At 44.0% G+C, this 117,533-nt stretch overlaps 3 protein-coding genes across 3 annotated transcripts; 1 reads left to right on the top strand and 2 right to left on the bottom strand.

Moving 5' to 3' along the window:
* The first annotated feature begins 2,477 nt into the window (after positions 1-2,477).
* On the top strand, positions 2,478-30,519 carry LOC140309336 (actin filament-associated protein 1-like 2). The gene is made up of 14 exons (XM_072387164.1): positions 2,478-2,562; positions 16,709-16,921; positions 18,677-18,738; positions 21,263-21,374; positions 21,446-21,675; positions 23,710-23,889; positions 24,058-24,144; positions 24,215-24,284; positions 26,455-26,773; positions 26,886-27,003; positions 28,924-29,011; positions 29,423-29,589; positions 29,957-30,067; positions 30,432-30,519. Exons 1-14 carry the CDS (start codon positions 2,547-2,549, stop codon positions 30,456-30,458), a joined length of 1,800 nt encoding a protein of 599 aa, XP_072243265.1. The 5' UTR covers positions 2,478-2,546; the 3' UTR covers positions 30,459-30,519.
* Positions 30,520-34,272: 3,753 nt separating this feature from the next.
* On the bottom strand, positions 34,273-68,966 carry LOC140309335 (dematin-like). Its single transcript, XM_072387163.1, is given in 16 exon segments — positions 34,273-38,703; positions 40,965-41,045; positions 41,310-41,366; positions 41,449-41,456; positions 44,047-44,253; positions 44,501-44,606; positions 46,013-46,122; positions 47,067-47,219; positions 47,431-47,475; positions 47,707-47,881; positions 48,953-48,997; positions 50,237-50,365; positions 50,462-50,542; positions 50,715-50,750; positions 53,253-53,318; positions 68,874-68,966. Coding segments are annotated over 14 exon segments (1,326 nt in total). The 5' UTR covers positions 50,730-50,750; positions 53,253-53,318; positions 68,874-68,966; the 3' UTR covers positions 34,273-38,589.
* Positions 68,967-71,460: 2,494 nt separating this feature from the next.
* On the bottom strand, positions 71,461-75,911 carry rsph14 (radial spoke head 14 homolog). Its single transcript, XM_072386881.1, has 5 exons — positions 75,668-75,911; positions 74,780-74,882; positions 73,663-74,007; positions 73,256-73,392; positions 71,461-71,931 (listed from the first exon to the last, which is right to left on the bottom strand). The coding sequence occupies exons 1-5, from the start codon at positions 75,840-75,842 to the stop codon at positions 71,663-71,665; spliced, it is 1,029 nt and encodes a 342-aa protein (XP_072242982.1). The 5' UTR covers positions 75,843-75,911; the 3' UTR covers positions 71,461-71,662.
* Between the last annotated feature and the right edge of the window lie 41,622 nt (positions 75,912-117,533).

The following is a 117,533-nucleotide window of genomic DNA, read 5'->3' as shown; positions in this document are numbered from 1 at the left end:
GCAGTCCTCAGTGCTATAATAGAGCCATAAAAGCCAAAAAAAAGCCTATATTAGGCCCATTCTCAGTTTTATCATCCAGTACACAATAGTGAATGGAAATAAATATAAAAAGAGACATATTCTGCTCTTTTTCACAAATTTTACACAATTTCTGCGACATCCTTTGATCGCAGAGAGACAGTAAAGTTTATAACTTTGCTCAGAGACTTAAACACTTTACTATCTAAAGAGGCAGAGACCCTCTTCAAACATAAATATTAAGGTGTTAGAAACATACAGGAAGTAGCCTGAGAGCTCACACCAGCACACAGATTTTAATCTCAAATAAATACAATTTAACTTATTCTGATTTCCGCCTCAGACAGTTGGTACTGATCTCTTTATTAGGAGCAATCTTTCGTTGCAGGTTTTGTGCTGAACCGGTCCAAATTGGTAAAATACCACCACAGAAAGCGACCCTGAAGTAACCAGTGAGCGACTCAAACGCCTCGCGGTCACTCACCTCTTTCAGGGGCTCGCGGTAATAACTGCTGCCTGTTGGACCAACGTTTGTTCACAGTTTGCTTTGATAATGGTGGTTCTGCTACTGCTGCTGCATTCAAAGACAAATGGGAACTTGGAGATTCCAACTTTTGCCGGCAAATAAAATCAACAGGAAGTTGGATTTCACCAGGATTTCAGGCCATAAAACATGAAGCAAAGTAGTGACTGAACATTAGTGAATTTCTTCCTTAATTTGATAAAATTATTTAACTGAGCTGCTTCTCTGATGCAACAGAACCCCCCCCCCCCCCCCCCCCCCCCCCCGATCTGACCGGACCACATGCTCTCAAGCACAAAGGATATAATTTTATAATATGATTCAAATGGAGAATACCCTCAACACATACCTGTAAAATCTTCCCTGATCATTAATTAGACAGCTTCAGATCACGCTGTAAACCTGCCAGGATGCTTGTTCTGGTTCTGGTAGATGTTTGGACCCAGGAAGGAGATCAAGGCTGCAGGTGATGGTGAAGGTTAGCTTTTATTAAACCATCTGAGGGCGCTGAGGAGGCTGGATGAGTGAATACAGACTGTAATATGTTATGTTTATGTTATTTTCCTGTGTTAAACACAGAATACAATAAGGAACAGCTGATTATTGGCTAACAGTTGCATTATTCCATATAAATGTCACATGTCAAATGCCAGTTGTTGACTTAGTTTTGGGTTTAACTATTCAGTTCTACGAGCCACTCGGGGGCAATGTGGCTCCATAGGATGATTAGTCATTTTCCAAAATAATAATATCTTCCGTATCCTTCCACGTAGGATCATGAAAAAAGTGTTAAAATGCAGCTTGTGATGTCACTGAGAACATGAAGGAACTTGTACAATTATTAATAATACAAATACAAAGATACAAAGCACATTTAATACAGTTTCAAGATGATTCTGGGTGAGATCCTTTTGAGAGCTCCATGCAGCGGCTGTCTCTGGCAAACTGTCCCCATTGTTTACTTTGACCCATATAGGGTCGGAAGAGTCCTTTTCTGGTTTTCTCCAATACTCTCCTGAAAGGATTCTAGATTATGTTTATGCATTTAGAGCAGGGATGTCAAACTCCGGTGCTCGAGGGCCGCTGTCCGGCAGGTTTTAGATGTTTCCCTGCTTCAGATTAGCACCTGATTCATTAGCAGACTTTTGCAGAACTTAACAATCTTTCGAAGAGATCCATTTAATCTGAATCAGGTGTGTTGAAGCAGGGAAACATCTAAAACCTGCAGGACAGCGGCCCTCGAGGACCGGACTTTGACATTTGTGATTTAGAGGAAGCTTTTATCCAAAGCGACTTACAGATAGGCAGCTGGGGGAAGGGGGTCTTACCTAAGGGCCCCTACTGGAGACAGTACCTTTCATGCAGGGGATTTGAACCCAGGTCTCCCACATGAAAGGTGGCAATCATACCACTAAACTATCCAGTAATAAGCTTGGCTTGTTTGGAGATGAACAGGAAACAGGTTCGACTGAGACCGAGGAACAAAACCAAGATGACTGAAGACATCTGAGGTGATGACGAGAGAATCAGGATCCAGGCCTGAAAGCAGAATATAAGGAAAAGAGCTCAGAGAAAACACCAAACCAAGGTCCCGAAGCATAAATCATCCTCATAATTAAAAGTTTGCAGAATCAGATGACGTCAGTGACGCTTTCATGTGAGTTAAAAGATTCATTGATCATCAGACAGCTTTTATATAAGCATGTTTAAGCACTTTTACATACTTATCAGTGTCTGGAAGTGCAGTTCACTCTGTTTCTACAGTAGTTTTCATGTGTGTTCAGTTTTATTTAGACTCCGAACCGTGAAGGAACCGACTCAAAGTGTTCCCACTGCTCTGACTCCCCTGGAAACTTTCTCTCTCTGCTCCGCCCATCTCTCCACCCACAGAGGCCAGACTCCAGCCCTCAGACTGCTTCACACGGAGCCGTCAGACGGAGGATTTCTGTCGGATTCTTCAGCAGAGACATGACCGGGAAGATGAGCGGCCGCTGAGACGACTGACATGGACAAACAGAAAGGTACCGAAGTTCAGCCAAAGAGGCTTAAATTACAGCTCCATCAGCAGAGTAACCTGAAGTAGATCTGTGAAAATCAGGAGTTTATCTTGTATTCTACGTGTTTAACACCTAAACTTCTTATTTTAACATGTTTTAATTTCACAAAGTTTTCATGAGAGGAAAACATTAGAAATAGAAAGTTTGCTCCTAAAATTCCTTTTAAACAACACAACAGATTCAGGTTCTTTAAAGATATTTGTGCCGCATTAAATCAGGCATTAAATCAGGCATTAAATCAGACTTTAAATCAGGCATTAAATCAGATAACGGACAAATTCTGACTGATTCACACAAGTTTTAACCTTTTTAAACTGTTTCAACTGTAAAAAATGTCACTTTTCTGTGGCTAAAAACATTTAAAGTGACCTTTAATGTTCTTTTTATGCTTTATGCTCATAAAGAAATCCACACAGTCGTGGGTTGCGGCTCAGACCCTGTTAGGAGCTCACGTGGTTTAAAGCTTTAACACACTCAGGACTGAGGACCCGATCCCTCGGCTTCATCCAGCATCTCTGCAGCCTTTTACATGCGTTCCTGGACTTATGAGGGAGATTCAGCATGAAATAAAGCAACAATCAGCAGGAATATCTGTAAATGCTCACTGGGTGTTTGCTGCTCAGCTGGGTTACATGTGTTCTGAGATGTGACCACATTGGGAGGTTTTTTACAGAGTCCAGGTGTTGTTCAGGTGATCTGGTCAGACATGATGAATGAGCAGCTTGTCAGAGAGCCAAACTGTTCCTGTCGCTTCCCTCATGGAAGAAGGAACATCGCTTTGAACTGAACCCAAAACTGAGCTGTTCATCAGTCTGATGACCGTGCTGTCGCTGAGTCAATAAATCAGGTATCAGTCTGCCACCAACGCCTGGTTCAGACCGCGGTTATCTCCCAGCATGCACCGCGGTTATCTCCCAGCATGCACCGCGGTTATCTCCCATATGCACCGTGGTTTCTCCCATATGCACCACGGTTATCTCCCAGCATGCACCGCGGTTTCTCCCATATGCACCGCGGTTATCTCCCAGCATGCACCGCGGTTTCTCCCATATGCACCGCGGTTATCTCCCAGCATGCACCGCGGTTATCTCCCAGCATGCACCGCGGTTATCTCCCAGCATGCACCGCGGTTATCTCCCATATGCACCGCGGTTATCTCCCAGCATGCACTGCGGTTATCTCCCAGCATGCACCGCGGTTTCTCCCATATGCACCGTGGTTATGTCCTTTATGCACCGTGATTATCTCCCAGCATGCACCGCGGTTATCTCTTATATGCACTGCGGTTACCTCCCAGCATACACTGCAGTTATCTCCCAGCATGCACCGTGAAACTCCTACAGATGGTCCAGAATGCGACAGAGTGACCGAATCAACCAAAAAGGGCCCGTATCACCCCGCTACTCTCTGGCTTCCACCGGCTGCCTGAATCAACTGATTAATGCTGCCTTCAGAGAGACGTCTGAGTCTGCAGCTGCTGTTTAATCTGTTCTGGACCTCTCAGGACCCTTGTCTGGTTCTGGTTCCCTATAAACAAGGCAGACTGAGTGCAGACTGTTCTCACTGGTGGTTCCATCATTGTGGAGCTGGCTGCCAGGTGCCATCAGAGCAGGGCGTCCCCCTGAAGATGCTTCAGAAAACACGGCCACACCTCTAACACTGACTTTGGACTTCTGCACCTGTTCTACCTGGACTGATCTTAGTCATTTCAGTAGATTTAGTTCTCAGTGCTCACGTTCAGCAGCTTGAATGTTGTTCAGTCGGAAGCTTCTTTGGATGGAGACCTCAGGCTATCCCATGAGGAGCCTGTAGGGGGCAGAGTTCTGAGCTCTGCTGTTGTGGAGCTTTTATCTCACCGATGGTATGTTAACGACAGCAACACAACAATCGGAAACACCCCATCATCCTTCCTGCTGCTGCTCCCGTGAGACGGAGCTAATAGACTGTTTAGATTCAGCAGATCTGTGTGTTTGTGACCTTAAAGTGTCCAAAGCAACAGCTCATTTCTCAGATCACCACAAACATGTGCTGATGATTAAATCAAAGGAAGGTTCCAGGCTTTAGGGCTGATTAAAGTAGTCGGGAAGCATTAGAAGTGAAAAACGACCCTTCAGCCCACTGTGGCGACGCTTTGGAGGGTCCGGGTTCTATTCTGGGAAACACTTGTTGATGCTTTGATGAGACTCAGGAAGAAGGAGCTGAAGCCTCGACTGCTTTTTAACTGCTTTAACTTTCCTTCAGTCCCCAAATCACCAGGTTTCTGTTTGTTGGAGAACATTCTCAGATCTTTATGCTGTGATCTTTTACTTTCTGACTAACGTGGATGAAGGCGAACCTGACTGGTTCCTGGCTGGTTCCTCACTGGTTCCTGACTGGTTCCTGACAGGTTCCTGGCTTGTTGCTGGCTGGTTCCTAACTGGTTCCTGACTGGTTCCTGACTGGTTCCTGACTGGTTCCTGACTGGTTTCTAACTGGTTCCAGACTGGTTTCTAACTGGTTCCTGACTGGTTTCTAACTGGTTTCTAACTGGTTCCAGACTGGTTTCTAATTGGTTGCTCACTGGTTCCTGGCTTGTTGCTGACTGATTCCTGGCTTGTTGCTGACTGATTCCTGACAGGTTCCTGGCTTGTTGCTGACTGGTTCCTGGCTGGTTCCTCACTGGTTCCTGACTGGTTCCTGACAGGTTCCTGGCTTGTTGCTGGCTGGTTCCTAACTGGTTCCTGACTGGTTCCTGACTGGTTCCTGACTGGTTCCTGACTGGTTTCTAACTGGTTCCAGACTGGTTTCTAACTGGTTCCTGACTGGTTTCTAACTGGTTTCTAACTGGTTCCAGACTGGTTTCTAATTGGTTGCTCACTGGTTCCTGGCTTGTTGCTGACTGATTCCTGGCTTGTTGCTGACTGATTCCTGACAGGTTCCTGGCTTGTTCCTGACTGGTTCCTGACAGGTTCCTGGCTGGTTCCTCACTGGTTCCTCACTGGTTCCTGACTGGTTCCTGACTGGTTCCTGACAGGTTCCTGGCTTGTTGCTGGCTGGTTCCTAACTGGTTCCTGACTGGTTCCTGGCTTGTTGCTGACTGATTCCTAACTGGTTCCTGACTGGTTCCTGGCTTGTTGCTGACTGGTTTCTAACTGGTTTCTAACTGGTTGCTGACTGGTTCCTGACTGGTTCCTGACTGGTTCCTGGCTTGTTGCTGGCTGGTTCCTCACTGGTTCCTGACTGGTTTCTAACTGGTTCCAGACTGGTTTCTAACTGGTTTCTAACTGGTTCCTGACTGGTTCCTGACTGGTTGCTCACTGGTTCCTGACTGGTTCCTGACTGGTTCCTGGCTTGTTGCTGGCTGGTTCCTGACTGGTTTCTAACTGGTTCCAGACTGGTTCCTGACTGGTTTCTAACTGGTTCCAGACTGGTTTCTAACTGGTTCCAGACTGGTTTCTAACTGGTTCCTGACTGGTTTCTAACTGGTTGCTGACTGGTTGGTAACTGGTTCCTGACTGGTTCCAGACTGGTTTCTAACTGGTTCCTGACTGGTTCCTGACTGGTTCCAGACTGGTTCCTCACTGGTTCCTGACTGGTTTCTAACTGGTTCCGGACTGGTTCCTGACTGGTTCCTGACTGGTTCCTAACTGGTTCCTCACTGGTTCCTAACTGGTTCCTGACTGGTTCCTGGCTTGTTGCTGGCTGGTTCCTCACTGGTTCCTGACTGGTTTCTAACTGGTTCCAGACTGGTTCCTGACTGGTTTCTAACTGGTTCCAGACTGGTTTCTAACTGGTTCCAGACTGGTTTCTAACTGGTTCCAGACTGGTTTCTAACTGGTTCCTGACTGGTTTCTAACTGGTTGCTGACTGGTTCCAGACTGGTTGGTAACTGGTTCCTGACTGGTTCCAGACTGGTTTCTAACTGGTTCCTGACTGGTTCCTGACTGGTTCCAGACTGGTTCCTCACTGGTTCCTGACTGGTTTCTAACTGGTTCCGGACTGGTTTCTAACTGGTTCCTGACTGGTTCCTGATTGGTTCCTGACTGGTTCCTGACTGGTTCCTAACTGGTTCCTCACTGGTTCCTCACTGGTTCCTAACTGGTTCCTCACTGGTTCCTGGCTTGTTGCTAACTGGTTCCTGGCTTGTTGCTGGCTGGTTCCTAACTGGTTCCTGACTGGTTCCTGGCTTGTTGCTAACTGGTTCCTCACTGGTTCCTAACTGGTTCCTGGCTTGTTGCTAACTGGTTCCTGGCTTGTTGCTGGCTGGTTCCTAACTGGTTCCTGACTGGTTCCTGGCTTGTTGCTGACTGATTCCTGGCTGGTTCCTGGCTTGTTCCTGGCTGGTTCCTAACTGGTTCCTGACAGGTTCCTGACTGGTTTCTAACTGGTTCCAGACTGGTTCCTGGCTGGTTCCTGGCTGGTTGCTGGTTTCTCAGGTGGTCGGATGCCTGAATCTGACTCAGCAGTTTCTTCTTTCCTATATCTCCGGTTGTCAGATGAAAGGAAGCTGCTCCCCACCCTGCAGCACATCTCTGTGAGAAGGTCCTCAACCTGAGCCTGAAACCATCTCTCAAACATCTCTTTGAAGGCCTGTCCAGGCTGGAAATGTCCCCATAAGGCCTGAAAACAAAGAAGGCCCCACAAAGACAGCTGCTCTCAGAGTTTAGGACCTTTGCAGGAATCCCACCGTTTGGCTAATTTAAGGGTTTGGTTTTCATGGTAAAGCGGCTTAAATCCCTTTTCCTAAACTTCCCAGCTCAGCGAGGGCCTCCTCCTCCCCGAGACCACAGCCTTTGATTTCAAGCTGCTTCAAGCCACGAATAAACAAATCAGAGTAAAAAAGGATCAAACAGGCTGTGAAATACATGAACTTTGGCTTTTTCTAGCGTCTCTTTGTGTTTAACTCGTGGCATCAGTTCATTTTAGGTTTATTTTCACAGCTTAAACACCTTTTATTGTTTCCTGCCTCCCCTCTAATGGAAAAACACACGGTTTCTGCTGCAGCTTATTACGACTCTTTGACCTCCAGGAGCATTATTTCAGACCACAGGTCACAGGACTGAGATGTGAGGAAGTCGGCTGGTCTTCTGAACATCTTCTCTCCAAAGACGAGGAAAGTTTCAGGAACATATTTCCACCAACAGAACCAGGGTCTGACCTGGTTACCCTGAAGAGAGTCTCTTCTCAGGTGTTGATTAGATTTTTAGGTTCAGGAGCTTTTCAGGCATTTAAATAAGGGAGGAGCTCAGGGTGGATGGATGGGTATGAGTGTCACCTTTATTATGAAACTTAAATTAGGTCTGAATTAGGTGTAAATTTGGTCTAAATTCAGTCTAAATTAGGTGTAAATTTGGTCTAAATTCAGTCTAAATTTGGTCTAAATTAGGTCTGAATTAGGTGTAAATTTTGTCTAAATTAGGTCTAAATTTTGTCTAAATTAGGTCTGAATTAGGTGTAAATTAGGTGTAAATTAGGTCTAAATTTGGTCTAAACTCGATCTAAATTAGGTCTAAATTCGGTCTAAATTAGGTCTAAGTTTGGTCTAAATTAGGTCTGAATTAGGTGTAAATTTGGTCTAAGTTTGGTCTAAATTAGGTCTAAATTAGGTCTGAATTAGGTGTAAATTTTGTCTAAATTTGGTCTAAATTAGGTGTAAATTAGGTCTAAATTTGGTCTAAACTCGATCTAAATTAGGTCTAAATTCGGTCTAAATTAGGTCTAAGTTTGGTCTAAATTAGGTCTGAATTAGGTGTAAATTTGGTCTAAGTTTGGTCTAAATTAGGTCTAAATTAGGTCTGAATTAGGTGTAAATTTTGTCTAAATTAGGTCTAAATTCAGTCTAAATTAGGTCTAAGTTTGGTCTAAATTAGGTCTGAATTAGGTGTAAATTTTGTCTAAATTTTGTCTAAACTCGATCTAAATTAGGTCTAAATTCGGTCTAAGTTTGGTTTAAATTAGGTCTGAATTAGGTGTAAATTTGGTCTAAGTTTGGTCTAAATTAGGTCTGAATTAGGTCTAAATTAGGTCTAAATTAGGTCTAAAAGTGTAACGGGGGGGTGTTTGGACCCAGTTGCAGTACAAAGGAGTCAGAAGACAGAGGTAAAAGGTTCAAGGCTTTACTGAGACTCTGGAAGACAGACAAACGGTTTAGAAACCGGCAAACAGGAATCAGGAGAGGAGAGGCGAAGCTCTTGGTCAGGGACAGAAGGTCAGGGGTCGAATTACCAGGAGGCAGAAGAAGCAGGGACTCAGGGACAGGTCGGTACCGGTAAAGCTGACAGGAGAACGCTGGAAAGGCAAAGGATAGAGTGTGGAGCTGGTGACTATCTGCTGGCTGCATGTGATGAGAGGCAGCTGTGTGCACAGGTGAGTGAACTGAGGAGGTGTGGCTGACAGGCTGAGTGGCTGAAGCAGGATCAATGGAAGATTACTGATGGTTGGATGACTGAACTGTGACAAAAAGGGAACGTTTGTAGCCTTCTGGACTGAGTTGAATCCATTGATTAAACTAAGCTGATATCATGCTCTGTAGTTTTTTGAGTTTCAAATCTTTTCTCTGTTTTTAGTTCTTATTTAATTCTTAATTCTCAGTTCTTTGATTGGCTCTGTTGGCATTTTGTTCTCTGTGTTCAGATCTTGTCAGTCAGTCCAACTTCTCACCTGCTGTTTTCATCTGACTCCTCCCACACTCACCAGCTGTTCCTCTGACTCCTCCCACACTCACCTGCTGTTCCTCTGACTCCTCCCACACTCACCTGCTGTTTTCATCTGACTCCTCCCACACTCACCTGCTGTTTTCATCTGACTCCTCCCACACTCACCTGCTGTTCCTCTGACTCCTCCCACACTCACCTGCTGTTCCTCTGACTCCTCCCACACTCACCTGCTGTTCCTCTGACTCCTTCCACACTCACCTGCTGTTCCTCTGACTCCTCCCACACTCACCTGCTGTTCCTCTGACTCCTCCCACACTCACCTGCTGTTCCTCTGACTCCTCCCACACTCACCTGCTGTTCCTCTGACTCCTCCCACACTCACCTGCTGTTCCTCTGACTCCTCCCACACTCACCTGCTGTTCCTCTGACTCCTCCCACACTCACCTGCTGTTCCTCTGACTCCTCCCACACTCACCAGCTGTTCCTCTGACTCCTCCCACACTCACCTGCTGTTCCTCTGACTCCTCCCACACTCACCTGCTGTTTTCATCTGACTCCTCCCACACTCACCTGCTGTTTTCATCTGACTCCTCCCACACTCACCAGCTGTTCCTCTGACTCCTCCCACACTAGATCTAAATTCCGTCTAAATTCGGTCTAAATTAGGTGTAAATTAGGTCTATATTTGGTCTAAACTCGATCTAAATTAGGTCTAAATTCGGTCTAAATTAGGTCTAAGTTTGGTCTAAATTCGGTTTAAATTAGGTCTAAATTAGATCTAAATTCCATCTAAATTTGGTCCTGAGTTTGGTCTAAATTAGGTCTAAACTCGATCTACATTTGGTCTAAATTCGGTCTAAATTCGGTTTAAATTAGGTCTAAATTAGATCTAAATTCTGTCTAAATTCTGTCTAAATTAGGTGTAAATTAGGTCTAAATTTGGTCTAAACTCGATCTAAATTTGGTCTAAATTCGGTCTAAATTAGGTCTAAGTTTGGTCTAAATTAGGTCTAAATTAGGTGTAAATTTGGTCTAAGTTTGGTCTAAATTAGGTCTGAATTAGGTGTAAATTTGGTCTAAATTCGGTCTAAATTAGGTCTAAGTTTGGTCTAAATTAGGTCTAAATTAGGTGTAAATTTGGTCTAAGTTTGGTCTAAATTAGGTCTGAATTAGGTGTAAATTTGGTCTAAATTCAGTCTAAATTCGGTCTAAATATGGTCTAAATCAGGTCTGAGTGAGGTCTAAATTAGGTCTGAATTAGGTCTAAATTAGGTCTAAAATCGGTCTAAATTCGGTCTAAATTAGGTCTAAACTCGGTCTACATTTGGTCTAAATTAGGTCTAAATATGGTCTAAGTTCGATCTAAACTCGATCTAAATATGTTGCTGCAAAGTGTTTTTAATAAGACTGTAAAAGTCTGAGCATAGCTGTGGGTTTCATGCTTCCCTCCCTGCTGAACTGCAGCCTGAAAGAGAGATGAAAAGCAGAATATGACCCAGTTAGAGCTCAGAATAAAGTCCTTCTTACCTCAGGCTGGAGGTAAGTTACTGGGTTTTAGTTGAGTTTGGGGCAGCTTTCCCAGAAGTGAAGTCAGTGTAACGTCGGCTGACGTGACGTAAACAGGACTGTGGTGCAGCTTCAAAGCTGGAGACAGGAAGTGATGCTGATGGTCTAAATTCAGTCTGAATTAGGTCTAAATATGGTCTAAATCAGGTCTGAGTGAGGTCTAAATTAGGTCTGAATTAGGTCTACATTAGGTCTAAATTAGGTCTGAGTGAGGTCTAAATTAGGTCTAAATTAGGTCTAAATTTGGTCTAAATTAGGTCTAAACTCGGTCTACATTTGGTCTAAATTTGGTCTACATTTGGTCTAAATTAGGTCTAAATTAGGTGTAAATTTGGTCTAAGTTTGGTCTAAATTCGGTCTAAATTAGGTCTAAGTTTGGTCTAATTAGGTCTGAATTAGGTGTAAATTTGGTCTAAATTTGGTCTAAATTAGGTCTAAACTCGGTCTACATTTGGTCTAAATTAGGTCTAAGTTTGGTCTAATTAGGTCTGAATTAGGTGTAAATTTGGTCTAAATTTGGTCTAAATAAGGTCTAAATAAGGTCTAAGTTCGATCTAAATATGTTGCTGCAAAGTGTTTTTAATAAGACTGTAAAAGTCTGAGCATAGCTGTGGGTTTCATGCTTCCCTCCCTGCTGAACTGCAGCCTGAAAGAGATGAAAAGCAGAATATGACCCAGTTAGAGCTCAGAATAAAGTCCTTCTTACCTCAGGCTGGAGGTAAGTTACTGGGTTTTAGTTGAGTTTGGGGCAGCTTTCCCAGAAGTGAAGTCAGTGTAACGTCGGCTGACGTGACGTAAACAGGACTGTGGTGCAGCTTCAAAGCTGGAGACAGGAAGTGATGCTGATGGTCTAAGTTCGATCTAAACTCGGTCTAAATATGGTCTAAATCAGGTCTGAGTGAGGTCTAAATTAGGTCTAAATTAGGTCTAAATTAGGTCTGAATTAGGTCTGAGTGAGGTCTAAATTAGGTCTAAATTAGGTCTAAATTAGGTCTGAGTGAGGTCTAAATTAGGTCTAAATTAGGTCTAAATTAGGTCTAAACTCGGTCTGCATTTGGTCTAAATTTGGTCTAAATTAGGTCTAAACTCGGTCTGCATTTGGTCTGAATTAGGTCTGAATTAGGTCTAAATTAGGTCTGAATTAGGTCTAAATTAGGTCTAAATTCGGTCTAAATTAGGTCTAAACTCGGTCTACATTTGGTATAAATTTGGTCTAAATCAGGTCTGAATTAGGTCTAAATTAGGTCTAAATCAGGTCTGAGTGAGGTCTAAATTACTTCCCAGAAGTGAAGTCAGTGTAACGTCGGCTGACGTGACGTAAACAGGACTGTGGTGCAGCTTCAAAGCTGGAGACAGGAAGTGATGCTGATGGTCAGATAAGCGGCGCTCAGCAGCCCTTTCTGTCCTGTTGTCTCTGCAGGACTCGTGCTGCTGTGTGGGCGGGGGAGGTATGTGAAGCTCAGTGTTTAAAACATCAGGAGGCCGATAAGCAGCGCTGTGGCGTCCTTAAAGTCAGCAGAGAGGAGTTAATCAGACACATTAAAGCCCCCCCGCCCACTCAGCTCGCACTGAATGGAGCCGCGGGACAATTGCTGGCTGTTTGGAAGGTTTTCTCTGCATGTTTTTAAGTGTTTTCGCCTCCTTTTTATGATAATTCAGACTCTTCTGAGGCCAGTTGCTCGTTCACCAAAGTGCACTGAGAAACAAGAGTAAACAATCCGACTCTTTGGCTCTCAGGAACCAGCATTTCCTCAGCAGCTGATGGTTGGTTTTAGACCTTATTCGACAGACAGAGAGTGCTAATAGCTGCTAATAGGTGCTAATAGCTGCTAATTGGTGCTAATAGGTGCTAATAGGTGCTAATAGGTGCTAATTGGTGCTAATAGGTGCAGCAGATGTTCCATGGGTGGCTGTGATGGTCATGAAGATCACCGGGTTTTGGTTTTACTGATGTTTTTAAAGGGTACAGATTCTATATAATTCACTGCTCTTTGAGTCCTGAAGGTGTTTGTAGCTCTTTAGGCTCTTTATCTGATAAAAAGCAGTGATGGAGGAGGTCACAGGGGTCATTTAGTGGGTTAAAGTTCATTATTTAAGACCACTCAGAGGTTTTCCTCTAGTTTCTATAGTGTGACCACTGAAGAGGTTCTGCCAGGTTTCTAATGGTCGTAGGAGATGTTCTATGAGTAAAATGTGTGGTTTTAGTGGTAAATAAGGAGATTTCGCTGGTTTTAAAGGTAAATGAGGAGGTTTTAACGGTAAATGAGGAGGTTTCGCTGGTTTTAACGGTAAATGAGGAGGTTTCACTGGTTTTAACGGTAAATAAGGAGATTTCGCTGGTTTTAAAGGTAAATGAGGAGGTTTCGCTGGTTTTAGTGGTAAATGAGGAGGTTTCGTTGGTTTTAACAGTAAATGAGGAGGTTCCGTTGGTTTTAACGGTAAATGAGGAGGTTTCGCTGGTTTTAGTGGTAAATGAGGAGGTTTCGCTGGTTTTAACGGTAAATGAGGAGGTTTCGTTGGTTTTAAAGGTAAATGAGGAGGTTTTGTTGGTTTTAACGGTAAATGAGGAGGTTTAGCTGGTTTTAACGGTAAATGAGGAGGTTTTAAAGGTAAATGAGGAGGTTTCACTGGTTTTAACGGTAAATAAGGAGATTTCGCTGGTTTTAGTGGTAAATGAGGAGGTTTCGTTGGTTTTAACGGTAAATGAGGAGGTTTCGTTGGTTTTAAAGGTAAATGAGGAGGTTTTGTTGGTTTTAAAGGTAAATGAGGAGGTTTTGTTGGTTGTAGTGGTAAATGAGGAGGTTTCGTTGGTTTTAAAGGTAAATGAGGAGGTTTCGTTGGTTTTAACAGTAAATGAGGAGGTTCCGTTGGTTTTAAAGGTAAATGAGGAGGTTTTGTTGGTTTTAAAGGTAAATGAGGAGGTTTCGTTGGTTTTAACGGTAAATAAGGAGGTTCCGTTGGTTTTAACGGTAAATGAGGAGGTTCCGTTGGTTTTAACGGTAAATGAGGAGGTTTCGTTGGTTTTAAAGGTAAATGAGGAGGTTTTGTTGGTTTTAAAGGTAAATGAGGAGGTTTCGTTGGTTTTAAAGGTAAATGAGGAGGTTTCGTTGGTTTTAACGGTAAATGAGGAGGTTCTGCCAGGTTTATAATGGTCGTAGGAGATGTTCTATGAGTAAAATGTGTGGTTTTAGTGGTAAATGAAGAGGTTTCGTTGGTTTTAAAGGTAAATGAGGAGGTTTCGTTGGTTTTAACGGTAAATAAGGAGGTTCCGTTGGTTTTAACGGTAAATGAGGAGGTTCTGCCAGGTTTATAATGGTCGTAGGAGATGTTCTGTGAGTAAAATGTGTGGTTTTAACGGTAAATAAGGAGGTTTCGTTGGTTTTAACGGTAAATAAGGAGGTTTCGTTGGTTTTAACGGTAAATGAGGAGGTTTCGCTGGTTTCTAGCTCATGGTCGTAGAAGATGTTCATAAGTGCTCTTCCTGGTGACTTTGACTTCCTTTTGGCTCTTTAGGTGATGTTCTCTGAGGAGCTTTTGATGCTCTAGTGGTCGCCATAGTTCCCATGGCGCCTTCATGTAGTGAACGTGCACATTGTGGATGTCACGGTTTAGGTTTTCTTCATGTCTCGTCATTTCCTGTTTTATTTTGAAATCACTAGCTCCCTCTGGTTGCAGGTACCTTGCCCTTCCTGCTGTGTCTGATTATCTTCCCTGATCCCAAAGTGTTTGCACCTGTTGGTTCCTCAGGTGCTCAGATAGTCTGTTTACCTGGTTTTGGGCCAGTTTGTCGTCTCTGTCCATGAGCTTCATTACCAGGCTTCTCTTGAACCATAGAAACCTCGAGCCTGCAGTGAGCGATTCTCCCGCAGAGCCGTTTCTCTGTAGTTTATTCCTCGCCATAGTTTATTTAATAACGGTAAGTTTGTCATAGCCTGTTTGTTCCTCCGTTTTGGGAGAGATCTTCTGTTGTAATCCTTTAAAATCACCTCCGTTAGCAGAGCTTTTGCTGGCGTTTAATTGTTTAAGATCCATAGCCCTCCGCTGGTGGAGTGAGTTTGTTTTAGATCTGTCACGCCTCCGTTAAAGGAGGCTTTAAGTTCATAGTTTCTCAGTTTTTAAGAGCCTCCTTTGTTTTAATCCGCCCCATTAGGAGAGTTTGTTTTATCTTTCACAGCTTTTCTGTTTTCCTCCCGTTTGGAGAGAGTTACTTTGATCATTTTCCTCAGTTCCTGAGGAGATTTTCACAGCCTTTGGTTTGCTCTGTCAGGAGATCCTCCTCCTCCTTATTGTTAGAAATAAAACCTCTTGGTTCTGAACTGACCCTGCATCTTGTCCTGTCTCCTGAGCCCGTGGCAGCGGCGGCGCTAACGCTAACTTCAGGTTCTAGCTTTGTTCTAATCCTTCTTTACGAGGGTCTCAGGCCTGGGAAACGTGCTTTTACCCAGTTTTTGCACTTTCAGGCTGTGTAACGCAGTCTTTATCTGCGTTAACCATTAGCAGCTTATCTGAGTCGTCCCATCAGGTAAAATGTGAAGGCCAGAGCACCTGAGCAGGTGCAGCCTTCAGCCCCGCTGCTTCACAGCAGCGTTGGAAACGTTTTTACAGATCCGGCGAGCTCTTTAAAGCGGCTGGTTTCTCCCCTGAAGGGAAACAGACGCAGCATTCATTCACAGAAGGAGACAAAACCTTCATTCATCACACAAACCGACTTCAGGCTGATGAAGGACTGTCTGAACCCTGATAAAACCTGACAGATCAGGTTTTAAATGTTTGACTGGATGAGTCACTTCATGCAGCTGAACATTTGTTAAAGTAGTTTATCTGAGAGCTGCAGCTAACTGCTAACCTTTCTGTTCAGGAGTTAAACATTAAAGAGCACAGACAGAGTGTCTGTTTCAGAGTAAACAGCGATATTCAGATACTGCGATCAAACATGACTCACCGCTCTGCCTCCCTGTCAACAGCCGGTGACTCAGAGCGGCTCAGATAAACCAGCCTGTAGATCTGAGAAAATACAGGAAAACGGGGATAAATGCTGCTGAATGTATGCAAAAATGTGTTATTTAAAGTAGGAAAAACATAATTTCTGTATGACTTTCCTTTACATTCCCTCCAAAGAGTATTTCTTATTCATTTTGATATCACCATCATTAATTTTTGCCATTTATTGTATTCATAGATGTATTATTTTTGTCATTTATTGTATTAATAGATGTATTCCTCCTGTTATCTCCCATTTGCATTGATTTCCTACTTATTTCACCAAGCAGATACATATTTCTGCATCTGTTTGTAGATTTTAGCCTGTAGATCTGAGAAAATACAGGAAAACAGGGATAAATGCTGCTAAATGTATGCAAAAATGTTATTTAAAGTAGGAAAAACCTAATTTCTGTCTTTGTTTGTTCATTCTTCCTGTATTTATTTCCTCCAAAGTGTATTTCTTATTCATTTTGATATCACCATAATTCATTTTTGTCATTTATTGTATTCATAGATGTATTATTTTTGTCATTTATTGTATTAATAGATGTATTTCCTCTTGTTATCTCCCATTTGCATTGATTTCCTACTTATTTCATATTCCTTCTACATATTTCTGTTTTTAGACTCGTGTTTTCCTTCATTATGTAAACAAATAAACGGAAAGAAATGACATTCATTCAGTTAAAATAACAAATTAAATTTAAAACTAAGTGGCAAAGTTAATGAAAAGCAAAACACAAGCTTAAATGAATCCAGTTTCCGTTAAAATGTGTTATTTTGCATGAATTCATTTTTAATTTTGGTAGCTTTTATCATGATATAAACTCTGTAATTTAGCCATTTTTACACTGCGTTGGAACCTGTTCATGAGGCCAAACGGGCGTCCTGTTCACCCATTTATCCGCCTGTCCTGGTCTCTCCAGTGTTGGCCAAGCTGATCTGGGACCTGCAGTCCTTCCTGTCGGTCCTGGACTCGGAGAACCTGAGTTACATCGCTCAGGCCCAGAAGAAGTCCATCTCGGAGCTGCTGTCCAGGCTGCAGACTCCGGACGCTGCAGTGGAAGATGCTGAGTACATGATCATGAGCTGTCCGTCATCGTCTCCTAGCAACGAGCTCACGGACACACCTGGGACAGGTACTGGCTCGTGCTGCATTCAGGACACTTCACAGTTATCGTTATTATGAGTTTTTTCACTGAAAGTGATCCTTTTTCTTTAGAAAATCAGCTGTTGTTGCTTCAGATGCTTCTGATTCACAGACATTATAATTAAACCCACATGTGACGGCTCTTTATTCTAAGTCCAGGTCCAAAAAACAGTTGCTGTAAAACGTCAATAAAAACAGAATTGGACCAAATGAGCATTTTATTCACAACAGAAATCTTATAGAATCTGATGGCAGCAACAAATCTAAAAAAGGTGGGACAGGAGCTGGAAAAGCTGGAAAAGTTAGTGATACTGAAGAGAAACAGCAGGAGGAACATGTTAGGATTAATTATGATTATCAACAGGTCAGTTATATGGAAAGAGCACCTGAGAGAGGCAGAGTCTCTCAGAAGGAGAGCTGGGAACAGGTTCTACAGACTGCAGAAAAATGATCCTCAGACTTTGAATCTTCCATCATCTGCAGAACATGAAATCATCAAAGATTCAGGATCTGGAGCCGTCTCTGTGGCCTTCAGGCCTGGATGTCTGTGACCTTCAGGCCTGGATGTCTGTGACCTTCAGACCTGGGTGTCTGTGACCTTCAGACCTGGACGTCTGTGACCTTCAGACCTGGGTGTCTGTGACCTTCAGGCCTGGATGTCTGTGACCTTCAGACCTGGGTGTCTGTGACCTTCAGGCCTGGATGTCTGTGACCTTCAGGCCTGGATGTCTGTGACCTTCAGGCCTGGATGCCTGTGACCTTCAGGCCTGGATGTCTGTGACCTTCAGGCCTGGGTGTCTGTGACCTTCAGGCCTGGATGTCTGTGACCTTCAGGCCTGGATGTCTGTGACCTTCAGGCCTGGATGTCTGTGACCTTCAGGCCTGGATGTCTGTGACCTTCAGGCAGCTCTGCATTAGAAACAGACCTGATTCTGTCCTGGAATCCCTGCCTGGGCTCAGGAACACTTCCAGGAATCATCGTCTCACCGTAAAACATCCACAGATGCAGGTGAAAGCTCCACCAGGCAGAGAAGAAGAAGAAGAAGGAACATCTTCTCTGGACCAAAGCTCATTTAAATGGACTGAGGCAGAGTGGAAACTGTTCTGAGGTCAGTTGGATCAGAACCTGAGGCTGCAGCCTCCAGACTAAAGAGGAGAGGCACCATCCAGCTGTTATCAGCTCTCAGTTGCAGGACAAAGTTAAACCACGTCCTGCATCTGTTCCAGCTGCACGGCTTCATAGAAGAGTCCAGCTGCTGCCGTCCAGATGTTTCACCACCTGAAAACATTTAGAAGAAACCCGGACCTGTTCAGCTCCAGATGTTTCACCACCTGAAATCATCTAAAATACAGCAAAGAAGACCCAGGAATCCTCCATCAGACAGGAACGGGACAACGTTCCTCTGCCAGAGCTCCAGCAGCTGCTCTCCTCAGCTCCAGATGTTTACAGATGTTGTTAAAAGAAGAAACATGGACCTGCTCAGCTCCAGATGTTCACAGATGTTGTCCCAACATTTATGAGGCACGTTGCTGCCATCAGAGTGAAGATGAGCTGATATTAGTCATTAAATAGATCAAATGTCTCACTTTGACACACATTCTTGTGTTTTATTGTGAATAATTGTTGTTTTTTTAGATTTTCCAATCATTGGATTCAGCTTTTACTCGATAAAAATGATATTCTTCGTATTATTGTGGCTTTCACACGTGCTCGATGTAAAACTCTGTCTGTCTGTTCGTGCAGAAGCCGTCGGGTCCTCTGAGCCGGTCTCAAACCAGGACTCCTCCACCTGGCTGAGGAACGTGGTGAGTAAATAATAAATGCATAAAATGACACCTCAGGGGTAATTAAATCGAATAAAAACATGCCTTCAACATAATTAAAGCAGGTAATTACTTAAAGAAATGCACATTTTGGATAAAAAGTCTGATATGAACAAGTATTAATGAACAAATGGGCATGAAAACAACAGAAAATGTAACATCATGGAGTCCTCCAACACCTTCCAGGCACTGTTTCATCATCTTTGGTTGCCTTGGAAACACAGGAGACAGACACCGTCCCACCAGAGAAAAGTTCAGGACATTTCTGCCGAGCTCAGAGAAAAGTGGAGCAAAGGGCAGGAAGTTTTCTTAGATCTGGATTTAGAGGAGAAGAAAAAGAGAAGAAGAAGAGGAAGAGGCTCCTCCTCCTCTGTGATGTGGGTCATAATGACAGACCGAGTCCTCCTGAGCTTTGGGAGGAGGCGACCGGGTTACTGAGTGTGAGGGAGTGAAAGGAAGTTCAGTGTTTACATCTGAGGCCGTCTCCTCTCTTTCCTATTGGCTGAGAGCTGAGAGGAAGTGGTCACTGATGGCGGCTGATTAGCATCTGGCCTACGTGATGGACTGTCTGAAAACACGATAAACTCAAAGTTACAGCAGCGGGTTAAAGATTAAATCCATCTGCACCAAACAGGTGAAAAACACGTTTTAGGTCAGAAATCAGTAACTCAGCTCTGGTTCCTTCAAAGAAGAAGAACATTTGAACCCTGAACTGAAGCAGATCTTTAAGGAGAATCTCTCAGAATCACACGTGAACTGTGGAGGAAACCAGAACATTCAGAGATGATTTAAACTCTCAGTCAACAATGTTTCTGCCCCTGCTGTGACCCAAGGCTACGAGCCAGAACCCCCCGAACTCTGAGGACTTACTGGGCTGATAAAGAGCATCGGGTGGAGTGGGTGGAGGAGGAAATGATGGGTCCATCTGGGGCGATGGAGCCCGAGGGAGTCGGTTCAGGAGGTGAAACGTCCCTGTGAGGACAGATGGGGGAGGGACAGGTTAACGTTCAGTAAACTTTCTCCACGTCGACGGGTCCAATGAGCTGAAGAATCAGCGTAAGGCAGAACCCTCCCTGGTACCGAGCTGTGGGGTCCTAATCTGGGACAGTTTCCTCTGCCGGGTCTCAGCGACGCACTGAGCAGCGCCGTCATCCAGGAGGAACTCATTACAGCCCTGAGAAATCACACCGAGTCCGTTTATCTTTGCACATAAATCCCCAAAGTGTGACTTTATTCTGTTTAACTTCAGATAAACAACATTTATACGTGAACTCGGTCACCCAAAGGTCAGGAAAAGGCTGCTAACGTCTTCCACATCTGAAGACTTTCAGCACAACTGAAGACTCTGAAGCAAATTATTTCTCACAGGGTTTCAATCAAAGATTAGAAAGAAAAGGACAGACTGACTCCTCAGGTTTATCTGCATGATCTCAAGCTCATCTTCGGAGGAGACTAAACCGGTTAACCAAAGACTAAACCAGAGACTAAACCAGTTTACCAGTTAACCAGAGACTAAACCAGTTTACCAGAGGCTAAACCAGTTAACCAGAGACTAAACCAGAGACTTAACCAGTTAACCAGAGACTAAACCAGTTTACCAAATACTTTACCAGAGACTAAACCAGTTTACCAGTTAACCAGAGACTAAACCTGTTTACCAAAGACTTTACCAGAGACTAAACCAGTTTACCAGTTAATCAGAGACTAAACCAGTTTATCAAAGACTAAACCAGTTAACCAGAGACTAAACCAGAGACTTAACCAGTTAACCAGAGACTTAACCAGTTTACCAAAGACTTAACCAGTTTAGCAGAGACTAAACCAGTTAACCAGAGACTAAACCAGTTAACCAGAGACTAAACCTGTTAACCAGAGGCTAAACCAGTTTACCAAAGGGTAAACCAGTTTAGCAGAGACTAAACCAGTTAACCAGATACTAAACCAGAGACTAAACCAGTTTACCAGAGACTAAACCAGTTTAGCAGAGACTTTACCAGAGACTAAACCAGTTAACCAGAGACTAAACCAGTTTACCAGAGACTTTACCAGAGACTAAACCAGTTAACCAGAGACTAAACCAGTTTACCAAAGGGTAAACCAGTTTAGCAGAGACTAAACCAGTTAACCAGATACTAAACCAGAGACTAAACCAGTTTACCAGAGACTTTACCAGAGACTAAACCAGTTAACCAGAGACTAAACCAGTTTAGCAGAGACTTTACCAGAGACTAAACCAGTTAACCAGAGACTAAACCAGTTTACCAGAGACTAAACCAGTTTACCAGAGACTTTACCAGAGACTAAACCAGTTAACCAGAGACTAAACCAGTTTACCAGAGACTTTACCAGAGACTAAACCAGTTAACCAGAGACTAAACCAGTTAACCAGAGACTAAACCAGTTAACCAGAGACTTAGCCAGTTAGACATAACTTTGTTTGTCCAGTTCAGACGGATGAAGCTGGGAAGTGTAAACGGCCTTTCTAACCTGTGTTTAACCCTCTCAGATGCAGGGCCTCACAGTGCCGCCCCCCCCAGGAGGTGATGATGATGATGATGAGGATCAGTATGAGGAGGCAGAACCTTACGTGGCTGCAGACACCTCTGTGTCCAACACAGGTAGCACAACCTCACAGAGAAATGAAATGAAATGATGGAGGAACACGACACCAACCGCTCCCTTCCCCCAGAGCGGCCGGATTCAGGCAGCAGTCACTACGAGTCATACGGCGAGGAGGATGATGAGGACTACGAAGGGGAGGAGCTTGTAAAAGACAGAGCTCACTACATCCAGTGGAGCGCCTCACAGCCCTGCCTGAGGCCCGCCCCCGAGTCCCGCCTCTGCGGTTACCTGTGGAGGAGGAAGTGGCTCGGACAGTGGAGCAAACAGCTGTTCATCGTGAGGAACGAGGCGCTGCTGGTGAGGAACAAACCCAGCTGCAGTTCCTCCTGCAGCCACTAGATGCTGCTGCTGTCACTGTTTTTGTCTCCTGACAAGTCAGAGAAATGAAGATAAACCCAGAATCTGAGGCAGAAACAGAGTTTTTTATCAGTTCTCAGCAGCTTTAAAGTGAATCTCTGGTCTGAGCTCCTTTATTCTCCAACACAGCCTGAACCCTCTGAGACAAGCTTTCTGTCATTTCTTTAAGGAGTCTTCAGGAATAGTTCTCCAGGCTTCTTGAAGGACATCCCAAAGCTCTTCTTTGGATGTGGGCTGCCTTTTGTTCCGTTCTCTGTCAGATGATCCCACACTGCTTCAATAATGTTGAGGTCCGGGCTCTGGGGAGGATTCATCCCTCCATAAGACCTGTTGCCACTGATTTTCAGTCCACTTCTTGTGTCATTTGGCACAGCTCAGCCTTTTCTCCCTGTTTCCCTTCCTTAAGAACGGCTTCTTGACAGCCACCCTTCCATGGAGCCCATTTCTGATGAGGCTTGGGCCAACAGTAGATGGATCAGCTGAAGGTCCAGATGCATCTCTCAGGTCCTGTCAGGTCACAGCTGGATTTTTTCCTCTTTCTTAAGGACATCACTTTCAGATCCTGTTCATCTGCTGGAGATAGTTTTTTAGGCCTGACACTTCTTCTTTTGTCCTCCACTTGTCCAGTTTCCTCAAATGTTTTAAGGACACACTGCACACCATGCTGAGATATGCCAAGTTTTCAGCTAATAGCTCTTTGGGAATCACCTTGTTGCTGCAGAAATCCTATTTTCTGTCTGTCAAACTGTGTTTTCTTTGCTGTTTTTCATAGATGCAGCTAAAGAAATGGGAACAAATGGTGTGTCTTTGTGACAAAGTGCCTAAAGATCCAGTTTAAAATGGCTTCTTTGCTCAGTTGTCTGTTCTGTGTCGACACAACACTGGTTCATCCCTTGAGTTAGGAGCCTTTTTTCTGCCTGAAGGGTTCAAAGGTCAGAGTTAAGTGGCTGAACAAAGAAAAAACACTGAAAATGCTCAGGAACAAGGACTGAAGATGAGGGAAAAAGCAGAAAATGTCCAAAGAAAAACTGTAAAAGAGCTTCAGAAAGCTGCAGAACTGTTGATCAGGACACTTTAAAGGTTTCAGAAAGCTGCAGAACTGTTGATCAGGACACTTTAAAGGTTACAGAAAGCTGCAGAACTATTGATCAGGACACTTTAAAGGTTTCAGAAAGCTGCAGAACTGTTGATCAGGACACTTTAAAGGTTTCAGAAAGCTACAGAACTGTTGATCAGGACACTTTAAAGGTCTCAGAAAGCTGCAGAACTATTGATCAGGACACTTTAAAGGTTTCAGAAAGCTGCAGAACTGTTGATCAGGACACTTTAAAGGTCTCAGAAAGCTGCAGAACTGTTGATCAGGACACTTTAAAGGTTACAGGAAGCTGCAGAACTGTTGATCAGGACACTTTAAAGGTTACAGAAAGCTGCAGAACTATTGATCAGGACACTTTAAAGGTTACAGAAAGCTGCAGAACTGTTGATCAGGACACTTTAAAGGTTTCAGAAAGCTGCAGAACTATTGATCAGGACACTTTAAAGGTTTCAGAAAGCTGCAGAACTATTGATCAGGACACTTTAAAGGTTTCAGAAAGCTGCAGAACTATTGATCAGGACACTTTAAAGGTTTCAGAAAGCTGCAGAACTGTTGATCAGGACACTTTAAAGGTTTCAGAAAGCTACAGAACTGTTGATCAGGACACTTTAAAGGTTTAAAGCTGCAGAACTATTGATCAGGACACTTTAAAGGTTTCAGAAAGCTGCAGAACTGTTGATCCTTTCAGTTTCCTCAAATGTTTTGCACACCATGCTGAGATATGCCAAGTTTTCAGCTGATAGGAAGAGAACTTTTGCTCCAGACCACTTTAAAAGATGACAGGAAGCTTTTTGTAACGTCACATTTTTAGTGATCAAAGCCTTCTTGTTTGGATCTTCTCCATCAGAAGTGTAACCTGCTTTCTGTCTGTGTCTCAGTGTTATAAGTGTGCTCAGGACATGCTGCCTCAGCTGGAGCTGAACCTGCGAGGCTGTCAGATCGTCTACAAGTCCAAGAGCAACGCGAAGATCCAGCACCAGCTCAAACTGGTGCCGCAGGGCGCCGACTCGCTGGTGCTGGGATACAGCAGCTTCCAGCAGGCTGATGAGTGGAGGAAGGTCAGCAGCTCACTCTCTGTGTTCATAGTTTACTGCCATGCATTCACTCCTCTGGTTTGTGCTGCTTTATTAGAGTCTAACAGACTTACAAAGCCAAAACAAGCCAGTTTTATCCATAAAACGGTGAAATAGTTTCATTTTTTCCACTAATCAACTGTGTGGCTGCAGGTGATCGAAGAAGTGAGCGTTGGAGGGGAGGTGCAGACCCGGAGCTTCTCTTCTCTGAATAAGTTAGACCAGCTGCTGTCCTGCAGGGTGAGAAACTCTAATCTCAATAAGACAGAATAACAGAACCTCTTGTGTTTAAATGAGTCTCTGTCTTTAGTCCAGTACAGTCCAGACTGACTCTGATGAGGAGAAACCTTCAGCTCACTGCAGCCTGAACAAGGACAAAGGTACCGAAACACATCTCACACCGAGACATTATTAATGACTCTAGAATACTTTGGTATCCAGAGGAGTTCATGGTGGACTCAATGACTGCAAGGTGCCCAGGTCCTGTGGCTGCAGAACCAGCCCAGATCATCAGCCCTCCACCACCGTGCTTGACAGCTGGTATGAGGTGTTTGTGCTGATCTGCTGTGTTTGGTTTCCTCCAAACGTGCTGCTGTGCATTAGGACCAAACATCTCCACTTTGCTCTGGTCTGTCCAAAGGACATTGTTCCAGAAGTCTTGAGCTTTGTTCAGATGCAGCTTTGCAAACCTAAGCTGTGCTGCCATGTTCTTTTTAGAGAGAAGAGGCTTTCTCCTGCAGCCCTTCCAAACAAGCTGTCCTTGTTCAGTCTTTTTCTAACTGTGCTGCCATGACCTTTAACCTTTAACATGCTAACTGAGGCCTGTAGAGTCTGAGATGTATGACCTTTAACCTTTAACATGCTAACTGAGGCCTGTAGAGTCTGAGATGTAGCTCTGGGCTTTTTCACCTTGGGGTGACCTTTAACCTTTAACATGCTAACTGAGGCCTGTAGAGTCTGAGATGTAGCTCTGGGCTTTTTCACCTTGGGGTGACCTTTAACCTTTAACATGCTAACTGAGGCCTGGAGAGTCTGAGATGTATGACCTTTAACCTTTAACATGCTAACTGAGGCCTGTAGAGTCTGAGATGTATGACCTTTAACCTTTAACATGCTAACTGAGGCCTGTAGAGTCTGAGATGTAGCTCTGGGCTTTTTCACCTTGGGGTGACCTTTAACCTTTAGCATGCTAACTGAGGCCTGTAGAGTCTGAGATGTAGCTCTGGGCTTTTTCACCTTGGGGTGACCTTTAACCTTTAACATGCTAACTGAGGCCTGTAGAGTCTGAGATGTAGCTCTGGGCTTCTTCACCTTGGGGTGACCTTTAACCTTTAACATGCTAACTGAGGCCTGTAGAGTCTGAGATGTAGCTCTGGGCTTTTTCACCTTGGGGTGACCTTTAACCTTTAGCATGCTAACTGAGGCCTGTAGAGTCTGAGATGTAGCTCTGGGCTTTTTCACCTTGGGGTGACCTTTAACCTTTAACATGCTAACTGAGGCCTGTAGAGTCTGAGATGTAGCTCTGGGCTTCTTCACCTTGGGGTGACCTTTAACCTTTAACATGCTAACTGAGGCCTGTAGAGTCTGAGATGTAGCTCTGGGCTTTTTCACCTTGGGGTGACCTTTAACCTTTACCATGCTAACTGAGGCCTGTAGAGTCTGAGATGTAGCTCTGGGCTTCTTCACCTTGGGGTGACCTTTAACCTTTAGCATGCTAACTGAGGCCTGTAGAGTCTGAGATGTAGCTCTGGGCTTTTTCACCTTGGGGTGACCTTTAACCTTTACCATGCTAACTGAGGCCTGTAGAGTCTGAGATGTAGCTCTGGGCTTCTTCACCTTGGGGTGACCTTTAACCTTTAGCATGCTAACTGAGGCCTGTAGAGTCTGAGATGTAGCTCTGGGCTTCTTCACCTTGGGGTGAACTTGCTGGGACGTCCACTCCTGGGAAGATTGACAGCTGTCCTGAATGTTTTCCACTTGTGAATAATCTTTCTCTCTGTAGAACGATGGACTCCAGATAGTCTGGAAATGGCCTTATAACCCTTCCCAGACTGATGGGCAGCAGCAGCTGCTTCTCTGAGATCATTGCTGGTGTCTTTCCTCCTTGGCATCGTGTTAAACTGACAGAACTCCTGCTTTTATAGAGCTGCTCACACTGACTGAGGATCAGTTAATCAGAGCATTGATCAGTTAATCAGAGCATTGATCAGTGAATCAGAGCATTGATCAGTTAATCAGAGCATTGATCAGTTAATCAGAGCATTGATCAGTTAATCAGAGCATTGATCAGTTAATCAGAGCGTTGATCAGTTAATCAGAGCATTGATCAGCAGCTCCTGGCTGCTTCTTGGGTTCACTTAGTTTTTGACTCACTGCTTCTGTGTTTTGTCTCCGTTTCCATGAATAATGACACAGAGTGATGTGTTTATCTGAGTTTTAACACCTGCTGAGTTTTGATCTTTGATATGAAACCTTCCTGAATGACTGAAGCCGTCTGATACGACCCTTTTGCCTGATTTGAGCTCCCGGCTGTCGTCTCTGCTCTGTCAGGCTTCCTGAACGTGCTCATGAGCTGCCAGTGGCAGAGTTTACTGTGTCGGGTGGACGGGGAAATCCTCAACATGTTCGGGGAGGAGGAGGACAAAGAGCAGCAGCCCCAGTACACGGTCCAGCTCCGAGGCTGTGAGGTCAGAGCCGGGCCCGACACAGACCACTCCTACAGGATCACACTGAGCATGCTCGGTGACCAGGTGGCCGTGCTGGAGGTGAGCTCTGCAGAGGAGAGGCAGCAGTGGCTGAGGCTGCTGCAGGATGGAGCTACCGATCACCATGACAACGAGACGCAGAAGCACACAGGTGGCGCTCTGAGGTGAGGGGGGCAGCTTGAAGCTTTATGTGGTCAGTTTTCATCAGAATGGTGAAATGTTTCCTGAGTTGGACTCGCTGTGACGCGCTTTCCTCTCCATCCTCTCCATCCTCAGCGGGCTGCAGATTCGCAGGTTTCCCACCGCCAACACCTACATGGACGACCCGTTCAGCCTGAGCGGAACCAGCCGGGACCAGCCCGTTTACTCCAACTCCTGCATGCTGGAGCACATCGTACGAAACCACGCATTTAGAGTCAAGGCAGAGCAGAATATTTCTGTTGCACCTCACCTGAAACATCCCATAAAACAGAGAATCTTTGTAACGTTTCCTTCTGCCAACACTGAACGACGCTCTGAGGAAACCAAGTGATGACGAGCTCCAGCTGTTATTTTGTTCCTTTCTTAAGGTTAACGCCTGAGAATGTGATAGTTTTTGCTCTTTAGCGCCCCCTGCAGTTGGAGGCTGTAACACCAAGGCAAGGCGAGTTTATTTTATAGAACAATTCAACGAGAAGGTGATTCAAAGTGCTTTACAGAGACATTAAAACAGAAGAAATAAAAAGCAGGATTTAAAATTTAAGCAAAAGAAAGAAATAAGAACAATAGATAAAATCAGGAGTTAAAATATGATTCCGTTTTGAAACTCAGGCTTATTCAAAAACAGCTGAAAACAGATGTTTCTTCAACCTGGACTTAAATACTGAGTGTTTCAGCTGATCTGAGGCTTTCTGGGAGTTTGTTCCAGACATGTAAATATAAATGTAATTTATTTCTACAGCCCTTTACAACAATCCATTTCGGTAGCAAAGTGCTTTACAGCAGATAATAAATAAAGAAAAGAATAAGTACAAAACAATAAAATAAAATAAAATAACAGTAAAAAACAATAAAATACAGCTAAATTGAATAAGATAATATAAAAGTGTCACCATACTACTGGGTATTAAAGGCCATCTGAAATAAATATGTTTTTAGCCCTGATTTAATGCTGAATGCAGCTTCTCCAGGTCTGGTTCTGACTCTGGGAACTGATAAAGAACCGGATCCAGATGACCTGAGGGGGTCTGGGAGGTTCACAGTGGGTCAGGAGGTCACTGATGTATTTTGGACCATTCAGAGCTTTATAGACCAGCATCAGAACTTTAAAGTCTATCCTCTGATGGACCGGCATCAGAACTTTAAAGTCTATCCTCTGATGGACCAGGATCAGAACTTTAAAGTCTATCCTCTGATGGACCGGCAGCAGAACTTTAAGGTCTATCCTCTGATGGACCGGCATCAGAACCTTAAAGTCTATCCTCTGATGGACCGGCATCAGAACTTTAAAGTCTATCCTCTGATGGACCGGCAGCAGAACTTTAAAGTCTATCCTCTGATGGACCGGCAGCAGAACTTTAAAGTCTATCCTCTGATGGACCGGCAGCAGAACTTTAAAGTCTATCCTCTGATGGACCGGCATCAGAACTTTAAAGTCTATCCTCTGATGGACCAGCATCAGAACTTTAAAGTCTATCCTCTGATGGACCGGCATCAGAACTTTAAAGTCTATCCTCTGATGGACCGGCAGTCGGTGGAAAGACCTCACAGCTGGACTGATGTGCTCCACTTTTAGTGAGGACTCCAGCAGCTGAGTTCTGGATGAGCTGCAGGTGTCTGACTGACTTTTTAAAGATGCTTTTACAATAATCAAACCGACTGAAGATGAATGCATGGACCGGTTCTTCCAGGTCCTGCTGAGACAGCAGATCTTTTACCTTGATTTATTCTTAAGGTGATAGTCGGCTGACTTTGTTATTGCCTTACCAACGTCATGAATAGATCTGCACGTGCACAGCCATGCACGTGCACAGCCCTGCACGTGCACAGCCATGCACGTGTTGAAGAGGCCACAAAGACGTATCAAACACTTAAAGCAACCTTAAAGTAAAACCATGTGGTTTCAGACCCATGAAAGTGCAGAACAAAGGTCAAAGTACTTCAGAATGAGTCCGAAATGCATCGTTTTATGGTTCACAAACTTCTCCGGTGTTGCTTTAACTCTGTTATGAACGGCTGTAGCTGCATGGGAAGGTGCTTCTGCACAAGATGGAGCACTTTGAAGGAAAACTGAACCTCTCAGGGCGGCACCATGTGACCATCTGTTGTCTCTCAGCTTCACAGCTCCCAGGATTCGGTCCACCGCAGCTCGGTGTCGTCCAAGGACTCGGTGACCTACAGTAACACCGTCCTCAGCAGCCACAGTGAGTCGCTTTCTTTAGGTCTAAAGCCTCCATGTGCAGGAAGACTCTATCAGCTGGGGGAGAAAGGCTGCTGACAGATAAACAGACGTAGCAATGCTTCGGTTAGCTTAGAGAAGGTCACAAGTGGTGACGATTCGTTAAATTAATGATCAAAGTGTAAATATTACTAATAAAAGGCTGAAATTTTTGCTTGAATTCGTAAGTGATGGATAAATATTTGGAAGAATTACCAAAAAATGAACAGATAGTGGTTTGAATAATAAAAAGATGTTGAGTTAGCAGAAGGATAAAGTGGATAAATATAAGGGAACTGTTGAAAAGAGCAACATGAGCACCTTAAACACGGATCTCAGGGCAGTGGGGGGGCTCAGGAGTTAAAGAACTGAGAGCTCAGCGGAGTCTGTGTTGCAGGCATGAAGCCGGCTGAGGTGCAGCGAGGCGTCCAGAAGCTGGAGCTGGCCGGGAGGCGGGCGGTGCAGCTCAGGGCCGGATCAGAGACCAACCTGGCGTCTGCTGGGAGGCAAAACAAGCGCTCCTCCTTCAGACAGTCGCTGGCTATCTGCACCGAGCGCGCCCAGGTAGTCTCACCTGAACCTGAACCTGCTGTCCTGAACCTGCTGTCCTGAACCTGCTGTCCTGAACCTGCTGTCCTGAACCTGCTGTCCGTCAAAGGTTCAACTTTTACCTGTAGTCCCTACAAACGGAGGCTGCCTCTGTTCTCTGGTTCCTCTGGTTTCTGTTTCCTCTACTCACTGGTTTCTCTGCTCTCTGGTTCCTCTGCTCACTGGTTTCTCTGGTTCCTCTGCTCACTGGTTTCTCTGGTTCCTCTGCTCACTGGTTTCTCTGGTTCCTCTGCTCTCTGGTTCCTCTGGTTCCTCTGGTTCCTCTGCTCTCTGGTTCCTCTGGTTCCTCGGCTCACCGGTTCCTCTGGTTCCTCTGGTCCAGGTGGGCTTCCTGAACCCTCTACTGAGGCGCACGGCCTCGGCTAAAAACTCCCTGAGGCGAGCTCCCTCAGCGCTGTTCATAGAGCATGGAAAGGTTTTCCAGAAGAAGAAGGTGAGTCTGCCTGCAGTTTATCATGAACATCAAACACTTCATGCCTGTAACCATTTATTTTGATGCCCTGAGGTGACAAAGCTGTTTTCGTGTGATAATTTATCCCATTTAGTGTGTTTTCTTCAGGTTTTAACATGTTTTCCATGAAGTTTAGTTTTGTTGAGCTGATTCTATTGAGTGTTTCCTATTTTAAGACCTATTTCCATGCTTATTATTCTGGAAAAGGAGCTTTATTATCTCATATGACGACATGAATGCATCCATTATCAGAAAAATAAACGGATAAAACCAGCTGTGTCATGCAGAGACGATGATGAGATTTAACTTTATGAGGTTTCATGCACGGTCTCTGCTGTTTCCACAGGAATGGGAGACCAAAGCTGCTGTTTGACGCTGGCTGTCTGATGCATTGATCCACTGTAGACTTATTACAGATTACTGGTGATTGGTGGTTAGGGTTCAGGTAGGTTAGGGTTCAGGTGGGTTAGGGTTCAGGTAGGTTAGGGTTCAGGTGGGTTAGGGTTCAGGTAGGTTAGGGTTCAGGTGGGTTAGGGTTCAGGTAGGTTAGGGTTCAGGTGGGTTAGGGTTCAGGTAGTTTAGAGTTCAGGTGGGTTAGGGTTCAGGTGGGTTAGGGTTCAGGTGGGTTAGGGTTCAGGTGGGTTAGGGTTCAGGTGGGTTAGGGTTCAGGTAGGTTAGGGTTCAGGTGGGTTAGGGTTCAGGTAGGTTAGGCTTCAGGTAGTTTAGAGTTCAGGTGGGTTAGGGTTCAGGTAGGTTAGGGTTCAGGTGGGTTAGGGTTCAGGTGGGTTAGGGTTCAGGTAGGTTAGGGTTCAGGTGGGTTAGGGTTCAGGTGGGTTAGGGTTCAGGTAGGTTAGGGTTCAGGTGGGTTAGGGTTCAGGTAGGTTAGGGTTCAGGTGGGTTAGGGTTCAGGTAGTTTAGAGTTCAGGTAGGTTAGGGTTCAGGTGGGTTAGGGTTCAGGTGGGTTAGGGTTCAGGTAGGTTAGGGTTCAGGTGGGTTAGGGTTCAGGTGGGTTAGGGTTCAGGTGGGTTAGGGTTCAGGTGGGTTAGGGTTCAGGTAGGTTAGACCCACTGTTGCACCGGCTCGTTTCCAGCTTTATGTTTTTATTCAGGACTCCACTTGATTGTCTTTTAATCATTTTCTAAAAGTTTATCTCAGACTAACCTTTGCTCAGTCCATTCTGTCTGAAACCTGCTGTTTTAGCCCCCCCCCCCCCCCCCCGACTTAAAGTCCACTTTGTGCTGGTTGGCGAACTGCTGACCACGTAGAAAAGACCAAAATATAAAAAGACTTAAACACACTGAATGTTCGGAGCATCCAAAGCTGAACATCCTGCTCACAGGAGGTCTTCGACAGATGTTTACCTCATTATTTAAACCTCATCCACATTAGACCTGAACTTCAGAGGCAGAAACATCTGTGAGAACATCAGGAGGAACCGGCTCAGGTTCCTTTTTAAACAGGAAGAACAGCAGCTAACCTGCTGCTGATGGAAACCTGAAGTTTTAGCTAATTATATTAACCTGTTTTATACTAAAAAAGATCAACTTAGAGGTGTTTTATGTGTTGGATTCATACTGTGAAAACTACGGTGACCTGGAAGTACAATTAACAACAGCTTTCCCCATATCTTTAGAAATGTTGTTTCAGGTTTTGTTTTTCAATAATTTGTAGTTTTGAGTCACATCGTTTGGTCCCTCAGGGCCACCGTAGGAAGCAGCTCGTAATAACTGAACAGGTTTGATTTAAAGAATGATGAAAGAAACAAAGTGAGGAGCCTCTGCAGCTGTGGGCTGGAAATCAGGTGATTAATGACCTCAGAATCTGAGTTAATTAGGAGTTTCAGGTGCAAAGTTCAGCTGTTTCACAAAGAAAGGAAACACTCGGTTAGTTTCAGTTTAATCCCACTCGGCCTCTTTCATGTAACTGATTTAAGATGTTTTTTGTTCCTGTTTCACATGTACTGACGGCACGATGTAATAACTGACTTAAGATGTATCTTTGTTCCTATGACGCCTACTTATTGAAGCATCTTTATATTTACTGTACTTTTATACTCAGGAGAATTGTTTTCTGACCAAACACTGATCTGTAAAATATTAAAATCTGATTTTTTTTCATATTACTGTTGAGTTTTTGATCCAATTTGTCTGTTTTATTTCAGTATTAAGTTCCAACAGCAGAACTATTCTGATAAACAGGTTTCTCATGCTCACCAGCAGCTTGTTTCTATGCAAACGAACTGTAGATACCAGCTTCCACACAAATATTAACTCTTCATAAATCAACTACATGTGAACGCATGAAAACTGAAAAAAGAACAGCAAAACTTTCCATAAAGCAGTCGGAGCAGGAACAGACACCATAAAGTATGCCAAAAGTATCCATTCATCCGTCCAGATAAATGAATTCAGGTGTTTCAGTCACTTCCACAGGTGTGTAAATTAAAGCCTTAGTTTAATCACAGCACCAGGCCAAGGAATACATCCTGAGTCTCCTTTTATACACTTTAAAGGGGAACTCCGGTATTTTTAAACCTTATTTCTGGCATGAAATACGTTCATCTGCTCACTGAGAACAGTTTGGTGAAAGTCGGCGTCCTTCGGAAGATATTTAGATAACTGGAGATCCATATAACGGAGTGAACGGGGCTTAGAGGATGCAGCCTCTAAATAAGGCATTATCTGTCTTTATTTCACCAATACTTTAAGAAGAATGAATGAATGAACGTGTGCTATAGCTCTGTTAGCTCATAGCTGCTGTTAGCTCATAGCTCTGTTAGCTCATAGCTGCTGTTATGTGGCTACTTGCAGCTATAGGAGAGCTAACGGAGGGATTTCTACACAGGCACTCTACTGGGACCACTTCATCCACACGCCCCCCTGCAGCACAGTTTATTCACTCCGTGCTCTGTGACAGTCGGCTAACTTCACACAGAGTTTGCTAAGTTATCTAAATATCTTCTGAAGGACGCAGACTTTCACCAAACTGTTCTCGGTGAGTAGATGAACGTATTTCATGCCAGAAATAAGGTTTAAAAATACAGAGTTCCCCTCTAAGCAGGTATAGAAAAGGATGGATCTTTAGGCGCTGGATCCAAACTGTAAGTCTCTGCTGAGGTCGTCCTGTAACAGCTCCTGTTTTGCAGCTTTTTTGCTGCTGTTTTGCAGCTGTTTTGTTGCTTTTTTGCAGCTTTTTTGCAGCTGTTTTGCTGCAGTTTTGCTGCTAGCAGTACCAATACTTTAAGACGAATGAATGAACGAACGTGTGCTATTGCTGTGTTGTTGTTATTGGCGGCTGTCGGGGGGCTTATAAAGGGATTTCTACACAGGCACTCTACTGGGACCACTTCATCCACACGCCCCCCTGCAGCACAGCTCATTCACTCCGGTAAGAACGTCCATCTTACTCAAAGTCGTCAGAATCTGATAAATATCCTGCCATGTTGCACAAAACTATCAGCAGCAAACTCTGTGTGAAGTTAGCCGACTGTCACAGAGCAGGGAGTGAATAAACTGTGCTGCAGGGGGGCGTGTGGATGAAGGGGTCCCAGTAGAGTGCCTGTGTAGAAATCCCTCCGTTAGCTCTCCTATAGCTGCAAGTAGCCACATAACAGCAGCTATGAGCTAACAGAGCTATGAGCTAACAGAGCTATAGCACACGTTCATTCATTCATTCTTCTTAAAGTATTGGTGAAATAAAGACAGATAATGCCTTATTTAGAGGCTGCATCCTCTAAGCCCCGTTCTCTCCGTTATATGGATCTCCAGTTATCTAAATATCTTCAGAAGGACGCAGACTTTCACCAAACTGTTCTCAGTGAGCAGATGAATGTATTTCATGCCAGAAATAAGGTTTAAAAATACAGGAGTTCCCCTTTAATTGGTTTTAATTATCATTTCCATTCAAGTGTTTCTGTTTATATAAGTTTATAAATTTAAGTTATGCTTTCTATGCTTTGGTGATGGTTAATCTGCTTCAGCGTCTCAGAAACACCAGACTGCAGAACTTCCAGCATCATCCTCTCTGCTTCTGCATCCCATCGATTCATTTCAGCTGCTCCTGCTCCACCTGAATCCTGCAAAGGGTTCAAAGATGCTGCAAATGAGCATAAACGAGCTGATACTGCAGCTGGTTCAAGTAAAAAGTTGATTAAATGTATTAAATAAACACGAAAAGTTTGACACAACTTCTTGAAAGCAAATAGAAATGCTCTTTATTGTAACTCCTGGTTCATCACTCACATCACCATTCATCTGTTACAGCAGCTGCATCCAGATATGAAAACAACAACAGCCACTATCGATAAGTCATTCAGGTTCGTTATGTACAGCCGCAGGGCGGCGAGTCCTCGTCAACGAGTCCGAGATCCTGCAGCTCACCGACCAGCTCCAGTTATCCACCTCTCAGTCACTGCAGGGACACTTCCTGTCGCCATATGAGCCGGATCAGCAGTGTTAGGAGGGAAGAATTATCTAGAATTTAACTTTTACAGCTCTTATCCAGCTGAAAACCCCTAATAAATCTAAAAAATCTAAATGAATTCATTTGATTTAAAGTCAGTCTGCAGCAGCCGACGTTTGATCAATTTCAGGTCAGGATTTACTTTAAAATCAAGGATTTCAAATGAAAAACAATCAGCTTTTCCTTTCCCTGCAGAAAACTGACACCTGGGTGTAAGTCGGAGGGTTTAAGAGAAGAAGAAACGCCTCGGAGCCGAATAAAGGTGTAAAAAGTGAGGATCGGACCTGTTGACGAGCACCGAAGCCGTCCTGCACGTCAAACAAATCCAATAAAAACACCTTGAAATGTACAAAAAGAGAAACACGGAACAATCTCTGTGTCGTCATGGCGTCCGTCACAGCAACTCGCCGCCGGTTTCTAACTAAACAAACCAATCACAGCCAAGCGTGAATCCCCCCAGAATCCTTCCCAAAAGAAACCGGCAGAAAGAAAACAGGAAGTCCTCCCAACGTAAAGTGGCCGATGCTTCCTCACTCCCACACATCTCCGTCCGGGTTTCTCTTTATTCGCTGTTCCACAGACACAGAAAGCGGCAGACGTGAAGCAGGAAGTGGCGGCGATGCTCAGAAGAACCGACGCAGTGAGGGTGAGTCGAGCTGGTTTAAACCTTTAAGGAACCCGGATTTAAATCCCAAGAAGGATCACAGACTGTCAGCCTCTAGAAGGAAGTTCAACTACAAGTCCTGCGTTTAAGGTAAATAAAATAACCCTGATTGATCACTTTAAGGTGTTAGTTAAATAAAATAACCCAGATTAATCAGTTTAAGGTGTTAGTTCAGTAAAAGATCCTCTTATTAATCAGTTTAAGGTGTTAGTTAAATAAAATAACCCAGATTAATCAGTTTAAGGTGTTAGTTCAGTAAAAGATCCTCTTATTAATCAGTTTAAGGTGTTAATTAAGTAAAAGATCCTCCGATTGATTACTTTAAGGTGTTAGTTCAGTAAAAGATCCTCCCATTGATTACTTTAAGGTGTTAATTAAGTAAAAGAACCTCCCATTGATTACTTTAAGGTGTTAATTAAGTAAAAGAACCTCCCATTGATTACTTTAAGGTGTTAATTAAGTAAAAGAACCTCCCATTGATTACTTTAAGGTGTTAGTTCAGTAAAAGAACCTCCCATTGATTACTTTAAGGTGTTAGTTCAGTAAAAGAACCTCCCATTGATTACTTTAAGGTGTTAATTAAGTAAAAGAACCTCCCATTGATTACTCTAAGGTGTTAATTAAGTAAAAGAACCTCCCATTGATTACTTTAAGGTGTTAGTTCAGTAAAAGAATCTCTGATTGATCAGTTTAAGGTGTTAGTTCAGTAAAAGATTCTCCGATTGATCACTTTAACGTGTTAGTTCAGTAAAAGATTCTCCCATTGATTACTTTAAGGTGTTAGTTCAGTAAAATAACCTCCGATTGATTACTTTAAGGTGTTAGTTCAGTAAAAGAACCTCCCATTGATTACTTTAAGGTGTTAATTAAGTAAAAGAACCTCCCATTGATTACTTTAAGGTGTTAATTAAGTAAAAGAACCTCCCATTGATTACTTTAAGGTGTTAATTAAGTAAAAGAACCTCTGATTGATTACTTTAAGGTGTTAGTTAAGTAAAAGATCCTCTTATTAATCACTTTAAGGTGTTAGTTCAGTAAAAGAACCTCCGATTAATCACTTTAAGGTGTTAGTTCAGTAAAATAACCTCCGATTGATTACTTTAAGGTGTTAGTTCAATAAAAGAACCTCCCATTGATTACTTTAAGGTGTTAATTAAGTAAAAGAACCTCCCATTGATTACTTTAAGGTGTTAATTAAGTAAAAGAACCTCCCATTGATTACTTTAAGGTGTTAATTAAGTAAAAGAACCTCCCATTGATTACTTTAAGGTGTTAATTAAGTAAAAGAACCTCTGATTGATTACTTTAAGGTGTTAGTTCAGTAAAAGAACCTCCGATTAATCACTTTAAGGTGTTAGTTCAGTAAAAGAACCTCTGATTAATCACTTTAAGGTGTTAGTTAAGTAAAAGATCCTCTTATTAATCACTTTAAGGTGTTAATTAAGTAAAAGAACCTCCCATTGATCACTTTAAGGTGTTAGTTAAGTAAAAGAATCTCCGATTGATCACTTTAAGGTGTTAGTTAAGTAAAAGAACCTCTACCTTTACAGCCGAGCTAGCAGGATCAATCTGTCTTATTGATGGTTGAAATCTGTGATATTTCCCCCATTAAATCCGGTTCAGTAAAGATTTAACGCCTGAGCTTTTTTTAATGAGTTAAATAATGTGCAGAGTTTTATTTGACCTGGTCGTAATGCTTATATTAAACTGAGTGCTGATGCTAATACTGAAGAATAACGATTAAAGTCAGTTAATTTCAAGTTGGAAGTGAAACATATGCAGTGATTTCCCATCATTCCTTCGTCGTCACAGACCTCAGAAAAGTCTTCTTCTCCTCAACATTCATGTTCTGCTTTCATTTTGATTTAATTCATTACAAACATTCCCCTCCTGGAAGGAGGTTAAAAAATAGCTGCACATCATTTGGTCACTAAGCAACAGCAGCCGACGCCGAGCGCCTGCAACCTGCCGATTGGAGGAGCCGGAGCTGCTCTTCTTCTGCGAACATCTGTCCGAGGTGTGCGTGCATGTGTGTGTGTGGCAGTGGTTTTTGCTGAATAAGAGATGAGAACAAGGAGAGGCCGTTTGATCGCAGGCTGAACTGGTTTCTTACCACTGAAGCTTGTAATTCTTACTGGAAACGCCGACCTTTGGCTGGTAAATGGAGACAAGTTGGAGTCAGAAGCTGAAACTTCTGGATTTTAACTGAAGCCGCGTCAGTTTCTGGTGGTTTTTGGATGATGGGTCTTATTGAACTCATGCGTAAAGCCGAGAATCAAATAATTAAAACAACACAAACGGAGTTCAATGAAAAACAAGCATCAGCTTCAACCTACAGCTGTTTGGTTTAATTTGACGCTGCAGATAATCACGATGTGGTGTCAAAAAAGTCTGATTTTGTCATTCCAATAACCCAGAAGCTGAAAATACTCTGTCTGCTGTTTTATTTGATGAAGAACGAGTCAAGGGCAAATACTTGACAAAAAAATGTGTAATTAAGCCAACCGATTTCACATTTTCACTGTGAAATATGTTAATGTTTCAGTCATTGTGCCCTAAAATGATGATTTTCTGCCAATTCCAGTCTCATAAGAAAGAAACAGATTCCACCTGGTGTTTGTCTCCTTTTTAAGCTCAAATAAATCTGTTTAAAGTCAGCTTTTGAATGTAATTATACGTGAAAAAAGACCCTGATGGTGTAGAGGGCGCTAAAGTTCAGCCTGTTTGTGCTGTAAAGTGTGAGGAAGCCAGTTAGCTCGTAGCTTTAGCATCAGCCTGCGACTGCGATCAAACTGCCTCCTTGTTGTCCTCTTAGATGCTGGGAAAGAAACACTGCAACTGTGACATCATACCTGGCTAAGCCAATAGGAGCATTCCTTTTAGAAACTGCTCCCAGGTTTCTTTGCTCAGTCTGAAAACTGACTGAGTCAGCAGGAATGTTGCTTTAACTGAAGCTCAGGAGCAGAAGAGATTCAGAGGGCTTCAGGGTGGAAACTTTCAGGGTGTTTTATGCTCCGTAATCCAAAGAGAGAGCGAGGAGAATCAATGTAACCCCCCAGAAAATCAGCAGAACAATGACAATGACTGACCTAGCATGCTATCCCTGCCGCTTTTCCTCATCAACCTCTCTGAAGTCTTCGCCACCACACTTATTATTTGTGCTCACGCTATAGATTTGTGGTTCACGACTGAAGCTGGCGCTCTGCAGCTCTACAAGTTAAAACAGGTGGCGTTAATGTGTGCAGCAGAACTCTAAACCACGCCGTGTTCCTCTGCAAACCTGAAGCCACCTGACACATCTACAAACTGTCGATGGCGGCGGCGTTTGGCTTCCAGCCGGAGGATCCGGGGGATTGTGACTCATGCAGTCCAGGCGGCGTCAGAAGAGACAGACCTTCTTCTTCAGGTCGTTCCTCTTCCATAAAGAGAGGTGGTCGAAGTCCTCGATGGACATCCCGAAAACACTGAAGAACTCCTCCTGAGAGAGGTGTCTCTATGGAGACGAGAAGCGTAAAGAGAGGTCACCGAACCAGGACTGAAGTATATCTGCTGCCAGAACAATCTGTGACCCGGTGGCACAATCTGCAGATCAGCAGCTCTCACATGGACAACAGTTTGGATTCTTCTGACGCTTAACAAACATCATCCACAGGATACATATCTTACAAACACATATTAAACATTAATACACTGAAAAAAGAAAGTACAACCTTTTTCAGCTCCATGGTTATATTCATCAGAACTTAATAAAACATTTTCATCACTTGGTTAAACTCAGATGAACATATAACACTGTGTCCTTATTTATGGAACAGAAACTGAGACAAAACACAGAAGCAGTAAGTGAATCTTTACTCCTTCTACAGGAACTGAGAGGTTAAGCAGCAGCCAGATGATGCTGATCAATGCTCTGATCGCAAGCAAACACCCGGTCCCCACAAAACATAAACAAACACACGGTCCCCACAAAACATAAACAAACACACGGTCCCCACAAAACACAAACAAACACACGGTCCCCACAAGACACATAAACAAACACACGGTCCCCACAAAACACAAACAAACACACGGTCCCCACAAAACACATAAACAAACACACGGTCCCCAAAACACAAACAAACACATGGTCCCCACAAGACACATAAACAAACACACGGTCCCCAAAACACAAACAAACACACGGTCCCCAAAAGACACATAAACAAACACACGGTCCCCACAAGACACATAAACAAACACACGGTCCCCACAACACACATAAACAAACACATGGTCCCCAAAACACAAACAAACACACGGTCCCCACAAAACACAAACAAACACACGGTCCCCACAAGACACAAACAAACACACGGTCCCCAAAACACAAACAAACACACGGTCCCCACAAGACACATAAACAAACACACGGTCCCCAAAACACAAACAAACACATGGTCCCCACAAGACACATAAACAAACACACGGTCCCCAAAACACAAACAAACACACGGTCCCCAAAAGACACATAAACAAACACACGGTCCCCACAAGACACATAAACAAACACACGGTCCCCAAAACACAAACAAACACACGGTCCCCAAAAGACACATAAACAAACACACGGTCCCCACAAGACACATAAACAAACACATGGTCCCCAAAACACAAACAAACACACGGTCCCCACAAAACACAAACAAACACACGGTCCCCACAAGACACAAACAAACACACGGTCCCCAAAACACAAACAAACACACGGTCCCCAAAACACAAACAAACACACGGTCCCCACAAGACACATAAACAAACACACGGTCCCCACAACACACATAAACAAACACATGGTCCCCAAAACACAAACAAACACACGGTCCCCACAAAACACAAACAAACACACGGTCCCCAAAACACAAACAAACACAAGGTCCCCACAAAACATAAACAAACACACGGTCCCCACAACACAAACAAACACACGGTCCCCACAACACAAACAAACACACGGTCCCCACAAGACACAAACAAACACACGGTCCCCACAAGACACATAAACAAACACACGGTCCCCACAACACACATAAACAAACACACGGTCCCCACAAGACACAAACAAACACACGGTCCCCACAAAACATAAACAAACACACGGTCCCCACAAAACATAAACAAACACACGGTCCCCACAAAACATAAACAAACACACGGTCCCCACAAGACACAAACAAACACACGGTCCCCACAACACACATAAACAAACACACGGTCCCCACAAAACACAAACAAACACACGGTCCCCACAAAACATAAACAAACACACGGTCCCCACAACACAAACAAACACACGGTCCCCACAAGACACAAACAAACACACGGTCCCCACAAGACACAAACAAACACACGGTCCCCACAAGACACATAAACAAACACACGGTCCCCACAAAACATAAACAAACACACGGTCCCCACAAAACATAAACAAACACACGGTCCCCACAACACAAACAAACACTCGGTCCCCACAAGACACATAAACAAACACACGGTCCCCACAACACACATAAACAAACACACGGTCCCCAAAAGACAAACAAACACACGGTCCCCACAAAACACATCTGTCAAGCACGGTGGTGGAGGGCTGATGATCTGGGCTGGTTCTGCAGCCACAGGACACTGAAGCTGCTGCTGAAGCTGCCGGATCAGGGTTCACTTAGTTTTTTTCCGACCTGACATGCTAAGGCTCTTAGAGTGAAGTTAGTTTACCTCCAGTCTGGTCCGGTCCACACCAGGAGGGAGTTTGCTGCGCCCCCGGTGAGTCACCACCAGCATCTCGTAGGGGAAAATCTACAGGAAGAAATCAGATGGAATCCAGCTTCAGTTCTGGGGATCTGCAGCTTCCTAAAAACAGTTGGTTTGGGTCACCAGTTCCTTAAAACAGCTAAACAAATATCATTTAAGACTATTTTAGACCCACAAACTGTGTTTTTGGTGTCCTGGAAATGAGAAACGGCCACTCAGGTATTCCTAATAGTTCCAAGCTAAAACTCATGGTGAACTTCTCTGAGGATTAAATGGACTCTGAACAGTTTGGCAGCTCAGTTTTCTCACTTTATGATCCAGCATGCTGGGCAGCGAGTTCCCTCGGTCCATCCTGGCGTCTCCATTCTGCCGAACACACAGAAACATGTGGCCTCCACTGTTAAAGCGGCTGCTGCAGCTAAAGAGCTTTGAAATGAACACACTGTACCTGAAGACCTGCAGAGACACAGAGGCACAGAGGCATGAATTACAGCTGCTTCAAACATCTGGAACGGTTAAACGTGCAGATCCAGAATTATACTTGAATTAAGCAAGGAGAGGAAACAAGGAGAGGAAGCAAGGAGAGGAAACAGGGAGAGGAAACAAGGAGAGGAAGCAAGGAGGGGAAACAAGGAGAGGAAGGAAGGAGGGGAAGGAAGGAGAGGAAGCAAGGAGAGGAAACAAGGAGAGGAAGGAAGGAGGGGAGATAAGGAGAGGAAACAAGGAGAGGAAGCAAGGAAGGAGGGGAAGCAAGGAGAGGAAACAAGGAGAGGAAGCAAGGAGAGGAAACAAGGAGAGGAAAGAAGGAGAGGAAACAGGGAGAGGAAACAAGGAGAGGAAGCAAGGAGAGGAAACAGGGAGAGGAAGGAAGGAGAGGAAACAGGGAGAGGAAGGAAGGAGAGGAAACAGGGAAAGGAAGGAAGGAGAGGAAACAGGGAGAGGAAACAAGGAGAGGAAGGAAGGAGAGGAAACAGGGAGAGGAAGGAAGGAGAGGAAACAGGGAGAGGAAACAAGGAGAGGAAGGAAGGAGGGGAAACAAGGAGGGGAGACAGGGAGAGGAAACAAGGAGAGGAAGGAAGGAGAGGAAGCAAGGAGGGGAGACAGGGAGAGGAAACAAGGAGAGGAAGGAAGGAGAGGAAGCAAGGAGAGGAAACAAGGAGAGGAAACAAGGAGAGGAAGCAAGGAGGGGAAACAAGGAGGGGAGACAGGGAGAGGAAACAAGGAGAGGAAGCAAGGAGGGGAAACCAGGAGAGGAAACAAGGAGAGGAAGCAAGGAGAGGAAGGAAGGAGGGGAAACAAGGAGGGGAAACAGGGAGAGGAAACAAGGAGTAGAAACAAGGAGAGGAGATGAGGAGAGGAAACAAGGAGAGGAAACACGGAGAGGAAGGAAGGAGAAGAAACACAGAGAGGAAACAAGGAGAGGAGATAAGGAGAGGAAACAAGGAGAGGAAACAGGGAGAGGAAACAAGGAGGGGAGACAAGGAGAAGAAGCAAGGAGAGGAAACAGGGAGAGGAAACAAGGAGAGGAAACCAGGAGAGGAAACAAGGAGAGGAAACAGGGAGAGGAAACAGGGAGAGGAAACAAGGAGAGGAAACCAGGAGAGGAAGGAAGGAGAGGAAACAAGGAGAGGAAGGAAGGAGGGGAGACAAGGATAGGAAGCAAGGAGAGGAAACAAGGAGAGGAAGGAAGGAGGGGAGACAAGGAGAGGAAGGAAGGAGGGGAGACAAGGATAGGAAGCAAGGAGAAGAAACACGGAGAGGAAGGAAGGAGAGGAAGGAAGGAGGGGAAGCAAGGAGAGGAAGCAAGGAGAGGAAGGAAGGAGAGGAAGGAAGGAGGGGAAACAAGGAGAGGAGATGAGGAGAGGAGACAAGGAGAGGAAGGAAGGAGAGGAGACACGGAGTGGAAACAAGGAGAGGAGATGAGGAGAGGAGACAAGGAGAGGAAGGAAGGAGAGGAGACAAGAGGAAACAAGGAGAGGAGATGAGGAGAGGAGACAAGGAGAGGAAGGAAGGAGAGGAGACAAGAGGAAACAAGGAGTAGAAACAAGGAGAGGAGACAAGGAGAGGAAACAAGGAGAGGAAGCAAGGAGAGGAAACAAGGAGAGGAAGCAAGGAGAGGAAGGAAGGAGGGGAAACAGGGAGAGGAAGCAAGGAGAGGAAGGAAGGAGAGGAAGGAAGGAGAGGAAGCAAGGAGAGGAAACAGGCAGAGGAAACAAGGAGAGGAAACAAGGAGAGGAAACGAGGAGTGGAAACAAGGAGAGGAGATGAGGAGAGGAGACAAGGAGAGGAAGGAAGGAGAGGAGACACGGAGTGGAAACAAGGAGAGGAGATGAGGAGAGGAGACAAGGAGAGGAAGGAAGGAGAGGAGACAAGAGGAAACAAGGAGTAGAAACAAGGAGAGGAGACAAGGAGAGGAAACAAGGAGAAGAAACAAGGAGAGGAAGCAAGGAGAGGAAACAGGGAGAGGAAACAAGGAGTGGAAACAAGGAGAGGAGATAAGGAGAGGAGACGAGGAGAAGAAGCAAGGAGAGGAGACAAGGAGAAGAGACAAGGAGAGGAGACAGAGAGAGGAGACGAGAGGAAACAAGGATAGGAAGCAAGGAGAGGAGACAAGGAGAGGAAGGAAGGAGAGGAGATGAGGAGAGGAAACAAGGAGGGGAGACAAGGAGAAGAAGCAAGGACTGGGAACAAGGAGAGGAGATAAGGAGAGGAGATGAGGAGAGGAAACAAGGAGAGGAGATAAGGAGAGGAAACAAGGAGAAGAAGCAAGGAGTGGAAACAAGGAGAGGAAACAAGGAGAGGAGATAAGGAGAGGAAACAAGGAGAGGAAACAAGGAGAGGAAACAAGGAGAGGAGATAAGGAGAGGAAACAAGGAGAGGAAACAAGGAGAAGAAGCAAGGAGTGGAAACAAGGAGAGGAGACGAGAGGAAACAAGGAGAGGAAACAAGGAGAGGAAACAAGGAGAGGAAACAAGGAGAGGAGACAAGGAGAGGAAACACGGAGAGGAGACAAGGTTCTTATAACAGTAATCACTACGTTCTTCACCTGTCTGCGGTTTCTCAGAGGAGCTGAACTCTGCCGACTGCAGCTGGAAGGAAACAGAAAAGGAAACAGAAAAGGAAACAGAAAAGGAAACAGAACGTCAGCATCACAGCGAGGGAAAGCGCCGCAGCGACATGTTTCCGCTACTCACCCGGGACAGACCGCTCCGAGAGGACGCCGGGAAATACACCGACCTGGACGGGTTGGACCCTGGAAGCAGAGCCAAACACATCCGAATGAAGCTCAGCAGGAGCTGAAGCGTGGAGCTTTACCAGAAGGACCTGTCGGCCATGTTTGTTTTACCAAAATCCTGCTAAAATGGGAATTTTTACTTTATAATGAAGCCATTTATTTCTCTCCATAATAATAAATAAAATCCTTTGTTTGGGTGAAACCGCTGCTTCTTTCACAGCTTAAACTTAAACTAAAACTATGAATGTGCACGTGTGCACGTTACCGGCGTTCTGGCTGCGGTCCGGCAGCGAGCGCGTTTTCCTCCTCAGAGGCGCTGAGGACTTGTCCAGCTCCTCCTTCAGGATGATTTTCCCCAGATTGGACTGAATCTGACAGACAAACAGAAACTTTCTATCAGGCCCATCAGTCTGAAAGTGTTTTAAAGATAAAAGTCAGAAAGTGTTTTAAAGATAAAAGTCAGAAAGTGTTTTAAAGATAAAAGTCTGAAAGTGTTTTAAAGATAAAAGTCTGAAAGTGTTTTAAAGATAAAAGTCTGAAAATGTTTTAAAGATAAAAGTCTGAAAGTGTTTTAAAGATAAAAGTCTGAAAATGTTTTAAAGATAAAAGTCTGAAAGTGTTTTAAAGATAAAAGTCAGAAAGTGTTTTAAAGATAAAAGTCAGAAAGTGTTTTAAAGATAAAAGTCTGAAAGTGTTTTAAAGATAAAAGTCTGAAAGTGTTTTAAAGATAAAAGTCTGAAAGTGTTTTAAAGATAAAAGTCTGAAAATGTTTTAAAGATAAAAGTCTGAAAGTGTTTTAAAGATAAAAGTCTGAAAGTGTTTTAAAGATAAAAGTCTCAAAGTGTTTTAAAGATAAAAGTCTCAAAGTGTTTTAAAGATAAAAGTCTGAAAGTGTTTTAAAGATAAAAGTCTGAAAGTGTTTTAAAGATAAAAGTCTGAAAGTGTTTTAACGATAAAAGTCTGAAAGTGTTTTAAAGATAAAAGTCTGAAAGTGTTTTAAAGATAAAAGTCAGAAAGTGTTTTAAAGATAAAAGTCTGAAAATGTTTTAAAGATAAAAGTCTGAAAGTGTTTTAAAGATAAAAGTCTGAAAGTGTTTTAAAGATAAAAGTCTGAAAATGTTTTAAAGATAAAAGTCTGAAAGTGTTTTAAAGATAAAAGTCTGAAAATGTTTTAAAGATAAAAGTCTGAAAGTGTTTTAAAGATAAAAGTCTGAAAGTGTTTTAAAGATAAAAGTCTGAAAGTGTTTTAAAGATAAAAGTCTGAAAGTGTTTTAAAGATAAAAGTCTGAAAATGTTTTAAAGATAAAAGTCTGAAAGTGTTTTAAAGATAAAAGTCTGAAAGTGTTTTAAAGATAAAAGTCTGAAAGTGTTTTAAAGATAAAAGTCAGAAAGTGTTTTAAAGATAAAAGTCTGAAAATGTTTTAAAGATAAAAGTCTGAAAGTGTTTTAAAGATAAAAGTCTGAAAGTGTTTTAAAGATAAAAGTCTGAAAGTGTTTTAAAGATAAAAGTCTGAAAATGTTTTAAAGATAAAAGTCTGAAAGTGTTTTAAAGATAAAAGTCTGAAAGTGTTTTAAAGATAAAAGTCTGAAAGTGTTTTAAAGATAAAAGTCTGAAAATGTTTTAAAGATAAAAGTCTGAAAGTGTTTTAAAGATAAAAGTCTCAAAGTGTTTTAAAGATAAAAGTCAGAAAGTGTTTTAAAGATAAAAGTCTGAAAGTGTTTTAAAGATAAAAGTCTGAAAGTGTTTTAAAGATAAAAGTCTGAAAGTGTTTCCCACCTTGTTCAGTTCCTGCTTCTGAAGAACTCTGAGTCCCCAAAGCTCATCGCCCAACTCTGCATCCTCCTCATCCTCCTCCTCCATCTGATCCTTCTTCTTCCACTCCTTCTCTGCAGTGAGGAGAGGAGGCAAGGAGGCAAGGAGAGGAAACAAGGAGAGGAGAGAAGGAGGGGAGGTAAGGAGAGGAAACAAGGTGAAGAAGCAAGGAGAGGAGACAAGGAGAGGAAACAAGGTGAAGAAGCAAGGTGAGGAGACAAGGAGGCAAGGGGAGGAGACAAGGAGAGGAGAGGAGACAAGGAGGTAAGGAGTGGAGACAAGGAGAGGAGAAAAGGAGAGGAGACAAGGAGGCAAGGAGAGGAGACAAGGAGAGGAGGCAAGGAGAGGAGAGAAGGAGGCAAGGAGAGGAGAAATGAGAGGAGACAAGGAGAGGAAACAAGAAGAGGAGAGAAGGGGAGGAGACAAGGAGGTAAGGAGAGGAGGAGAGGAGACAAGGAGAGGAGGCAAGGAGGCAAGGAGAGGAGAGAAGGGGAGGAGATGAGGAGAGGAGACAAGGAGAGGAGAAAAGGAGGCAAGGAGAGGAGGCAAGGAGAGGAGACACGGAGGCAAGGAGAGAAGACGAGGAGAGGAAATAAGGAGAGGAGACAAGGAGAGGAGAGAAGGGGGAGGAGAGGAGAAAAGGAGAGGAGAAAAGGAGAGGAGACAAGGAGAGGAAATAAGGAGAGGAGAGAAGGGGGAGGAGAGGAGAAAAGGAGAGGAGACAAGGAGAGGAGAGAAGGGAGAGGAGAAAAGGAGAGGAGACAAGGAGAGGAGAGAAGGAGAGGAAACAAGGAGAGGAGATAAGGAGAGGAGACAAGGAGAGGAGGGTGAATATCTGACAGGAAACAGTTGTTTTCTGGATTTAAAGCTGGAATTTTCTAATGAACACTTCGAAAATCTCATCTTTATATCTATTAATACTTTGGATGGATCATGATTATGTGTGTGTGCATGTGTGTGCATGTGTGTGTGCATGTGTGTGCATGTGTGTGTGCATGTGTGCTGGTTTGGATCGTACCAATCACAGCCAGGGAGGGGGGGCAGGGCCAGTAGTCGGTCTCGATCTTGGAGGGCTGGTTTGGATCTGGAGGCTGAGCTGCTGGGAACTTGGAGGACTCAATGATGAGATCCTCGATGTGTTTCCCCTGAGGGACGGCAGAGGACGGCACATCTGTACGTGCACGTGCACGTGCACACACACACACACACACACACACACACAGAGCACGTTAAAGCTGATTAAACACTGCAGAGCAGGTGGCTGCAGCTGACCCACATTCAGTGAACAGCTGCTGTTATTCATGAAAACACTGGTAACCATCGGTAACCATCGGTAACCGCCGGTAACCATCGGTAACCGTCGGTAACCACCGGTAACCAACCTTGCTTGTAGATGGGAGGCTTCTTATAGATGTTGGTGCCATTTTCTGCAAATAAAGAAGCATGATTTAAACGTACCAGATGATGGCGAACAGCACATTTATCTGATGTTTTCACATGAAGGCGGCAGCACCCGCTGCCCTGAGCGAGGTAACCATCGGTTACCGATGTCGCTGAAGATGTACGATGAGGCAAAGTGGGATTGTAAAGCTACATCACCAACCAAAGAAGATAAAACAGCAGGAAAAACGGGTAAAAACAGGAAGAGACGTGGTTACCGGGCCGGTGGAAGTGATGCATGGTGCTCCTGGTGCCACCGGGCTGTGTGGTGGGGGTGGGGGGAGTTGGTGGTGTGTGTGCGCTGTGGGTTCTGCTGCTCTGGATGGTGGAACCGGGTGAGGAACCTCCAGTGGATCGGTTCTCCAGCCACTCCCTGGACTCCTTGGATGAGTTCTGTAGAGACAGCCGAACACCGACGGGTCAAAGCAAGGCTTAAAGTCAGCGGCGTCACGGCAACGGAGCCGGACCCTCTGGTTTCTGATCTCCAAAACCATCTAAAACATCCGTCACCACCGGATAAAATACCAGTCCAACCTCTTCCTTTCAAAAATATCCATTTGACCTTCTGAAATACCAAAAAAAGCCTCTGAATTATAACTACAACAACTTCCAAACCCCTTTGAACCGCCTAAATGACCCAGTAACTGACCCCGGTAATCCCTAGGAACCGCCGGTTCTGTAAGGAACTCCTCAGTAATACTCAGAGCCTCCTGAAAGATTTAATGTTTCTCCTTAAAAACTCTGAGATCCAGCAGTTCGGTGGTCGCTGGAACTTCTCCAGAAGCCCCTGAACCGACTTTAAGGCCTTAACAACAGACCTTCTTGGGTAACACAACACCAGGAAGGACTCATAGGCACCTCTAAGCTTTGTAATGTCCCCTTTAACCACGTATAAGTCACGGCAACAGAGCCGGACCCTCTGGTTTCTGATCTCCAAAACCATCAAAACATCTGTCACCACTGGATAAAACACCAGTTCAACCTCTTCCTTTCACAAATATCCATCTGACCATCTGAAATACCAAAAAAGCCTAAATGACCCAGTAACTGACCCCCGGTAATCCCTAGGAACCGCCAGTTCTGTAAGGAACTCCTCAGTAATACCCAGAGCCTCCTGAAAGATTTAATCTTTCTCCTTAAAAACTCTGAGATCCAGCAGTTCGGTTATCGCTGGAACTTCTCCAGAAGCCCCTGAACCTAACAGATAACGACTTTAAGGACTTAACAACAGACCATGAAGGCACCTCTAAGCTTTGTAATGTCCCCTTTAACCACGTATAAGAACCATCAGGGAGCGATTACTCCTTCATGATCACACAAAACCCAAACTGGTGCTAAACTCTTCATTTTAAGCCTCCTTAAATGTTAGAACAGCCTCCGAAACAAACTGCTTTGACTCTTAGAACATCTTAAAGGCCTTAAAGCTCCAGAATAACCACAAACATGGAGCTCTGGAATATTTACCTCTGGGGAGGGAGGAGGAGAGATGGAGCGAGGAGACAAGGACCTCTGCAGGAGAAGAGGACAAAAATAGATTAAACGTGCGTCTATGAATAGATTCAAAGCAAAAGGAAGAAGGTAAACATGTGATTTAAGGCGGTATTCGGCAGGTTTAATCCTTTAAAACATGCTGCGGTTTATACCTTCATCCTGCTGTTAGCTGAGAACTTTAATTCCTTTTTAATCAATCAGAAAACTGTTGTAATGAAGCTTTTGACCTGGTGGGGGCAGTGTTGGCTCAGTTTGAGCTAATTAACTCAACAGGAAGTCATCTGAAGGCATTAAATCCACCGACAGGCTCAATAAATCCTGAGTTTCATCGCTGTTATTTTCCCCTGAATAGTAAAATGTCCCACTTTAAACACTTTAAATGTTTTCTTTGACTAAATGTGAATAAAAATATAGTTTTTTTAGAAAAGCAAATCATTAAATTCTGATGTGAAATTTTTATCTTTTGTTTCCCACATCATCCAAACCTGTATTTGTTTCTCAGGTTTATTCTCAGCAGGTTTTGTCTCCTTAGTGACAGAAATAAGTTTTTATTTCATGCATAAAAGCCCTAAAAGCTTCAAATGTTTCCATTATCTGAATTTATAATGTTTATGTGAAGCCACAATACTGAAAATCCAATCCAACTCATATCATTTAAACTCATGAGAGTCAGAGACTTCAAAGTGGCTCAGAACCTGTTTCTGATGCAGAGATTATGAAGTGGGATTAAAGTCTGGTGAAATCAGAGCGATAAGGAAAGAGAGGAATCTGCTGAAGGATTTCAGTTCAGTGTCTGAACATTTCTGTCCCAAAACTCTGAAAACAGACGGAAATAACGGTGGAAAGGTGGAGAAAAATCACTCTGGACAACTGCAAAGTTTAAGGAAAAAGCCTCCAAAGAGACTGAAAGTGACCAAAAGAGCAACAACTCGTCCACAAAGACAGGAAACAGGTGTGCAGACACTCAAAGAAACATCTGCACAGATGTTGTATGTCTGAGTGACAGAGACCAAGCTAAAGCTGAGCGGCGGCGAGGCTCAGAGCGGCGGCGGCTCAGAGCGGCGGCGGCTCAGAGCGGCGGCGGCGTGGCTCAGAGCGGCGGCGTGGCTCTGAGCGGCGGCGGCTCAGAGCGGCGGCGGCGTGGCTCAGAGCGGCGGCGGCGGCTCAGAGCGGCGGCGTGGCTCAGAGCGGCGGCGGCGGCTCAGAGTGGCGGCGAGGCTCAGAGCGGCGGCGTGGCTCAGAGCGGCGGCGGCTCACCTCCAGCGGACTGTAGCAGTAGTGCGGCTGGTAGATCATCAGATCTGGTCTCTCGATGTCCAGGATGGCTTTGTCTCTGGGTAACGCCGCCAGATCCTTGTAGCCAATAACGCCATCGTCCACTCTGGCCTGCAGGGGGCGGGGGGCGGGGGGGGGGGGCAGAGATTACAGATTACTGATCTGAGATTAATCTGACGGCTGATGGGAGTCGATCTGTTTTCTCACCACGATGGCGGCGGCAGGGGATCCCGGGACGCTGGTCCCTCTGAGAGACAAAACGCTCCCTGGAGACGTCTGGGCCAGCTGCTGCTCGTGCACACGCACGTGCACGCACACACACACACACACACACACACACACACACACACTGATCTTTTAATCCTTTAAATGATGGATGATAATTATCTTAAAGATCTCCACCTGAACCCTCAAACAGCCGTTTAAATATCTGACGACTCTTTAAAAACTCGCTGTTTACCTTGGGCATCATCATGGCTGCTGATTGGTCCGTTTCCTGAGAGAGAAACAGAGGAAATGAGTCACAGATAGATCAATGTGTTAAACTACTCAGCTGTTTGATATCCGGCACACGGCTCAAACTGTGACGCTTTCTAACCCCGAAACACGGTCAAAGCAGGACAATCTGCTGCTGAAAAGTTGGGGTTCAAAGGTCATTAAGTCATAATGTTCTGATGCTGTTCTCAGCCGACTGATTCAGGAAATAATCTGTGAGCCCAGAACAACGTTTGCTTTGTCCAAACAGGTAAAAGAAGCAAAATGATGCAGTTTACTGTCTGTAAAACAGTGGAAGTAAAGCAGTTTTTTACATTCTGTTCATTTGTTTTCCCAAAAAAAAACCCGAGATATATATTTGAGGGCTGAAGTTTGATGAATAAATTCTTGGAGAACATGATCCTGACTCAGAAAAATGTTCTCAGGTGTTACGGTGCCTATAGGCCCAGCCTGCTGGGGGAGCTCCCATGATGCACCTCTCCTCCCTCCATGTACAGATGACATCATTGCTGTCATTAACTTGTGTTTCTCTCTCTCAGCAGGTGTCTCTGGCCTGGTGTTACGCTGCTTGTTGTCCCCTCTTTCCTGTCCTCTCAGCCCCAGCTGGTCCAGGCAGATGGACCCTTCCTGGTTCTGGTTCTGATGGAGGTTTCTTCCTGGTTCTGGTTCTGATGGAGGTTTCTTCCTGGTTCTGGTTCTGATGGAGGTTTCTTCCTGTTAAAATGAAGTTTTTTCTCTCCACAGTCGCCTCGTGCAGCTTAGGATCAGAGAGAAGTTTCAGTTACTCTGCTGGTTTCCTGAGCTCGGCTCTGTGTGAACTGGACTAATTTCGGACTGAAGTTCTGATGTGGTGCTTTATAAATCCAAACTAACACCGTGTCTCCCTTTCCTGCGTCTGGTGATGAAATGAACTGGACCCTCGGCTTGACTCAGCACACAATGAGTCAGGATCAGCTGAGCTGAAATGTGCTGTGGAGGCTTTCTGTGACAGCTGAGCAGCCGGCAGAGCTCCACAGAAACAGCTAACTGAGCTAACTGGGCTAACTGAGCTAACTGAGCTAACTGGGCTAACCGAGCTAACTGGGCTCACTGAGCTAACTGAGCTAACTGAGCTAACTGGGCTAACCGAGCTAACTGGGCTCACTGAGCTAACTGAGCTCACTGGGCTCACTGAGCTAACTGAGCTAACTGAGCTAACTGAGCTCACTGGGCTCACTGAGCTAACTGAGCTAACTGAGCTAACTGGGCTCACTGAGCTAACTGAGCTAACTGGGCTCACTGAGCTAACTGAGCTAACTGGGCTCACTGAGCTAACTGAGCTAACTGAGCTAACTGGGCTCACTGAGCTAACTGAGCTAACTGGGCTAACTGGTCATTGTGTCCGACCAGTTAACCGACTCGTTTGATGGTTGTTCAGTTAATTATTAAACTAAATACAGAGTTCAGATATAATTACATCAGTTATTTGTAAAAACCCATTAAATATTCTGTTTATCTTTGTCTAAAACCTGAGCAGTCACTGAAGTGCCTTTTATTTCTCTTTTCTCTCAGTATCTGTCACAACTGTTAAGCTAAAGTTTTCCATCTTTTGTTGGGTTATTTACTGGGTTATCTGGGAATCAAACCAGCAAACCTTGTGTTTGCAGCCACAGCTTTTTACAGTTCTCAGGCTGCTTTAAGCTAATTCTGCCTTTAGTTTAGCCATAATCTTCAGATAAATACAGTATTTATCCATTTCTAAAAGCAAATTCAATCTTTTGAATTAACCATAATTCCACTTCCTTAGCTGACTGAGCTAACTGGGCTGACTGAGCTCACTGAGCTAACTGAGCTCACTGGGCTAACTGAGCTCACTGGGCTAACTGAGTTAACTGAGCTCACTGAGCTCACTGGGCTAACTGAGTTAACTGAGCTCACTGAGCTCACTGGGCTAACTGAGTTAACTGACCTCACTGAGCTAACAGGGCTAACTAAGCTAACTGAGCTAACTGGGCTAACCGGGCTAACTGAGCTAACTAGGCTAACTGAGCTCACTGGGCTAACTGAGCTAACTGGGCTAACTGAGCTCACTGAGCTAACTGAGCTCACTGGGCTAACTGAGTTAACTGAGCTCACTGAGCTAACTGGGTTAACTAAGCTAACTGAGCTAACTGGGCTAACCGGGCTAACTGGGCTAACTGAGCTAACTGAGCTAACTGGGCCCGCCATTAAAACCCAGCACAGCTGAGGTCTGAGTGAGGCTGAGGCGCCGTTGGTTCTGGTGTCTGCCAACAGAAACTGGTTAAAAACGTGGTTTTAACCGTTAAACCAGCTGAGAAAACATTTATTCTCTTATTGGGTTCCCGGTGCTGCCTCCGAGCTGGACTCAGACCCTGCGCTCAGCTGTGTGTTTGGACAGTTTGCAGAACTCTCAGCTGCAGCTGCCGGCTGCTTTGTGTCGGCCGACATAAAGGGATTATTCCAGAGTCCACAGCTTTGTGGGCCTCTGCCTGTGTGCCGTTACCTCAGAGAGAATAAGGGATCATGTCTGCATGAGCTCGTCTTCTGGGCTCCGCGGCCCGATCAGCACCTGAAACACACACAGAGGCTCGGTTTGATCGGTTCTCTCCACAAATATCACCTGAAAAGGCCAACATCAAAGGGTGCTAAAAAAGAGCTAAAAATGTTTGATTCCTGGTGATTTCATTTGAAATAAAAACCATAAAACTGAAATATGATAAGAAACCTGGTGTAACACATCAGCTGAGACCAGAACCGAGCCCAGAACCGAGCCCAGAACTGAGACCAGAACTGAGTCCAGACCAGAACCGAGTCCAGACCAGAACCGAGCCCAGAACTGAGACCAGAACTGAGTCCAGCCTGGACTGAGACCAGAACTGAGACAAGAACTGAGTGCAGAACTGAGTGCAGAACTGAGACCAGAACTGAGACAAGAACTGAGTCCAGACCAGAACCGAGTCCAGACCAGAACCGAGCCCAGAACTGAGCCCAGAACTGAGACCAGAACTGAGACAAGAACTGAGACCAGAACCGAGCCCAGAACCGAGGCCAGAACTGAGTCCAGAACTGAGACCAGAACTGAGACCAGAAGTGAGACCAGAAGTGAGACCAGAACTGAGACCAGAACTGAGTCCAGACCAGAACCGAGTGCAGACCAGAACCGAGCCCAGAACTGAGTCCAGAACTGAGACAAGAACTGAGACCAGAACTGAGACCAGAACTGAGTCCAGAACTGAGACCAGAACTGAGTCCAGACCAGAACTGAGACCAGAACTGAGACAAGAACTGAGACCAGAACTCAGACAAGAACTGAGTCCAGAACTGAGACCAGAACTGAGACCAGAACTGAGTCCAGAACTGAGACCAGAACTGAGACCAGAACTGAGTCCAGAACTGAGACAAGAACTGAGACCAGAACTGAGACCAGAACTGAGACCAGAACTGAGTCCAGCACTGAGACCGGTCCAGATCCGGACTTTGTAGTGACGGCAGAACCGGACGAGGTTCAGAAGGAGCATCAGCCTGTATGACTGAGTTTAAACACTGATTTAATGAAGTCTCTCTGTAATACGAATGAAGCTCATCTCCCTGGGTTACTGGGCCATCAGCCCGCCCACATGCATCCATTTTCTCTCTCGGTTCTGTTTGTTTATCATCAACTGTTTGCTGCCACCTGGACTTTCTCCAACTGTCTTCACCTCCTTTTCAACATGAATCCTGACCGTATCGTCGGGGATCCCAGAAGCAGGTGGATCAACTGGCCCAAGAATCGGCCATTTAGCAAAAAGCAGGGGCTCCAGTACAGAGCCCTGGGGCTCCCCTGAGGAGATCCCAACGATAGAAACCCTCAGGAAAGATGGACTCAGGCACCAGAAATATTACTGGTAGTGAATTAATTATACTTTTTTTTCTTTTTACAGACGTTTGCTCTGTTATGTCACTGAATAATTATCAATAATTACCAATAATTACCAATAATTACCAATAATTACCAATAATTAACCATTAACACCAAACTGAAGCTGTTCTTACCTAAACTACATCCCATGACAGACTACAGTTTGTGTTGCAGTCTTCAGCGTTTCTGTTTCTGTCAGATTTCACTCCGAGCCTTCCCCGCTCCGGTATTGATCTCTGCTGGTGTCGCTGACTCTGAATAATTGATGTTAATAAATGGCTGACTGGGAGCTGTGGTCAATTTCAGCAGGCAACAGATTTCTGATCAGCTCCTCCTCATGTCTGCGGGTTCCTCTCAGTTAACCGACCCGTTTGATGGTTGTTCAGTTAATTATTAAACTAATTAAAGAGTTTAGATCTCATTTCCTCAGAGTTATTTGTAAAAACCTTTAAATATTCTGTTTATCTTTGTCTAAAACCTGAGCAGACACTGAAGTACCTTTTATTTCTCTTTTCTCTCAGTATCTGTCTTAACTGTTAAGCTAAAGTTTTCCATCTTTTGTTGGGTGACTTACTGAGTAATCTGGGAATCAAACCAGCAAACCTTGTGTTTGCAGCCAGTTTCTCAGGCTGCTTTAAGCTAATTCTGCCTTTAGTTTATCCACATTCTTCAGATAAATCCAGTATTTATCCATTTCTAAAAGCAAATCCAATCAAACCTTTGAATTAACCATAATTCCACTTCCTTTCTGAGATGAACGCGGTCATTTGGAATAGAATCGTGATTTATTTATGATTCTTTTCATCCGTCTTCCACCACGACCAACGCTGTAATCTGCAGTTTCACCGATTCGAGCCGCAGCTTTCCTCAGATTCTGCTGACGAGACGACAGACAAAAGCCGGAGATCCGCCCCGCAGCAGAGAGGACGGCATGTTTTCAGAGTTTAAAGAGAAATCTGTGTCTCAGGAGAGAGATCAATTACAATCTGATGGCTCCAGGTGATCAATGATGTGATCGATTAGGTGGAGATCAAGTGGCAGCGCGGCATGTCCACAGTGGGTCACATAACACCAAACCGTGGCTCGATCAATCAGAAAACTGATGGATAAACTGCATAAATAAACTGCATAATCCCCCAAAGTTCACATTATGCTTCGCTTATCAGCTTTATCAGTTTCAGAGAAGAAGAGAAAAATGAAACCTGGAAGACGTCTAAAGGCTAAAATCCACAAACATTTGGACACATGGAGCCTCCGGTTTTCTGTTCGTTTGATGAGGCTCAGCATCTATTTTCAGACTCAGCTTTTATTTCCTCTGTTGCTAAGTGATGATGCTGGCAGGAGAGAAACTGATGTAAAGAGAAAATCTGTTAAAAAACAACAGGAAACAGAGACGCTCATCTGTCCTGTTTTTATAACAGACAGTGAACTCAGCACACAGGAACATATATATGACCACACTGAAGTATTCCTGTGGCTGAGTGGGAGTTTGTTTGATGGTTACTGAAGCCTCGTTCAGCCGATCTGCCTCCGAGTCCGCAGAGACAACTCAGAGGAATGCTGGGAGATATTTCAGGGTTGCTAGGTTACCGCACCCGGCCGTCCAATCAGCTGGCAGAAATGTGGGCGAGCCAACGACAGAACTGTCGCTCTGACACAGACCTCCCACCATCGGACCACCCCGGCGCCGACACACAGCAGGGGTCACGGCAGCAGGTAAACCCCACCCGGGCCGCCACGCCTGGGAGCTTAAATCAAACCAACACAGTTCAGCCGTAACAATGAGACGATCCCGCTGCCAACCCTCTGATTTATTGTACAGGCGTCGGTCAGCGCAGAGACTGAAAACACAAGCTGTGAGAACATCCCGGGAGCAAAGATTTCAGCTGAATTAAAGCTCAAAAATCACGGACCGGCCTCCTGTCTGGGTGCAAAGACTTTTATTCTTCTTTTTTAAAGCCTCCAACTCTAAAATATACTTTATTTTAAACATGTTAAATCAGAATAAATACTCTGCATGTTCAGAGGTGAGTGGGAAGAAGCATTAGCTGATTTAAACTACTCTCCCTTCCTGTTTGTGTCCTATTGTACCTTAAAACCTTTATAATTTGCTCCAAATGCTCGGTGTTGCAGCCTCATTAATGGGTGGGAAACGTGGCTGAGAACACAGGCCTCTTTGCTTTGTTTCACAGCTTCTCTCAGAGGAGTAAAAACTTTGCAGAGTCCTACAGACACAGTCTTAAACTCCAGATTTCTGTTTAACCTTCCTCACATTCACATATTTGAGGCCAGCAGAACGTTTCCACCTGTTTTGGAGCTTGAAATGAAGTTTTTCGGGGACTGAAATCTCTTCTTCTGCAGAAGTTTAACAGCACAGAGGGCCAGCTGTTTCTCTTAAGCCTCCAGGTTCACGTTTAGACTCTTTTTGGGTTTAAAAAGCACAGAATCTGCGTTCTAATGTTAGCCGACAGGCTGACTTCCCTCGTGGTCGTCCTCCTCTCCGTCTTCCTCCGCCTCTTTGTGTCGGGATGAAAAGTCGTAAATTATCTCGTTACAATCACTGAGGCGGTCTTTAGTGCCGGTCACTGATTCCTCACAAACAAACACGGGTCCTGAGAACGTGTGGACATTACACACAACGATTTATATCTGGACCGACACTTTTGTTTGCTGGTGGTGCGTTCAGGGACTGCTGGATATCTGAGATTGGCTCAGAAGGTGGCAGCTAAGAAGTATCACAGTTCTGTTTGTCTTCTTGTGTTTTCCACCTCAGAATTCTTTCTAGTAAAAGTTTACCAGATAACTTCCTTTAAAACAATGATGTTCTTGTACAGGGACTCTCAGTTAGTAAAACCTGCATTTATTCTAAAAATGGCAGCTTCTGGCAGGAGCTGCACGGTTCTGTGGTGGTTAGCGCCGTCACCTCCCAGCAGGGGTTCTCCCCGGATACTCCGGCTTTCTCCCACCATGCAAACCATGCATGTTCGGTTGATTTGTGACTCCAAACTGACCCCAGAGGGTGTGGTGGTTTGTCTCGGCTGTCTCTGTGTGGCCCTGTGATGGATATCTGCTTCTATTTCATAAATAACACAAAGCTTGTCAGTGAAGACACTGGAAATCATTTCTCTGGACTTGTGTCTGAAACAGAAATGTTGAAATGAACTGAAATGTAGAACAGGTCCACATCCGGTCCTGGAGGCCCGACTTTGGGCAGGTGCAGAAGCTCTTAATGTGTGACCTCTGACAGGGTCACAAGGCTGACCTTTCACCTTAAAGGGAAAGTTTACAACCCAGAGAGGGACAGAAACATGGATCTGACCTGAAGTTAAGGATCACCCCCCCAGCTCTGTTAATATGAACTTCTTCGTTCTGCAGGAACCAGCAGCCTTCATGCTCGGTAAGTTTCATTTTAGCTCAAACTCTGATTCCTCCTCCTCAGGACGTCACATGAAGCTGTGCAGATCATCCTGACGCCGTTTGCTTTTCGTCTCAAAACAGGTTGATGCCCGCGGCTGCAAGTGGGTCAATGGCTGAAATCTGCTGAGTCACAGCTTCACATTCGCAGCTCTGTCGACTCATCAAACATCAACTGAGCTGCGAATTAAATCCAAGTGGTTTTTCACTCATGATCTGCAGCTCATTTCAACTTTAAATGTTATTTCCATCGTATTTACATCAGTTTTAAATGATAGCGTTTGCTACGTCTCAGTTTGATGACAGGAGAGAAATAACAGCTCTGCCTAAACTCAGTCTTCTAATTTCAGGATTGCATCATGTTAGCGATGCAGCAGTGATTTGAGCTTTTGCTTGCTGGTGTATATGCAGCTTGAACTGCAAATATCAGCAGGTTCTGAGTATCTTCTCTGCAGCATGTTCAGCTGCTCGTGTCCTTCAGCTTTCTCTCCTGAAAAAATGACTCATTGCTGCTTGTAGGAGACGATTATTTAGCTGTGGAATGAAGGTGGGAGGCATTTAGGGAAATTCAGTGAATTAGAGGTTCCGAAATAGCTCATTCTGCTCCAATCAGTGAAGTCTGCTCTATGTTTTGTGGTCAGTGAATTCAGCTTTGAGATGTGCTCGATTTCCATGTTTCCATCTTTCACAGGTAAAGTTCTGCTTTGAATGTCGAATGAAGAACAGAAGGAAGCTAGCAGAGAACAGAAGGAAGCTAGCAGAGAACAGAAGGAAGCTAGCAGAGAACAGAAGGAAGCTAGCAGAGAACAGAAGGAAGCTAGCAGAGAACAGAAGGAAGCTAGCAGAGAACAGAAGGAAGCTAGCAGAGAACAGAAGGACGCTAGCAGAGAACAGAAGGAAGCTAGCAGAGAACGGAAGGACGCTAGCAGAGAACGGAAGGAAGCTAGCAGAGAACAGAAGGAAGCTAGCAGAGAACAGAAGGAAGCTAGCAGAGAACAGAAGAAAAGTAGCAGAGAACAGAAGGAAGCTAGCACAGAACAGAAGGAAGCTAGCAGAGAACAGAAGGACGCTAGAGAACAGAAGGAAGCTAGCAGAGAACAGGAGGAAGCTAGCAGAGAACGGAAGGAAGCTAGCAGAGAACAGAAGGAAGCTAGCAGAGAACAGAAGGAAGCTAGAGAACAGAAGAAAAGTAGCAGAGAACAGAAGGAAGCTAGCACAGAACAGAAGGAAGCTAGCAGAGAACAGAAGGACGCTAGAGAACAGAAGGAAGCTAGCAGAGAACAGGAGGAAGCTAGAGAACAGAAGGAAGCTAGCAGAGAACAGAAGGAAGCTAGCAGAGAACAGAAGGAAGCTAGAGAACAGAAGGAAGCTAGCAGAGAACAGAAGGAAGCTAGAGAACAGAAGGAAGCTAGCAGAGAACAGAAGGAAGCTAGCAGAGAACAGGAGGAAGCTAGAGAACAGAAGGAAGCTAGCAGAGAACAGAAGGAAGCTAGAGAACAGAAGGAAGCTAGCAGAGAACAGGAGGAAGCTAGAGAACAGAAGGAAGCTAGCAGAGAACGGAAGGAAGCTAGCAGAGAACAGGAGGAAGCTAGAGAACAGAAGGAAGCTAGCAGAGAACAGAAGGAAGCTAGAGAACAGAAGGAAGCTAGAGAACAGAAGGAAGCTAGCAGAGAACAGGAGGAAGCTAGAGAACAGAAGGAAGCGAAAATGATGAGAATAATTTATAAAATCTGGTATCAACCTTTATATCAAATGTGGATTATTTGTTTACAGATTTGAAACAGATTTTGAAGCCAGTTTTACACTTAAATGCAGACGTATAAAATCCACAGATTGCTGCTGTTGGTGTAAACTTTGAATGTTTAAAACAGGTTTGAGTGTTTCGAGCTCTTCTTCATCCTTTTGACTGGTTAAATGTTTGTAAAACAGAGGCAGAGGATGACCAATAGCTCTGAATTCTGAGACAAGTTTGTCAGGTCCAAGACCAACTGGTTAATGATTAACACTATTGATCGATCATTTTCATTTAAACATTCTGAGGGAGTGTGTGGCAGCATGAGGAAGCAGCTGATTGGTCAGAAATCTGAGGCTGTTTTACTTTCAGTTTGTCTGTTGCTGTTCTGGAAACTTATGAAAGACGGCAGCAGTTACAGCAGCCTCCGCGTGTTCGCTGGCTCTTATCTCGGCTCACAAGGAGGCGACCGCACCCAGGCTGTCATCGCTTAGGTAACGGCTGCTGTCATTGGCTGAAGCAGGCGTTACATCACTGCATCTGAAGGTGTTTGTTCTGATTGACGGGAAGAAAAAAACTGAAGTTTCCAACAGTTGAAGGAAGCTTTTAATTTTGTAAATAAGATAAAGTGAGCTTTTTCTATGGCTTGATGAGTGATTCTGATCAATAGTTCTGCAGCTTTCACAGTTTTTCTGCTTTTCCCCTCATCTTCAGTCCTTGTTCCTGAGCATTTTCAGTGTTTTTTCTTTGTTCAGCCACTTAACTCTGACCTTTGACCCATTCAGGCAGAAAAAAGGCTCCTAACTCAAGGGATGAACCAGTGTTGTGTCGACACAGAACAGACATCTTAGCAAAGAAGCCATTTTAAACTGGATCTTTAGGCTCTTTGTTACCAGCAGCCTGTCACAAAGACACATCATTTGTTCCCATTTCTTTAGCTGCATCTATGAAAAACAGCAAAGAAAACACAGTTTGACAGACAGAAAATAGGATTTCTGCAGCAACAAGGTGATTCCCAAAGAGCTATTAGCTGAAAACTTGGCATATCTCAGCATGGTGTGCAGTGTGTCCTTAAAACATTTGAGGAAACTGGACAAGTGGAGGACAAAAGAAGAAGTGTCAGGCCTAAAAAACTATCTCCAGCAGATGAACAGGATCTGAAAGTGATGTCCTTAAGAAAGAGGAAAAAATCCAGCTGTGACCTGACAGGACCTGAGAGATGCATCTGGACCTTCAGCTGATCCATCTACTGTTGGCCCAAGCCTCATCAGAAATGGTCTCCATGGAAGGGTGGCTGTCAAGAAGCCGTTCTTAAGGAAGGGAAACAGGGAGAAAAGGCTGAGCTGTGCCAAATGACACAAGAAGTGGACTGAAAATCAGTGGCAACAGGTCTTATGGAGGGATGAATCCTCCCCAGAGCCCGGACCTCAACATTATTGAAGCAGTGTGGGATCATCTGACAGAGAACGGAACAAAAGGCAGCCCACATCCAAAGAAGAGCTTTGGGATGTCCTTCAAGAAGCCTGGAGAACTATTCCTGAAGACTCCTTAAAGAAATGACAGAAAGCTCGTCTCAGAGGGTTATTATAAAATCTGCTTTTTAATAATCAAACTATTTACAGCGAGTTAAAGACCAACGACTGAATGTATTAATCTGACAGAAAACTTTTCCTCTTCAGTCTCTTATCGTTAAAACTAATCTCTCAACCCAGATGTTGTCTCTCTGTTGTCATGACAACTGTTGGATAAAGCAGGGATTTCATGTTCCTCCTTCCTTCTGTTTTCAGCCCCTTCTTCTCTCCATCCTTTCCAGCTTCTTCTTTTAAAGGGTTTTCTTCTTTCCTCATGTTTCCTGCTGTCTTTCCCCTCTGTTTGTCCCCTCTTTGCTTCCTTCTCTTTCATTTTCAGTTATTTTCTTTTCCTGCTCCTCCTTCTTTTCATGTTCTTTTACCACTTCTTTACTTCCCATTTCAAAGAATCTCTCATTCTTTTCTCATGTATTCCCTCAGTTTATTTGATCTTTGAACGTTTCCTTCCTTCCTTCCTTGACTTCGCCCTGTTTCCTTCCTTCCGTCCTTCCGTCCTTCCGTCCTTCCGTCCTTCCTTCCTTCCTTCCTTCCTTCCTTCCTTCCTTCCTTCCTTCCTTCCTTCCTTCCTTCCTTCCTTCCTTCCTTCCTTCCTTCCTTCCACCTTTCCTTCCATCCTTCCTTCCTTCCTTCCTTCCTTCCTTCCTTCCTTCCTTCCTTCCTTCCTTCCTTCCTTCCTTCCTGTGGTCCTTCCTTCCTTCCTTCCTTCCTTGACTTCGCCCTGTTTCCTTCCACCTTTCCTTCCTTCCTTCCTTCCTTCCCTTTGTCCTGTTTCCTTCCTTCCTTCCTTCCTTCCTTCCTTCCTTCCTTCCTTCCTTCCTTCCTTCCTGTGGTCCTTCCAGCTGTGGTCCTTCCAGCTGTGGTCCTTCCAGCTGTGGTCCTTCCAGCTGTGGTCCTTCCAGCTGTGGTCCTGGTCTTTCTGGATCCTTTTGCAGTAAAATGTTTGGAGCAGAAAACAGAGCAGCTGATGGTCAGGAGTCAGAGCAGAGGCTCGTCCATCTGTCGTATCAGCAAACACACCAGCTGCACAACTTAAAATTCCAGCGCTGACGGCGAGTGGACCGCAGCCTAAACAACAGCCCCCCCCCCCCCTGCACCACCACCACTGGCTGTGCCCACAGACTCATTCTCGGCATCAACACCCCCCCCGGCCCCCTGCTGTACTCAGAGATAAGAGCTGTGGCCTCTGTCAGCTGCAGACTGGATTCAACCTTGTGGTTATTTCAGGTTCATTCTGCTCCTTTACAGCCTTTAAACCGACTCCACACCCCTTCAGCTCAATTTGGCAGTAAAACTGCACCTTTCTTCCCCAAAAACTCAACGTTTACTAAAGAAATGTTTAAAATGTGACCCTGTAGCACAACACAGCTTTTTAGAAGCACAGATTATTCTTCATAAATCCAAAGAAAGACAGAAAGACTGAGTTTAAAGAGCAGCCAGACATCATCATCCTAGTCTGATGTAGCAGGTTCTCTGCTTCCTTCCAACTAAAAACATAAAAAGTATCACGTTGTATCAGAGCAGATCATCACTGGGGATTGATGTCCTGGTGCTTTATTTGTGTTTTACTCTTATTTTCTTACATTTACTTTTTGAAGCCACAAAGAAAAGAGGATTCTCTCCATAATAAAGATTTTATAAGCAGCTGGTCACATTAAGGCTTCCTGATGTTTAACTGCACCTGATTCTTAAAGTTGCTTTCAAAGCAAAGCCTGAAAGCACATCAGAGTCTGGATGTATTCGGTCTTTTATTCTATCAAAACTTCTCATGCAGCTTGTATGAAACTGTGGAGCAGAATCCGCTGTGCAGCGCATGTTATGTGTGAGCGGCGGGAAACGCTCAGCTGCCGCTTGGATGCAGCTCTATTGCCGCTCGTTTGCCCCTTCGGTTGCTGCTCGGATGCAGCTCTATTGCCCCTTCGGTTGCTGCTCGGATGCAGCTCTATTGCTGCTCTATTGCCGCTCGGATGACGCTTGGTTGCCGCTCTATTGCCCCTTCGGTTGCCCCTCGTTTGCTGCTCTATTGCCGCTCGGATGCAGCTCTATTGCCGCTCTATTGCTGCTCGTTTGCCCCTTCGGTTGCCGCTCGGATGCTGCGGTGGACATCCACCAGAGAAACATTTCTGCAGCTCTTCTGCAGCAACACCGCTGGAAACATCTGGGATGTGTGAAGATGCTGGTGAGTATCTGAGTTTATTGTTTAACGTCTCAGAGCCGAAAGAAGCTGGTCAGTCACGTTGTTCCAATCTTTGCAGATCAGACGATTCAGAGTTGTTTTGAATAAAAATGATCAAAGATTCAGATTTTTGTCATTTCTATTCATCATTTCCTCTTTCAAATCTTCCAAATATGAATAAAAACAACAATGAAAACCTGAGTATTGATCTTTTGCTTTAGTTTCTCGTTATTTCTGCCTCAGCATCACGAAGCTGCAGTTTTTCTCCTCAGTCTGACTTTGCTACAGTTCTGCACTTCTGTGTTTTCCTCAAGTTACAAAGATGGATCCTGACAAAATGAACGGCTCCTTTATGTACGGTGGCCCTGAAGTTCAGAGCACCAGAACAAAACATTTCAGAACCTACAGCGAGGCAGAACCAAGTTTTCATTGATTCTGTTCTTTTTCTCTCTGCTTTGTTGTTATTTTCTGTTTCTGTTGCTTGCTTCATGCTCTGTGAGAGGTTTTCATGTTCTTTTGCATCCATTGTGCTCATGTGAACATGCTAACACAGCTAAAGCATCAGTAAAGCATCAGTAAAGCATCAGTAAAGCATCAGTAAAGCATCAGTAAAGCATCAGTAAAGCATCAGTAAAGCATCAGTAAACTAGCTAAACTAGCTCCATGGAAATCCGCAGACTGAACTGAAGCACATCCAAACACAGGCCGCAGGAATCAAAGCTTCACTCCTGATTTCTATATCTGCCGCAGAGCAAAGTTTCTATTGTGTAACAGGAGTGAAGATGACTCATGTTTCCATTAATAGAAGAGAGCGCCCACGCAGCGCAGCGAGACGTTCGGGACGACTCCAGGACGCCGCATTTGGCTCTAAGGAGCGGTGATGAAGCTGAAAGCAGGAGCCGTCCTGCCACTGGGGGAAGAAACAGCTGCTGTGATTATTTCAGGCTGTAGAAGAAGCCGTGGCAGCCTCCACATGTTCAGTTACAGGCCCAGATGGAGTTTAGAAGTTAATGTAATGCTCTCTGTGGCAGAGGCTGCAGCTCAGAGCTCGGTTCTTATTTACCGGACCTATCTGCAGCTTTCTGTAAACCACCAGAATATGGACTCTACTGAAGGGACAAGTCAGGTTCTCAGTGTGAGTCAGAGCATCCTCACATCTCAAGGTGTGCCCCACAGCCCCACGCCACGCCACGCCACGCCAGGCCACGCCACGCCACGCCACGCCAGGCCACGCCACGCCACGCCACGCCACGCCACACCAGGCCAGGCCACGCCAGTTTCAATTTAAACTGGAGGGTTCCAGAAAGATGGAATAAACCATAAAAAAGAGTCCAAAGTACTTCATGGATGGCCGAAGGCAGCAAGCTGAACACATCGTTCCCACTTTAAGAAGCAGTTGGTGATTATCTTAAATACAGAGCGCTGCCGACAGGTCGGGACTCCGACTGCTCACAGTTTCAGCTGAACAAACGCTGTCGTGAGCTTCCTGGTTCCACCAGTCCAACGACAACAAAGGAAAAAGACAAAAGAAATCGATCCTGAAGGTGATTGGCTCCATGTTGTGAACATTTTAGAAAGTGATCTTTTCTGTAAAGTTGTTCCCAGCGAGCAGAAAAGCCGGTACAAAAGCACTAAAGCTTTGCCCTCAGAGGGTTTGCTCTGCTGTTGATGCCTCTGAACAGCCTTTACCAGGACTCGCCCCCCAGCATGAAGCCAGAGATCCCAACATTCACACAACATGACACCTTACAAGCTGTGCTAATCACACGAATGCTGCAGCTTCCATTTCTCTGGTCTAACGGTGTGATGCAGAGACACAAACAGGACTCAGGTTCAGAGGATGTCTGTTTTGGGTCTGTTTTCATGCACAGAAACATTCAGATCTCACCTGAGTGATAATAATTAAGGTTAACTATCAATAAGCAGCTTCTTCTGATAACCTTAACTCAAGTGTGCTCATATTCAGAGTCAGCAGCAATCAAACTAAGGAATGCGTGTAGTTTACAGGAGTTTACAGTATGAAATAATGTGGAAACAATGTGGACATAACGGGGACATAACAGGGACATAATGGGGACACAATGTGGATCTAATTTGGACATAATGGGGACATAATGTGGAAACAATGGGGACATAATGTGGATCTAATTTGGACACAATGGGGACACAATGTGGATCTAATTTGGACATAATGGGGGCATAATGTGAAAATAATGGGGACATAATGTGGGGACATAATGGGGAAATAATGGGGACATAATGGGGACATAATGTGGGCATAATGGGGACATAATTTGGATCTAATTTGGATCTAATTTGGACACAATAGGGACATAATGGGGGCATAATGTGGGGACATAATGGGGACACAATGGGGAAATAATGGGGACATAATGTGGATCTAATTTGGATACAATGGGGACATAATGGGGACATAATGTGGATCTAATTTGGATACAATGGGGACATAATGTGGATCTAATTTGGATACAATGGGGACATAATGGGGACATAATGGGAACATAATGGAGACATAATGGGGACACAATGGGGACATAATGGGGACATAATGTGGATCTAATTTGGATGCAATGGGGACATAATGGGGACATAATGTGGATCTAATTTGGATACAATGGGGACATAATGGGGACACAATGGGGACATAATGGGGACATAATGTGGATCTAATTTGGATGCAATGGGGACATAATGGGGAAATAATGGGGACATAATGTGGGGACATAATGGGGACATAATGGGGAAATAATGGGGACATAATGTGGATCTAATTTGGATACAATGGGGACATAATGTGGATCTAATTTGGATACAATGGGGACATAATGGGGACATAATGGGAACATAATGGGGACATAATGGGGACATAATGGGGACACAATGGGGACATAATGGGGACATGAGACTATGCTTTCTAACCTGTAAAGGAGAACATAAATGGGATATCCTTCATGCAACTCATCTCAGTGACATATTTAATGTAGAATGACATCACTTGTTGGAATAATGTGTGTAAATGTATCTGCTGGTTCCTTAAAGCGTCAGAAACCTTCTGTTTGGGTGCGTTTTCACTAATGAAAACAGTGGAAACTGCTGGGTTTTAAAAACGTTGGGCCGTAGAATAAAATATTAATAAAAACAGTCTGTAATGATTTGCAGATTTTCCTGAAGAAACATTAAATGTTTAAATGTGAATCTGATGGCAGCAACAAATCTAAAAAAGGTGGGACGGGGCTGAAAAAGCTGGAAACGTTAGTGATACTGAAGAGAAACAGCTGGAGGAACATGTTAGGATTAATTATGATTATCAACAGGTCAGTTATATGGAAAGAGCACCTGAGAGAGGCAGAGTCTCTCAGAAGGAGAGCTGGGAACAGGTTCTACAGACTGCAGAAAAATGATCCTCAGACTTTGAATCTTCCATCATCTGCAGAACATGAAATCATCAAAGATTCAGAGGATCTGGAGACGTCTCTGTGGCCTTCAGGCCTGGGTGTCTGTGACCTTCAGGCCTGGACGTCTGTGACCTTCAGGCCTGGATGTCTGTGACCTTCAGGCCTGAATTTCTGTGACCTTCAGGCAGCTCTGCATTAAAAACAGACCTGATTCTGTCCTGGAATCCCTGCCTGGGCTCAGGAACACTTCCAGGAATCATCGTCTCACCGTAAAACATCCACAGATGCAGGTTAAAGCTCCACCAGGCAGAGAAGAAGAAGAAGAAGAAGAGCCAGGAACCCTCTATCAGACAGGACCATGGGTCACGATGCAGACGTCAAAGTTTCTGTTGTCTAAGTCTAAGTCAGGAGGCTGAACGAAGATCTTCCTGCTTAAATAAACCCTTCTACAGTTGGCTGCCAGGTAAATCCAGATGTTTGCTCTTAGAATAACAGCTGTCACCGTCACCCGACCCCATTAAAACCCCAAAGAGCCGCAGAAGGCAGACAAACAGCAGGTAGTTTCAGGCATCTGTTTCCCTGAAGTGAAACACCTGAAAGAAGCAGCTGTTTAATCAGAGTTTTATCTGTAACTATGAGGTTTTCTTTGGGCTTTTACTCTCAGAGACACGCCTCATTTCTGGAAACCCAACACAAAACGACCTCAGTACAATCACCAGAGGCTCACAATGGTGCTCACAGAGATACAAGGACACGCTCTCACACACACACACACACTCACACACACACACACACACACACACACACACACACACACACACACACACACACACAGGGCAGGTCGTTTCCAGCAGGACAGCAGAGCCATTATTCAGCCGGCAGCAGCTTCAATAGGACCCACAGACACAGAGAAGCGTTTACAGTTCGCAGCGTTCGCTCTGTTCATGAAGGAGCTGCAGAATGAGGCGACCTCTGACCTCTGACCTCACTGCAACATTCAACATCAGCAGCTCAGCTGACCTGAGAGAAGAATCTCCATCTTCAGCCCCAAACTGAATGTAAAACCAGCCTCACTGCTGCTGTATCTGAGCTCCTTTCAGACAAAGAAGGACTCCCAAACATCGATTAATCCCTGATTGATCTGCTCCCGAGTCCCCGGCTGATCGTTTGATTTGTGATAAGGACGTGAAATGAAGTTAAAATGATGAAAAGTTGTTTAAAAAGAAGTTTTTTCAGATCAGAGCAGCGGGACCAGGACATTTAAAGGATTAAAGCTGCTTTTTACAGCGCGTCAGCTGACGTCACCAACAGAGAGATAAACGCGAACATTTCAGAACTTTAGAGAAAGACAGAAAGAGATAAATATATATAATACATCTGGAGACAGATGTGCGGGATGGAGAGGAGGGTGTTACATAAACCCATCCTCCCCTCCTAATCCTCCTCTCCGCCTCGCGCTCACTCTCCAGCAGTCTCTTACATAATTTCACATCATCTCCACAGACGGAAGCAGCGGGGCACCTGCAGCGGGGGGAGGAGCCCCTCTGCCCCGCTGCGGCGCAGCGCAGCCCGGCGTGTCTCAGCCCGGAGCCCCGGGACAAGGTCGAGCCGAGCCGAGCCGAGCCGGGCCGGGCCGGGGGGGATTATTCCCTCCCCGCAGCGGCTTTACAGCCTCCCTGACACCGCCTTCAGCCGCCGGTGAGCCGGTGAAATATCACCGAAGCTGCAGGACGAGGTTCGGTCCGAACCGCTGTGACGCTGCTTTATTCGCTGTTAACTCATCAGTAATAACTCTGTCTGGCACGCACACGCACACACGCACACACCAAGCAAACATACGGACACGCGTACATGCACAAACACTTCGCGAGGAGCCAGAATGAGACGGAAGGTGAGTCTTACCTGTTCATCAGAAACATCCAGCAGCTCCGACTGCGCGTCCCTGCTCCCACCCCCACATATACAGCGCGTGTGCACGTGGGCGCGCGCGTGAATGTGTGCGTCCGATAACGCCTCTCTCTGAGCTCTCCTCCCCCCTCCCTCCCCCTCCGGGCGGGTCCATTTGCGGCAGCGGCGGGGGGGGCTTAAACATGACGCCGCAGACTGGTGAAGCTGTGCGGGAACATCACGCATCGCCTCAGCTGCTGCTGCCACGCGCAGCTGCTGCCACGCGCAGCTGCTGCCACGCGCAGCTGCTGCCACGCGCAGCTGCTGCCACGCGCAGCTGCTGCCACGCGCAGGTGCTGCTGCAGGTGTTTGTTCCGCTGAAGGAGAGCCGGAGCGCTGCGGTTCGGGCTCAGTTCTTCACGCACCCGCTCATCACTTATGTAGAGTTTCATTCATCCATTATTAAAGAGCAGAATAAACGTTCTGCAGCTGATTTTAACTTCATAATGACGCATTTCCCCTGAAGTTTAACCTTTAATCAGATGAATGGACCAATCAGAACCGAGCTGATCCAAAATGAGGCAGTAAAGATAACAGGATGAGCTCCAGAAACACCTGTTAACACCGTATGAATGAATATTAGATAATAAGCAGAAAAACGGGTGAATAATTATTCATTTAACCACCAAAAACAATCATTTAGATTCAGTTTTGCCGGAGAAACGACTTTAATCATCAGATTGTTGCTGATTTTCTGCAGTTTTTTAGTATTGCAGCAGAACCATGGCCTGTCAGTGTCAGTCCGCTTTTATTCTGGTATCCCGTTTCCTGTTTTACTTTGAAAGTCAGTTTCCTGTCGCTCCTGCTTCAGGTGTTTCCAACCAGCTGTTAAACCTCGTGACGTCACCTGTCAGCTGGCAGATTTCGGTTTTGGTTCATTTGGCGGTTTTTCAGCTGCAGGAGTTGCTGATGATCGCTCTTTCTGTTGTTGTGCACGAGCCTTTCTGTTGTTGTGCACGAGCTTTCCTTCAGAGGCAGGAGACTGGCTCATCAAACATGGCTCTGTTCACTGTGAGTTTCCACATTCTTTCTCTCTCTGGAGGTTCAGTTTGCTTTTATTGTTGGAATCAGGTTTAAAATACTTCGATTTATTGATCTGCTGCATTGATTCATAACAGAAAAGGGTTGAAACCCAACAACAGCTGCTAACATCTGGATCCTGAGTGCACTGATGGGAGCAGACACTGGAGTAGAGTTAAAGGGTGTAAGAATAAACAGCCGCCTCCTTCTTCTTCTTCTTCTTCATAAAAACACATTTATTGACCAGAACTTACAGCCTCAACACAGAACATGTTGCCCAAAATGTGTTATTTTCCAGTCAAAGACACGTTAACGTGCCTAATCATGTGTAAATGAACCTTAACCTCTAACCTTTAGGACTGAACCCTTTACCTGAGCCTTAAAGGTGACACGTTCCGCCCTTTTTGACAGTTTTCTGAGGTCTTTTGCCGTATGAAGCAGGTCTGAAGACCTGTTGGTTTTAGCTCAGCCATGTTCCACCTCTTCTGTTTTCAGACTGCAGCTGCAGCTTAGCAGCAGATGCTAAACAAAGCTTTCCCATCAGCAGTAACGGTGCAGCTGTAGCTTAGCAGCAGATGCTAAACAAAGCTTTCTCATCAGCAGTAACGGTGCAGCTGTAGCTTAGCAGCAGATGCTAAACAAAGCTTTCTCATCAGCAGTAACGGTGCAGCTGTAGCTTAGCAGCAGATGCTAAACAAAGCTTTCCCATCAGCAGTAACGGTGCAGCTGCAGGTTAGCAGCACATGCTAAACAAAGCTTTCCCATCAGCAGTAACGGTGCAGCTGTAGCTTAGCAGCAGATGCTAAACAAAGCTTTCTCATCAGCAGTAACGGTGCAGCTGCAGGTTAGCAGCAGATGCTAAACAAAGCTTTCCCATCAGCAGTAACGGTGCAGCTGCAGGTTAGCAGCAGATGCTAAACAAAGCTTTGCTTTCTCATCAGCAGTAACGGTGCAGCTGTAGCTTAGCAGCAGATGCTAAACAAAGCTTTCTCATCAGCAGTAACGGTGCAGCTGTAGCTTAGCAGCAGATGCTAAACAAAGCTTTCCCATCAGCAGTAACGGTGCAGCTGCAGGTTAGCAGCACATGCTAAACAAAGCTTTCCCATCAGCAGTAACGGTGCAGCTGTAGCTTAGCAGCAGATGCTAAACAAAGCTTTCTCATCAGCAGTAACGGTGCAGCTGTAGCTTAGCATCTGCTGCTAACCAAAGCTTTCCCATCAGCAGTAACGGTGCAGCTGCAGGCTAGCAGCACATGCTAAACAAAGCTTTCCCATCAGCAGTAGCGGTGCAGCTGCAGGTTAGCAGCAGATGCTAAACAAAGCTTTCCCATCAGCAGTAACGGTGCAGCTGCAGGTTAGCAGCACATGCTAAACAAAGCTTTGCTTTCTCATCAGCAGTAACGGTGCAGCTGTAGCTTAGCCGCAGATGCTAATCAAAGCTTTCCCATCAGCAGTAACGGTGCAGCTGTAGCTTAGCAGCAGATGCTAAACAAAGCTTTCTCATCAGCAATAACGGACCGTGGTGAAATATCTGAAGGGTTTTTACAGGCATTAAACTCAAAATGAAGATTTCTAAGAACCAAAACAACCAGAACTGCAGAATTAGCTGCTAGAATTAGTATCTAAAAGAGTAGAATTAATGATTGAAACTCCTCAGCATGAATCACTTTAATTCTCATCTCGCCACCTGACCCTGGAGGTCAGAGGTCAGAGGTCCCGGTCGTCTCAGGGGGTCCAGGTGACGACCTTGACGGCGGTCTGAGCAGCCCGCCGGATGTCCCGGTCCTCCTCCGCCTCGCTCCTCCTCACCAGCAGGGGGAGCTGCTCCAGCAGGAGGCGGCGGCCCTCAGGAGCTTCAGCCACCGCGGTCAGAGCCCTGAGGGAGTAGAGGACCAGAGCCTTCCTCCCGCTCCTCCTCTCCTCCTCCTCCTGCCCGTCAGACAGCAGCTGGAGGAGGACGGGGATGACGTTCAGCTCCAAACACTGGTGCTTCCCTGCAGGAGGAAGTGGATGCTTCAGGGTTACTTTCTCACAAATGAGCCGCATTTATCTGCACAAGTTGCTGTTTGAAAACATCAGCTTCACCCTTGTTTGTGATTGGTCGCTGACACTTTCCACACGAATATGTTCGTACAAACCGAAGGTTTCTGATCCTCAGCTGGATTAAAGGGGAACTCACGGTGCCAGAAATAAGGTTTAAAAATACAGAGTTCCCCTCTAAGCAGGTATAGAAAAGGATGGATCTTTAAGGGCTGGATCCAAACTGTAAGTCTCTGCTGAGGTCGTCCTGTAACACCAGCTGTTTTGCAGCTTTTTGCAGCTTTTTTGCAGCTTTTTTGCAGCTGTTTCGCTGCTGTTTCGTAGCTGTATTGCTGCTGTTTCATAGCTGTTTTGCTGCTGTTTTGCTGCTTTTTTGCAGCTGTTTTGCAGCTGTTTTACAGCTGTTTTGCTACTGTTTTGCAGCTTTTTTGCAGCTGTTTCGTAGCTGTTTTGCAGCTTTTTGCTGCTGTTTTGCAGCTGTTTTACAGCTGTTTTGCTGCCATTTTGCAGCTGTTTTGCTACTGTTTTGCAGCTTTTTTGCAGCTGTTTCGTAGCTGTTTTGCAGCTTTTTGCTGCTGTTTTGCAGCTGTTTTGCAGCTTTTTTGCAGCTGTTTTGCAGCTGTTTTGCTACTGTTTTGCAGCTGTTTTGCAGCTGTTTTGCAGCTGTTTTGCTACTGTTTTGCAGCTTTTTTGCAGCTGTTTCGTAGCTGTTTTGCAGCTTTTTGCTGCTGTTTTGCAGCTGTTTTGCAGCTTTTTTGCAGCTGTTTTGCAGCTGTTTTGCTACTGTTTTGCAGCTGTTTTGCTACTGTTTTGCAGCTGTTTTGCTACTGTTTTGAAGCTGTTTTACAGCTGTTTTGCTGCTGTTTTGCAGTTTTTTGCAGCTGTTTCGTAGCTGTTTTGCTGCTGTTTTGCTGCTGTTTTGCAGCTGTTTTGCTACTGTTTTGAAGCTGTTATACAGCTGTTTTGCTACTGTTTTGCAGCTGTTTTGCTACTGTTTTGAAGCTGTTTTACAGCTGTTTTGCTACTGTTTTGCTGCTGTTTTGCAGTTTTTTGCAGCTGTTTCGTAGCTGTTTTGCTGCTGTTTTGCAGCTTTTTTGCTGCTGTTTTGCAGCTGTTTTGCTGCTGTTTTGCAGCTTTTTTGCTGCTGTTTTGCTGCTGTTTTGCTGCAGTTACAGGACGTGTTTGTCGCATGGTTTCATCATCCTGCAGAGTCAGACGATCGTTCACTCAAAGTGAAACCAGAGGGAAGCAGAACCTGGTCCCTGTGTCTGCTCCTACCTGTGGTGATGATCACAGTGTTCATGATGACTCCCGCAGCGTTGGCCTGAAGCTCAACGTCTCCATCCTGCAGCAGACCCACCAGGACCGGAAGGACCTGCTCCTCACAGACCCGTCGCTTCCCGTCCTCAGGAACACTGACACCAGAAGACAGCCGTCACACACACAGCAGCAGACACACACAGCAGCAGACACACACACACACAGACACACAGACACACAGACACACACACAGCAGACACACACACACACAGCAGCAGACACACACAGACACACAGACACACACAGACACACACACACACACAGACACACACACACACAGACACAGACACACACACACACACAGACACACACACAGCAGCAGACACACACACACACACAGCAGCACACACACACCGCTGCTTCACCTGAGCGCCATCATGGCCGCAGCCGCCTCTCTGCGGATGTTCAGGGAGCAGTGGGAGAGTTTTTTACCCATCAGCACGACACCATCTGAGGCCAGAGCCGGCAGAGCGCTGATCCTGGAGCAGCAGCAGAGGGTGGAGAGCAGCAGCACCTGCACCTCCTCCTCTTCATCCTCCTGCCTGAGCTTCAGCATCAGTTTGGGCACCAGAGTCAGGAGAGCCTCTGCTCCAGCAGGCAGACGAGCGAGGCGGTTCAGCACCCGGTGGACGCTTCTCCTGCAGGAGGACGAGGGGTCGTCCAGCAGCTCCGACAGCGGAGGCAGGAGGGAGGAGGCCAGCAGGGACAGTCTGCAGGAGGAGATGCACAAAGGAACTGAACGTGACACGTCATGGTTTTACTGTTTCTGTCGTGCTTCTTCTCTCAGAAGAGCAACAAGCTGTGGAGGAAACAAAGCTCTGTAGAGTGATTACAGGCAGCAGGTCCTTCCTGTCTGAGTCACTGCTGTGTTACACCGCCCCCTGCTGGAGAAACACCTCAGCAGCTGCTGAATCTGCTGCATCCAGCCACAGGTCAGGCAGCAGGTCCTTCCTGTCTGAGTCACTGCTGTGTTACACCGCCCCCTGCTGGAGAAACACCTCAGCAGCTGCTGAATCTGCTGCATCCAGCCACAGGTCAGGCAGCAGGTCCTTCCTGCCTGAGTCACTGCTGTGTTACACCGCCCCCTGCTGGAGAAACACCTCAGCAGCTGCTGAATCTCTGCATCCAGCCACAGGTCAGGCAGCAACAATAAAACGCTGCTTTCTGTGTATTTGCTGATTGTTTCCAGCATCTCTGTGCTGTGCTTGGAGGCCTGTTGTTGCTCCTTGTCTTTGTTTTGCAGCTCTGTAACGTTTCTCATTTTGTGGTATTTTCCTTCTGTTTGTCATCGTTCTGTTGCTCCTTCTTAATGCTTTGAGCCTCGTCACTGTTCTGTGATGTTTCTGCTTCATTAAGGTTCAGATTCATGTGCAGAAGAGCTGAGCTGTGTTGTGTGCAGATGAATTATCGCGGTTATTTGCCCCAGTTTTACTCCCCCATCTCCACGGCAGGCTGTAGCTGCAGCTCTGACGGAGGACTTACCGCCCGAAGCTGTGGGCCGTCAGCAGGTGCAGCAGCTCGCAGGTTTTTGCTCTCACCGATGGATCCTCGTCCCTCAACAAAACTCTCAGCTGCTCCAGAAAACCTGCAGAAGAAGAAAAGTGTGAGCCACAGAAGAGCTGCGACACAAACCAGTCACATGTTTCTTTTCATGGAGTTTATATGGTCAAATGTGAACAATCAGGGAATGAATAAACACTCAGATACTCAGACCCTAACCAGCAGTGGCTGCTGTGGATTTCAGCTCTGAGTCAACAATGTCAGCTGATTGAAATGAATCATCTGATTGGTTATGGTTAAGTATAAAATCTTCTGATTTAAACCCTCCGACCATGTCTTAAGCTGCTGTTTTAGGATACATCTCAGTAAGCTCTCAGCTCCTGCACAGATGTAAATGTAATTTATTTCTACAGCCCTTTACAACAATCCATTTCGGTACCAAAGTGCTTTACAGCAGATAATAAATAAAGAAAAGAATAAGTACAAAACAATAAAATAACAGTAAAAGCAAGATAAAAGAGTCACCATACTACTGGGTATTAAAAGCCATCTGAAATAAATATGTTTTTAGCCTAGATTTAAAGTTTTAAAGATGCCCAAATGATCAGAAACACACCTTCCAACAAGGGTCTGCAGTATAATTACATTAAAAAGGACTTTATTTACCCCAAAGAGAGGTGATTTATTAAAGAGAGCAGAATTAAACACACAGGGTTTGTGGTTCTAATGTTTAAATAAGAAAAATGAAGTGAGAATTATTTTTAAACCATGTTATTTTAACATGTTATTTCTTTTTGCTGGTTTCTCTTTATTCTTTCCACTTCCACCTCACAGCAGCAGCTTAATCTGAGGGCTCCATCAGACCTTTACCTCCGTTGACGGTCTGGTAGAGCCGCTCCGGGTCGTGCATCAGGTCGCAGAGCGAAGCCAGGGCCGGCAGCCTGCGCTCGGCCTCCGGCTGCTGAAGCTCCTCAAAAAGCTGCGGCACGGCCCGCCTGCCGAAGGCCACCGGAGCCCGGCTCGGGTCGATCAGAGCTGCGGCCATCTGGGCCGACCGAGAGAAAGAGTTTAGTCCGGCTTAAAGTCCGAAGATCTGACCGGGACAGTTGGTCAGCCAGCCCAAACTCTGCGCTGCCGTTGCCTAGTAACCGCAAGTAAACATCACTGCTGCGTTCTGGGCCTGAAGGAAAAATCCGTCATTTTTTTTATTTCTTTGGTTTTATCTTATTTTTGCTTTCTTACCAATCCTACACAGCCAGTGATAGACTGAATGTACATGTATGGACAGGAAAAAAACCGACTGCTACTGACAAAATAAAAAAACTATTCAACTGTTCCCTGTCATCAAAGCTGTAAAGTGTATCGACCCAGCTGCCATACACACGTTTTTCTGTTTCTTTTGTCAGAAACTGGGACTGAACCGGTCAACATTGATGTCCTCACAGAACCAGAGTTGCTTCTTGAGACTCTTATTTCTAGAATCAGGAGGTCAGGACTGGATATTGTAGTGGTAAGATTGCATTTCCTGTAGGTGGCCTGTAGGTGGCCTGTGGGTGACCTCCCTCTGCCAGGCAAAAATAGACTTTCATGTTTCCATCCAAACATGATTATTGGTTAAACATGTCGTGGAGAAGCCGTGGTTTAGACTTGGTTTCCCTGATCAGTCCTCGGTCCGATATCTGCCTCGTATCAGACTTCTTCTCCCTGTGTTCGGTACCACTGCAGGCTTCATCCCACCTGGTTTAACTCCCCCTGTGAGCATGAAGCAGCTTCTCTCTGCACTCAACTCAGTGTCTTTCCACCTTCACACGGTGGTTAATGCTTGTTCTGTATCAGCACAATGCAGAAATATGAACAATAAAAGGAAACATTAAACCCTCAACACTGAACTGACAGCCGGCCCGGGTTCTGGCCCCAGCCGAGGCCTTCCCCTACTCTCTGAAACAGCTGCTGAGTAAAGAAAGAACCCTCATCATAAGGAACAAGGACCAGAGCACACACCAACACATGTAGATCTCATAACTTTGCTGTGAGGAAACACTCTAAAATCTGTAAAAAAGACTTTTTAATGTTGGTTTATGCAGCTGGAAGCATCTGGGAAATAAGAAATATTCTCCTGTTACTCCATTTGCATCTGGTCTCATTTAGTAACCATCAGATAGTTCAGTGTATAGTTTGCTTTTTTCTCCTCATTTTGCATAAACTCGTCATAACCCTTCATCTGCAGAACCCCGGGACAGATAGTGTAACTGCCGTGAAAATGAGCTGAACATCAGGTTGCTGCAGCTTCTCATCCAGAATCACTTTAAGCATCTTTTAAACTGAACATTCAGCTTGTTTGGTTTGACTGAAAAGTAAAACAGTGTGTTGTTAGCATGAGAAATGTGAGTGCTGGAGGGTCCGTGGATCGACCCTTGTGGGACTCACACATGAGACACATAACTATTGATACGAACGTGGAAATGTCTGTCAGGTAGGTACGTTTCAACATTCAAAACAGCACCGGATACAAACCCCCCTGTGTTTATATTTACCCTTTTTTCTCACCTATCCTAATTCTGTGTTTTACAAACTCTAATAAAACCAAGAATACATCAAGTTATTCTGTGTCTGACCACAACGTTGTCGAGTTTGTTGTTGCTGTCGTTATTTCCATAGTTTAATAAGTTGTTCTTCTTTTCTTGTTCTTGTTCTTCAGTTAAGGTCTCGTACTTCCACTGAACTTGAAGTATTTTGAGGTGAGATTTCGTCTGTTTTATTGACTTAATTTTGTTGTTTTAATATTTTGAAGTTGATGGGTCACTGAAACGCCCATCAGCCAAAAACAGGTGAAACATGCAGTCCTTTTTACATGACCTGTGGTTGAAAAATAAAGACAATCTTTTGTAATTCACACATAGCAGACGGAGTCGGCTCAGCGCCACATCGGTGTGTGCTTACACACGATGAGTCAGCGTTGCAAAATCAGCTGAATGATGATGTGTTGTTTGTTAAAATGGTGTGTTTGCCCTGATAAGCGTGGCATGTCGCTCTGAACTGCATTCTCCAGTGGAAGCTAGCAACGATAGCTGGAGTGCATTCTCCAGCGGAAGCTAGCAACGATAGCTGGAGTGCATTCTCCAGCGGAAGCTAGCAACGATAGCTGGAGTGCATTCTCCAGCGGAAGCTAGCAACGATAGCTGGAGTGCATTCTCCAGCGGAAGCTAGCAACGATAGCTGGAGTGCATTCTCCAGCGGAAGCTAGCAACGATAGCTGGAGTGCATTCTCCAGCGGAAGCTAGCAACGATAGCAGGAGTGCATTCTCCAGTGGAAGCTAGCAAGGATAGCTGGAGTGCATTCTCCAGTGGAAGCTAGCAACGATAGCTGGAGTGCATTCTCCAGTGGAAGCTAGCAACGATAGCAGGAGTGCATTCTCCAGTGGAAGCTAGCAACGATAGCTGGAGTGCATTCTCCAGTGGAAGCTAGCAACGATAGCAGGAGTTCATTCTCCAGTGGAAGCTAGCAACGATAGCTGCAGTGCATTCTCCAGTGGAAGCTAGCAACGATAGCTGCAGTGCATTCTCCAGTGGAAGCTAGCAAGGATAGCTGGAGTGCATTCTCCAGTGGAAGCTAGCAACGATAGCTGCAGTGCATTCTCCAGTGGAAGCTAGCAACGATAGCTGCAGTGCATTCTCCAGTGGAAGCTAGCAAGGATAGCTGGAGTGCATTCTCCAGTGGAAGCTAGCAACGATAGCTGGAGTGCATTCTCCAGTGGAAGCTAGCAACGATAGCTGCAGTGCATTCTCCAGTGGAAGCTAGCAAGGATAGCTGGAGTGCATTCTCCAGTGGAAGCTAGCAACGATAGCTGGAGTGCATTCTCCAGTGGAAGCTAGCAACGATAGCAGGAGTGCATTCTCCAGTGGAAGCTAGCAAGGATAGCTGGAGTGCATTCTCCAGTGGAAGCTAGCAACGATAGCAGCAGTGCATTCTCCAGTGGAAGCTAGCAAGGATAGCTGGAGTGCATTCTCCAGTGGAAGCTAGCAAGGATAGCTGGAGTGCATTCTCCAGTGGAAGCTAGCAACGATAGCAGGAGTTCATTCTCCAGCGGAAGCTAGCAACGATAGCTGGAGTGCATTCTCCAGTGGAAGCTAGCAACGATAGCTGGAGTGCATTCTCCAGCAGAGGCTAGCAACGTTAGCTGCATCAGAGCAACTTTCTCCACCTGTTCATTGCCAGTCTGTCCCAGTTGCTGTCACTGACTCTTCAGTTCACCACAGTATATTCGCTCCTTTGCTTGTCTCAGTCCTTGTCAGACCCTCGCCGTTGCTTTCACCTTTGATCTTCGACACAGTTCTATTTCTATGGTTGTTCTTTTGTTTAGTCTTTATATAGAGTTTAGTTCATGGATTCCTGGCTCATCCGTTGGCTTTTGGTCTGCTGATCTCTGTTCCTGGATCCACCATAACATCCAATACAATTCCTCCATATCCGCTTAATCCAATGTAGGGTCGCGGGGGGGCTGGAGGGGGGGCTGGAGCCTATCCCAGCTGTCATTGGGCGAGAGGCGGGGTCACCTGGACAGGTCACCAGTCCATCACAGGGCCCCACAGAGACAAACCAGACACATTCAGGGACATTTTAGAGTCACCCATGAACCTGACAGCATGTTTTTGGACGATGGGAGGAAGCCGGAGTACCGGAGAGAACCTGGAGAGAACCTGGAGAGAACCCGGAGAGAACCCAGGCAGACACGGGGAGAACATGCAGACCCTCCAGGTGGGGATCGAACCTCTCCACCACGACAGTTTTTCATTATATCAGCAATAACCTGCAACTGATATGTGAAAGAGAAGTTTCCATAAAGTAACTGCTGAATGTGTTCTTTAACGTTTTACTGTCACTGATGTAAATTAAATCAATCATCAACCAGCACTGCGTCACCTCATCATCCCCGTTTGGTTTATTCAAATATATCATTATCACTCATCCCAGCTCGTACATTAAGGAGCTGCTTCCAGCCTCTGTTGCTCGACGGGGTCGATTCCAGCCTCACGGTGAGTGTGATCCTTTGTTTTTCTACTTCAGAGTTGAATATGTTACACTGTTTAAACGCAGCGCCATGCTAGCGCCATGCTAGCTGTGACCTCAGCCTCTTCTTCTTACTCCTCCAACCTTTTTACCCAGTGAGGACAAACCATGGCCCACCTGCTCATTTGGCCATAAATATCTCCACGTTTAGACATTTTTTAAGCTGTTTAGTCCTTAATATTTTGTTTGTATGTACTGGATAGTGTAGGGGTATAAATGCCACCTTTCATGTGGGAGATCTGGGTTCAAATCCCCTGAATGAAAGGTATTACCTCCAGTAGGGTCCTTAGGTCCTTACCCTATCTGCCTATCTGTAAGTTGCTTTGGATAAAAGCTTCTGCTAAATGCATAAACAATGTTCTGAAACTGTGTAGAACAAGATGCTTCCAGGACATTTTAAAGGAGGCAAATGAACACAGAAATGTAAAAAAGCGTGATTTAGGAAGCTTCAGCTGCTGCACAGACCGGCTGTTCCCTGTTGTGTTGCTGCCTTGCTCAGTGAGAAGAGCCTTGAGTGTGAAATCTCATCATATTGAGCCGTTTTGGTTTAAAAGACATGGAAATGGTCCATAGACGTCTTGTCTAAACTTAAGAAATATTTGGTCTAAAACTGACATCCATGTTTGGCCAAAGACATCAAATCATTTGAATTTAGCCGAGATTTTATCATGATTGGCAAAATCAATCCGACCGGTTGATGCTGGACTTCGTGGTGCCAGAGCAGCCGTGATGGATGGAACGTAATTAATCTGGATTGGATCTGCTAAATCACACCAAATCCCTTCAGGTTTTCACACGAATGCGTTCAAACTGCCGCCTCTCTGACGTGTGATGGCCTGGAGTTATAAACATGCTGCCTGTTTAGCTCCACATTCACATGACAAAGGGAGAAAAACCCAAAATCTCTCCTTCAGCTCAGATGAAAGCGTCGGTCTTAGATATCTCCCTCAGGAGAAACGAGACGATCGTCCCACATTCTTTGTGTCAGAAACTTTCAGAGCAAATCATTTGCATCCTGTCATTCTGACTGATTCATGTGGAATCAGTCAGAATGGATAAATGTGAAATATTTCACTTTTCCTTTGTCAGTTACAGACTTTGAGAAAGTAAACTGTGATATGAGACATATGGCATCGTGTCCATGCAGCAGCGTGATAAGAATGCATCAGACGGAGTTTATAAGATGCTGCAGACCCACACCGTCCTTCAGAAGCTTTCCTTAACTTTCAGACATTTTCCATCGAGGTCAAAGACAAAAGCTCAGGATAAGATGACAGGAGGTATTTCTTTTAAATGGTTCAACCAGACCCTGAGACTGCCACCGATGCTATGCAGCCAGTGGAAGTCCAGGCTGCCTGTCCTGCAGCTCCCTGCCCAACACTGCCCTCTGGTGGAGCTCCAGCACACTGACCTTCTCAGACTTCTCCGACTCTTTTATGGCTGAAGCGCCGGATCCTGAGTTTACTTCCCATCAGTGAACAGTTTCATCAAAACTTAGAGAGATGAAGCATCACAGACTGATTTCTGCTCAGATAGTGTCTCCTTTGGGCATTAATTTAAACTGTAAATGTCATCTTTAACATTTACTTGATTTACTGTTGATAGAAAATCAAATTTTATTTCTTCTGTCAAACTGAGTCGTGCGTCGCTGCTTTTTGGGTTTTAACTGTTTCTCAGCTGCACTTTTTCCAGATGTTTTGGATATAACAAGACAGCATATATATACTTTAAATATATATTCTATATATATTCATGTGTTTTGGACAGTTATTTTAGAATTGTTGATGATAACTGAGCAGCATTAACTATCAGACCTTTCAGTTCCAGCTCGTCTGATGACGTAGGAACACTCTAAAGTTTACTTTGTCAGTGACTTTGTCCTTTTAAAAAGAAAATGGGTTTATTTCTTGTTTCGTTGCCAGTCACCGTGTCTCTTTGTGGTGTTTTGCAGAACGATGGCAGGACAGACGGAGAAATGGACGACTGTGCAGCTCCTGATCATCTTCTGCCTCCTCAGCCTCAGCACAGGTTTCGGTACGAGACTTCACAACATTCACAGACCTGATGAAGAGGGTTTAAAGACAAAAATGATTCTAATCTCAAAGCTGAGTGTGTTTTTATGTTAAAGCTCCAGCCCCACATGTTGCTTAAACTCGTAATCTGACCGACTGGCTGTCCAGACTCAGACTGAAGCAGAATCCTCTGCCTTGCTGCAGCTCATTTCCTTGCTTCTGGTCTCTCCTCTCCCGGCAGGAAGTGCTGTTTTCCTACTTTCCTTTTGTGATGATACACCTTTTCTTGTTTCCACTTCAAACACAGGGGCCGGGAGCATCTCTTCCATGAAGGCTCTGTAATATAACCATGAGATTGTGTCATTTTGCCAAAAGACTGGCAACAAAAATGTCAAATCAACCCAGTTTTATAGAAAACAAATTACAACAAATGTCATCTGAAGGCAGAAATTAGTCCAGTTCATATAAAGTCATTAAAAAAAAACAGTTTCCTCAGCAGATTAACTGAAACTTCTCTCTGATCCAATCCCCCGTCCTGAGCTGCACGAGGCGACTGTAGAGAGAAAAAACTCCTTTTAACAGGAAGAAACCTCCATCAGAACCAGAACCAGGAAGAAACCTCCATCAGAACCACAACCAGGAAGAAACCTCCATCAGAACCAGAACCAGGAAGGGTCCATCTGCCTGGACCAGCTGGGGCTGAGAGGACAGGAAAGAGGGGACAACAAGCAGCGTAACACCAGGCCAGAGACACCTGCTGAGAGAGAGAAACACAAGTTAATGACAGCAATGATGTCATCTGTACATGGAGGGAGGAGAGGTGCATCATGGGAGCTCCCCCAGCAGGCTGGGCCTATAGCAGCAGAACTATGGGATGTTTCAGGCTCACCTGAGCCATCCCTAACTATAAGCTTTATCAGAAAGGAAAGTTTCAGCCTGATCTTAAAGGTAGAGAGGGTGTCTGCTTCCTGAAGCCAAACTGGCAGCTGGTTCCACAGAGAGGGGCCTGATAACTGAAGGCTCTGCCTCCCATTCTGCTTTTAGGGGCCTGATAACTGAAGGCTCTGCCTCCCATTCTGCTTTTAGGGGCCTGATAACTGAAGGCTCTGCCTCCCATTCTGCTTTTAGGGGCCTGATAACTGAAGGCTCTGCCTCCCATTCTGCTTTTAGGGGCCTGATAACTGAAGGCTCTGCCTCCCATTCTGCTTTTAGGGGCCTGATAACTGAAGGCTCTGCCTCCCATTCTGCTTTTAGGGGCCTGATAACTGAAGGCTCTGCCTCCCATTCTGCTTTTAGAAACTCTGGGAACCACAAGGAAACCTGCAGCCTGAGATCAAAGTGCTCTGTTGGGGAAATATCCAACTGTGAGATCTTTAAGATATGATGGAGCTCGGTCATTAAGAGCTTTATATGTGAGGAGAAGAATCTTAAATTCTATTCTGAATCTAACAGGGAGCCAATGAAGAGAAGCTAAAACTGGAGAAACATGATCTCTGCTGTTAGATCTCATCAGAACTCTGGCTGCAGGGTTTTGGATCAGCTGGAGGCTTTTCAGAGAATCTGTGGGACAGCCCAATGATTGTACAGTTCTATTATAAAGCAGCCTTTTAGCGGACACCAGCTCTTGCTCATTATTTGTATAAATGCTAATTGGAAGTGTCTGACTGTTGGTTGAACTCTTTAATTGCTGCAGAGGTGGCAGAGGAGCAGTGGAAGGAGCCCAGCCCTGATGTTGCTGCACTTCATCACCTCAGAAGACCGTCTGAGCACATGTGGATGAACTCTTCAGACAGCAGGTACCTCAGAGCTCACAGGTGCAGTTAGAGGCTGCTTCCTGTGTGTTTAACCTGCTCAGGACGTGTGTTCTGATCTTCTTTTCTTTTCTTTATACACCTTATTTACATGCATTAGCTACTTCCTGTTTTAATGGAAACGTAAATGAACAGGGTGAGGGCTGAACTCAGGCTTTTAATATGTGCTGCACAGCTGAATTATCCTTTATTATTGCATCATATCGACTCTCCACCAGGTTTGACGCTGAGCGAAACCCGCTGAGCTTCCTGCAGGAATGTGGAAACTTCCCAGCGTGTGTCCTGACAAAGCAGCAGGTTGGTCAACTGAAACAAGACCAGAACCAAAGGCACTGGTTCTGGTCTATCACTTAGTGTCTTTCTGTTTGTTCTTGAATTATTTTTCATGATTAAATTAGACTAGAACATTTCTGAAGAAATTTTGATGGGTGCCAAGCTGGTGCCCGTCTTCTGCCCGTCCACACAGAGACACAGAGAGGCTGTGCTGAAGGTCAAGCATAATATGATCATAATCCAGTCTGAAATATGAGATTCTGGCTTTTTCTGATGAAATCTGCCTGCTTTAGATAGGATCACACATAAGGCCCGGTTGATGTGTTCAGAATAATGGGAATATGTGAGTGAGAATTTGTCTGGCATGAACGTGTAATCACAGCTGATGTGTTGAGAATAATGGAAACATATGAGTTAGTGCGCGCTATCGCGCGCATTTGTCTCGTCAGCAGCTGGCATGAACCTGTTAATCTGTTCAGAATAATGGAAAAATATGAGTGCGCGCATTTGTCTCATGAGCGGATGGCATGAAGCTGTTATAACAGTTTAACCATGTTGGCTGCTCTGCTGCTGCCCTGTCCCAATTAGTTGCTATGGGCAACAGCTGTGAGAGCCAATTGTCAACTGTCCAATCTGCACCTCACTTTGTCCCCTTAAAATCATGGGGTTTTCATTTTGAGGCACAAGTCTGGAACAAACGCTCGCTGTTCGAAAAGTAGAAGTCGTATCCGAATAATTCTTTCACCGTGAGCGCCAGAAGGGACGGGGGAAGCCAGCGGTGTCATTTTTATTCTTCTACCCCCCGTGGCTCCTTTATTATGGCAGTTTTAAAATGAGTTTTCCGACTGATTAGAGGGCTCGCCCGTTTTATAATGGGTCTTAATATTACCTCTCTGCGCAAAATCTGTGAGGCCAAGCTCAATGAGAGTCACATTGGGTGAAAGAGAACTAAAATACCTACGCTTTGATGTATAATTTATCCAGATCAGGCAGATATTTTGGACGTGAGAAGCATTTGTTGGAGATTTTTAAAAAAAAAGATTTTTAGAGTGGGAGTTAGAGTGTGAGCGGCATGAGATGAGCTCCTCTGGACACCTAAAACGTAAACTGCCGTTGTGTCAAAGCCGTATAAGCTATTAGCAAGCCCTTTACCACAGTTAAAGTTGAGTCTTTCCTGTCACACACAAACTTTGAATGATGTGTGTGTGACCTTGTATGGCTGAGTTCAGAGGCCTCCAAGGGGAGGCAGTTTTGGGCTCGAAAACTGCCTCGTTAAGGCCTTCTCAATGCATTTTCCCATTGGGAATTTGGCCGCTTTTTCCCAATTTTCCGGAATTCCGGTCGAGTAATGAGAGAGAAAAGTAATAGCACACTTCTCCCGATCGGCGCGCACGCAGCGATGTGTTTTTTATCCCGGTCGGACCAACGCTGCGGGAGAAGTAGCGTGCCAAAAAACGGGGCGGAAACGGGAAAATAATAATCCCACACAATAGTAATATGTGTGCCCTGCCTTTGGCATTGGCACCCATAATAGGAGCTGCAACTGTCCGCATCCGCCTTGTTTTAACGCTGAATTAAGTCTTCTCTTATTTCCAGTTGTTTGTAATTCAATGCTAATCAGTTCAGTTACTTTATAAAGCACCAAGTCACAAAAAGGCAAAGCGAGACGGATTTATTTGTATCAGACAAAGAGTTTTACACCAAACATTCAAAGCATCACAGCAGGGTGCAGAAAAGCATTAAAAACCACATTAAAACAACCTTAAAAAAGCTCAAAAAGAAGGAGAAAAAGTGCAGTTTTCTGGGAGTTTGTTCCACATGTGAGGAGTTTTTATCCTTTATATGTTCTTTAACTGATGGGTTCAGTCCAAGCCTTACAGCCTTGTTCTTTGTCAATGAAACTTCCCACGTCATCAATATTCGTTCAGATAACCGAACAGCAACATTTCTATCTGTTTGTTATTGGGGGAAAAGATTAGGCTGCTGCAGGTCTTTCTCCATAAGAAAGAGTTTTTGAAATATCCTTCTGAAATGAACAAACGTGTACGAAACGTGTACGAAGGATTTTACTTCTCTGCCTCCACTAAAGTTGTGTTTTATCTTCCAGGATCTTGGTTCCCACTTGGTGGACATTGAAAAAGAAAACCGACCACAAAGAGCCGTTGATCACAGCTCTCAGTATGACCACCAGCAGATAATCATGTTACAGAAGGATGAAACGGTCAGAAAAGCTGCTACTTATCTTTATGAGAAGCATCCAGCAGTTAGCTCGGTCTATGTTCTGGATAACAACCAAAGACCAAAACTGGTTGCTGGTAAATCAGAGCCTCTGTCAGAGAACAGCCGGCTGGTGCTGGTGGGCCATGGAGCAGGAGACGCCTCAGGAGAGATGAGACTGTCAGGGTACAGAGCCCAAGATGTGGCCAAGATCATCCAAAGCACCTCCAGGGTCAGCGACAGAATCAGAACCACCAGAGTGGTGGCCTGTGAGGTGGGATCAGACCAAGGATTCATAGAAAGTGTGCTGAAGGAGCTCCATGGAGCCGGCGTAGAGACGGAGCTGCACCTGTGGAACTCTGCTGTCCAGGTGACAGAGAAAGGACAGATCATCACTGAAGAAGTCTCTGGAGACGGACTGCAGTGGAGATATCAGGATTCCAGCAAGAAAGTGGTGGCAACTATAGCCAGGAATGGAGAGGTGACAAGAAGGCACGGGTCTGGCAGCAAAGGAGAGATTATTCTCACCAAAGAAAGAAACATGCTAATGCCCCCTAAAAAAGCAGCACAGGGAGATGCACAAGCAGCGTCAAAGGACCAAAGCAAAAAATACAGGGAAAAGTGGCCAAAAGCTCCAAAAATATTCATTGACCCAGAGGTTTACAGGATAATTGATCAAAATAAATTTTCTCTTTCAGCTGAAGAAATGAAACCGACCTTTAAGCAACTTGAAGGTCTGACATGGGGAATGTTTTACTCAGAGGAACCAAAGCCACAGAAAGTGGAAACCAACAGCCTACAAAACATAGGACATAACTACGTGATAGGAAAAAGAGAAAAAAAGACAGCTGCAAAAGCTGGAGATGAAGAGTATACCATAAGCTGGTTAAACACACAGAAGGATCTAAAAGACGTCCTTGACAACTGTTATAATATTAACTCAGGAATAGAAACCAGAAGGATAATTCGTCACTATGGAAAGGATGGAGAAGATAAGGTCCCATACATGATGGTCAGTGACTGGATATTTTATGTTGAACCTGTTCGTCTTTATGTTTATGTAGTTGGAAAACATTTAGACAACAATGAAGTAGGAAATAATGCAAAGATTGCTGATGTTAAAAATCTGATTCAAGAGAACAACAAAAAAGACAAAGAAAGCTACGGCAGCCTAAAAAGTAACTTAGATATTAATGCGAGAAAAAGTTATCCTTTCTTTGTGAGAAACATGTTTAATGGGGAACATACAGCCAGAGATCTCTTTCAAAGCTGGTATTTCTCTGCCTCAGTTATAGCTGAATCTGCCAGAAATTTCAGGACATTTCCTCTGACTCTTATGGTTCTGAATATGGATGAAAACCATAAAGAAGGAGCTTGGAAAATCTTATTTGACAACCATCCAATGGCAAGAGGAGGAAGCTGGATTGATGAAAACCTGCGAGGATTCAGAGGCTCAGCAGCACCTGACGTTTCCAGCACAACCAGCATAGAGACACAGTTAGGGCAGCTCAAAAAGGGTTTGGAGCTGGAGTTAGAGATATTCCAACAATGGAAGAAATCTGATCCACAGACACAGGTGCCGGATCGGATGGCACAGCTCATGACTAATTACAACATTTTTGAAGCTGACGCTCAGTTCGAAACAGATTATGCTAACTTCATGAGAGAAGCAACAGAAAACACTCAAACACCACCTGGAAGTCCTGGAAAACCTTCAACATCTGGAGCGGCGAAGAAACCATGAGAGGCTTGAATCCAGACTCAGAATCACTGAATTCCTTCAAACATGAGTCATGTTTGTTTGGGGCATGGTTTGAAATGAGTAAATATCAAATCAAAGAGACATCCAGGGGTTCTGGTTCTGGTTCCTAAAACTCTGAAACTGCTCTGAAATCAGTGGAGCTTGTAACTCTCATTGTATTCTCATGTTCTTCATCATATTAAAGAATCATTTCAGCAAAGCTTTGACTGGTTCTTGGAAACAAAGTCCTTCGTGTTTCTTATGTGGAAAGATTAGTGTGAAATCCTCAGAATTTAAATAAGAGCAACTGGAAGGAAAAAGAAGTCCAGTTGCCCTGATTCAAGCTTTTAGGATGACCTGCATGAGAGAGAATCTACAGCAACATTAGCCATAAGTAGAAAGACTTTTATGATAAATAATGAAAGCTTGTTAGGTCATCAGGTCATCAGGTCTGCATCCAGCCAGTTACTACATTTATAGGAAGTGAATATATATAGGATAATATAGGAATCTCTAGATATGCAGTATATTACCAAAGGTATTCCCTCAGTAATCCATTTAGTTAAATTCAGGTGTTCCAGTCACTTCCACGGCCACAGGCTTGTATAAATTAAAGCACCTTGGCATGCAGACCGCTTCTACCAACATCTGAAAGAACGGCTCTCAGGAGCTCAGTGAACTCTACCGTGGTTCCTCGCTGCTAAATATTCCCCAGAGAACTCCAGCGTGGTTCCCTGACAGGATGCCACCTGTGCAACAAGTCCAGCCGTGAACTTTCCTCGCTGCTAAATATTCCAGTCAGCTGTCGGTGGTGTTATAACAGAGTGGAAGAGATGGGAAACGACAGCAGCTCAGCCAGGAAGTGGTCGGACAGGTAAGATGACAGAGCGGGGTCAGAGGTCGCCGACTTTCTGCAGAGTCGATCGCTTCAGACCTCCAACCTTCACGTGGCTTCAGATCAGTTCAGGAACAGAGCGTAGAGAGCTTCAAGGAATGGGTTTCCATGGTAACTGCATCCAAGCCACACATCACCAGGTGCAATGCAAAGCGTCGGATGCAGTGGAGTAAAGCTGCCGCCGCTGGACTCTACAGCAGTGGAGACGCGTTCTCTGGAGGGACGAATCACGCTTCTCCACCTGGCAACCTGATGGAGGAGTCTGGGTTTGGCGGTTGCCAGGGGAACGGTACTGGTCTGACTGCATCGTGCCGAGTGTAAAGTTTGGTGGAGGGGGGATTATGGTGTGGGGCTGTTCTTCAGGAGCTGGGCTTGGCCCCTTAGTTCCAGTGAAAGGAACTCTGAATGCTTCAGATACCAAGAGATTTTGGACCATTTCATGCTCCCAACTCTGTGGAAACAGTTTGGGGATGGACCCTTCCTGCTCCAACATGACTGCAGACCAGAGCACAAAACAAGGTCCATAAAGACATGGCGCCAGTTTGGTGTGGAAGAACCTGACCGCAGTCTGATAGAACACCTTTAGGATGAATTAGAGCAGAGACTGAGAGCCAGGCTTCTGTCCAACATCAGCGTCTGACCTCACAAATGAGCCTCTGGAAGAATGGTCAAAAACTCCCATAAACACACTCCTAAACCTTCTGGAAAGCTGAAGCTGTTATAGCTGCAAAGGGGGGGCCGACGTTAAAATAAACCCTAAGTTCACTTTTAATTAATGTGAGAAAGATTGACCATTTTCTGAAGTTCTTTTTTTTTTTGATGAATCATTTCAAAACCAATTCACAGCTGCATCACTGAGGAAGTACGGACTGTTATCTCTGTTCAGCAGTGAATGATCAGAAAAAGAGGCTGTCAGTGTGAATGCAGAACTCTGTTTCGACAAACACAAACTGAGCAGCGTGAGAAATCCACGACACAATAACCTGTCGTAATCGCTCCTAAAAACTCTCATTAACACATATATCAGAGTCAAGCACGGATGTGTTTATCTTTGCACAAAGCTGCATTGGATTAAAAAGCCTGTACTGTGAAGAATGTGTTATAAGACAAAATTAAGAAGTAAATGAATAGAAAAGTGGGGAACAGCAGGGGAACTGCAGACTGTAACAGGCTGGACTCTCTTTGACATGTTTCTATGCAGTCAGTCACATTTCAGATACTATTATCTCTGTTTTCCCGCTTCAGGGTCGGATGATTTACAGTAGAAAGACAGAACTGTAACATTCTGCTGGTTACCCACCACCCCGTCATGAGAAGATGTTTGAGGAAACTAATAAAATGAGGAATATTCTGAAAGAGGGATAAGATTATTGTTGTGTTTCTGAAAGGGAAACAGAAGACTGGAGTTCTGAGGCTGATGTCAAGAACAGAACAACCAATGAACTCAGCTCGTACGGGTCCTGGGAGTCAGCCAAGGACGGGATTGGACAAGAAAAGGTCGGATCTACATGGAAATACTGTTTTATTTGTGCTTTATGAACAGAATCGGTGACAAAGGGCAGCCCTGACGGAGTCCAACCCTCACCGGAAACACATCTGCCTTCCTGCTGACAATGGGGACCAGACTCGGTCATACAGAGACCGAACGGCCCCTATCAAGGAGTCCGGCACCCCCCACAGCACTCCCCGAGGGACACGGTCAAACGCCTTCTCCAAGTCCACAAAACACATGTAGATCGGTTGGGCGAACTCCCATGCACGAAGGATCAAGGATCAAGGATCCTGCCGAGGGTGTAGAGCTGATCCACTGTTCCACGGCCAGGACGAAAGCCACACTGCACCTCCTGAATCTGAGATTCGACTATCCAATGGATCCTCCTCTCCAGTACCCCCAAATAGACCTTACCAGCGAGGCTGAGGAGTGTGATCCCCCTGTAGTTGAAAGACAACCCTTTTTATTAATGGAGACCACCACCCTGATCTGCCGGTCCAGAGGCATTGTCCCCGATGTCCATGCGATGTTGCAGAGGCGTTAACCAAGACAGCCCCACAACACCCAGAGACTTGAGGAACTGGATAGTGTAGTGGTATTATCGCCACCTTTCGTGTGGGTGACCTGGGTCACCTTACCCTATCTGCCTACCTGTAAGTCGCTTTGGATAAAAGCGTCTGCTAAATGCATAAACATAAACATAAACTACGGACGGACCTCAGCCACCCCTGGGGCCTTGCCACAGAGGAGCTTTTTGACCACCTCAGCAACCTCAGCCCCAGAAATAGGAGGTCCCATCTCTGAGCTCTCCGACTCTGCTTCCTCATTTGAAGGTGTGTCGGTAGGATTGTGGAGGTCCTCGAAGTATTCCCCCCACCTCCTCACAACATCCCTAAATGAGGTCAGCAGAGCGCCATCCCCACCACACACGGTGTTGACGGTGCACCGCTTCCCCCGGAACCGCTCAGCCTCGCGCACCAGCTCAGGCTCCTTCCCCAACAGAGAGGTAACATTCCATATCCCAAGAGCTTCAGTAGCCGAGGATCAGACCGCCAAGGTCTCCGCCTTCGGCTGGTACCCAACTCACATTGCACCTGACACCCTTGGCCCCTCCCACGGGTGGTGAGCCCATTGAAAGGGGGACCCTGACCAAGCCCCATGGGCACAGGTCTGGCCACCAGGAGCTCGCTGCCGGGCGCCATCCCCGTGCTCCAGGGGGAGGCCCCGGGCAAAGGTTGTCATGGGTCTTAGGAGCTGTTCTTTGTCTGGTCCTTCATCTAGGATCTGTTTGCCTTGGATGACCCTACCAGGGGCTTGAAGCCCGGCGTAGCTCCCAGACTCATTTGGGCAAGCAACCCCAGCAAAAATGTCGTTTAACTTGATGGTTGACATCAAGTTAATTTAATTAACTTTAATTAATTTTTTTATTTTTCAGGCTTTTTATTGGCTGAGAAGAGTTACAGAGAAGTTTGAAGCTGTCTCACACATCTCAGGAACACACAGACTTTATGTACCACAGACAGATCTGCAGCGTCTAAATGAAGAAGCAGTGAATTGAATCATCTTATCAATTTCTGCAGCTACAAAGCTGCAGGATCTTATCAGCTGTGGCGCTTTTAGCCTGAATCGTATCCACAGATACGCTGGGTGAGTTGAACCTGCTTCAGATACGAGATGCCGTGCCTCAGGTGATAAAGTGATCAGAACGTTGGTGAAGTCTTCATCGGTCAGTAAGTTTAACAGAAAATAAATAAATAAGTGGTCTTAAGCAAACGGTGAAGCAATTATTGCAAAACATATCAGATTAAATGACTTGCCAAAAAACTTCCACCTCCAGACATGTTTTTTTTGGCAAGTCATCCCAGAAAAGGAACCCATCCCTTGAGGTTTGATCAGGTATTTAAACACTAAACTGACAGTAAATTCAGGAGGTTCATTCAGCAGAAACCCTCAATACCGTCATCATCTGAGTTTCAACACAACTCCCTGAGCTGAACCAGACCAGGTGAGTTTAACAAGGTAAAAACAATGAACTGGCTTCGAAAGTATGTTTATTTTAGGGCTTTGTTGACCTTTATTTGACTGCTGGGTTAAGAGGGCAATGAAGTGCTTGAAATAAAGTTATATTGTGTGAAATCTCATTTAAAATATTCAAATGTTTTTCATTCCATATAACCTTAACTCTGCAGGTTAAGGTTATATGGAATTGACTTGCTCTTCAGTCTCAGTCAGATATTAATGCTTCCAGCTTTGTGGTTTGATGGTTGACACGAGCCCAGTTTAATCAGATAACTAACACTGAGTTAGAGGCTTTGTTTTGTCTTTCATCATATTTTGCAGCGTGATGGCAGGACATCTGCGGCTCCTGATCCTCATCAGCCTCCTCATCCTCTGCAAAGAGTCTGGTATGACGGCTTCTAACATTTTATAACTTAAAGAGAAGCTCAGGAGAAAAGTCCTGTTTGTTTTACTTACCTGACCCCAATTTAACCTGCGTTTGTTCATAAAATATCCATCATCTTTTTAAAAAACAGCACAAACGTGTAGAAGTCAGACCCACCTCCGTACGAATAGTTTGTGAAGACCTAGCGGTCCGTTCCCAGTGCCTTCATGCTCTCTGAGATCAAAACCTTTGCCTCACCGCTTCTAAGGTTTGCTGGTATGACTTCCTCGCCTCCTTAGCAAATGCTCACTGCTCCTCAGAGGTGGTTTTTTTGGGCATGTTTTACTTTAATGGACAGGACAGTTGAGAGAGACAAGAAAGGCGGAAAGAAAGACTGGTACGGTTAGGATTCAAACCGATGATCAGTGTGGATCAGCATTGCCAGTGTGGGACCGAGCCCTAAAACCTTCATGTTTGATGATGTGACTCTTCCTCGCTTAAAACCAGATTAGAGACCTTTGTGTGTTTGCCCTGTGTCTGCCGCTGCAGCTCAGCTTGTTTCGTGTGTATGCATGTATACATGATAATAAATATTATCTTAAATCTTTAAAAAAAAAGATACTTCAGGCTGCACTTCATCCTCCGCTTCTCTTAACTTTCACCATTCAACATCGTTTTACTTCATCTGATTTCACCGAACATTTAAGCCGCCTCTGGCCACATTTATTCCTCTAAGATGATGGTTCACCAACACAAGAGGAAGGGGAACTTTCTCCTCTCACTCATGTAGGAAGAAGAAAAAAAGTGAACAAACGCTTGTCTCACACTGATGACAGTCTGAGCCTGTCAACACCTTTACTTTGCTCCAGATGTTTGCCTCTTTCTGTTGCATTGCAGCTGTTTAGTAAGTGCCAAACTTACATGAAATCACTCTCCACTGTCTGAACATTACAGAGGAGAAGGAGGATGGATGGGAGAGTCTCCGCCCTGATTCCGCTGTACTGCAACGCCTATCTGAACACATGTTTCACCAGCGGCTCGAGTACTCTTCAAAAACCAGGTACCGTGATGGATGTGCAGTATGTGTCACACTGCAGCACCTTAAAGCTCAGATTTGTTGCTTGGAGACTTCTGTGGGTTTGATTTAGTTCAGTCTATTTAAATTGCAACACTTAAACCAGTGTAATTCAAGTCCAATTAAAGCCTGTTCAATTGAGTCACAGGTCTTGCAACTGTAGTCGTAGTTAATAAACTGTACTGCCAGTTAATAAAAGGTCCATCTGAGAAAGCAACATTCATTGTCAGGGTTTTATATGACAAATATTTAGACCGCAAGCTTAATGTTAGAATGTTATCACTAGTATCGATCCCCGATATGTGCTGCCAATTTTATTGGGCCGATTCTTAAAGCAGATGATGTTTTTTCTCCCTCCATTTACATGATAAAAATTACACAATGATAACAAATGTTACACAAGTCTCAATTTAAACAAAATAGAAACATTTATTAACAAAACAAACAAAACATATTAACAGTAGCAAACAATTTAGAACATTTAAATATATAACAACAGAATTAAACAATCTTAACACTTAAATGTTTGTGCACTTTAGGTACGATGCCAATACAAGTAAAAACTGCAAATATCGGCCCATACATGTATCGACCTGTAGTTTGTCTCTATTATTGGCGTTAATGTTCGAATGTTATTTCCATCATTGGTGTTAATGTTCGAATGTTATCTCATTTATCGCCATTAATGTTCGAATGTTATCTCTATTATTGGCGTTAATGTTCGAATGTTATCTCTATTATTGGCGTTAATGTTCGAATGTTATCTCTATTATTGGCGTTAATGTTCGAATGTTATCTCCATCATTGGCGATAATATTCGAATGTTATCTCTATTATTGGCGTTAATGTTCGAATGTTATCTCCATTATCGCCGTTAATGTTCGAATGTCATCTCTATTATTGGCGTCAATGTTCGAATGTTATCTCCATTATCGCCGTTAATGTTCGAATGTCATCTCTATTATTGGCGTCAATGTTCGAATGTTATCTCGATTATTGGCGTTAATGTTCAAATGTTATCTCCTTTGTCGCCATTAATGTTCGAATGTTATCTCTATTATCACCGTTAATGTTCGAATGTTATCTCCATTATCGCCGTTAATGTTTGAATGTTATCTCTATTATTGGCGATAATATTCGAATGTTATCTCGATTATTGGTGTTAATGTTCAAATGTTATCTCCTTTGTCGCCATTAATGTTCGAATGTTATCTCTATTATCACCGTTAATGTTCGAATGTTATCTCTATTATCACCGTTAATGTTCGAATGTTATCTCTATTATCACCGTTAATGTTCAAATGTTATCTCCTTTGTCGCCATTAATGTTCGAATGTTATCTCTATTATCACCGTTAATGTTCGAATGTTATCTCTATTATCACCGTTAATGTTCGAATGTTATCTCTATTATCGCCGTTAATGTTCGAATGTTATCTCTATTATCGCCGTTAATGTTCGAATGTTATCTCCTTTATCGCCGTTAATGTTCGAATGTTATCTCTATTATCGCCGTTAATGTTCGAATGTTATCTCTATTATTGGTGTTAATGTTCAAATTTGATCTCTTTTATCGCCATTAATGTTCGAATGTTATCTCTATTATTGGCGTTAATGTTCGAATGTTATCTCCTTTATCGCCATTAATGTTCAAATGTTATTTCTATTATTGGTGTTAATGTTCGAATGTTATCTCCATCATTGGCGTTAATGTTCGAATGTTATCTCCTTTATCGGCGTTAATGTTCGAATGTTATCTCCTTTATCGCCGTTAATGTTCGAATGTTATCTCCTTTATCGCCATTAATGTTCGAATGTTATCTCCATCATTGGCGTTAATGTTCGAATGTTATCTCCTTTATCGGCGTTAATGTTCGAATGTTATCTCCTTTATCGCCATTAATGTTCGAATGTTATCTCCTTTATCGCCATTAATGTTCAAATGTTATTTCTATTATTGGTGTTAATTTTCGAATGTTATCTCCATCATTGGCGTTAATGTTCGAATGTTATCTCCTTTATCGCCATTAATATTCGAATGTTATCTCTCTTTTTGGTGTTAATGTTCGAATGTTATCTCCTTTATCGCCATTAATGTTAGAATGTTATCTCTATTATTGGCGTTAATGTTCGAATGTTATCTCCTTTATCGCCATTAATGTTCAAATGTTATTTCTATTATTGGTGTTAATGTTCGAATGTTATCTCCATCATTGGCGTTAATGTTCGAATGTTATCTCCTTTATCGGCGTTAATGTTCGAATGTTATCTCCTTTATCGCCATTAATGTTCGAATGTTATCTCCTTTATCGCCATTAATGTTCGAATGTTATTTCTATTATTGGCGTTAATGTTCGAATGTTATCTCCTTTATCGCCATTAATGTTCAAATGTTATTTCTATTATTGGTGTTAATGTTCGAATGTTATCTCCATCATTGGCGTTAATGTTCGAATGTTATCTCCTTTATCGGCGTTAATGTTCGAATGTTATCTCCTTTATCGCCATTAATGTTCGAATGTTATCTCCATCATTGGCGTTAATGTTCGAATGTTATCTCCTTTATCGGCGTTAATGTTCGAATGTTATCTCCTTTATCGCCATTAATGTTCGAATGTTATCTCCTTTATCGCCATTAATGTTCAAATGTTATTTCTATTATTGGTGTTAATGTTCGAATGTTATCTCCATCATTGGCGTTAATGTTCGAATGTTATCTCCTTTATCGCTGTTAATGTTCGAATGTTATCTCCTTTATCGCCATTAATGTTCGAATGTTATCTCCTTTATCGCCATTAATGTTCGAATGTTATCTCCATCATTGGCATTAATGTTCGAATGTTATCTCCATCATTGGCGTTAATGTTCAAATGTTATCTCTTTTATCGGCGTTAATGTTCAAATGTTATCTCTTTTATCGCCATTAATGTTCAAATGTTATCTCTATTATTGGCGTTAATGTTAGAATTTTATCTCTGTTGTCGGAGTTAATGTTCGAATGTTATCTCTATTATTGGTGTTAATGTTCGAATGTTATCTCTATTATTGGTGTTAATGTTAGAATGTTATCTCCTTTATCGCCATTAATGTTCGAATGTTATCTCTATTATTGGTGTTAATGTTAGAATGTTATCTCTTTTGTCGCCATTAATGTTCGAATGTTATCTCCATCATTGGCGTTAATGTTCGAATGTTATCTCCATTATTGGAGTTAATGTTCGAATGTTATCTCTATTATTGGTGTTAATGTTAGAATGTTATCTCTTTTGTCGCCATTAATGTTCGAATGTTATCTCCATCATTGGCGTTAATGTTCGAATGTTATCTCTATTATCGGCGTTAATGTTCGAATGTTATCTCTATTATCGGCGTTAATGTTCGAATGTTATCTCCTTTGTCGCCATTAATGTTCGAATGTTATCTCCTTTGTCGCCATTAATGTTCGAATGTTATCTCCTTTGTCGCCATTAATGTTCGAATGTTATCTCCTTTATTGGTATCTATATTCTGTTATGAGAGATTTTGGTGAGGTGTCTGAGCGTCAGCCTCAGCCTGTTCAGCATTTCAGATGTTTTTGTTGTGGGAGAGACTTCTTTTTCCACAATTATAGTTTCTCTTTTTTCATATGTGAGAGTTACATCGAGCGAACTTCCAATTGAACTGAGATGAATAATGACAGTTGAATTCCTGTTCATTTTCCATCAGGTTGGACCAAAACTTCGTGAGTTTCCTCGATGGATTTCAGGAGTGTGGAAACTTCACGGCTTGTGTCATGAAAAAGGAGAAGGTTAGTGAACTGAAACAAGAACCAAACACATCACAGCTCGTCCGTCTTACTGTGTTTTTTCTTAAAGTCTTCATTAAGAATGTTCATAAAAACCAAAGAAGATCCAGATTCAGGTCTTTACGGCAGATCTTTCTGCTCCCTGTGTCCATGTGATGCTGAATCAGGTCCTGCTTTTGGCAGTCGCTCTTAATTGGGGGTCTAGCAGCGAAGCTGCAGAACCCTATTGTTTTACTAGCTTTTCTTATTATTCTTATACTTTCCGCTGCAATTGAAGTCTATGGCAGCCCCATTAACGCTATGGTAAAAAGTTGTGAAATTTGGCCCATATTTCTAGGACAGTCCCATTAGCAAACTCAACAAATTTCGTGCCCAAAATCCCAACTCTCTAGCGCCAAAAACATGTCAAAGTTTGAACTACATTCAGCCAAATAACTTTTGACTCGTTAGTCCAAATTTAAAAAACAAGGTATCGTTGGAATCCTTGGATCATGACGTCATTTTTCCGTCGGACCAGCTAGATCTTGGATTTTGTTGAAAACCTTAAAAAATGTTCACAGGTCACAGATGTTTACCAATTCTCATGAAAATTGGCACAGAGTATCTTTGGACCAATCCGCACAAAAGTTGCTCGTGTTTTTCTTCAAATTCAACTTTGTTCACTCAGTACAACCAATCAAAGTTGACGGCGACTACGCCAAAAAGGACGTGAGGCCATATCTCAGCAACCGGTTGGTCTTTTGACATCAAACTTATACCACAGACTCATAACTCGATCCGTAACAAGCCCAAGAATTGTGGTGATCTTTGACCTATAGGGGGCGCTATATTTAGGAAAATGCATTTTTGCTGATATCTTTGGACCCATTTGTCCAAATTTCACAAATGAGGTACCGTTGGAGTCCCTGGATATAGCCGAGGTCAACACACCCTATGACGTCATTCGCGCCATCTTGGATTGTCCGCCATTTTGAATTATATCAAAAACCTTCAAAACGCATTACAGGTCACCCAGATTGTCTGACGGGACATGACAGATAGAATCTTCAGACCAAGCCTCAGAAGTGCTATGATGTGGAATTTTTATATTCGCTTCCGTTTGCCCGTAGCAGCCAATCAAACTCAGCGATGACGCACCAAACAAGACGTGAGGCCATATCTCAGCAACCAGTTGATCTTTTAACATCAAACTTCTAACACAGACTCATGACCAAGTCTGTAAGAAGCCCAAGTAGTCTGGTGAACTTCCACCCAGTGGGGGCGCTATAAGTAGAAAAACTGCATTTTGCTCATAGCTTTGGAGCCGTTGGTTCAAATTGGACAAATGCGGTACCGTTGGAATCGCTGGATGAAGACGAGTTCATCTCAAACACCAAACTTGGTGTGTGGACTTATGATGCCTTCCTGAACAGCCGCAGGCTTACCTGCTGTTCTGCTAGACCCCGCAATCACTGCTTGCAGCTATATTTTGTGCAAATCTACTTCCTTCCAGGCTTGAAACTACAGGGCTACGAGAATGCCCAAACAAAAATCATATTAAATCAGTCCAATGCTCTGCAGCATCTTAGTCTGTGCTTTCTTTTCCAGGATCTTGACAACCAGAAGACGGATGATTGGTTGCTGTCAGCTTCAGAGATCTCTCGCAGCTACAGCCTGAAACTTCTGGTCATGACTGACAAAGAAAAGTCAACACATGACAGAGTCCGTCAGGAATACAGCGTAGATCCAGATTACTCAGTAATAGTCAGTGAGGAATGTCTGTACAATGAATCCTGTGTACCAGAAGTAGGCAGCAACACTGTAGTGAAAATATTTGGAAGTGTTTCAGAGGATGGACAAACTGTGTCTGGTCTTTCTGGATCATCACTTGCTAATCTGATACTGAAAAGTCGAGTGGAAGCAGCAGCAGTTTTCTCTCTCGATGGAAACACAACCACAGAGTTCCACCATAACTTCATCAGAGTTTTTATGCTCCGTGGCCTGAAGGCAGCCTTAGAAACCGACCTGGAGAATCAGCAGATTTACCAGGTGATGGATCAACATGACTCAGTTTCCAGCTACAGAATTCCACAAAGAGCCGTTGATCACAGCTCTCAGTATGACCACCAGCAGATAATCATGTTACAGGATGATGAAACGGTCAGAAAAGCTGCTACTTATCTTTATGAGAAGCATCCAGCAGTTAGCTCGGTCTATGTTCTGGATAACAACCAAAGACCAAAACTGGTTGCTGGTAAATCAGAGCCTCTGTCAGAGAACAGCCGGCTGGTGCTGGTGGGCCATGGAGCAGGAGACGCCTCAGGAGAGATGAGACTGTCAGGGTACAGAGCCCAAGATGTGGCCAAGATCATCCAAAGCACCTCCAGGGTCAGCGACAGAATCAGAACCACCAGAGTGGTGGCCTGTGAGGTGGGATCAGACCAAGGATTCATAGAAAGTGTGCTGAAGGAGCTCCATGGAGCCGGCGTAGAGACGGAGCTTCACCTGTGGAACTCTGCTGTCCAGGTGACAGAGAAAGGACAGATCATCACTGAAGAAGTCTCTGGAGACGGACTGCAGTGGAGATATCAGGATTCCAGCAAGAAAGTGGTGGCAACTATAGACAGGAATGGAGAGGTGACAAGAAGGCACGAGTCTGGCAGCAAAGGAGAGATTATTCTCACCAAAGAAAGAAACATGCTAATGCCCCCTAAAAAAGAAGCACAGGGAGATGCACAAGCAGCGTCAAAGGACCAAAGCAAAAAATACAGGGAAAAGTGGCCAAAAGCTCCAAAAACATTCATTGACCCAGAGGTTTACAAGATAATTAATCAAAATAATGTTCAACTTTCAGTTGAAGAAATGAAACCGACCTTTAAGCAACTTGAAGGTCTGACATGGGGAATGTTTTACTCAGAGGAACCAAAGCCACAGAAAGTGGAAACCAACAACCTACAAAACATAGGACATAACTATGTGATAGGAAAAAGAGAAAAAAAGACAGCTGCAAAAGCTGGAGATGAAGAGTATACCATAAGCTGGTTAAACACACAGAAGGATCTAAAAGACGTCCTTGACAACTGTTATAATATTAACTCAGGAATAGAAACCAGAAGGATAATTCGTCACTATGGAAAGGATGGAGAAGATAAGGTCCCATACATGATGGTCAGTGACTGGATATTTTATGTTGAACCTGTTCATCTTTATGTTTATGTAGTTGGAAAACATTTAGACAACAATGAAGAGGGAAATAATGCAAAGATTGCTGATGTTAAAAATCTGATTCAAGAGAACAACAAAAAAGACAAAGAAAGCTACGGCAGCATAAAAAGTAACTTAGATATTAATGCGAGAAAAAGTTATCCTTTCTTTGTGAGAAACATGTTTAATGGGGAACATACAGCCAGAGATCTCTTTCAAAGCTGGTATTTCTCTGCCTCAGTTATAGCTGAATCTGCCAGAAATTTCAGGACATTTCCTCTGACTCTTATGGTTCTGAATATGGATGAAAACCATAAAGAAGGAGCTTGGAAAATCTTATTTGACAACCATCCAATGGCAAGAGGAGGAAGCTGGATTGATGAAAACCTGCGAGGATTCAGAGGCTCAGCAGCACCTGACGTTTCCAGCACAACCAGCATAGAGACACAGTTAGGGCAGCTCAAAAAGGGTTTGGAGCTGGAGTTAGAGATATTCCAACAATGGAAGAAATCTGATCCACAGACACAGGTGCAGGATCGGATGGCACAGCTCATAACTAATTACAACATTTTTGAAGCTGACGCTCAGTTCGAAACAGATTATGCTAACTTCATGAGAGAAGCAACAGAAAACACTCAAACACCACCTGGAAGTCCTGGAAAACCTTCAACATCTGGAGCGGCAAAGAAACCATGAGAGGCTTGAATCCAGACTCAGAATCACTGAATTCCTTCAAACATGAGTCATGTTTGTTTGGGGCATGGTTTGAAATGAGTAAATATCAAATCAAAGAGACATCCAGGGGTTCTGGTTCTGGTTCCTAAAACTCTGAAACTGCTCTGAAATCAGTGGAGCTTGTAACTCTCATTGTATTCTCATGTTCTTCATCATATTAAAGAATCATTTCAGCAAAGCTTTGACTGGTTCTTGGAAACAAAGTCCTTCGTGTTTCTTATGTGGAAAGATTAGTGTGAAATCCTCAGAATTTAAATAAGAGCAACTGGAAGGAAAAAGAAGTCCAGTTGCCCTGATTCAAGCTTTTAGGATGACCTGCATGAGAGAGAATCTACAGCAACATTAGCCATAAGTAGAAAGACTTTTATGATAAATAATGAAAGCTTGTTAGGTCATCAGGTCATCAGGTCTGCATCCAGCCAGTTACTACATTTATAGGAAGTGAATATATATAGGATAATATAGGAATCTCTAGATATGCAGTATATCACCAAAGGTATTCCCTCAGTAATCCATTTAGTTAAATTCAGGTGTTCCAGTCACTTCCACGGCCACAGGCTTGTATAAATTAAAGCACCTTGGCATGCAGACCGCTTCTACCAACATCTGAAAGAACGGCTCTCAGGAGCTCAGTGAACTCTACCGTGGTTCCTCGCTGCTAAATATTCCCCAGAGAACTCCAGCGTGGTTCCCTGACAGGATGCCACCTGTGCAACAAGTCCAGCCGTGAACTTTCCTCGCAGCTAAATATTCCAGTCAGCTGTCAGTGGTGTTATAACAGAGTGGAAGAGATGGGAAACGACAGCAGCTCAGCCAGGAAGTGGTCGGACAGGTAAGATGACAGAGCGGGGTCAGAGGTCGCCGACTTTCTGCAGAGTCGATCGCTTCAGACCTCCAACCTTCACGTGGCTTCAGATCAGCTCAAGAACAGAGCGTAGAGAGCTTCAAGGAATGGGTTTCCATGGTAACTGCATCCAAGCCACACATCACCAGGTGCAATGCAAAGCGTCGGATGCAGTGGAGTAAAGCTGCCGCCGCTGGACTCTACAGCAGTGGAGACGCGTTCTCTGGAGGGACGAATCACGCTTCTCCACCTGGCAACCTGATGGAGGAGTCTGGGTTTGGCGGTTGCCAGGGGAACGGTACTTGTCTGACTGCATTGTGCCGAGTATAAAGTTTGGTGGAGGGGGGATTATGGTGTGGGGCTGTTCTTCAGGAGCTGGGCTTGGCCCCTTAGTTCCAGTGAAAGGAACTCTGAATGCTTCAGATACCAAGAGATTTTGGACCATTTCATGCTCCCAACTCTGCGGAAACAGTTTGGGGATGGACCATTCCTGCTCCAACATGACTGCAGACCAGAGCACAAAACAAGGTCCATAAAGACCTGGAGCCAGTTTGGTGTGGAAGAACCTGACCTCAGTCTGATAGAACACCTTTAGGATGAATTAGAGCAGAGACTGAGAGCCTTCTGTCCAACATCAGCCTCTGACCTCACAAATGAGCCTCTGGAAGAATGGTCAAAAACTCCCATAAACACACTCCTAAACCTTCTGGAAAGCTGAAGCTGTTATAGCTGAAAAGGGGGGGCCGACGTTAAAATAAACCCTAAGTTCACTTTTAATTAATGTGAGAAAGATTGACCATTTTCTGAAGTTCTTTTTTTTTTTGATGAATCATTTCAAAACCAATTCACAGCTGCATCACTGAGGAAGTATGGACTGTTATCTCTGTTCAGCAGTGAATGATCAGAAAAAGAGGCTGTCAGTGTGAATGCAGAACTCTGTTTCGACAAACACAAACTGAGCAGCGTGAGAAATCCACGACACAATAACCTGTCGTAATCGCTCCTAAAAACTCTCATTAACACATATATCATAACACAGAGTCAAGCACGGATGTGTTTATCTTTGCACAAAGCTGCATTGGATTAAAAAGCCTGTACTGTGAAGAATGTGTTATAAGACAAAATTAAGAAGTAAATGAATAGAAAAGTGGGGAACAGCAGGGGAACTGCAGACTGTAACAGGCTGGACTCTCTTTGACATGTTTCTATGCAGTCAGTCACATTTCAGATACTATTATCTCTGTTTTCCCGCTTCAGGGTCGGATGATTTACAGTAGAAAGACAGAACTGTAACATTCTGCTGGTTACCCACCACCCCGTCATGAGAAGATGTTTGAGGAAACTAATAAAATGAGGAATATTCTGAAAGAGGGATAAGATTATTGTTGTGTTTCTGAAAGGGAAACAGAAGACTGGAGTTCTGAGGCTGATGTCAAGAACAGAACAACCAATGAACTCAGCTCGTACGGGTCCTGGGAGTCAGCCAAGGACGGGATTGGACAAGAAAAGGTCGGATCTACATGGAAATACTGTTTTTTTGTGCTTTATGAACCGAATCGGTGACAAAGGGCAGCCCTGACGGAGTCCAACCCTCACCGGAAACACATCTGCCTTCCTGCTGACAATGGGGACCAGACTCGGTCATACAGAGACCGAACGGCCCCTATCAAGGAGTCCGGCACCCCCCACAGCACTCCCCGAGGGACACGGTCGAACGCCTTCTCCAAGTCCACAAAACACATGTAGATCGGTTGGGCGAACTCCCATGCACGAAGGATCAAGGATCCTGCCGAGGGTGTAGAGCTGGTCCACTGGTCCACGGCCAGGACGAAAGCCACACTGCACCTCCTGAATCTGAGATTCGACTATCCAATGGATCCTCCTCTCCAGTACCCCCAAATAGACCTTACCAGCGAGGCTGAGGAGTGTGATCCCCCTGTAGTTGAAAGACAACCCTTTTTATTAATGGAGACCACCACCCTGATCTGCCGGTCCAGAGGCATTGTCCACGCGATGTTGCAGAGGCGTTAACCAAGACAGCCCCACAACACCCAGAGACTTGAGGAACTGGATAGTGTAGTGGTATTATCGCCACCTTTCGTGTGGGTGACCTGGGTCACCTTACCCTATCTGCCTACCTGTAAGTCGCTTTGGATAAAAGCGTCTGCTAAATGCATAAACATAAACATAAACTACGGACGGACCTCAGCCACCCCTGGGGCCTTGCCACAGAGGAGCTTTTTGACCACCTCAGCAACCTCAGCCCCAGAAATAGGAGGTCCCATCTCTGAGCTCTCCGACTCTGCTTCCTCATTTGAAGGTGTGTCGGTAGGATTGTGGAGGTCCTCGAAGTATTCCCCCCACCTCCTCACAACATCCCTAGATCAGGTCAGCAGAGCGCCATCCCCACCACACACGGTGTTGACGGTGCACCACTTCCCCCGGAACCGCTCAGCCTCGCGCACCAGCTCAGGCTCCTTCCCCAACAGAGAGGTAACATTCCATATCCCAAGAGCTTCAGTAGCCGAGGATCAGACCGCCAAGGTCTCCGCCTTCGGCTGGTACCCAACTCACATTGCACCTGACACCCTTGGCCCCTCCCACGGGTGGTGAGCCCATTGAAAGGGGGACCCTGACCAAGCCCCATGGGCACAGGTCTGGCCACCAGGAGCTCGCTGCCGGGCGCCATCCCCGTGCTCCAGGGGGAGGCCCCGGGCAAAGGTTGTCATGGGTCTTAGGAGCTGTTCTTTGTCTGGTCCTTCATCTAGGATCTGTTTGCCTTGGATGACCCTACCAGGGGCTTGAAGCCCGGCGTAGCTCCCAGACTCATTGGGGCAAGCAACCCCCCCCCCCCCCCCCCCACCACCACAGTAAGGTGACAAGTCATGGGGGTTTTAATGAACCTATATGCATATTTACATATTACATGAAACAAAAACTACATGTTTAGTTGCTGTTTCCTTACACCTCTACACACATCTTAGTCTTCCACTGTTTCCAAAGACATCCAGAAAAATGTCGTTTAACTTGATGGTTGACATCAAGTTAATTTAATTAACTTTAATAAATTTTTTTATTTTTCAGGCTTTTTATTGGCTGAGAAGAGTTACAGAGAAGTTTGAAGCTGTCTCACACATCTCAGGAACACACAGACTTTATGTACCACAGACAGATCTGCAGCGTCTAAATGAAAAAGCAGTGAATTGAATCATCTTATCAATTTCTGCAGCTACAAAGCTGCAGGATCTTATCAGCTGTGGCGCTTTTAGCCTGAATCGTATCCACAGATACGCTGGGTGAGTTGAATCTGCTTCAGATACGAGATGCCGTGCCTCAGGTGATAAAGTGATCAGAACGTTGGTGAAGTCTTCATCGGTCAGTAAGTTTAACAGAAAATAAATAAATAAGTGGTCTTAAGCAAATGGTGAAGCAATTATTGCAAAACATATCAGATTAAATGACTTGCCAAAAAACTTCCACCTCCAGACATGTTTTTTTTGGCAAGTCATCCCAGAAAAGGAACCCATCCCTTGAAGTTTGATCAGATATTTAAACACTAAACTGACAGTAAATTCAGGAGGTTCATTCAGCAGAAACCCTCAATACCGTCATCATCTGAGTTTCACCACAACTCCCTGAGCTGAACCAGACCAGGTGAGTTTAACAAGGTAAAAACAAAGAACTGGCTTCGAAAGTATGTTTATTTTAGGGCTTTGTTGACCTTTATTTGACTGCTGGGTTAAGAGGGCAATGAAGTGCTTGAAATAAAGTTATATTGTGTGAAATCTCATTTAAAATATTCAAATGTTTTTCATTCCATATAACCTTAACTCTGCAGGTTAAGGTTATATGGAATTGACTTGCTCTTCAGTCTCAGTCAGATATTAATGCTTCCAGCTTTGTGGTTTGATGGTTGACACGAGCCCAGTTTAATCAGATAACTAACACTGAGTTAGAGGCTTTGTTTTGTCTTTCATCATATTTTGCAGCGTGATGGCAGGACATCTGCGGCTCCTGATCCTCATCAGCCTCCTCATCCTCTGCAAAGAGTCTGGTATGACGGCTTCTAACATTTTATAACTTAAAGAGAAGCTCAGGAGAAAAGTCCTGTTTGTTTTACTTACCTGACCCCAATTTAACCTGCGTTTGTTCATAAAATATCCATCATCTTTTTAAAAAACAGCACAAACGTGTAGAAGTCGGACCCACCTCCGTACGAATAGTTTGTGAAGACCTAGCGGTCCGTTCCCAGTGCCTTCATGCTCTCTGAGATCAAAACCTTTGCCTCACCGCTTCTAAGGTTTGCTGGTATGACTTCCTCGCCTCCTTAGCAAATGCTCACTGCTCCTCAGAGGTGGTTTTTTTGGGCATGTTTTACTTTAATGGACAGGACAGTTGAGAGAGACAAGAAAGGCGGAAAGAAAGACTGGTACGGTTAGGATTCAAACCGATGATCAGTGTGGATCAGCATTGCCAGTGTGGGACCGAGCCCTAAAACCTTCATGTTTGATGATGTGACTCTTCCTCGCTTAAAACCAGATTAGAGACCTTTGTGTGTTTGCCCTGTGTCTGCCGCTGCAGCTCAGCTTGTTTCGTGTGTATGCATGTATACATGATAATAAATATTATCTTAAATCTTTAAAAAAAAAAAGATACTTCAGGCTGCACTTCATCCTCCGCTTCTCTTAACTTTCACCATTCAACATCGTTTTACTTCATCTGATTTCACCGAACATTTAAGCCGCCTCTGGCCACATTTATTCCTCTAAGATGATGGTTCACCAACACAAGAGGAAGGGGAACTTTCTCCTCTCACTCATGTAGGAAGAAGAAAAAAAGTGAACAAACGCTCTAACAAAGCTGTCTCACACTGATGACAGTCTGAGCCTGTCAACACCTTTACTTTGCTCCAGATGTTTGCCTCTTTCTGTTGCATTGCAGCTGTTTAGTAAGTGCCAAACTTACATGAAATCACTCTCCACTGTCTGAACATTACAGAGGAGAAGGAGGATGGATGGGAGAGTCTCCGCCCTGATTCCGCTGTACTGCAACGCCTATCTGAACACATGTTTCTCCAGCGGCTCGAGTACTCTTCAAAAACCAGGTACCGTGATGGATGTGCAGTATGTGTCACACTGCAGCACCTTAAAGCTCAGATTTGTTGCTTGGAGACTTCTGTGGGTTTGATTTAGTTCAGTCTATTTAAATTGCAACACTTAAACCAGTGTAATTCAAGTCCAATTAAAGCCTGTTCAATTGAGTCACAGGTCTTGCAACTGTAGTCGTAGTTAATAAACTGTACTGCCAGTTAATAAAAGGTCCATCTGAGAAAGCAACATTCATTGTCAGGGTTTTATATGACAAATATTTAGACCGCAAGCTTAATGTTAGAATGTTATCACTAGTATCGATCCCCGATATGTGCTGCCAATTTTATTGGGCCGATTCTTAAAGCAGATGATGTTTTTTCTCCCTCCATTTACATGATAAAAATGACACAATGATAACAAATGTTACACAAGTCTCAATTTAAACAAAATAGAAACATTTATTAACAAAACAAACAAAACATATTAACAGTAGCAAACAATTTAAATATATAACAACAGAATTAAACAATCTTAACACTTAAATGTTTGTGCACTTTAGGTACGATGCCAATACAAGTAAAAACTGCAAATATCGGCCCATACATGTATCGACCTGTAGTTTGTCTCTATTATTGGCGTTAATGTTCGAATGTTATTTCCATCATTGGTGTTAATGTTCGAATGTTATCTCTATTATTGGCGTTAATGTTCGAATGTTATTTCCATCATTGGTGTTAATGTTCGAATGTTATCTCTATTATTGGCGTTAATGTTCGAATGTTATCTCTATTATTGGCGTTAATGTTCGAATGTTATCTCTATTATTGGCGTTAATGTTCGAATGTTATCTCTATTATTGGCGATAATATTCGAATGTTATCTCTATTATTGGCGTTAATGTTCGAATGTTATCTCCATTATCGCCGTTAATGTTCGAATGTCATCTCTATTATTGGCGTCAATGTTCGAATGTTATCTCCATTATCGCCGTTAATGTTCGAATGTCATCTCTATTATTGGCGTCAATGTTCGAATGTTATCTCGATTATTGGCGTTAATGTTCAAATGTTATCTCCTTTGTCGCCATTAATGTTCGAATGTTATCTCTATTATCACCGTTAATGTTCGAATGTTATCTCCATTATCGCCGTTAATGTTTGAATGTTATCTCTATTATTGGCGATAATATTCGAATTTTATCTCGATTATTGGTGTTAATGTTCAAATGTTATCTCCTTTGTCGCCATTAATGTTCGAATGTTATCTCTATTATCACCGTTAATGTTCGAATGTTATCTCTATTATCACCGTTAATGTTCGAATGTTATCTCTATTATCGCCGTTAATGTTCGAATGTTATCTCTATTATCACCGTTAATGTTCAAATGTTATCTCCTTTGTCGCCATTAATGTTCGAATGTTATCTCTATTATCACCGTTAATGTTCGAATGTTATCTCTATTATCACCGTTAATGTTCGAATGTTATCTCTATTATCACCGTTAATGTTCGAATGTTATCTCTATTATCACCGTTAATGTTCGAATGTTATCTCTATTATCGCCGTTAATGTTCGAATGTTATCTCTATTATCGCCGTTAATGTTCGAATGTTATCTCCTTTATCGCCGTTAATGTTCGAATGTTATCTCTATTATCGCCGTTAATGTTCGAATGTTATCTCTATTATTGGTGTTAATGTTCAAATTTGATCTCTTTTATCGCCATTAATGTTCGAATGTTATCTCTATTATTGGCGTTAATGTTCGAATGTTATCTCCTTTATCGCCATTAATGTTCAAATGTTATTTCTATTATTGGTGTTAATGTTCGAATGTTATCTCATTTATCGCCATTAATGTTCGAATGTTATCTCTATTATTGGCGTTAATGTTCGAATGTTATCTCTATTATTGGCGTTAATGTTCGAATGTTATCTCTATTATTGGCGTTAATGTTCGAATGTTATCTCCATCATTGGCGATAATATTCGAATGTTATCTCTATTATTGGCGTTAATGTTCGAATGTTATCTCCATTATCGCCGTTAATGTTCGAATGTCATCTCTATTATTGGCGTCAATGTTCGAATGTTATCTCCATTATCGCCGTTAATGTTCGAATGTCATCTCTATTATTGGCGTCAATGTTCGAATGTTATCTCGATTATTGGCGTTAATGTTCAAATGTTATCTCCTTTGTCGCCATTAATGTTCGAATGTTATCTCTATTATCACCGTTAATGTTCGAATGTTATCTCCATTATCGCCGTTAATGTTTGAATGTTATCTCTATTATTGGCGATAATATTCGAATGTTATCTCGATTATTGGTGTTAATGTTCAAATGTTATCTCCTTTGTCGCCATTAATGTTCGAATGTTATCTCTATTATCACCGTTAATGTTCGAATGTTATCTCTATTATCACCGTTAATGTTCGAATGTTATCTCTATTATCGCCGTTAATGTTCGAATGTTATCTCTATTATCACCGTTAATGTTCAAATGTTATCTCCTTTGTCGCCATTAATGTTCGAATGTTATCTCTATTATCACCGTTAATGTTCGAATGTTATCTCTATTATCACCGTTAATGTTCGAATGTTATCTCTATTATCGCCGTTAATGTTCGAATGTTATCTCTATTATCGCCGTTAATGTTCGAATGTTATCTCCTTTATCGCCGTTAATGTTCGAATGTTATCTCTATTATCGCCGTTAATGTTCGAATGTTATCTCTATTATTGGTGTTAATGTTCAAATTTGATCTCTTTTATCGCCATTAATGTTCGAATGTTATCTCTATTATTGGCGTTAATGTTCGAATGTTATCTCCTTTATCGCCATTAATGTTCAAATGTTATTTCTATTATTGGTGTTAATGTTCGAATGTTATCTCCATCATTGGCGTTAATGTTCGAATGTTATCTCCTTTATCGGCGTTAATGTTCGAATGTTATCTCCTTTATCGCCATTAATGTTCGAATGTTATCTCCTTTATCGCCATTAATGTTCGAATGTTATTTCTATTATTGGTGTTAATTTTCGAATGTTATCTCCATCATTGGCGTTAATGTTCGAATGTTATCTCCTTTATCGCCATTAATATTCGAATGTTATCTCTCTTTTTGGTGTTAATGTTCGAATGTTATCTCCTTTATCGCCATTAATGTTAGAATGTTATCTCTATTATTGGCGTTAATGTTCGAATGTTATCTCCTTTATCGCCATTAATGTTCAAATGTTATTTCTATTATTGGTGTTAATGTTCGAATGTTATCTCCATCATTGGCGTTAATGTTCGAATGTTATCTCCTTTATCGGCGTTAATGTTCGAATGTTATCTCCTTTATCGCCATTAATGTTCGAATGTTATCTCCTTTATCGCCATTAATGTTCGAATGTTATTTCTATTATTGGCGTTAATGTTCGAATGTTATCTCCTTTATCGCCATTAATGTTCAAATGTTATTTCTATTATTGGTGTTAATGTTCGAATGTTATCTCCATCATTGGCGTTAATGTTCGAATGTTATCTCCTTTATCGCTGTTAATGTTCGAATGTTATCTCCTTTATCGCCATTAATGTTCGAATGTTATCTCCATCATTGGCATTAATGTTCGAATGTTATCTCCATCATTGACGTTAATGTTCGAATGTTATCTCCTTTATCGGCGTTAATGTTCAAATGTTATCTCTTTTATCGCCATTAATGTTCAAATGTTATCTCTATTATTGGCGTTAATGTTAGAATTTTATCTCTGTTGTCGGAGTTAATGTTCGAATGTTATCTCTATTATTGGTGTTAATGTTCGAATGTTATCTCTATTATTGGTGTTAATGTTAGAATGTTATCTCCTTTATCGCCATTAATGTTCGAATGTTATCTCTATTATTGGTGTTAATGTTCGAATGTTATCTCTATTATTGGTGTTAATGTTAGAATGTTATCTCCTTTATCGCCATTAATGTTCGAATGTTATCTCTATTATTGGTGTTAATGTTAGAATGTTATCTCTTTTGTCGCCATTAATGTTCGAATGTTATCTCCATCATTGGCGTTAATGTTCGAATGTTATCTCTATTATTGGCGTTAATGTTCGAATGTTATCTCTATTATTGGTGTTAATGTTAGAATGTTATCTCTTTTGTCGCCATTAATGTTCGAATGTTATCTCCATCATTGGCGTTAATGTTCGAATGTTATCTCTATTATTGGCGTTAATGTTCTAATGGTATCTCCATCATTGGCGTTAATGTTCGAATGTTATTTCCATTATTGGAGTTAATGTTCGAATGTTATCTCCTTTATCGCCGTTAATGTTCGAATGTTATCTCCTTTATCGCCGTTAATGTTCGAATGTTATCTCCTTTATCGCCATTAATGTTCGAATGTTATCTCTATTATCGCCGTTAATGTTCGAATGTTATCTCCTTTGTCGCCATTAATGTTCGAATGTTATCTCCATTATTGGTATCTATATTCTGTTATGAGAGATTTTGGTGAGGTGTCTGAGCGTCAGCCTCAGCCTGTTCAGCATTTCAGATGTTTTTGTTGTGGGAGAGACTTCTTTTTCCACAATTATAGTTTCTCTTTTTTCATATGTGAGAGTTACATCGAGCGAACTTCCAATTGAACTGAGATGAATAATGACAGTTGAATTCCTGTTCATTTTCCATCAGGTTGGACCAAAACTTCGTGAGTTTCCTCGATGGATTTCAGGAGTGTGGAAACTTCACGGCTTGTGTCATGAAAAAGGAGAAGGTTAGTGAACTGAAACAAGAACCAAACACATCACAGCTCGTCCGTCTTACTGTGTTTTTTCTTAAAGTCTTCATTAAGAATGTTCATAAAAACCAAAGAAGATCCAGATTCAGGTCTTTACGGCAGATCTTTCTGCTCCCCGTGTCCATGTGATGCTGAATCAGGTCCTGCTTTTGGCAGTCGCTCTTAATTGGGGGTCTAGCAGCGAAGCTGCAGAACCATACTGTTTTACTAGCTTTTCTTATTATTCTTATACTTTCCGCTGCAATTGAAGTCTATGGCAGCCCCATTAACGCAATGGTAAAAAGTTGTGAAATTTGGCCCATATTTCTAGGACAGTCCCATTAGCAAACTCAACAAATTTCGTGCCCAAAATCCCAACTCTCTAGCGCCAAAAACATGTCAAAGTTTGAACTACATTCAGCCAAATAACTTTTGACTCGTTAGTCCAAATTTAAAAAACAAGGTATCGTTGGAATCCTTGGATCATGACGTCATAGGGTGCCTATGACGTCATTTTTCCGTCGGACCAGCTAGATCTTGGATTTTGTTGAAAACCTTAAAAAATGTTCACAGGTCACAAATTTTTACCAATTCTCATGAAAATTGGCACAGAGTATCTTTGGACCAATCCGCACAAAAGTTGCTCGTGTTTTTCTTCAAATTCAACTTTGTTCACTCAGTACAACCAATCAAAGTTGACGGCGACTACGCCAAAAAGGACGTGAGGCCATATCTCAGCAACCGGTTGGTCTTTTGACATCAAACCTATACCACAGACTCATAACTCGATCCGTAACAAGCCCAAGAATTGTGGTGATCTTTGACCTATAGGGGGCGCTATATTTAGGAAAATGCATTTTTGATGATATCTTTGGACCCATTTGTCCAAATTTCACAAATGAGGTACCGTTGGAGTCCCTGGATATAGCCAAGGTCAACACACCCTATGACGTCATTCGCGCCATCTTGGATTGTCCGCCATTTTGAATTATATCAAAAAACCTTCAAAACGCATTACAGGTCACCCAGATTGTCTGATCTCCACAGGACTTGACATATAGAATCTTCAGACCAAGCCTCAGAAGTGCTACGATGTGGAATTTTTATATTCGCTTCCGTTTGCCCGTAGCAGCCAATCAAACTCAGCGATGACGCACCAAACAAGACGTGAGGCCATATCTCAGCAACCAGTTGATCTTTTAACATCAAACTTCTAACACAGACTCAGGACCAAGTCTGTAAGAAGCCCAAGTAGTCTGGTGAACTTCCACCCAGTGGGGGCGCTATAAGTAGAAAAACTGCATTTTGCTCATAGCTTTGGAGCCGTTGGTTCAAATTGGACAAATGCGGTACCGTTGGAATCGCTGGATGAAGACGAGTTCATCTCAAACACCAAACTTGGTGTGTGGACTTATGATGCCTTCCTGAACAGCCGCAGGCTTACCTGCTGTTCTGCTAGACCCCGCAATCACTGCTTGCAGCTATATTTTGTGCAAATCTACTTCCTTCCAGGCTTGAAACTACAGGGCTACGAGAATGCCCAAACAAAAATCATATTAAATCAGTCCAATGCTCTGCAGCATCTTAGTCTGTGCTTTCTTTTCCAGGATCTTGACAACCAGAAGACGGATGATTGGTTGCTGTCAGCTTCAGAGATCTCTCGCAGCTACAGCCTGAAACTTCTGGTCATGACTGACAAAGAAAAGTCAACACATGACAGAGTCCGTCAGGAATACAGCGTCGATCCAGATTACTCAGTAATAGTCAGTGAGGAATGTCTGTACAATGAATCCTGTGTACCAGAAGTAGGCAGCAACACTGTAGTGAAAATATTCGGAAGTGTTTCAGAGGATGGACAAACTGTGTCTGGTCTTTCTGGATCATCACTTGCTAATCTGATACTGAAAAGTCGAGTGGAAGCAGCAGCAGTTTTCTCTCTCGATGGAAACACAACCACAGAGTTCCACCATAACTTCATCAGAGTTTTTATGCTCCGTGGCCTGAAGGCAGCCTTAGAAACCGACCTGGAGAATCAGCAGATTTACCAGGTGATGGATCAACATGACTCAGTTTCCAGCTACAGAATTCCACAAAGAGCCGTTGATCACAGCTCTCAGTATGACCACCAGCAGATAATCATGTTACAGGATGATGAAACGGTCAGAAAAGCTGCTACTTATCTTTATGAGAAGCATCCAGCAGTTAGCTCGGTCTATGTTCTGGATAACAACCAAAGACCAAAACTGGTTGCTGGTAAATCAGAGCCTCTGTCAGAGAACAGCAGGCTGGTGCTGGTGGGCCATGGAGCAGGAGACGCCTCAGGAGAGATGAGACTGTCAGGGTACAGAGCCCAAGATGTGGCCAAGATCATCCAAAGCACCTCCAGGGTCAGCGACAGAATCAGAACCACCAGAGTGGTGGCCTGTGAGGTGGGATCAGACCAAGGATTCATAGAAAGTGTGCTGAAGGAGCTCCATGGAGCCGGCGTAGAGACGGAGCTGCACCTGTGGAACTCTGCTGTCCAGGTGACAGAGAAAGGACAGATCATCACTGAAGAAGTCTCTGGAGACGGACTGCAGTGGAGATATCAGGATTCCAGCAAGAAAGTGGTGGCAACTATAGACAGGAATGGAGAGGTGACAAGAAGGCACGAGTCTGGCAGCAAAGGAGAGATTATTCTCACCAAAGAAAGAAACATGCTAATGCCCCCTAAAAATGCAGCACGGGGAAATGCACAAGCAGCACGGGGAAATGCACAAGCAGCACGGGGAAATGCACAAGCAGCACGGGGAAATGCACAAGCAGCAGGGGGAAATGCACCACGGGGAGGTGCATCAAATGACCAAAGCAAAAAATACAGGGAAAAGTGGCCAAAAGCTCCAAAAATATTCATTGACCCAGACGTTTACAGGATAATTGATCAAAATAAATTTTCTCTTTCAGCTGAAGAAATGAAACAGACCTTTAAGCAACTTGAAGGTCTGACATGGGGAATGTTTTACTCAGAGGAACCAAAGCCACAGAAAGTGGAAACCAACAACCTACAAAACATAGGAAATAACTACGTGATAGTAGAAAAACAAGGGAATAACATAAAGTGGATAAATGAAGAGCAGAAACTAAAAGAAGTCCTTGACAACTGTTATAATATTAACTCAGGAATAGAAACCAGAAGGATAATTCGTCACTATGGAAAGGATGGAGAAAATAAGGTCACATACATGATGGTCAGTGACTGGATATTTTATGTTGAACCTGTTCATCTTTATGTTTATGTAGTTGGAAAACATTTAGACAACAATGAAGTAGGAAATAATGCAAAGATTGCTGATGTTAAAAAGCTGATTGAAGACAACAACAAAAAAGACAAAGAAAGCTACGGCAGCATAAAAAGTAACTTAGATATTAATGCGAGAAAAAGTTATCCTTTCTTTGTGAGAAACATGTTTAATGGGGAACATACAGCCAGAGATCTCTTTCAAAGCTGGTATTTCTCTGCCTCAGTTATAGCTGAATCTGCCAGAAATTTCAGGACATTTCCTCTGACTCTTATGGTTCTGAATATGGATGAAAACCATAAAGAAGGAGCTTGGAAAATCTTATTTGACAACCATCCAATGGCAAGAGGAGGAAGCTGGATTGATGAAAACCTGCGAGGATTCAGAGGCTCAGCAGCACCTGACGTTTCCAGCACAACCAGCATAGAGACACAGTTAGGGCATCTCAAAGAGGTTCTGGAGCTGGAGTTAGAGATATTCCAACAATGGAAGAAATCTGATCCACAGACACAGGTGCAGGATCGGATGGCACAGCTCATAACTAATTACAACATTTTTGAAGCTGACGCTCAGTTCGAAACAGATTACGCTAACTTCATGAGAGAAGCAACAGAAAACACTCAAACACCACCTGGAAGTCCTGGAAAACCTTCAACATCTGGAGCGGCGAAGAAACCAGGAGAGGCTTGAATCCAGACTCAGAATCACTGAATTCCTCACCTGAGCCTCATCTTTAGCATTTCTGCTTCGTTATCATATTTTATGATACATTTCGGTGTATTAGCATGCTGGCAATCAGGGGTTAAGAACCCTTAAAAACAAGAATCTTTCACAGATTTATTCTTTTGCTTGTTTCGAACATTTTCGAAGTTCGACTTTAGATGCAGAAAAATGTTGAAGTGGAATCATTTGCCGGGTTCACTCACCTGTGAACTTTCCTCCTGATTCTCCTGTCAACATTTCTTTCTTCTTCCATTGCGTGCTTTTGTTTTCATATTATCTTTTGAATTAAATGGCTAAATGGAGCCAAATCACCTGTAACATGACCCATTTTTGCCAAAGCTTTGATTATTCTTGCAAATAAAGCTTTTTTGAAGTCGTTGTTGTGGAAAGATTTGTTGTAAAGTAAAGCAGGACCGGCCTCGACCAGTCTTCTCAAATCCCAGCTGGTCGAGGCGGATGGCCGCCCTTCCTGGTTCTGGTTCTGCCAGAGGTTTCTTCCTGGTTCCGGTTCTGGTTCTGCCAGAGGTTTCTTCCTGGGTCTGGTTCTGCCAGAGGTTTCTTCCTGGTTCTGGTTCTGCCAGAGGTTTCTTCCTGAGTCTGGTTCTGCCAGAGGTTTCTTCCTGGTTCTGGTTCTGCCAGAGGTTTCTTCCTGTTAAAGGGAGTCGTTCCTTTCCACAGTCCCTCAGGCTCAGGACGGGAGATTGGACTGAAGACAAGTTTCGGTCCAATCTGTTGGTTTCCTTAGCTAGGATATTATTTTTGAATTGGCTCCATATGAATTAATTGGATTATTTTTAAATTGATTTATTGGATTTAATTGGATTATGATTACAATGAATTTAATTCTAATTGGCTTGAATTGGACTACATTATTTAAGTGCCTTGAGATGACAATTGTTGTAATTTGGCGCTTTATAAATAAAACTGAACTGAATTGAATTGGTGCTCAGTAAACTGTTCACTCTGCAGCTTCTGACTCGCTCAACCAGCAGTGTAACAACATGTTACATCACCAGTGTTTACGTGTTGATTCGAGAGATAAACTGCTGTTCAATTAATAACGTGTCGCTACGTAACAAGTCTGTAGTGTTGGAATAAACTAGTTTAATAGTAAGAGAACTTGTGTTTATCTCATAAAACAGACCAAGAGGTGCAACTAGTCCTAAATCATTAGCTGGTTAAACAGTCCAGTTGAAACATGCTGTCACTTCCTCTAATTCCTCAGGCCAACATGTTGAGGAACACCTGAGGCAAATAATGAGGTAGGGGTGATATAAAAATACTCCAGAGTCCTCATTGGTTGGAACTTTTAATGTCTGAGGTGGAGAGCCAATAGGAAGCTTGCTTCTTCCACATCTTCTCAC

The sequence above is a fragment of the Leuresthes tenuis genome, unplaced genomic scaffold, assembly GCF_036924035.1.
Source record: "Leuresthes tenuis unplaced genomic scaffold, fLeuTen1.0.hap1 SCAF_6, whole genome shotgun sequence".
Classification (NCBI taxonomy): domain Eukaryota; kingdom Metazoa; phylum Chordata; class Actinopteri; order Atheriniformes; family Atherinopsidae; genus Leuresthes; species Leuresthes tenuis.
Note: the sequence above shows the minus strand (reverse complement) of the source record. Positions and strands in the feature narration are given on the sequence as shown.

Bases quoted from the DNA above. Each gene is read 5' to 3' on its own strand.
- rsph14 (XM_072386881.1), bottom strand. From the start codon at position 75,842: ATGGCCGCAGCTCTGATCGACCCGAGCCGGGCTCCGGTGGCCTTCGGC. The intron at 73,393-73,662 runs GTGAAGCAGCGG...TTCTGGTGTCAG, and splicing joins GCGGCCATGATGGCGCTCAG to TGTTCCTGAGGACGGGAAGC. The intron at 71,932-73,255 runs GTAGGAGCAGAC...TTCCTCCTGCAG, and splicing joins CACTGTGATCATCACCACAG to GGAAGCACCAGTGTTTGGAG.
- LOC140309336 (XM_072387164.1), top strand. The intron at 21,375-21,445 runs GTAGCACAACCT...CCCTTCCCCCAG, and splicing joins CACCTCTGTGTCCAACACAG to AGCGGCCGGATTCAGGCAGC. The intron at 21,676-23,709 runs GTGAGGAACAAA...TCTGTGTCTCAG, and splicing joins TGAGGAACGAGGCGCTGCTG to TGTTATAAGTGTGCTCAGGA.